Here is a 144179-nt window from a genome sequence, read left to right on the forward strand (position 1 = left end):
CACCAAAATGAAACATCATTACATATTTCAAAGCTATTATTAAAACCTCAAGAGATTGACAGCAGTGAAAAAAAAGCAGGTAGAATGCCACCCCCCCAATACTAGCGAAATTCAGTTTAGAATTCTACCAGGCCTTTAAAGAAAAACTAACTCCAATTTCTTTCAGATCAGTTCATAAGTTGTAAAAGAAAGTAGTGCTCTTTAATTGTTTATGAAACCAGCCAGCATTACCACAGTACCCAATACAGCTAAAGAAACACCCATCACTACAAATGAAAATTACAGACCAATGTCTCAAGGATAACTTAGATGAATACTTTATCATTAAAATATTATAAGCAAATTTCAAGAACAAATAAAATATTATTCATCAGGATGAATTTTAACTCAGAGATTCAAGAATGATTAATCATACATAAAACAATACCTGTTATCAACCACATAGACTCAGAGACAAAATTTGATGCAAAAAAAGGGCTTGAGAAATGTAACACTACTTTATATAAAAAGAAAAGAACTCTGAAAGTATTAGGAATACAGGACACATACATACATATATATATATATATATATATATATATATATATATATAAATCTTTTAGTCAATATCCTAGTAAATAGATGGAAAGCTAAAGATCAGGAATGAGAGAAGGCTGCCCATTGTCTCTAGTACTGTTGAGAATACTTCTTGAAGTCTTAGCTGCAGCAATATGACAAGAGAACAAAAGTGTGTGCGTGTGTGTGTGTGCGTGTGTGTGTGTGCGTGTGTGTGTGTGTGTGTGTGTGTGCATGTGTAATTCTGAAGGGAATGGCATTCTTCATAGAAATAGAAAAAAATCAAACCAAACTAACCCACCTGATTTATATGGGGCACCAAAAAAGAGACACAAACATATGTATATACATTTACACTTACCCAATGCTTGATTAAAGATGTCAAAGACACAAGTTTGAGAATATACACCATCTTTGAAAATGATCCTGGGAATGCACATATAGAAAAAAGAAATAAGACATATCTATTACCTTGCACAAAAATTAACCCCAAATAAATCAAAGATGTCAATGTTAGCATCTTTTGCAAGCAGCAATTATAATTTTTTTAGATTTTGTTTAATTACAGTTGAGATGTGCATCATTAGTAAAACATATATCATCAAATTCGGCCCAGGATGTGAAGATCAAGATTCTTTATTGTTGCTGGGGGGTATACTGGTACGTAAGCCATGCAAACCGTAGAGGAGATTTCTCAAAAACAACTCTAGTGTTTCCATCTATGCTATTTCTTATCATGGACCAAAGTATTCTTTAGATATAATTGCATACCCATATATATGTCTACTCTATTAAAAATAACAAAGAAATAGAATCAGCCTAGATATTCAAAAAAGGATGGATGAAAAATTAAAATTTGGTATATATCCACTATGTGATTTTGCTGTGATAAGGAATAACATTGTGAATTTTGTAGGAAAATTAATGGAACTGTAAATATTATAGAAAGTAAGGAAACGCAGACTTGAAAATGAAATTTTCACATTCACTTTAATATGTGTGTCCTAATTTCTAAGCCTTAGATCCTGCACTAGTGTAGGGATGATAGTGTGAACAGAATGGAAGACTAGCAATGAGCCTGAGAAAAAATCTCTTCAATGGTGGTGAGACATAGCATGCCTGTGGCATAGAAGTGGAGAGAGAAACAATAGAGAGGAAGAACAGGGATTAGCGGGAGAAGTGGGAGTGGAGAGACCAACCAAACTAATAATATTTGACAAAGCTTATACTTTATGACCTAATCAATAGAACATGAACTAATAAGATCATGATAGGAGGTAACTCATGTGAGTGAATGAATCTGTTTACAGAAGTCTTAAGGAGGTGAATGAAAATTCTAGTGCTAGATGTAGGCCATTTTCTTATGAGTTATTGTTCAGGAAGGCTTCATAAGCTCCTATAACGATAGAGGCAATTGGCACCACAGTTGTTTCTGCTGAAGACACCACAAGCCTTGGTCAGGGCATAGAGAAATTCACTGGGACGGGAAGCTTCCTCACTGATGGCCACCTCCTTGCAATGCCAGAGTATATTATGTTGTTTATTGGAAGATAATTGTCATCAGCAATGTTATTCAACTTTGTAATGTACGTATAGCAGTATCATTGTCCAAAACTATAGCTCACCATTACTATAGTGACAAGTCTGTCATGGGAATAACCAACCACTGTCTTAGTGTGTTTGATACTTGGTAAGTAAGACAGAATTCACATATGTTTCTTTTATCCTCATCAAAATATCAGTTATGTGCAAGGTTATAGGTCTTACTGGAAAAGCAACTGCTATTTTAAATGGATATGCCTGTCAGAATGCCTTTTAAATAATTATGTTTATGTGACGGGACAATATATACCTTAAGGTTGTATCAGAAAAGCTAATTTTGCAGTGAACAGTGGTGAATACACAGATGTATCACAAAATAAGGGGGCAGGATGATTGAAAGAAATGATTAAGGGTAGAGGTATGTGAGATCTTGATTTCGTGACAGGGAAGAGTTGTTACACTGGAAATCACAATAGATATTACTGTCTTCGTAAGATCTCCACTGGACTTGGCCTGTCAATACTCTGTTGCGAAGAGGGCTTTCGTATAGGGGTCCACTGCATTGCTTTCTTAGGATTAATACCATGATACAAGATGACAAGAAAACAGAAGCATTTTCTTTTTTTTTCAATTTTTAAAAATTAATTTATTCATATTACATCTCAATTGTTAGCCCTTCCCTTGTTTCCTCCTTTTCCTCCCTCCCTCCCACTTCTCCCCTTCTCCCATCTCCTATGTCTGTGATTGAGGGAGACCTCCTCCCCCTATATATGCTCTTAGAGTATCGAGTCTCCAGAAACATTTTCTTTAGAGATACTTTACATTTAGCCATTGGCAAAATGTTCCTACTCCTATAAACAACAATAATAAAACCCATTGGGTCACAGAAGAAGTCATGATGTAGAAGTGAAACTAGTTGGGAATTAGTGGGAATAGGAAGGTGTAGTAGTTTGACAAGAGACTATAGTAAAGAGTGAATATAATCAAATACATTATGTACATGTATTAAAATGAAAACTCATCACTATCTATAATTAATATACACTAATAAAACATTACAAATTATCTTAGCAAGATGATAGAGAGAAGTGAATTATCCTATACTGTTAGTAGCATCAATTTTAATTACTACAACCATAACAGAAAACATTAAGGAAGTTTCTCAGAAAACTAATAAATAAAAGTATCACATAAATTGGCAATCACTTTACTGGTTACATATGATATATCTTTCCACAAAGACATTTAGATTCCCATGTTTATGGCAATTTAATGACAATATGCATGATGTGAAAACGTGGTAAGTGTATATTGATTGGCAAAAAAAGAAATTGTTTTTGGGGTTAGAAAGAACACTCAGTGGTTAAGAACATTTGTTCTTTGTGTAGAAGACTTAGTTTGGAACCACATAGTGCCTAATAACACTCATTTGTTCCAGTTCCAGAGGATTTGATACCCTATTCTTGCAATCACAGCCACTGTATAGAATAGACAAAACACTGGCAAAACATAAAATAAAAAATAAATTAATTTTGTAAAGTTGTTGTTTTATATAAAATGAGATTTTATTCACCCATGAAATTACATCTAATTTACAGCACCATAGATAATCCTTGAGGGCATTATACAATTTTAAAAATCAAACATAGAAAGAAAAATATTGTTATATAAGGATGTTCACTATTTTTAGGGATTATTCAGGACATTTTCCTAAAATGCAGGATCTTATTACTCAGTCTCTTCATTGCCACCTTCATGTCTCTGTTCCTCAGCGTGTAAATGGCTGGATTCAGGATGGGTGTAATCATGAAGTCCAGGATGGCAAGAAACTTGTCCACTGGCACAGTAGGAAATGGCCACATGTACACGAAGATGCATGGTCCAAAGAACAAAACCACCACCGAGATGTGAGCAGAGAGTGTAGAGAGGGCCTTGGACAAATCACCTGATGAGTGTTTCCTTACAGTGACCAGGATCACAATGTAGGAGATAATCAATAAGAAGAAGGTACCGATAGAAATGATACCACTGTTGGCAGCCACCATGAACTCCATTCTGTCGTTGTCTATGCAGGCCAGTTTGATAAACCTAGGAAGATCACAGTAAAAACTATCTATCTTATTCGGACCACAAAAACTCAAATGGACCACAAAAGCTAATTGGGCCACTGAATGCAAAAGGCCAATAACCCAGGCACCAGATAGAAACAAAAGGCACATCCGTGGGCTCATGATGGTCAGGTAGTGGAGTGGCTTGCATATGGCCACGTATCTGTCCCAGGCCATGGCTACCAGCAACACCATCTCAGATGCTCCCAGTACGTGCAGGACAAATATCTGGAAGACACAGCCCTGAAATGAGATGGTATTGTGCCCAGAGGACAGGTCAGAAATCATCTTCGGTACAGTTAAGGTGGAAAGACATAAATCAATAAATGACAGGTTTCCCAATAGAAAGTACATGGGGAAATGTAAATGTGGCTCAAATGCCACTGTAAAAACAACAATAGAATTTCCCAGTACAATGATTATGTAAAATACCACAGAGAAGGTAAGGAAGAGATGTTGTATTGGTCTAGATGTTGAAAGTCCCAGAAACACAAATTCAGAAACCTCATTATAATTTGTTTTATTCATTAACTTGGTTATATTTCCTGAAACAAACAGCAAGAATAAAAATTATGAAGAAATGTACTACAATATTAAAAGAAGAAAGTGCTAATAATAGAGAAAATTCTTCATTTTCATTTAGCAAAGTCCTTGGAAAACACACGCATTTGCTCATTGATTAAACAAGTGTCCAGCGAGTTGGCAGAAAACATGGAGAACTTTATGTACACATGATTTGTGCCAGATACCATGCCATATGCAAGAAACAGATTCTGTTCTCATATAGTGCTCTGTCTTAATGTGAAGTGAGACGGGAAATACGTAATTACATGTGGATCATCATAAGAAAGCTGTGTGGACTTGAACCGCTTGCTGCATGGAGCTTTCCGCTGTACTACATACTATTCTGAAAGGTAAATATTCTAAGATCTAAAAGAATTAACAATGTTAGACTAGTAAGAGCTATTGATAGGGAGAAATTCTATGAAATTCCCTGGAGTATAAAGTAAACAAAATCTCAGCAACAAATAAGTGTTCTGTAAGTTTCTCATTCAGATAAAGTTTTATACATGTCTTAAAAAGTTATTCTACACATTTTTCAAGTGGAACTAATTAAAGGAACTATGTTCGCACTTTAATAAATGACTGATAGTTATAATATAGAGAATATAATGGAAGGATTCAAGAGAATAAAAGAACAAGCCATGTGTTACTTTATCATGGGACTGAACAAACTACATTTAAAAGGGAGAATTTTCTCATAAGCTAGTGCCAAATCAGCAGAGTTGGGTAAAAATAAATGACCAGAGTGACTACAAGTAGTTTAAATTATATGTGAATAAAATATTTTTTAAATGTTATATGCACATTTTACCTACTTGTGTGAGAATGTACTAAATACAGACTGATATACACAATTTTTACAGAAGAATGCGCACTTTCACATTCCAAAATTTAAATATTCTATACAAATTTTATATTAATATAAATGTGAAAAGATAAATAGTAAAATATATATAAAGTGAAATTTACAATAAATAGATGAAGGCTATAGTGAAATTAGGAAGTTCATATAGTCAATTAGGGTATGAAGTAAATCCATACCATATGTAATGAAAGATATGTAAATATAAAATCTTATGATGCTGCCTTGTATGTTGAAGTCTGTAAACAGAAATGAGTATGTCAGAAGTGGAACCATGAGGAAAGACACTGTTTCACTGAAACTCAAAAAATTAATCCATGCATTTTAAGAACACAGTTTCAAAGCTGTATCATTTAAATCAAAATATCCTTGGACTAAAACTCCATTACAAAAAAGTTTTTGTCATCCATATAGTGCAATCAATCATTTCATAAAGAAAAGGTAACTTGAATAAAAAATAAAGAATTATACTATTCATAATATATTTAAATGGGCAAAGTTCTAATTCCTACACATAAAAAATAAAATAAAGAAAGAATGTCTTAATGCATTCTAATTTTTAAAAATAAAAAAAATCCCCTAGAAAACATTATGAAAATTAACATTAAAATCCTAGGAGGAATCAAAAGTAATAGTTACTGGATTTAGGCTATTATTTGTTTATTATTAACATAGCAAAGTATACTCTCAATATATCTAAATGTGATCAAAGATCATTTCAATGTGCCTCATCTAAAAATCATAATTTTCTTGTAATATAGTCTTGAGATCTTCTAATCTATTTACTCCTTTATAACTATTCAATAATCATTCGTGAGTACTAAGATACATGGATGATTGGACAGCTGTTGTAGTTCCTCAACACACAATACTTTATCCTATTATGATCATGCCTATGTAACTGCAAACTACATTGTCAATTAAGGTACGCTGAGCATTTCATGGGGTAAATTGGTCCCTTCCTTTCTGCTTGTCACCATGTACTTAGTCTAGACATTGAGTTTAGTATGCTTAAGGGGAAATTATCCAATGGGTATTCTGACTCTTGTATTGATATTTCAAGAGTGCATAAACATACTTTTAAGCATAATGATTGATAGAGAATACTTCAGATGGCAGTAAATCCTACAAAATAATGAACAAGATAAGATTTGACAAGAGTATGAATCTGTTCAAAGCCTCTGTGCTAAGGGTATTTTATTCAGGGTTCCCTGTTGAATCTAATCTTTGGGAAGTTGGGGTGTGTAAACAATTAAGAGCACTTTTGAACACAAGTGCTGACGGACCCATGTGAGTGTTGCTCTATTCTTTATCTCCTAAATATCTTTTCAACATATTTATATTTTTATTTCTGCCTTATGTATTTCCTTCATTCATGACTCAGTACCATCCAGAAAACTTCCTGGAATTCAATCACAAGTGCTTCTGTTGGTATCTTTAACTCTCTTTATAGGAAGCAAGGACTGAAAACAAGAGCAATTGGATCTGCAGTTATTATTTGTACCAATAAGCATATGCTATCTCTCAATAAAGTAATTGACTCAAGCTTTAAATCAACGTGTTTAACTATGGCTTCAAGTACATGTCCTTTTATTGGTACTTACAGTTCTTATATCAGTGAATATTCATTTTAAACTTTGTTGACATTATTTTGTATTTCTACACACGAAATCATTTTTCTAACAAAGATGAAATAGTTTTAAAAGTAAATATAAAATGCATTATTATCATATTGGAATAACCAACTATGCTTATTACGTTAATAATATTAATTCAATAATAATTAAATGTTGTTAATGAAGGTATACACAAATTTTGTCTTTCCTTCATTCTTTGGTGAATCTGTTATTATTTATTTCTGTTTTGAGTAAAGGTTAGAAAGTATAGAACATATGATACTTTCAACATGTATTTTTAAAAGTTTATAAAAATAACTGTAAATGCTTACATTAGTAACTGTTAATAACATCTCTCCAATGGAGGCAATCACATAAATTGATGTTATTATTAAAGTGATATATTTAAAATGTTCATTTCCTAACCATGCTAAAAATTATGAAGTTACTGCATAGTTGTCCTTAGAGATTATTTTTCCATAGTATCCTTTTGGAAGTATTTGTAAAAAATATTTATTTTTAATGCTCTACCAGTAAAACATAATTTATACACTAATGCACAATAGCTTGCTTATATCCTTAAAAATTTTACAAATATAATGTAAAATAGAAGAAAAATAAGTATATATGTCAACATCTTGTATTTCTGTTCAAAGTAAAAGAAGACTTAATCATATGTAAGAAATTTGGATTATGCATGTGGTTTTTATTTAAAGTATACCGATGTCCACTTCTGTGACTCACCAGAAAAAGCTTTGATGCCACATTAAAACCAATCCTTCTGTGACTAATAGGCATTTTATAGTAATCTTACACTCATTTCTCTATGAACTTATAGTTACTTTCTCTTTAACTATGTACAGAGGCTTTAGAGGCATTGAAGTATAATTAACACAAACAAGTGTGTATTTCTTCAAGAAGCATTTGTTTTTCAGAGGCATCCTTCATAAAGTTAAAAATGATGACATTCATTCTCTGCTCCTACATATCTTCATTCAGCAAGCATATGACATATGGATTTTTTGAGACACTGTTTCTCTGTGTAGCCTTGGCTGTTCTGAACCTGCATTGCACACTATACTGGCCTGGAAATGCACAATGATCCACCTGCTTCTGTCTCCCAAGTGCTGGGATTATAGGCATGCACTACCACACCCTACATATGACCTTTGAAATTTATAGAGTAACATAGGGTTCCTATCCTGTCTTGTGAGTCATAAGACAAAACCTGGAATAAAGTTGAAGCATTCTGTAAAATTCTTTGAATAAATATGAGAGTCTAGCCCATAAAGAGTTTCATCCGACCCAACAGTATGGTGAGTAAAAGGAGAAAAAAACCCTTCTGAATTCAATACACTTTTTAATATTCTTAAGACACAGTCTAAAAATCACTTAGTAGTGTATTTCCCTTTCAATGGACCATGAAACAAAATATTTTAGATTCCAGTATGAAAACTAAGCAGTTAAAAGATATTTAATAAATGATTACAAATGGGACAAGAGAGAGAATCCTTACCATTGTGACCCCCAGAGGCCCACCTACTTTTTTGGTTTTACTTACCTGATCAGAAAAAAAGAAGAAAATGTACGTTAAAAAGCTATATTTTCAGTTTTTAATGTTTTCTTTCCTGTGAGTACTTTCAGAACATAACTAGAAAGTTAGATTACCAAAGCACAAAACCAGCTCCCAGTGACCACTTGATCATGGTGGCCTAATAGCCCTCAGTCCTCAGTAGGTTCATCATGGGAATTCTGCATTGAAATCCCCATGGTAGAAAGAGTGAACAGATACTAAAGTTTAATTAAAGAATAAGATTAAAGGGCAAATAAGCACATACGCCTTAAAGCACAACCCATAATTTTTTATGGCTAATCAATATTCTCAGACAGTTGACTGTCTTTAAGTTACAAATTTCTATTTCTAATATCAGTGAGCAGGTGGCAATTATTAGCACATCAAGTAGACCATTATATCATTGCTATAGCACACAGGGAGTATAAAAATTTAATATCGCTATTGCATTTCTTGATCAGAATTAGACATATACCATGCCATTTATGACAATGTTGCAAAGTGGAAATACAATATACATTTGAGGCAATAGATTAAAATTAGAAGTTCTACAGCTTGACTTACTTAAATCTGTACCAGAAAATTAGGCATTATCAGCCACTGAATTTCTTCTCTGAGTCCAGGCATTGCAGGGCTTGTAACCTTCATCAGAAAATAATGTTTAAAGGGTTTTACATTTCATAAGAGAATCTATAAACAAAAAATAACTGATTAGTGTCAAAAGTATATCATCTAACTGATTTCAGAAATTATTACTTTTTAACAATATTTTTATTATTTGGGAAATTTACATAATGTACCTTCATCATAATTAGTTCCACATTAATTCTCCAAGGTCCACCCTCCCACCATTGAACTGTCCCCTACATCCTGCAAATACACCAAGTACAATTTGTGTTGCTCTGTGGAGGAATGTCTTGAGTGGATGTAACAACTGCCAATAAAGCACTGTTTCGCCAATAAGCTGGGCAGGAAGGCCAGGAAATGGAAGGAGGGACTTCCTGGAGAGAGGGCGGAGCCAAGATTGACAGTTGAGAGGGGAGAGGGTAGAAAGTGGAGGAGGACAGGGAGAGAATTAGCAAGAGGATCACCATAGTGGCCAAGTGCTTGGGGTATATGTATGTTATGAGCTTTAGAGTACTTTGTTCATGTTAGTTTAGGAGTAGGTTTGCATCAGTTTAGATTCTGCCCAGCTTAGTGCTGGCAGCTTTTAAGTACCTTTCAGACTCTGTGTCAGTTTTTAGCCATCTTAGGCTAAACTGATACATTTTACTAAAACAAATTTGGGAAATTTATGCAATGTACCCTCATCATAGTTACTTCCACATTAATTCTCCAAGGTCTACCCTCTCACTATTGAGCCCTTCCTTACATCATCCTAAATACACCAAGTACAATTTGCGTTGCCCATATACTCATTGTAACATGGTCAAATTTCCAGGGCCATCACCTTAAAGATATATGGCTCCTTTCCCATTTCCCCACCATAAGCTATTGAGTGTGAAGAGCTACACTTGAACATCTTTATTATATTTGTTTGGAGGTAGTTATGACACAGGGTGTCTCAGTGTAGTCCTTTCTGTCCTGGGACTCATTCTGTAGGTTAACACCACTAGGCTATCAAAATTTTTTTCATTTTTTTCTCCTTTATTAATTTATTCTTGTTACATCTCAATGGTTATCCCATCCCTTGTATCCTCTCATTCTTCCCTCCCTCCCATTTTCCCCTTATTCCCCTCCCCTATGACTGTTCCTGAGGGGGATTACCTCCCCCTGTATATGTTCATAGGGTATCAAGTCTCTTCTTGGAAACCTGCTGTCCTTCCTCTGAGTGCCACCAGGTCTCCCCCTCCAGGGGACATAGTCAAAGGTGAGGCACCAGAGTATGTGAGAAAGTAATATCCCACTCTCTACTCTACTGTGGAGAATGTTCTGTCCATTGTCTAGATCTGGGTAGGGGTTTAAGGTTTACCGCCTGTATTGTCCTTGGCTGGTGCCTTAGTTTGAGCGGGACCCCTGGGCCCAAATCTGCCTATCATAATGTTCTACTTGTAGGCTTCTAGGACCCTCTGGATCCTTCTACTTTGCCATTCTCTCATGATTCTCTCATCTAGAGTCCCACTAGAATGTCCTCCCCTCTGTCTCAGTTTCCTGGTAAGTGAAGGCTTTCGTGGGACATGCCCCTTGGGCTAATATGCAGATATAAGTGAGTATATACCATTTGAGTCTTTCTGCTTCTGGGTTAACTCACTCATTATGATCATTTCTAGTTCAATCAATTTGTCCACAAATTTCAGGATTTCCTTGTTTTTAAAAGCTGAATAGTATTCCATAGTGTAAATGTACCACCGTTTCTTTATCCATTCTTCTACTGAGGGACACTTAGGCTGTTTCCATGTTCTGGCTATTATGAATAAGGCTGCTATGAACATGGTTGAGCAAATTTTCTTGCTGTGTGCTGGAGCATCTTCTGGGTATATTCCAAGGAGTGGAATAGCTGGGTCTTGAGGAAGCCCTATTCCCATTTTTCTGAGATAGCACCAGATAGATTTCCAAAGTGGTTGTACTAGTTTGCATTCCCACCAGCAATGAGGGAGTGTTCCTCTCTCCCCACATCCTCACCAGCATGTGGTGTCGCTTGAATTTTTGATCTTAGCCATTCTGATGGGTGTAAGATGGAATCTCAGAGTTGTTTTGATTTGCATTTCCCTGATGATTAAGGAGGTTGAGCATTTCTTTAAGTGTTTCAACAGGCTGGTTGATCAGTGGAATCGAATCGAAGACCCAGATATGAATCCACACACATATGGTCACTTGATTTTCGACAAAGAAGCCAAATCCATTCGATGGAAAAGGGATAGCATCTTCAACAAATGGTGCTGGTCTAACTGGATGTCTATGTGTAAAAAAATGCAACTGGACCCATATTTGTCACCTTGTACAAAACTCAACTCCAAGTGGATTAAAGACCTCAACATAAAACCAGAGACACTAAGTCACTTAGAAGAAAAATTGGCAAAGAGCCTGGAACATATTGGCACAGGAGACAACTTCCTGAACAGAACACCAACAGCCCAGGCCATAAGGTCAACAATTAATAAATGGGACCTCATGAGGCTGAGAAGCTTCTGTAAGGCAGGAGACACTGTCAAGAGAACAAAGCTACAGCCTACAGACTGGGAAAAGATCTTCACCAACCCTACATCTGACAAAGGTCTAATATCCAAAATATATAAAGAACTCAAGAAATTAAACACCACCAAACCAAATAACCCAATTGAGAAATGGAGCATGGAACTAAACAGAGAATTGTCAACAGAGGAATATCAAATGGCTGAGAAACACTTGGCTATCAAAAATTTTAAGGAGTATCTTCAGTAGTTTCCTGAGGCCATGCCAATGTCTTCCACTGAGAACCAATAAAGTATCCCAGCCAGGAAAAAGTAATCCAAAATCAGGCAAAAGAGTCCACATCAGAAACAACCCTGGTCCAATTCCTCAGGGATACTCATGAAGACCAAACTGCCCATATGCTATATGTATAAGGGGCCTAGGTCCAGTCCATGCTTTGCTTGGTGGTTAAGTCTCTGTGAACCCCCAAGGGCCTACGATAATTGGTTCTGTTGCTCTTCTTCTTGTGTTCTTGTTAGCTCCAAGTCCTTCTATCCTTCCACCAACTCATCTACAACACTTCCAGAGACAAGCCAAATGATTGACTGTAGGTCTCAGCATCTATTTAGATCTGCTTCTGGGTGGAGCCTCTCCAAGGACAGTTATGCTAGGCTCCTGTCTACAAGCATTAATAGAATCAGGGGTGGCTCTCTCCCATGGGGTGGGTCTCAAATAGAGTCAGTCATGTGGTCATCCCTCAATTTCTGCTATGTTACATCTTTAACCTTGCACATATTGTAGGCAGGGTAAATTTGTGGATGGATTTGTGTCTCTCCCCTTCTACTGGAAGTCCTGCCTGGATATAGGAAGTCTCCATATTCTCCATTGCTAGGTATCTCAGCTGGAGTTACCTCCATATCCTCCCAAGAGCCTACCCTGGTGTAGATATCCAGCTTGTTCCAGAGATGCCCCCCATTGGTTTTTTTCTTCTCTCTCCCAGATCTGTCACCTCCAATTCCAAATATCCTCACTATTAAAAACAAAGAAATCATGAAAATTTTAGGCAAATGGATATAAATTACTATTTTGGTTTATTTTCCCCTTTGTTTCTTGAAACAGGGTTTTCTTTTGTAGCCTTGGCTGATGGAGACTCATGTTGTAGACCAGGTGGGCCTCTAACTCATAGTGGTCAGCCTGCCTCTGCCTCCTGAGTGCTGGGATTAAAGGCTTGTGCTGCCACACCCGGCTTAAATGACTGTTTTTTTAAGTGAGGTGTAACAATTACTTTAAATAAAAACAAGTAATACATGGACAGAGCAGGTTGCATTCACATATTTAAAAATGTGTATCAACAGTTGAAGAAAAAAAGGAAATGAACTTGAGAAAAGAGCAAAGTAATATACATGAGGAAATTTAGGAAGGAAAAGAGAAAATATGGTAATTATTTTAGTGTATTGATAAACACAGTTCTCTGCAAAACGAAACCACTCCTATAGTGTCAGAACATCACCTACGCCTACACTATCAGATACCACCACTGGAAAAGCAATGAACTATTTGAAAGAATGAAGGCTTTGGCACTAGTCTTTCCTCTATCTGGACATATATAATCTGATTCATCTCATATCTGGGGTTTACAGACTACTTCAAAACTTGACATTTTTTCCATGATATATGAATGAGTTCTCAGAGATTGTTGTCAATTTATCTGATTACCAAAATTGCCTAGCTCTTAGCAAAAATTCTGTTTTTTGAAAATAATTCCATATTTTCTATATACATTCTGATGTATTACATACCAACATTTTTATACATATCCATAGTGTAAACTGAAAATATTTATAGCATAACCTCTTCCTGTTTATTGACTGCCATCTTTGTCCTGTGTTCTCCTAGACAGTTGGTATTGCTGATAATTTTGTATCATATATACATACTTTTGGTACATACATACATATATACATACATGCATACATATATGCAAGCATACATATGTAAGTGGTCTTACATTTTCTTTGTCAATTTCCTAATAATTGGAAACCTAGGTTTATTTATTAATATAACTATTGTAAATAGTGCTGCAATAAACATTGTACATAAATATCTATGTTAAAAGTTTGCTTACAATCTTGTGGGTAATTCCGAGTAATATAATGGTTTGTATGGTAGACTTTGTAATCGTTTTATTTATTTATTTAGATATATTCATACTGATTTTCTTGGTGGATATTTGATATTACCATTAGTATGTAATGGCTTCCTTTCAGCCATCATGCATCTTAGCATTTTTGTTGGTTTCTTAATGACTGACATTATGTCTGAGGTAAAATGGAATCAGAATGTATGCTAATTTTTGCTTTCTCTAATGCATAGTGAAGTTGAATATACCTTTATCTTGATGTTTCATTTATATCTTTAGAGACATTGATCCATTTTATTAGCCGATATATGTATAAAATTATTTATTTCTTCTTGTTTAGTTTTAAAATTGTTCATATATTCTAGATATTAATCTTCTAGGTAAATAACTAGTAAACATTTATTGCTATTCTATGGGCTTTCTCTTTACATGCTTAACTGTTTTTGGTCCTATGCATAGGACTTTACAAATCCATGAGATCTATTTTTCAATTATTGATGTTATTTCTTGAGCAAATAGGTAGAGTTTGTATTCAGAAATTCCATGCTTGTGCTTACATATTGTGTTTTCCCTTCATTTTCTCAAAAGGTTTTAAACTAAGGTATTTTATGAGTTTGCACTTGATTTAAGAATATAGTTTTATTCTTTTTTATTAAATATTTTTAATTTTTTACATATACATTTATGTTATTATACATATACACAATAAACTACTACACCCAGACCTAGCCAATGGACAGAACACTCTCCACAGTAGAGTGGAGAGTGGGATATTACTTTCTCACATACTCTGGTGCCTCACCTTTGACCATGTCCCCTGGAGGGGGAGACCTGGTGGCACTCAGAGGAAGGACAGCAGGTTTCCAAGAAGAGACTTGATACCCTATGAACATATACAGGGGGAGGTAATCCCCCTTAGGAACAGTCATAGGGGAGGGGAATAAGGGGAAAATGAGAGGGAGGGAAGAATGGGAGGATACAAGGGATGGGATAACCATTGAGATGTAACAAGAATAAATTAATAAAGGAGAAAAAAATAAAAAAAAAAGAAGAAGAAGAACCATGAAACAATTCGGAATTATATAAATGTTAGATCTTAGTGTTTTGGCTATTTGTATTTGACAACCTTGAAGAAAACATCTTTTCTATCTTGGTGCATCTAAAATTCTGAATATAAATGAATATATATCATATCTCATCATTATCAACTTGAAACATCTATCTAGACCTAAAAACAACTTAGCTCATAAACAAATAAGATTAATTGTAAAACTAAACTATCTGGTCTTCAACCCCATCAGAAACTTGAGAAGGAATAAAATTAATTACCTAAGTATACAGAGGGTACAGGTTAGCAGCTTCCCAAATGAGAAGATGACAGAGACAGTTTACTACTTGAGCAGTCACCCAAAACTCTCTATAAGGTTGGCGCATCATCATCAGCCTTCTGGTCCAATATATCTGACACACATATTTGTGAGGCCAGAACTATTGAGGACTTGCTTCCCCTGTCTTGGAAGAGTTTGGCCATTGACTACCTGTTTCCCAGCTTGCCCATTTAAAAAATTGTATTAAATACTTTTATTTTTTACATATACATATTTAATATCACACAGATCTGTATAATAAACTACTTATAGCAAGAAGAACCATGACATAATCAAGAATTGCATAAATTGCATTCTTAGTATTTTGGTTATTTGTATTTGACAGCATTGAAGAAAACATCTTTCCTATCTTGGTGCATCTAAAATTCTGAATGTAAATCAATCTCCATCACATCTTGTCATTATCAGCTTAAACATCTATCTAAACCTAAAAACATCATAATCCCTTAATAACTCAGCTTTATTGTAAAACTAAACTACCTGGTTGTCAACCCCACCAGAGACTTGAGAGGGACCCTGTTTTAGGCAGAATTCTGTCTGTGGTAGAAATGAGGACATTTTGTCCAGTGGTTTGTCTGCAACATTTGAATCCATATCCATAAGGAGGTTCTTTGATGCTCACCATCTTTGTTGAGGTAGACTGGGTGTTGCCAGGAGTTATCCTGTCTCATTGTCAATTAATCTTTAAAATAATAAAACCTTTTAAGTACCATATTCTGTATATCTCTCAGGTTTTTGAATACATTATCTATTTTACCTTATCTTTTTATAGAATCATATCCATTTGTTGCACCTAAGATGTATATTCTTGTGATAAAAATAAACTAGTAATTGAGATTACCATGATTTGATCAAGTAACATTTAACTTGTATATCTTACTTATTCTAAAGAGCCTCCTCTTCTACATGTAGGAATTCTTCTTTCTGAGCAGCATTTGGTAAATGTACTTCTTGTTCTGCAATGTGCAATTTTTGTATGCTTGCTATAACAGCATTCATGAATAGACATATTTTAATAGTGACTTTAAATGGCACTGCATGACTGAATAGCTCAAGAAATAAAAATCTACCTACCTCTTTTCTACAAGAACTTAACGTAAAATATAGGTACTTTCTTAGAAAAAAGAATGGGCAAAAGTACTCTAGTCAAGTGAGACAAGGATGCCAGCATGGACTGTCATACTAATGTATGACAAATGAACTTAAAACTAACCCATCTGGAGAGTTAGACGCTTCACTCCAATCTAGGGAACAGTTAACAAAGAAGATGTTCCATCCTAAATTCATATGCATCAAAATTCTGGCACATTTACTTTCATAAAAAATGTGCTACTGACTTTAAAGACATAGGTTAATGTATTAGTTAATCTATAGTAGAAAATTTTTGTATTCTACTTTCTCCAATAAACAGGTCACCTGGGCAAAAACCAAGCACCGTAACCCAAACAAACAAAAAAGCCAGAAGCATCATCAACAACAAAAACACAAGAAAAAACATCCAAATTAATTGAAATCATACACTAACGACTCTTCTCTGTGGTGTCTTTAGGGTATCTTATGTGTAGAGTCATAATAGCTGGAAATAAGGATACATTAAGTTTTTCATGCCCATTCTTCTCATGTCTTTAATCTTTTCCAAAGAATTAAAGCAATATATTATATGAGACTGAAGAAAGAAGACATCTTTGACTTACTAATGATTTTGGCATACATTGTAGAAGGCATGGAGGTTCTTGTGCTCACATATAAACACTGAGATGGACCGGGAATGTTAAAGACAGGGTTGTTCCTTCAAAGGAAGGGATCCATAACCTGTTACCTACCCACCAGACTGGAAGCACACAGGGGTAATAGGCTAGAGGCATTTGCACTGTCTGTTAGCCCAAGATCACATCAGATTCTCCACCAGACCCTTATGAGCTTATTTTCCTCAGTCAAGCTACAGAAGTAGTCTTTTTATTTATTTATTTTTATTGAAAAGTGAAATCATTCATATTACATCTCATTTACTATCCCATCCCATGTATCCTCCCATTCCTCCCTCCCTACCACTTTCACTCCATTCCCCTTCTCTATGACTGTGACTGAGGGGGACCTCCTCCCCCTGAATATGGTGCTAGGGTATCAAGTCTCTTCTTGGTAGTCTGCTATCCTTCCTCTGAGTGCCATTGGGCCTCCCTATCAAGGGGACATGGCCAAATATGGGGCACCAGAGTTCGTGTGAAAGTCAGTCCCCAGTCTCCACTTGACGGTGGAGAATGTTCTGTCTTTTGGCTAGATCTGGGTAGGGGTTTGATGATGACTGCACGTATTGTCCTTGGTTGGTGCCATAGATTGAGCAGAACCCCTGGGCTCAGATCCGCCCATCTTAGTGTTTTTCTTGTAGGTTTCTAGGACCCTCTGGATGCATGTATTTCCCAATCTCCTATATTTCTCTCACCTAGAGTCCCAATACGATGTCCTCTCCTCTATCCCACTTTCCTGGTAAGTGAAGACTTTCATGTCTTCACTTACTAGAACTAGTCTTTATGGAAGGTGTCACATATACTTTACAAAGAGTTTAGATGTAGCCAAGTCTGATATTTATTCGGTTTATTTGCCCCTCAAGGAGATTTACATATACTTTGTTGTCCACATGAGGTTGAGCTATTCATAATGAGGAAAGTTTTCATTAGATCGTGCTGTTCTTAAATTTGCCTAAAGTAAAATACTTGAGGTCAGACTCCTGAAGTTTGGACCAACATCTAATACTTAGTCCTCTTAAACTGAACTGGCTTCTTGCCTCTGTGACTGTTATGTTGCTGGCTGTGGTGATCACAGAGAACCTTGCAATAGGGAATTTTCTTTTCCCTATTGAGCATGATATCGACAGAAGATTTGTCATGTGTACTATTTATTACGTTGAGACATAATCTTTATTTTCCTAGTCTATTGAATGATTTTCTAAAAGTGTAGGAATGTTTTTTATTTTTTTACTGAAGATTTTTTTCATATATCATATTCTGTTTTCTCTTTGTAAATTTTAATTTGAATTTAGTAGAATTTATTCAGATTGTATCTGGAATATTATTTCCTTGCTTGTATCTTCCTGTTCTCAACCTCCCTCCCTCTTTTACCCTGCTCCCCTCACCTAGAACTCTGACAGAAGGGGACATCCTCCCACATCATATGACAACAGCCTATCAGGTCTCATCCGGATAGTCTGCCTCCCTTTCCTCTGTGTTCTCACCTGGCCTCTTTACCGCATAAGTCATATTCTTAAAATCATTTTTCTTCTCTCAACTTCTCATAGATCCTTCCCACTCCCCATTCACCCATATTTACCTTTTCTTTCTTTCTTTCTTTCTTTCTTTCTTTCTTTCTTTCTTTCTTTCTTTTGAATAGAAAATAGGCATTTAAACAACATCAGTAATAACAACAACAATAATAAACAATGATAAAAGAAAAAGAGTAGAACAAAACAAGCAAGCAAACAAAGCAAAAAAGCCAAAGAAAAATAACAAGAAACACATAGATGAAGGCACACAAATATCATAGACACACGTGTCATTATCCGACTTGGTGGAGATCAAAAAGACTGTGGAGCTGAGAGAAGTCTGGAGCCAGATCTCAGTGAAATTTGGACAATACTCATAATATCTAATTTTTAGCAGTATCAAAGTGCTTGAAAAATGAAAAATGACACATATGTATGAACAAAATTGCCCAACACTAAGTAATGAAGAAACACAAAAAAATATAATGAACATTAAAATGAATGCAAATAGGTTATATCATAAATTAAGAAATATTAGTCAAAATCAGAAAGACGAATATCATGCATTTTAGCCCATATGCAAAATTTTATAGGGGCAATATAAAGATTGGTGAGCAGAAAGGGAATTATAAACAACTACTAACTGAAATAAAATATTTGATCTGTGGATAAAATATACCAGTACCTGAAAAAGAGACAAATTATAAAAAATTGTATGAAATAAAAATATACAATAAGATTATAATAGTATCTAATAGCAAAATTGAGTCAGTAATTACTAATTTTCTTAAAATACAAAAGTAATTTTATGAAGAATTATGGAAGAATGGATACTAATTGTTCAAAATTTCATGAAAAGGTAAAAGTATAGATACTTGACCATTTTATATGACCATTATGCAAATATAATACCTGTAAACATTACAAAAGTTTGAAACAGAAATCTACTTATTTTGATCACAAATGGAAAAAAATTTAAATTATAAGCTTATTAAATTCAATAATTATGCAAACTATAGTCATGGTCTACTGCTATTTTTATTCTAAGTATTCAAGGCCAAATAAATGTTTTCCAATGAATTAATGCAATTATTCATATTAATATGATTACACCAATTGATTCATCAAAATTATATAATTTTGTTTGTGGTAAAGGCCAGCATCTTACAATTGAAAAAATTATTATTAAGCTAAAAACATAATTAAATATCCTCAATTTGAAATAAATATATGTAAACACTAATAGTTTATATTATAATTAAATTGGAGACCTGTTTCAGCTTTATGTTTAAGTCTATATTTCTAAAAATTAATTGCATATCCTATGGCCTAATATTTCCAGGAGAAAACCAAATATAATAAATATCTTTATGTTTACAATGAATAGACAAGTTAATTAATAAAGAGCAGTCAATTTACAAGTGTCAAATTCAATATAAATTATGTAGCTACTCTAAAAGTAAAAGCAATATATACATATATATACATGCATGCTTACATGCATACATACTTACATACGTAATGATCTGCTTGAGCTTGCATAGGTCTTCTGAGTGCTAGCACAACTTTTGTGAGTTCACTTGTGCAACTGCACTCATGTGTTCCAAATGATACCATTTCTTGTAGTCTTCTACTCTAGCTTTTACAATATTTCTATTCCTTTTTCTGAAATAACCCCTGGGCCTTGGAAAAAGGCAATGTGCTACAGCTGTCCTTTTAAGGATGAGCATTCTTCAGTCTCTTATTAATGCATCATGACCAATGTGGATATACTGGAAAAAAAACACTTCGATGATGAGGGTCTTAGGGATCCATGCATCTATGGCTAAGACAATAAATTTTTGGGAGTTTATTTGTGATGTTTATTTAGCAGACTAACAATAGTAGGTGCTACCCTAAGGCTAAGGCTCTTCTAGAAACAGGTTCTTGTCAGACAGTGGTTGATAACTCTCAGGATCTTTATGCCACTAGTGCATAGTGGCCATGTCTTGCCATGCCAGCCATAATTGTTAATTACAGAATTAGTTATTAGATAACACTGAGGATGGCTTTTTTCTTCATTGGTGGCATCAATAGCACCTTCTCCCAGCACTAAAGGTATCCAATAAGGATGGAGACTTCCAGGTCTATTTTATCTTGTTTTGTCCATGTCTTAGTTTCAATTACATGGTATTTTTAACAACTTCTGGAGGACAACTAATAAAATTGGTAATAGCTTGTAATATTTGGGTATCTACAGGAAACCAATGTTTAACTGTTCTAAAAGTGTCAACCCATTCTTGGCACTGAAGTTTTTTGTTTTGTTTTATTTTGTTTTGTTTGTTTTGTTTTTAGCTAGCCTGTAGTGCCTATCAAGCACCTTCGTACCCCATTATTGGGCAACTCTTCTTTAACACACACTTTCTCTGTCTCTCCCTCCTCTCTCTCTCTCTCTCTCTCTCTCTCTCTCTCTCTCTCTCTCTCTCTCTCTCTTTTAAGGAAGATATGCAGTAGCAAGTAAGGTTCCATCTGATTTTTCTAAAAGAGCTTTAGTTTTATTTATCAGTCCATGTATTCCTTCCTCTATTATGTGATAATATTCCTCATCCCAAATTGATCCCTACATTTTCCATATTCTCTTTAAACTAGTATATCACTATGTTCCTCTTGAATGGCCCACGATGGCTCTCGACTAATTTCATGACCTCTATAGGAATTCCAAACATAATAGATATATATGAACATTCAATGAAGCCAAACAACAAACAAACTACCTCCAAATTCCAAGCTTACTATAAGCTAGAATATAATCTAATTGCATAGGTACACATATGTAGTGCAAAGAGCACAATGTAGTTCAACAGTTGAGCTCTGACATGTAGTTTTATTCACTACTGAAATGAGTACAAGATTTCTTAAGGCAGTCTAGATAAAGGTGCTAGGTGAAGTGGATAGTCACATGCAAAGGTATTCACATGAATAAACTTACAATGCAATTTTACATAATGCTTAGTTAATTATTTTAATATGCATCCACATTTTGTCAATGATACTTAATATTAAATGAATGTTGAAATGTCAGTATATAATATCCTTGGATACTTTACTGTTATGCTTTATTAGATGGAATTTTCTTTGTTTTTCATTTGCTTTCTTAACAAAATTGTCAATGTTTTACCCTTAGAGTCCAATTCCCATGATAAAAGTCCTAGGGACTCAGATCACCAGCTTTCAAGTGGCTACAAACTGCACACAGGACCAAACAGAGAAAACTTCTTAAGAGATGCGATAGTGCTAGCAAATAAGGATTTCTGTTGCCTTTATTCTCATTAGTCAGGTAAGTGGCATGCTGCAATTTAAAGTCAATAGCCTACTAAAATCAGCAGTTATTTTTCTTGTATGAGCAATGCCTAAGGCTTCAGTCACAACAAAATATTTTATTCTTTGTTCTTCTTTTTTATTTAAAAGCATTTATTGGTCATTCACTTACATTGAACTTCCATAGAGAAGACAAACTTTTCACTGCTTACTCTGTCTAGTTTTTAATCTTGCTTTTCTTGGGCATTTCTGGGTCTATATTGTATTTTCATAAAGATTGCCTAAGAACTTAGAAACTTGTTTTTAAATGACTTTTTTTCAGAATAGCTATATATATATAATTAGCCATATTTCTTCTGGTATCAGTTTTCGCTAGCATCAAGATGGAGGGCACATGTTCATTATCAATAAAATAGTATCATCAATTAACCATTCATTTATATGCTTCCTTATGTTTATAGTTACCAGAACCTCACCTTTCTCAAACTCAGTTATTACCATGGACTCTAACTTATTAATAAGATACATTTTCAATTTCCAGTTGTTCATGAACTTAGTACAGCTTTGGGAAAATAATGATTGTATATGATAGTACAGAATATGTGATATAGCATATTTAATTATGATGTTATGGTGTAATGGAAGGCTATGTAATTCAGAATTAACTAAAATGTCATTACTGATGAACAGCCATAGGAGTGAAATTTTGCAATATATACCCAGATAATAAAAAAAACACTAAGAGATATTTGGAATAAAATGAAGAAACATACATTTAGTAATGAAAGAACAAATAATGTTTGAGATGGACAGGGCAGAAGGTTGGGAGAAAGGCAAAAGAAAGATTGCACGATCTTTTCTGCTGTACTAAAAATGTCTGCAAGCAGAAATCACTTGAGAGTATAAGCAGTGAGTGTAACAAAGAAGCATCAGGAAATGTTCTATGCGTGTACATTTCAACTGCTGCTTCTCCATTAGAGTTTATGGGATTTCTTCTTGCTCTTTTCTATTTTCTCCTGTATCTCTCTGTTCTGTGTCCATGTCCCATCTCCTCTCTTTGCTACTTTTGTCTACTTAACCAGTATCCACTAACTAAATGGTGTGTACATTTTAGAGAAAGCTAACACTAGATTGTTTCACAAACTTGAGTTTAGTGTTAGTGATAAATCTCTTGCTGATGGTGTTCTATATTGAGTTGTGATATTTCACAAGAATATCACTGTTTTCATATTTGCAACCTATGCTATAATTTTTAAAGTTTGTGCGAATGATTTTGACATTACTACGTAAAATTTTAGGGTTGTTTGTCTTGATCCTCTTCTTCTGTAAAATAAACCACTTTTAACTTGACAGGCTACAAGGTTGTTTTAGCCATCTAGATAACACATGAATATAAACTCAGGAAGTAAAAAACACATGGAAGCCTGTATTTCCAGATTCTCCAATGGTGGTACTTAATGTGCACTTTTGAATAGTATTTTTCATTCAAATGGAATTTTTTAATTTTATTTTAAATTCTCCAAAATTCAAATTGTAAATATTTTAAATTTACATGTGAAAATGGTTTATCTAATAACTTCAAACTATTCCATTGAATAAATGAACAGTTTTGTATTTAATAGATTGAGTTGCACTATTCAAAAATAATAATATATAATACATGCTGTAGAATAAATGTTACTTACTTATGCATAAAACACTTACTTTTGGTGATAGATTCCTAGAAATCAACTTAGTTTCTCATTTTGTAATTTTTTTCAATTTATAATCTAAAAGTGAAATAAAATTTTTTGTTCGGGAATCTTGATAATATTGAGAATTCTTTCTCTCATGTATGTCTATCTCTTTCCATGAATATTTGTCTATCTTTTTCTTAATTATGTTGACTATTAATCTAAAATCCAGCAAAATACTAATGACTGATAAGGTAAATAGGCCTAGTTTTTAATAATGCTATTAGCCTTGTGTGAATGTTTTGTGAGTTACCTTCCTTTGCCTTAAAATTATACCTACTCGTTACAGCACACGTTTATAAAGCATAATAGTATAAATGGTGATAGTTTTTCAAGCCATAATTAATTAGTAATAAATTTTGATATATACAAAAAAGCCAAAGTAAATTGGTCAGTGGTCCAATCATTTAGAAAAAAATAAATCTAATACTATTGTTTTCTATTAGTGTGTGCACATACAGTGAATATGTTTGTTCATGTGTGAGTGCACGTGTGTGTATGTGAGCAGATCCTTGTGCACATGTCTGAATGTCTGGAGGTCAGTTAATATTAACAGTTGTTGTTTCTTACATGCCAGCTATCTTGGTTTTGTTTGAGTGTGTGTGAGAGAGACAGGGTCACTCACTGGCCGCAGGCTCACGACTGGATAGTCAGTGAAACTTACGGCTCTTCCTGTCTGTCTACTGGAACTAAAGGCTCTTATCACTATGCTCGGGTGATACCAGGCTTTTACCTTGGTTCCCTGGGTGATATTTAGGATCTCATGCTTGTATAGCAAGCACTTTATGCACTGACTCATCTCCTCAGACCTCACTTTTGATCTTGATGCTTTTATAAGCTTTTTTTTTATATATACAGAATGTAAAACTTTACACTTTTGAATGTAAATACTTTTGGTTCCTCACTTTGAATGAGCAAAAGTTTTAGGAGTAATTATAGCTTCTTAGATGGGAAATAGACTGTCTTTTACCTCTGTAATTTTACCTCCATGTCTTGCTTAGTGTTTTTCTTGAATTTAAATTATGAAGATTTAACCAATACATAAAATACTGTAGGATTTCACAAATGCTCTGACAAAGGTATAGATAAGTATATATTGTGTATTATTCAAATCAGAGTTAACTGAGCAATCATCTAAAATATTTGTCATGACATTGTAGAAATGGCTGTTTTCTTCTTCTTCTTTCTAATGTTTTTCATTTCCTATCTGCCTAATCTTCATTGAGTTGCCTATTTGACCTGCAGTGTTTTGGCACTAACATCCACTCCTACATTTTAACTATCATCATGATCTTCCTGTCTTGTTTTGTTGCCCAGAATTTTATTATGACAGCAATGTGGCCTTGATGTTTGTGCCAATATATTCTACTTTGTGAATATTCAATATACTTTTTTTCAGGTAGACCCAGGCGAAGAAGTAACATAATAAAAAAATTACTGTCAGTGCTATGAGTCTAGAGGGAAGTTTGGGAGGAATAATGCAAATGGGGTAAACAGTTATGTGTGGGCTAAACAAATTATTTGATTTGGTTTCATAAAGATGATAAAGTTTACAGGTTAAGACATAAAAGGTAAATTGATATATTTGTCTATTTAAAAATTAATATGTGATCATGTTTTTGAAACTTGTCAATATTATATGCTTTAAACTATTAAATATATGTACAGTATCATAGAAATAATCAACTATCAGGTAAGCATGACAAAAATCATCCTTTTTTTAAAGGAATATAACTCTTAAATGCAAGCTTCTTATGCATTTTGTCTCATCACATTTTTATGTACAATACATTATTCATCTTCTTACCTAGCATTTGTTTTGGTTTACTTGTATTTAGCTTTTTAATATTAATTTTAATGGTCTATTTTAAAGAAGCTATATTGAGTTACACACTGATTGTCAATATGTGAAACTCTACTGTTTCCATGTGGCATTATTCACAAAATTTCATCTGATTATGAAGAATTTGAGAACATGAATAGAAATCAGTAATATTTCCCCTACTGTTTGCTTCTTCAGATAGTACAAAAGTAGATTTACCATTTCCATGGTGACTATGAGTCTGTCCTTATGATGAAACAGCAAAGTTCTTAATATAAGCACTTAATCCAATAATTTACTCTTAATGCATTATCCTTGTCTCAAGATTACTGCCTAGGCCATTTCAAACCTCAGGCACTCTAATTCATTTTCTGTGGTAACTGTTACTCTTTGGCAGATTGTAGGCATATACCACTGATATAAATCAACCATTTACCAATGTCTTTTTTTATCTTACTCATCAAGGTTTTGTCTACACTTAAAACTATTTACCCTTCAGGTATTCAATCTGCCTACAATTTTCCAGAAACAGGACCACTGTCTTACTAAAGAATATAACATCATATTTGGAATATAATAGAATCTCATAGTTGATATTAGTAGATTAGAGGCATATTCTTCAAAGTATGGAAGATCATAAAAACTTATTTTCCTAATTAGCCCATATTTTGGAAACAATTAAGTGTGTTTGTTTAATGTTTTATTTACTTTACATTTTACTTTTTAATATAAAATTATGTATTGTAATTAATTCACAGACAAAAAACATTCCAATGCTAGGTTAATATTTTACACTTATGTTAACTGGTTTGCTTATTTTGTTTTGGGTATTATAGATATATCAAGAAAGATCCAATGAATGAAGGAAATTTCTCTGAAGTATCTGAATTTATATTCCTGGGACTATCAATCTACAGACCAACGCAATACTTCCTCTTTGCATTCTCTACAATATCATATGCAACAATTTTCCTAGGAAATTTCTCAGTTGTGTTTACAGTGATCTTTGACCCTCATTTACATTCACCCATGTACTTCCTTTTAGCTAATCTTTCATTTGTTGACTTCTGTTTTTCTACATCAACAGTTCCTAAGTTGATTTCGGACCTGTACGCGGGACACAGTATCATTTCGTTCCAGGGCTGTATATTCCAGATGTTTATCCTTCATCTCCTGGGGGGATGTGAGATGGTGTTGCTGGTAGCCATGGCTTGGGACAGATATGCAGCCATATGCAAACCTCTCTACTACCTGACCATCATGAGCCCACGGATGTGCATTATACTCCTGATTGGTGCCTGGATTATTGGTCTCATTCATTCAGTAGCTCAATTAGCTTTTGTTGTCCATTTGCCTTTTTGTGGTTCTAACGAGATAGATAGTTTTTACTGTGATCTTCCAAGGTTCATCAAATTGGCCTGTGTAGACAACTACAGAATGGAGTTCTTAGTTACAGCTGACAGTGGATTAATTTCTCTCAGTACCTTCTTCTTGTTGATTGTCTCCTACATCTTCATACTGTTTACTGTATGGAATCAGTCCCTCGGCAGTTTGTCCAAAGCCCTCTCTACACTCTCTGCTCACATCTCAGTAGTGGTTTTGTTCTTTGGACCATGCATCTTCGTGTACGTGTGGCCATTTCCTACTGTGCCAGTGGACAAGTTTCTTGCCATCCTGGACTTCATGATTACACCCATCCTGAATCCAGTTACTTACACACTCAGGAACAAAGACATGAAGGTGGCAGTGAAGAGACTGAGTAATAAGATCCTGAACAGCAAAATTGTTTGCTAAGTTCCTCACAAGAATGCACAACCTGAATCATGTATTATAAACAAAAATGTTAAATGAGCTCCACAACTTTGACATGATGTATTATTACAGATTGATAAATTTGAGTAATGTATTTCAAGTTGGGAATGGTATGAATACATATATATTAGTTATTTGCTATAGATTACATATTTATTGGTTATTTGTTTATAAATAATATATTCACTACTTATTATTATGTATTTGTTGGCTATTATGAGATGTATATTTTAGATTCTTTGAAAAGCGTGAGTGGAAGTGAAAGTAACAAATTATCCATTATTTCCACATCTGCAGAAATTTATCATTGCCTTCTAGACAATTCTTGTGCTGTTTTTCTTATTTGGGACTAAGTTTAATCAAAGCTGGATTCAGACTTAAAATCCTTCTGTATCAGCCTCCTGAGCACTGGGATTAAAATGTACACCATCTCATATTAGTTTGTGTTTGTGGTGAATGAGTCTGTATGGTGAGACTACATGTTGAGGGTGACGTTGAGCAGGAGTAGGAGACAGATGCAGTCTGGAGTAAGAGAGGGCGCAGAGTAAAAGAAGTAAGGTGGAAAGGCTGATTTTAGGATGTACTTTCCAGAAGTGTAAATAAAGTGTTGAACTTATGTGGGAGCTGAGGCAGTGGGTTCTCTAGTAGCTCCTGGGGGAAGAGTAGTTTTCAAGAGTGGGTAGTGAAAACGATGGATTGTATGAGGAAAGGAGAAAAGGAAGAAGAAGAGGGAATGAAGGAGGGAGAGGAGGAAGAAGTGGAAGGGGAAGTGGGAGGGGGAGCAGAGAGCCGGAGGTGGAGGCTAAGGGAGAGCTGCTCTACAGTGAAGATGACAAATGTGCCTTTAAGACATAACTCAGACTTTGATGAAACTCCACGGATATTTGAGGGTATTAGATGGAACACAGATAAACTTTTCCTGCAGTGAGTTAGCCTGAAGTCGCTTGTACAGGCACAAGGAAGGCCTCAACCCCCAAGGGTGTTAGTTTTGCCAAGGTTCTCTATTGTGCATGCGCACAGTGTTTACCAGTGTTGCCTGGCAACCTGGATTCTATCAACTGTGTGGGGTATCAGAAGCTATTTTCCCCTGGGATATAAACTTGGCGGGAGACCTTGTTGACATATTTTTATTTTTCATAAGCTGATACTGAGTTTTGGAATTAGTGGGTCTAAGGAGAATGCCTGGGAAAATCTGAAGGAGTTGGGAAGGTTGGTGAGACCCCTAGCCTCAACCATGAAGAAGAATCACAGAATTAAGGAAAAGACACCTATGGGTTTCTGCGATGTCCCACGAAAAAATTTCCTGGACTTTTTACGTGATATGAAAAGAATTTCTGTCCCTAATGAACCCAGATACAAACCTCTCAAAAAGATTCACCGGGCTGCGAGCAAGGGTGATGCCGAGAGACTGAAGAGAATGATAAATCTTGGGAAACACAGCGTGCATGACAGAGACTTTAAGCAAAGGTAAACAGGGCCTATGAGCTTTTGGAAGGGACCTGCATAGAAATTAAGAGATCGCATCCATTAGGTCCAAAGACCTGGGTAAGAGAGCCAAAACGAGAGGAGGACCTCTCTGTGCTCTGCTGCCTCTTGATCCACAACACCTCCTGATGACTTGCACACCCACTAGAGGTAGCTACTCTAGACCTTTCAACTCTGCTTACAAATTAATCCTGATTTTTTGTTCTTTTTTTTTTCTTTATTAATTTATTTTTGTTACATCTCAATGGTTATCTCATCCCTTGTATCCTCCCATTCTTCCCTCCCTCCCATTTTCCCCTTATTCCCCTCCCCTATGACTATTCCTGAGGGGGATTACCTCCCCCTGTATATGTTCATAGGGTATCAAGTCTCTTCTTGGTAACCTGAATTTATCAAGTATATTTCTCTTCTCTATCCACCAGTTTATTCATTATTAATAACATAATAATTAGTGGTGTGGCATTCATATTTTGCTATTCTTTTTTGAAATTTTTAATTTAGTATAATTTTATTCAGATTACATCCTGAATGTTATCCTCTCACTTGTATTTTCCTGCTCTCACCCTCCCTCCATCTTCCACCTTACCCCCCCCCCCACCCATACCTGTGACAGAAGGATCCTTTTCCCCCACCATATAGCCACAGCCTATCAGGTCTCATTTGGATAGCCTGCTTCCCCTTTCCTGCTCCTGCCAGGCTATGTGCACAAGGGAAAGTAAACAACTAGGGGCCACTGTCAGAGGCAGTCACTGTTCACCCCACAACCATGGAGGATGAGCTGTCCATTGGCTATTTCTGAAGGAGGTGCAAGGTCCAGGTTTACCGCATGCATTATCCTTGCTTGGTACAAAAGTTTATGCCAACCCCCTTGCGTTAAAAACCACTAGCCTTGATGGGTTTTTTTTTTTTTGTTTTTTGTTTTTACTATTCTTAAAAACTTGACACTTTGCCCTCTCTAAGCAAATTATTTTAGAATCCTCAAGTTAACCGTACTTAAACCTATCAGATTAAAATGTCGTCATATCCTTTTATATACTTAAAATCTTGTGTGCCAAGTAGAAAAATAGTGATATCTGTAAACTGAGCTGTTAAATGAAAGTAGATATTCTAGAAATTTTACATACTTCTTATTGACTCATCACCATGGTGCTCTGTGAGACAAATACTAGTTTTGATCTTTGTTTTATTGACATCAAGCATACTGTCTTTTTACTAATATAGTGAGTATTGCAAGCTAGCAAATATTTCCATTTTTTTCATAAGGAGTTAATTCAGAAGTCAGAAAGGTGGACGAATCACTTAACATTACCTGTTTTAGAATTATGTTCTATTTGATATTTTAAGATTACAGGAGTAATTGTTGACTTGGCGATAGTATTCTAGAATGCATTAAAATTTTCCTTATTTCCGTAGGACTGCTCTGCATTTTGCCTGTGCATATGGCCAGGTGGAAATAGTAAGGGTTTTATTGAGAAATAATTGTGACATCGATGCTGTTGACAGGAACTCCATCACAGCTCTGATGAAGGTATATACATATTCAAATTCAGCATAACCTTGGCTTGATTTAAATGATCATAAAACAAACTAACCCCTGAACCTGTCACTACATGATGATCCCTAGGCAATGTTTTGAAATCTTTGAGAAAGCAACCTTTTTCTTGGTATAATTTCCAGGCTATCGAAAACTGGAAATATAGTTGTGCATATGTTTTGTTGAAATCTGGAGCTGATCCAAACATTGTGGACCAAAATGGCAATAATTCTCTTCATTACGCGGTGTATGAAGACAACGGAATACTGGCTAAGTGTTTGCTTAAATACAGTGCAGACATGGAACAAAAGAACAAGGTACAGTTCACGCTACTGCAGTCTCCAAATAATATAACGTTTGTTCATGTTAATAGTAATACAGGTAGGATTAACTTCCCATGTTAGAAATTCAAGCATTCCCTGAATGAAAATACTTTTGAAGTAGCTTAATTGTTTAAAAATCTGACTCCATATATAGATCCTTTGAAAGAAGTATTAGAGTGCAGAATGTTTCTGCATTGAAGGCTGGCGTTGTGAAAACACTGTATTTGCTCCACTTAAAACTTTTCTGTTTATGTATTTTCCTCACAGGGCTTTATTTCTAACTTGTAAAATTTAACACACTTGGAATGTAAAACTTCCCTTGCTCTTGAAACTATTTTAAAACTCGAATGAAGCTGAAGAATTTGAGACAAAGTTAAATCTTACTGCTATTGACGAATATCAAATGATATATTTCTCTGCATTAAGACTGAGTCAGAGAAGACAAAACCAGGTTATGATCAGAAATATGTAGCCCACTCTCAAAATTAGGCAATTGAAGGACTACATGCCCCCAGCTCCTCCGGGACCATCCCCAATTACCTTATCTACTCAATTCATGACACCCTTCCTATAAAACAAAACAAAACAAAACAAAACCCAATAAAAATAAAAAGTGAGTTTATATTCATTTTTTCTGTGCTCTCTATTTGGGTAGCTGTCATTCTTGAGTTTCAACATGCGTGTATAAATCAAATCTGAGGAAATTAGACTGACAGGGATTGAGTGGTACTTATGTGGAAAATCGGAGGAAAGATTACAGAACTTAGCTGCATGTTTTCCTTTTTGTTTAAGAAACAACCACAATTTAGGTGAAAAATCCAACCTCTGAACTTAAATCTAGAAAGCCTGGATTGGGAGAATGAGGTGATGATATTTGCATTTCTACATATTGAAATGAAATGTGATCCTCACTGCCTGTTCCCTGTCTGTTGCCATCCAGGGAAACTAAGAAGTTTTCAGTGACTGGGTCCTTTCTCTTTTCAGTGATAGGAACAAATGAGCAATTGGTGAAGGCATGGCCATGTGGATTAGGAATGAGACTGAAACTCCAGGTAGCTTCCCAGTTTTAGAGTTGTGTGTTTCAGTGATCTCAGAAGTCTGGACACCTGTATCACAAGGAGAGGTTTCTATGCAGTCTGATTCTGTGACTCTAATTAGTCATGGGCAAGAGTATTTATAAAATTATTTCCTTGAAATTCTGAAATAGTTCCTACACAAAGACCGAATGGGTGGATTCTTTATCTCAAAATTCTAAGGAATTCTAGAAAACCTTAGTCTGATTCCAATAATCTTAGGCCAACATTTCTCGTTAGTAAAAGTGTAAAGAATTTTCTTTCCAAACTTTAAAAAAGTATATTTACAAAAAATATTTGGAGAGAAAATGGAGTGATCATGGTTGTGATTGGATTATAGAATAATCCTTTTTGCTTCAAGAAAACAATAGCTCACAATTTTAAATGATCTTGAAAACAATAATTAGATATTGGACTTTTAAATTTTCCTGTGTATTAATATTTAGGCCGATAGGTATCAAACTGGTAATTTCAAAGGATTTCTTTCTTTCTTACTTTTTTTTAGATTGAAAACATTTTATTTATTTTTTAAATTATTTATTCACTTTACAGTCCAGTTATGGCCCATTCTATCTTCTCCTTCAGGCTCCCCATCCTCCCCTTTTTTCTATATCTCCCTCCCTTCCCCTTCAGAAAGGGGAGTCTCCTGACCCACAATCCCTGCACCTACCCATATTAGCAGAGCAAGTCACGTAAGGACTGAGTGAATCCTCTACAAGGGTGGCCTGTCAAGGCAGCCCTGTCAAGAAGGTGTGATCAAAAACCATGCAAGAGCCAGGGGTGGTGGCCCATGCCTTTAATCCCAGCACTTGGGAGGCAGAGGCAGGTGGATCACTGTGAGTTCGAGGCCAGCCTGGTCTACAAAGTGAGTCCAGGACAGCCAAGGCTGCACAGAGAAACCCTGTCTCAAATAACCAAAAAAACAAACAAACAAAAACAAAATAAAACAAAAAAAACCATGCAAGAAAGTCTCAAGGGATTTTTTTTCCTACAAAGACTAGCAAATCATAAACCTTGACAGTTGAAGCTTATAGGTGCTCACAGTGTGACTTGCTAAGAGCACAAAGCCCATTGAAGACCAAAAAGAAAATTAAGGACAGTGTTGAAAAATCAACCGAATAATTTTTGCCTTAGCATTCTTATGATTCATTTCATTAACAAAATGGAAGATCAAAATGCAAGTGAATTGCAAATTAACAAATATTTGAATTTTTCTGGGTCAAAGTTAAGAATCTATATTTCCATCGGGGTAATTATTATATTTTTAAAACAGAAAGGGATGACTTCATGTGTAAATATTGATTTATACAAGTCCATGAAGATAACACTCACTGGAAAGACAAAAATACAGAAGCAGTGTACTCATTATGGTCCACAGATAACATTAGTTTCTCCCAAGAACTGAGGCTGCTGTTAAATCTTAGGTAATCATGCTGAAATCTGCTTATCGAATTGCTCTTAAAGAATCAAATCCTATACCCACAAGATAGCTTGGTGGCCAAAGGGGTTTACTGTCACAGCACCAAGAGGGGCATTTCAAAGAGCAAGAACACAGAGCGGGAAAAGGCCTATTCACTCTAGCAAGGGTTTGCATTCACAGTAACAGTTCAAGACTCTAATGCAGATGTTTTGCTTGTTTTGCAGGATGGCTTTACACCACTTTTACTGGCTCTCAAGGAAAACAAAATGGAGATGGCAAAGTTTTTAGTAAAGATGGGAGCAAATATACATGTATTTGATGAGATGAAAAGGTAATATCATTCAAATTTTAAAAACAATAATCCTGCAACCAAGAAATATTAAATAGATAGGCAGAAGACTAATGAAAGCAATGTTGAAGTGCACAACACAAATCATTTATAATAAGCTTCATATCCACTTATATTTATTGATGCTTCTTGTTTGGTTGACCAACCAATCTAAGAGTAGATTAATAGGTTTTCATTTTGGTTTTACTTTTTTTTTTTTAAAGAAGTTTGAGGTTTTGTTTAACGTTGATTCAAAACAGGACTCAATCATTTCAGAGTATTGCCCCCTTCTCTTATATAGTTGTCTTATAAAATGCCATATTGATCATAAACAAGAGATGACAACCACAGTCTATTTGATGAATCCTACCATTCATTTCCCTTTGTTTGAAGACTAATGAGGCCATGTTATCCTTTGGTGGCTAAGAATTGTTATTACAGGAAGCTACTCAGCCCACCCTTTTTTGTTATGCCCAATTGGTATTGATGTGTTTATATTTACTTAGTATTTGGGAAAGGAAAACAAATATATTTGCTTTTATAAATGTTAATGAAGCTAAGTCATAGGTGAGTCAGTGCAGATTCACACATAACTTGTTTACAATGCCAGATACGTAGTTGCTAGGTGTGTGATCTGATGTGTTATTTATCTCCAAATATAAAGAAGAAAGATAATACCCTAGAAAGGTTTTTGTGAGATCATATATGTGACATTTAGGGCAGTTCATAGCATGTGTTATCATCATTACTAAGTGAATGTCATTATTGTTTAATAATGAAAATAGCTTTCAATTATTTTATGATTATCTGAATAGTAATTATAATGTTACACTAAACTAGAGAAAATGGAGACATCTTCATTTAAGTCTCTATCTACTTAAGAAGAAGGACTTTTATTCCCTTATATTCTATTACAGATGTGAGTCTAAGAAGTCTACTAAGAATATGTGAAATAGTACTGGGAGCTTCTCATCCAAATTCTTCCTTTTGTCTTTGAACACAATATATAAAAGTGAACCCTTTTTTCCCATGGTATTTCTCTGTGTTAAAAGGTCAATTCTAAGCAGATGAGCATGATATTAAATTTATAAAGTTTATAAAATATAAAGTATATAATAATGAACCTAAATTTTGTGTGTTATTTCAGAAACACACTATTATATGCCATAAGATGGGATTCAAAAGATATGGTCAAACTACTTCTAGATGAAGGGATTGACTTTTTCTTTAAAGATGTATTTGGATGGACTGCATTACGGTATGCTATTGAAGGCGGAAGTAAAGGGTAAGCCTTTGTATTAGAATGTTAGTAAATACTGATCTGTAGTTCAAATTAGTTACAAAATCTTCATCTTCCTTAACTCAGTATTTCATTTCTGACTCTATGCTGTTTAGGAATGGCATCAAATATAAAAAGTGTATAATCATTAGAAGTAGAAATGAGGGAGGGTTTCTTTATCTTCTGCTTGGTTTGGAAATGCTAAAGATTGAAATAAATATATCACCTGTGCTGGCCATTCTGTCACTGAGCTACATCTCTCTGGCACTTTCTGAACCTCTAGCCTTATGGATCCTAACATTTTCCATTTCATCCAAGTATAAACTCTATGAATTATATGTGTATAATTATGTGTATTTATTTTTATTTTATATGTACATATATTGTCAGATTGATATTCTAATTATCTCTTTCAATCTTCAGGTTCAGTTTAGCAGAAAGTGGTGTTTCTTTCTCTGGTGGGCTTTCTTCTATATGTTATTCCTTGAGTCTTGAAAGAGATAAAGTTTCTGGGTTCCTTAATTCTCAAGAAGAAAGTTCTCTTTCAAAACATAGATGGAATAAGAATTTCTCTTTTGTTTCTACTAATTCTGTTGCTGCAGTGCTAATGTTAACCCTTCTTCTGCATCCCAATAGTAATTGACATTGGTAACCAGATTGCCTTTTTTGAATCAACTCTCTAGTGCTTGTTCCCATATTAAACATTTATAATATTTTAAATGAGCTATTAGTCCCAAAGTGACAGTGCTCTCCTTTGGCTGCTGTTTTGGTTTTGTTTGTTTACTTGTTTTGTTTTTTAGCTTGTGCCATAATTGTTAGCAATAGCAAAGCTTTACATTGAGCCCCCAAGTTAGTTTAACCCTACACACTCATGGTTCATTAACTTTGCAGAATTTTTCATCTCTTCTGGTAGAAAATATGACTAGGGATCATTGTACGCTATCATGAAACCTCAAATCATGTAGGGAACAGCATGAGCCTTTATTTATCACTGCTAGAACTCTACCACCAGATACCTTTGCATTTTGGGCAGCATTTTTTCTTATGTGCTAGGAGACCTAATTTCATGTTTCTCTGGGTAGTTATCAGCTTCAGACCGTATCTAAAGGAACCCATTCACAACTTGTGCTTTTAGAATTCATATATAAAATGGGATTTTATCTCCCAAAGCATTTAGTGTTAAACAGGACAATCAATCATCCTAAAAAGGAACTGCAGACTTAATTTGACTAGGTAGAGGAAGAGTAGAGATAGCAAAAGTGAAGTGTTAGAAGGTTTTAGTTTTCAGCCTTTGGTGATTGAGAGTTTGGTAACAGCACACAATAAATTTATTTAATGTAGAGAAATCATGTTATAAAAGCTCTTATTTTCAAGCTGTTAAACAGTTCATTTCCCAAAATTATAAGCCACAAAACTAGAGCAGCTAACAATAAAAACTAGGGCTTGTGGTGGTTAATTTTAATTATCAAGTGGCCTAGTTTAGATTCCCTTGGAGAGGACCTCTCATTGCATGAATCTGTAGATTGGATTGACGTGTAGGATGGTCAGTGGAGAACTGTCTTGCTCACTAACAGATGAGGGAAGACCCAGCCTGCTTTGAGCAGCACCATTGCCTAGGCAGGAGTCCCGAACTGTATAAGAATAGAGTACCTAGGAATCATGCAATAGCCTTCATTTCTTCCTGCTCTTGACTGTGGATGTGATGCAACTGCTGCCTCAAACTTTCCACAAAAATGGTACACCATTGTGAATGAAAATAAACTCTTCTTTTCTAACTCTGTTTTGTCAGGCTATTTTTAACACAGCAACAGAACTGAAACTAGAAAAGGATTTCATGATTTCTTGATAGCTGTAATATCTCAATGTAAGATTGTAAAAATAAATAACGCAGTGTGTTTTATTTTATATTCTTTGCAATATTCTGGAAAATTATGTATAGCATAAAAATGTTTTCCTTATCAATTTTAAAATAGAAATTTTATAGGTTTTTGTTTTGTTCTGTTTTTTGCACATTGCAGTTGTCGACAGATTCTTATGGACTATGAGGAAAAATTACATAGGAAATATAAAGCTATCCGTCCAGGTAAGGCTTATGATAATGATAAATAAATATTAAATTCATGATCAGCGCACAATAAATATAAATGAACACTTTCATGGCTTTTTTTCTAAGCATATTTAATTAAAACTGTTTGACACAATTTAAATATTTTACTATAGGCAATAGCACTCCCATTCGTTACCAAACTTTTAGGTATCACTCATTAAAGATTGTCTCTTGTTGTGGTGTAAAGTCATAGTGACCTTTCTCAATAAATCCATTTTTTTTGTCTATTTCAAGACATGATTTAGTTATCCTGTAGCAGCTTCCATCTTACTGTGTAGTTAGGTGGACTTTGAACTCCTCATCTAAGCTGGCCTGGTTTCTCAGTTGTTGGAGTTAGAAGCATGCAGCACAAACTCAGTAGCTTTCTCTAGTAAAGTCAGTAACTATTTCTGCATCTAGAGATTGAATGAAGAACCCCATTTCTTTTAAACAAGCTCTGTAGCCATCATCTTCTCCTGCAGCTCCTTTTTCCCTTTTGTTTTTGGTCATTAGCTTAAGATATGGTAGAAAATACATGAGAAGTAGCTTTATTTCCATAGCAATTTACCACCTAATGAAACATTTGGAAAAAATTACTCTATGTGATAAAATCACTGCTTACGTAGCCTGTTCCCTTTAGATCAACTACCATGTCTAACGATCTCAGGAGGATGCTCATTTTGAAAGCACTGAAAAGCTTCTGTAAAGCAAAGGACCCTGTCAATAGAACAAAATGGCAACCTACAGACTGAGAAAAAAAATTCGGACCTTTACGTCAAACAGAGGGTTAATATACAAAATATATAATGAACTCAAGAAATTGAACACCAACAAACCAAATAATCCAATTAAAAAATTGGGTACAGAGCTAAACAGAGAATTCTCGAAAGGGAAAAAACAAAACAAAACAAAGCCCACTTAAAAACATGTTTAGCTTTCTCTCCTGCTTCTCAAGGGTCTCTCCATCTTGCCCTAAGCCCAGGAACCTTAGCCATACCTATCTCATTTGTGCCACCAGGTGTGATAAGGCTTTTTCTCAGTCAAACAGAGTAGGCTCTTAGGGGAGGTACTATTTGGAGGCAGACATAGCAAGCAGTAATTAGGATCAAAATACATCAGACCATCACTCCTTCATTGCTGGGTCGGAATGCAAACTTGTAAAACCACTTGGGAAATAAATTTGACCCTTTCTCAGAAAACTATGAATAGGTTTATCTCAGGCTGCAGCTATACCACTCTTGGGCATATGCCCAAAAAATGATACACCATACAACAAGGATGTTTATAGCAGCTTTATTCATAATACCCAGAATCTGGAAACAACCTAGATGTCCGTCAACTGAAGAACAGATGAAGAAACTGTGGTACATTTACACAGTAAAATACTACTCAGCTATTAAAACCAAGGAACTCTTGAAATTTTCAGGCAAATGGATGGAACTAGGAAAGATCATCCTAAGCGAGGTAGGCCAGAGCCAGAAAGACAAGCATGGTATGTACTCACTTATAAGTGGATATTAATTCAACATAATTGTCCTTTAATAGACTCCACCCAAAAGGAATAAAAACAGATGCTAAGACTCACAGCTAAATTATGAGCATAGCACTGAGAGTCATATGGAAGTTGGGGTGGGGGTAGAAGAACTCCGAGGAGGCAAGAGCGCCACAAGGAGACAATCAAGCCAACAAATCTGGATCCAGGGAGCCCGGTACAAACTGATGCACCAACCAAAGACAATCCATGCAGAGAACCTAGACACCTTGCTCAGATGTAGCCTATGGACAGCTCATTTTCCATGTGGATCCCCAAGTAAGTAGAACAGGGACTACTTTTGACATGAATTCTGGTGCCCTTAAAGTGATCACTTCCCCTTTGGCAGGAGGCCTTGTGGGGCTGCAGAGGAAGGATGCAGGCTGCCCTAATGAGACCTGGTAGGCCTGGGTCAGATGGTGGAGAGGAGAGCCCCCCTGAAAGAGAACTATGGGAGATAATTAGAGGGGGATGAAGGAAGGAGGGTGAGATAGGAAGCATACAAGTGAGGAGGTAACACGTAATATGAACAATTTTTTATTTTTATTATTTCATTAATTTATTCAGATTACGACTCAGTTGTTATCCCATCACTTGTATCTTCCCATTCCTCCTCCCTCCCTGTTTCATCCTATTCCTTTCCTCTACTTTTATGCCCAAGGGGGACCTCCTCCCCCACTATATGGCCATAGGCTATCAAGTCTCATCTTCGTAGTCTGTTTATTCTTTCTTTGAGTGCCATCAGGTCTCCCCACCAAGGGGAGGTGGTCAAATATGGGGCACCAGAGTTCATATCAGAGTCATTCCCCTCTCTCTACATAACTGGGGAGAATATCCTGTCCATTGGCTAGATCAGAGTAGGGGTTCAATGTTTACTACTTGTACTGTCTTGGTTAGTGCAATAATTTGAGCAGACACCCCTGGGTCCCGATCAGGATGGTCCTCTTGTAGGTTTGTAGAGCCCTCTAGATCCTTCCCTTTCCCCATCTCCTATATTTCTCTTACATAGAGTCTCAGTAGGATGTCCTTACATCTATCCCAATCTCCTGGTAAGTGAAGACTTTCATGGGACATGCCTTATGGGCTAGTGCCCAATTATAAATGAGTATATACCATGTGAGTCTTTCTGCTTCTGAGTTAACTCACTCAATATGATCATTTCTAGTTCCATCAATTTGTCCACAAATTTCAGGATTTCCTTGTTTTTAATGCTTGAGTAGTATTCCATAGAGTATGTGTATTACAGTTTCTTTATCCATTTTTCAACTGAGGGACATTTAGGTTGTTTCCAAGTTCTGCCTATTATGAATAACGCTGCTATGAACATGGTTGAGCACATGTCCTTGTTGTGTGCTGGAGCATTTTCTGGGTATATTTCAAGGAGTGGAATAGCTGGGTCTTGAGGAAGCCCTATTCCCAGTTTTCTGAGAAAGCACCAGATAGATTTCCAAAGTGATTGTTCAAGTTTGCATTCCCACCAGCAATGAAGGAGTGTTCCTCTTTCTCCACATCCTCTCCATTTACAGATTCAATGCAATCCCTATCAAAATACCTACACAATAGTTTAAAAACATTAAAAATCAATTCTTAGCTTCATATGAAAAAGAACAAACAAACAAAAAGAAAACCAGGATAGCTACAACAATCCTATACAAAAAAAAAATCCTCCAGAGGAATCTCCATACCCGATCTCAAGCTGTATTATAGAGCAACAGTAGTTAAAACAGTATGGTACTGGCACAGCAATAGGCTAGTTGATCAGTGGAATCAAGTCAAAGACCCAGAAATGAATCCACACACATATGGTCACTTGATTTTTGAAAAAGTAGTCAAATCTATTCAATCGAAAAAAAATAGCATCTTCAACAAATGGTGCTGGTCTAACTGGATGTCAACATAGAGAAAAATGCAATTAGACCTATATTGGTCACCATGCACAAAACTCAAGTCCAAGTGGATTACAGACTTCAACATAAAACCGGAGACACTAAATCAGCTAGAAGAAAAAGTGGGGAGGAGCCTGGAACACATTGGCACAGAAGACAACTTCCTGAACAGAGCACCAACAGTCCGGGCCTTAAGGTCAACAATTAATAAATGGGACCTCATGAGGCTGAGTAGCTCTGTAAGGCAGGAGACACTGTCAACAGAACGAAGTGACAGCCTAAATATTGGGAAAAGATCTTCACCAACCCTACATCTGACAAAGGTCTAATATCCAAAATATATAAAGAACTCAAGAAATTAAACACCACCGGGCCAAATAACCTAATTGAGAAATGGTACTAAACAGAGAATTATCAACAGAGGAATATCGAATGGCTGAGAAACACTTAAAGAAATGCTCAACATCATTAGTCATCAAAGAAATGCAAATCATAACGACTCTGAGATTCCATCTTATATCCATCAGAATGGCTAAGATCAAAAATTCAAGTAATGTGAATACTTATAAATTTTTTAAAGATTAAAAAAAAAGCACATATCTAAAAGATTTCCTTAGAAGCTTCTTGCTTCTTCTGTGTTCTTTTAGGCTTAAACTTCTTTGTTTTTGGTATAGCTCAGAGCCAGTAGATCTTGCAGTGGTTCTTTCTACTGCAGGACCTGAATCAGATAATTCTGAGTCTCATTTGCTTGTACCAGATAAAAGAGCAAGGAAGCAGTCTCCACTGAGAGAAGTGTTCAGAATTGTTCCTGGAAGAGGATGGCTGGTATTGAGCTTAATTTACAGCTGCATAGTCTTTGTAAAGCTCCTTGGTCTTGGTCTAGCTCCATGTTTTTCTTTGCTGCAAAATACAGTGTTGATAGGTTAAGCTTCCTTAACACAATACTTACCCAAAATTGAAGTTTGGAAGGACTATTTAATGTAATTCTTTGTGTGATAACCATAGAAATAAACTCACTTAGATTTGTTGTTATTACCACACTGCACATATATTCTGCTGTTTATTCAATACTGTCAGTTCATATAGGTTTTAAAGTCAGTCTACTTGTGTTAAGTTACCATAGACAATATTGGGCAGAGCGTTTTAGGCTTAGGTTTCAAAGTTTTGTAAATTTTAGTCTTCTTCCTTGGGTCTCGTAAATAGGAAACAGGAAGGAGATTTTTCTAATATAGTCATTACTCAATCAGCACTATAATTAGTACCTTTTATAGGTTATTCTTGAGATATGGTCTGAAAGGAATGTGTCTAATAAACCTTCAAAGCCATGTATTCTAATAGTTTAGATTTTTAACTGTTCTATTTAAAATACATTTCTTTTTCCTAAAATAGGATACAAGAAATCTGATGACAAAATATTACCCAAGTAAGATTCATGTTATTATAAAAATCATGTTGCCTAAGTATGGAATGTAGAGATGAAAAATATTTTTGCAATAGTCTACTCTGTAGTAGTACTAATATTCATGTTTGACATTGGTTACTTTTTATAACCACTATAATAAATGTTTAATGTTTTTCCTATTAGCACTGATCTCTTTCAAACTGCAAAACTGTCATTCAGAATAGTGATCCCATGGTTTGACTAGCAGCCTGCCTTCGTTCTTCACGTATTCCCTACTCAGTAGCATAGATTGATAGGAGCCCATGAATCCGTCTAGCCTAGATCAGATGCACAACAGATCAAGGTCAAAAGTCATATTTTTATGTTGAATGAAAATATTTTATAATGTTTTATGTTCTGTTCTCTTTAGGAAAGGCCTTCCAATGATCACATGCACATTTGGGCTTTATTTACTTAATCATTTCTTATTAATAACTTTAAAATATTTGAGATGTTTCAGGGAACATCTTTTGCCACTTTAAGGTGTAGGGATATTAATAATTTCTTTTCCAAAGTTGCTCCCATAGTGGAACAATATTACTCCATGCTTTGGGTGAGCAACTTAGATTTTGAAATAAGTTTACTTTTGGGTTAAACTTAGCACAATTTCTGTGAGACATTGAATAGGTTATGAAATCCTCATTCAGCTTAAGCAGTTTGTGAAGTCAAGTTCATCTAAGACCCTGCCAACATGTCTGTCGTCACTATTCAGATGGAATAAAATATCTGATTATAAACTGGAAGGGGCAGAGGCAAAGAGGAAATTGGAGGTTGGAAGCTTTTACTTTTCTAAAAATAAGAAGTCAATGTCTATTCACATCAATTGTGATTATGAAATGGACTTTAACATGGAGGTTTTCATTTTTCAAAATGGTTCCATGCACCCATGTTTATTGTATATTTGCTCTTTAGGAACCACAGTTATCTTACTTCTGTATCCATCTTGCCTAAATCAAATGAGAACGAAAGCAATTTTGATGACGAGGTAAAACTTAGCTTTTTAAATTTAATATATTTGTACAGAAATGTGCTTCTCCGGTGTTTACTTTTGAAATTCTGTAGTGGTTTACCTGTTGTACTTATGTTGCCAACAATAGACAATAGTAGGTTGGTGAGAAAAGATATTTTCACAAGATGTGGCAAGTAGCAAAATGAATATTTCTTTAATTTGATAAACCACAAGATCAAGTAACTATTTTGAGGAGGTAATAGAGAAAGAAGTAAAATATATAGTTTAAGAGAATTGTATCAGAAATAGGATGTCCACAGTAAAGGTGTTTTCAAATTGGGTCAGTGATATTTGGATAAATGCCACTTACTCATATATCACAGAATCAGAATGAAAAAAAGATTTCCACCAGAGGACACAGAATTATTTATGGAAGATATATATCTGCTTATAAAAATATTTACAGTAAGATAGATACCTTGTGCCATTTTTTTTGCAAGCTATTCACCTTAGCATTCATATTGTTGTGTAATAGCTGCGGCTTTCGTTTTGCTATTTCATGACTTTTCTGTTACACCTTGGATCTAGGCTGTAATGTGCATATAGAAAATGTTCTATTGTGGATCTGCAAGACCAGCTCCAGCATTCAGTGTTGTTTTCTAGTACTTGCCAATTCTCCATCATCTGTCTGCTGTTGGAAACCTGTAAAAACACTGATCAATATATTAGTCATTTGACCATGGCTAATCAAGTCTCATCTGAACATCCTACATCCCCTTCCTCTGTGTTCCCACAGGACCTCTCTGCTAGGGACAGTGATCAGATCCAGGAACCAGAGTTCCTGTAGAAGCCAGTCCTCCATTCGCTCCCCATTCCTCCCCTCCCCCCACTATCCCTGAGGAAGAGGGAATATAAGAGTGAGGGGATTACAATCAGGATACAATGTGAATAAATCATAATAAATATTTTTAAAAAAATATTAGTTGTATTTCTTTTTCCATGTGTGGATATTGGATTCAGATTTTTTAAATTTTCAAATATATTAAAAAGATAGTCCAAAAATGATCCAGAAGCATAACAATAGCTTGATATTTTCATAACAGGTTTTTCTTTAATCACAAAATACCATTTTATATGACATAATTAGGAAAAAGAATTAATCTTATGCTCTTTATTGATTGGTAGCGAACCTGCATTAGCTTTCAAATAAGGTTTTAAATTTCATTAACACAATACTGGTCATTACAAGGACTTAATTATAAAATCACATAAAATTTTTCTCATTTTAGTGAGAAGCAGAATAGGGTTAAATGATCAATCCCACTGCCTCTCGGGGCTATTCTTCCTACCAGAATAGGGCTTTTGATATTTGAGTTGCCTCAATGGCTGGCTGTCAAGTCTATGGGATTAGAAATACCTTTTGACACTTATGTTTGACTTGTCTTAGAGGGTGTTTTGGAGTTGTTTGACTGTGTAGTGTAAAACCAGAGTGAACACCATGGTCACCAGTCCTGGGACAGCTGCTACTACAGACTGAGGAAAGAAGAAGGAGAAAGCAAGCTAAGTAAACATCAGATTTCAAAGGACAGAAACAATTAAAACAATTGCCACTCAACTTATCTTCACTGGAATGAGGCAAAACAGAAATCCTGAGAAACGCATATTATCTTCAGTGTACATTAGGATATATTAAACCAAGACAATACAGTGTATATAGATTATAGCAGCATATGGGGTTCTGTTTATAGAAAATAATAGGAATGTTCTGAATCAATATTGTAATTTGTAGTTGAATTTCAGAAAGATTCTCCCAATAATTTAACCTTGGGTAGTTATCAATCAGAATTTACAATATGCTTTATAGTTAAACACTGAATATACCAGATAAGAGGACATGTCTCAGAGAAAGGACACAAGACCAAGTAGCAAACACAAATCAGTTGAGGTGGTTCATATAAAAACTAGAGAATTTCAACACGGATAATATTGAAGGAGTTTATGGTCGTGATGAAACTGTGAATGGGCTCTGAGTTCTTTGGGTTTTGAGATAATTATAAATTGAATCCGAGCAGGAGGTAGAAGATGACAATGTTCTATCTACAAGTATTTCAGAGGGTGATCTGGACAGAGACAATGGTGCATCCTAGGCGTTCCTCACCTGAATCTACATTTTAGGAGATGACCAGGAAATTGGGGGAAGATTAAGCATCATATAATCATATATATTGTCGTTTTCATTTATATTCAACATGCCAGTAATTGTTTGGCATATTTCAAACTATTGATGAGTAAAAGCATATCTGATTCTCTTCAAGTAAGGCTTACTATGCTCTTGGAATGCCATTCTTTATCTCAAAAGATTTGCATATCTCCACATTATGTTTTCTGTTTTGTTCCTGTTTAAAGGCAATATAAAGTAAGATATGTAACACTCAGCAATCTATTTTATACTTTTATACAAATAGCATTGTTGCCCACATTAACTTCTCTGTTCTGTATTTCTGAGTGTAAAAGTCTCTCAACATATGCTTTTCTGCTTCGTTATTTCTGACATTGAACGGCATGCTGTATGATTTGTGAAATTAAATTTGTCAAAAGAACTTTAGGCAGAATGCAAAGTGGACTTTGTCATTCAGAACTCACTTTTTTTCTGAAACCCTCATGAAGGCAGTGGTGTGTGTATGATGTATTCTCTTGTCTTCTGATACCAGGTCTCAGAGTCATCAGCCTTATGACAGTAAAAAATATATGAATCCAAAGAGTCATAGCATATTCTATTTAAAAAAATTATTCCCTGAGTAGAGACAAAGTACTGGTTAACAGCATCCAAAATGAGGAAATGACAGAGACAGTTTGCTGTCTGAACAGTCACCCCAAATTCTCTATAATGATGGATCATCATCTTCAGCCTTCTAGCCCAATATATCTGACAGACATATTTGTAAGGCAGAAACTATTAAGGACTTGCTTACCCTGTCTTGGCAGAGTTTGGCCATTGGCTCTGCCTGTATTAAACTTGCCCATTTTTTTAGGCAGAATTCTGTCTGTGGCTGAAAGTAGGACATTTTGCCCAGTGGCTGCTTTGCCACATTGGAAGCCATCTCTGTAAGGAGGTTCATTAATGCTCATCATCTTCTGTGAGGTAACCTGGGTGTTGTGAGGAGTTAATATGTTTTTAGATCTGGATAGATGTTTTAAGTTGATAAAAATGAGAGATTGTAGGAAGAATTGTAATCTTTGTCACTGGTGAAAGCCGTCTTGGTGGGCTTTGCCCTGGGTCACACCACAGATACTCCCTGAGATTAACCTTGAGATAGACTGGGTGGAGCCACCCTGGGCCTGGAATTCAGGAAGCGGACCTGGGGACTCCACCTGGACTATTGTGTTTCTAATCGACCCTCATTGGGAGAGGGAGACCACCCATTGCGCATGACAGAAGGGCAAGTGGAGGGGACAGAGAGAGGATCAACAGGGTCAGACCAGGTTTGTGCACACATGGATTGGAAGGAGGATCAGTAAACAGGCCGGACCAGCAAGCAGGCCAGAGATACCAAGGGACCCGTCCTGTGGAACGGATACCGGAAGGTTCACTCTTTTTTCCCTTTAACCTCTTTTCCCTTTTGTATAAGGTAGTTGGGTCGTATAATAAAGTTTAATTGTTAAGAAACAGAGCCAACAAGATATGATAGAAGTAGACATAGGTAGTTGGGTCGTATAATAAAGTTTAATTGTTAAGAAACAGAGCCAACAAGATATGATAGAAGTAGACATACAAGCTGGGCGTGGTGGCGCACGCCTTTAATCCCAGAACTTGGGAGGCAGAGGCAGGCGGATTGTTGTGAGTTCGAGGCCAGCCTGGACTACAAAGTGAGTCCAGGGCAGTCAAGGCTACACAAAGAAACCCTGTCTCGAAAAACAAAAAAACAAAAAAACAAAAAAAACAAAACAAAACAAAAGAAGTAGACATACATTCAGAATTTTAGACGCAAAAAATAGGAAAGATATTTTCTTTAAGGTTGCCAAACAGCCAAAACACTATGAATATAATATTTAAAAATTCCTAACTGTTTTGTGGTTCTTCCTGCTGTAGGAAGTTTATTGTATATATGTGTAATAATATAAATATATATGTAAATAGAGAAATAATAAAAATTATTTCCGTTCAGTGCATTTCTTCTTAATATGCAATTCTAAATACTTTTGAAATTTGAATTTCATGCATCTTGGAAAAATACAAAAGACAATTATAAAACTAATAATTGATACTAGTAGTAGGAAAGTTATTTTTAATAATCTTCCATAGCGTTTTGATGGATGTTTTTCTGGGACAAGAGCTGAACAGGTTAAAAATCATACAAACACACAAACTACAGGTGGGAATGCAATTTTATCTTTTTTATAAACACATAAAATGGGACTAAGATTCTTTTAAAAGTGATTAAGAATCAGTACTAACAAAAATATATTAATCCTAAATATGAAGTAAGAAATGTGTTCGATAATTATATGAATACCTTGTCTAGTTTCAGAAACAGAAATTTTGCATTACAAGTTACAAAGAAGGCAGGGTGGAAAATGAGCAGTTCATTTAATTAAAAATCTCTTCTACTTGTAAGTTTCTAGGACCCTCTCGATCATTCTATTTCCCCATTCTTCCATGCTTTTCTCACCTACACTCCCAATAGGATGTCCTCCCCTCTGTCCCACTTTCCTGGTAAGTGAAAACTTTCATGGGACATATCCCTTGGCTAGTGTCCAGATACAAGTGAGTAGTATACCATGTGACTCTTTCTGCATCTGGGTTAACTCACTCATTATCTAATTCAATCCATTTGCCCACAGAATTCGGATCTGGGCCCAGGGGTCCTGCTCAAATTATGGCACCAGCCAAGGACAATACGTGCAATAAACTTTGAACCCCTACACAGATCTAACCAATGGACAAGACATTATCCACAGTTGAGTGGAGAATGGGGTCTGACTTTCACATGAACTCTGGTGCACCATATTTGACCATGTCCTCTGGATGAGGAGCCCTGGTGGCACTCAGAGGAAGGATAGCAGGCTATCAAGAAGAGACTTGATACCCTATGAGCATATACAGGAGGAGGAGGTCCTCCTCAGTCACAGTCATAGGGGAGGGGAATAAGGGGAAAATGGGAGGGAGGGAGGAATGGGGGGACACAAGGGATGGGATAACAATTGAGATTTAATATGAATAAATTAATAAAATATATTTTAATTTTTTTCTAGTAAGACAATATGCCAAATATAAATTAACAGTGTTGATAAACAATAAAGAATTCATTTCTTTAGTGTGCAAATGATTTGCAAAGTTACAAACAATAATTAAATTACTTCTGAACTTACCATGGGTATATGACTGGTATTCTATTTACACTGTACTGATTTTATTCCCTTTTATTTTTTAGCTCAAGTTTGGATCTATCCTGCCTTGAAGGCAGCTATTTCTGTTTATTTTTAACTTTCAATTATATATTATCTATGGCATACAAAATTTTAATGTCTTGTTTTTAAATCAACCCAGTCCTTCATCAAGAAAAAAAAAGCCCATTCTCAATGAATCAGGAAAATTGACTAAGTTTCATCATTTCATAATAGGTAAATTTTATAGTATAATTAATTTTGAAGAAAATGCTTGATATGTTTGCATTCTTCCAAATATTTAAGTTTTTTCCAATCATATTGATCATGTTACAAAATAAATATGGGAAAGGTCAATGTTGTTATTTATAATAAGATATTTTCCACTCTTTCCCGGTTCCTACTAGACTGACATGTCCTCACTATCTTCATTTCCTATCTTCTTTTTAGTTTTCATTTCTTATTTTTCTTTTTCAAAACATTCTGTCTCGCTGTCAATATCCCAGTCCTCTATTACAATACTTCCACAATGTTCTCTAAGAATTAAATCTAGAGTTTTTGTGCTAAATGTAATAATTGGAGTTGAAAACCAAGTGAGCAGTTGTTCTTTATATTAGACCAGTTGCAGTTTTTGCTTCAATCTGATGAGAGCGACAGCTACACCTCTCGGTGGGTATAAGAATAAACACTAGAGTACAGTTAGGGACTATGCTCGTTTAAGCAAGTGGCATTAGTAGGTTCTCCTTTAGGTACCAATTTCCTGCCAATCACAGCTAGTTGAAAGTTTTTACAGTACCAGCCATGGATTGCCTCCCATTGGGCAGGCCTGAAGTCCAAGAAGGTAGCTGTTGGTTACTCGCAGGACAAAATGCTGCTGTTGCACCTTCCAGAGTATATTGCTATTCTGGTTCAAGTTAAAGGACTGGGATTTTCAGTCATTTCAAATATATGGCTACATATTATGAAAAGCAATATCTCTTAAAGCCAATCTTCCTTCCATAACTGGCCTTTTGGTTTCTGAGTGCCATGAATGGCAGTGATTGCTTTTATTGTCAGTTCTACTTGGGGTATTTGTTTGGATTTGTCTGTGAGGATGTTTTTGAGGAAAATGTAGAAACAGAGTAGACGTCATTAGTACTAGGTCAGGGTCTGTGAATCCCGAATGAAGAAAGAAAAAGATTGAAAGTAAGTTGAGCACCAGATTTCAAAAAAGAGAAGTAATTAAAGAAGAACAACCCAACTTATATTCATTGGAAATTGACAAACGAGAATTATAATCTCTTTAATTTATATTAAATATATTAAGACAGGCTTTATTGAAGACAGTTCAAATAGATGCACAATAGCAAATATATTTCTATTTGTGTGATTAATTCAGAATAAACACTCTAATTGGTATTTGTGTGTTAAGAAAAGAGTCTTTAAATATTTAAACATTTGGAAATATGTCATTGGGATGAACATTGTGCTGAACAGACACTAAGAATTAAAGTTAAGGGGCACTGAGACATTAAAAGTAGAAAAAATTCGGTAGCAAACCCAAGTGTACCCAGGAAACTGATAGGAAAATACAGAACTGGTGATGCTGAAGTCATGGTGCCACTCAGAGTGGGCCCTGGGTTAACATCTAGATAAGGTTGCTGTGAGGATGGAGCAATGGTGTTCAATGATGGGATCCTTCTGCATCAGAACAAGAAAAAAGTTTATCACATGTGTTCCTCATTGATCCTCATTTGTTCCCCATTTGTCATCATCAAATGACAAGCAGCTAAAGAGCAAAGTAAGCATCATACGGTCGCTTTTTAATTCTCATATTCATCAGCAAGAAAATGTGCTTATAAATGCCTGGCATAGGACAAGTAGTCAATACAAATCATCTCTTCTTCTAATCATTGCTATACTCTTTGGATATACTTTCTTCATTACAAAGATGGTTGCATATCATAGCTAATATTTTCATGCTGTTTTTAAAACAACACAAAAATTCTTCAATCTCTCCGTGTTTTTTTTATTAAGAACCATTTTAATTTATGCATATATGTGTTCATCTGTGTGTGCAGTACCTAGAAAAGCAGGCATGTGAATTGGATCCCTTGGAGATATATGTCCAGATGGTTGTAAGCCAACTGATAATGTGCTGGAAACTGACCTGGCTTCATCAGTAACGGAAGAAAGAACACTTAGTCAGTGGACCACCTCTCCTGCCTTTATAGTTTAAAAACCTCAATTGTCTGTACGGAATGATGAAATAAAACTGTGTATAATACTCTAAAACTTCAAAGAAGACCAAGATATAAATATAGGAGAACAAAGTGGTTATAGATGTTTTCACTTCCACCAGTGATAGAGGAGTGTTCCCCTTGTCCCACATCTGCACCGTCATGAGCTGTAGTTGCTATGAACATTGTAGGGTCTTTGCTTTCATTTTTCCATTGCATGATTTTGGCTTATTTGTCAAAAACAAATATGACCGTTATTCAGAAAATTAGGAATAAGTTTACCTCCAGGACCATGTATACAACTCCTCAGCATATAACCAAAGGACAGTCTACCATACCACAAGGGTAACTTGCTCTACAATGTTCATAGCAGTTTAGTTTGTAAATTGCCAGAAACTGGAAACAACCTAGATGTCTCTCAACCAAAGAATTAATAAAGAGAATATTATGCATTTACACAATGGTGTATTACTCAGCTGTTAAAAATAATGATATCATGAAGTTTGCAAGCAAATGTATTGACCTAAAAACATCATCTGAGGCTATTCAGACACAGAAAGAGAAACTCGCTGCAAAAAATGACTCTAGTAATTGAATGTGGTCCACTGAGAGGGCTAAACAAGCTCAAACAAGGAGCTTGCCATCCAGGCTGATGACCTGAGTTCGAATCTGTGGCTCCAAAAGGGGATTGAAGAACATCAATGTCTATGAGTTGCTCTCTGACCTCCACACATAACATAGTGTCCATGTACACACAAATACATTCAACAAAAAGACTTTAAACATTAAAAAGCATATTGAAAACACATTGGATGAAAGAACAAGGTACTCATAGAATGAGCTGTATAAAATTAAAAATATCTGGATGAGAAAATAACTAGATCCTGGAGATGTTGGATTTGTGGGAAATGAACAGAGTTGAGAATGACTGTACTTGATTACATCTACATTGCAATGTCTTTCTGGTGTTGAGTACATATATTTTCACAGAACAAGTATACATGAATCTCGAACCTTTTACATCATTGTAAACCTGGCATCCTCTACTGATGCTTTACCTGATGCATCAGTGCTGTTGACAGACATCTAGATTTCTGCTTCTAAATATCCAATTAAAAATAAAGCATAACTGAAATCTATAACTATAGATTTATTTTCCTAGTTTGTTATACTACAACTAAATTAAAAATATTATTATAACTATGTCATAAAATCACTCATCAATCTAAGTGTTTTCCTTGTTTGTTTTAACTTCATGTGTGGATCTTAACAGAACAAGCTGTTGAACTAGCATCAGAAGATGAACAAAAAAGGGAGGATAGCAGCAATAACAGCTAGTGCTTTGTACATACATTTAAACATTTCCTATAATACCTTTTTTATATGTTGTTAAGAGACAACAGGCAAAATGTGGTTTCATTTAGAACACCTTTACGAATCAGTAAATGGTGATTTTATATGTAAATTTAAAACCTTTTAAATTAGTTATGCAACTCAGAATGATTTCTTACATCTACAGTAACTGACAGCTAAATGTCGTCTCTACACATCTCAAATTTTATCAATCATTTTTATATTACATTTTTTTATAAATTTACCACCTCTACATAATGAAAGCATGGTTAAATTGGAGATTTCTGATGAAAATGATGAAATTATACACAGTAATCACATCTGAAATTTTATTCATGTTAAATATTCATCTGTTTAATTGACTCTTAATTTTTAATTATGAGTTGCCATGACCAGTCAATAGCATCATGATTAAGAATTTGGTTTTGTGGTTTTGGTCTGCTGTTATCTCTATTTTCTATTTTGCTGATTTTTTTTATTTTTACTTTTACATATACATTTATATTATTACAGGTTTATATAAATTGCATAAAGCAAGAAGGAACACAAAATAATTAGGAATTATATAAATGTAACATTCATAGTGTTTTGCCTATTTGTATTTGGCAACTTTGAAGAAAACATTTTTTCTATCTTGGAGAGTCCTCAATTCTGAAGGTAAATCAATATCTATCAATCTTATCTCTATCAACCTAAAACCTCTATCTAATCCAAAAGACAACTTAGCCCCTAAAAAACTGAGTTTAATAGTAAAACTAAACTGTTTGGTCTTCAACCCCATCAGAGACTTGAAAAGGAATAAAATTAATTACCTGAATAAACAAGAAGTGTAAGATAGCAAGTTCCAATATGAGAAAATGACAGAGACAGTTGGTTGCCTAGACAGTCACCCAAAATTCTTTATAATGTTTGAGCCTCATCTTCAGCCTTCTGGCCCTTTATATCTGGCAGCAACCCATTATATTGGTGAAGCAGGCACTATGAAGACTTGCTTACCCTGTCTTGTCAGAGCTTGGCCATTGACTCTATTTGCTTCCAATCTTACCCACTTATAGGCAGAATTCTGCTTGTGTCAGAAACAAGAACATTTTGCCCAGTGGCTGGTTTGCCACATTTGAAGCCATCTCCATAAGGACTTTCTTTGATGCTCATCATTTTTCCTGAGATAGGCTGGGTGTTGCCAAGAGTTAAGTTGTCTTATTTCTTAATATCAGAGAGGATAAGGATTATATGGAACATAACAGTCTGTGAACTGTTTCATGATTTTTTGGTGCTTTGCTACCGAAAAATAAATAGATAAAACAAATGAACTTATCCTTATTTCAGCATGGACATTTTAAAAACTGCCACATTCTGATTTTATTCACCACTGGAATGTGTCCAAACTGAAGAAAGCACAGAAAATGTCCACAAATACCTGAAGAAACATAGAATTTTAATATGGTAGGTTATAGTGAAAGCCATATGCTATTAGAATATTGCAGTTAAAACTTGAATAAGTAGAGTAGAATTTTTAATTGTTTTAAAATTGAGTGATTTCTATTTTTTGAACACCAAGAAACAGTTGGTTACTAATTCCTAAATACAAGAGTAGGTATATCTGAATTTTAAAAGAAAAAACACCAATAATCAGCAAACACTATCATTTCTTCATGTGAGAACACAGACATAGTTAGGCAGTGATGGTAGGGCATGTAGTTAATGTGCAACTACAGGAAAGATCACCTAGAGTGTGATTATTAAGCTTCCAATTCTAGAAAGATGCAACCAGAAGAGAGTTTAGCATATAACCACATGGATTAAGTGGCCTAATGGATCACAAGTGTTCATCATTAAAATAGTAACATTTGTTTCATCCAGCAACTATGAATCTATACAAAATACCTCTGTCATGGTCATTTTAATTCTTCTGTGAATTTGACAATAATTACATTAAATTTTTTGAAAATATTAAAAATATTCTTTTTAAAATCTTTTTTATTAATTTATTCATATTACATCTCAATGGTTATCCCATCCCTTGTATCCTTCCATTCCTCCTTCCCTGCCATTTTCCCCTTACTTCCCTCCTCTATGACTATGACTGAGGGGGACTTCCTTCCCTTGTATATGCTCATAGGGTATCAAGTCTCTTCTTGGTAGCCTGTTATCCTTCCTCTGAGTGTCACCAGGTCTCCCCATCTGGGGGATGTGGTCAAATGTAGGGCATCAGAGTTCTTGTGAAAGTTAGACCCCACTCTCCACTCAACTGAGGAGAATGTCCTGTCAATTGGCTAGATTTGGATAGAGGTTTGAAGTTTATTGCCTGTATTGTCCTTGGCTGGTTCTATAGTTTGAGCTGGACCCCTGGACCCAAATCTCCCTATCATAATGTTCTTCTTGTAGGTTTCTAGGACCCTCTGGATCCTTCTACTTTGCCATTCTCCCATGCTTCTCTCATCTATAGTCCCAATAAGATGTCCTCCCCTCTGTTCCAGTTTCCTGGTAAGTGTAGGCTTTCATGGGACATGCCCCTTGGGCTAGTGTCCAGATATAAGTGAGTATATACCAAGTGACTCTTTCTGCTTCTGGGTTAACTCACTCATTATGATCATTTCTAGTTCAATCCATTTGTCCACAAATTTTGGGAATTCCTTGTTTTTGATAGCTGAGTAGTATTCCATAGTGTAAATGTACCACAGTTTCTTTATCCATTCTTCTACTGAGGGATACTTAGGCTGTTTCCATGATCTGGCTATTATGAATAAGGCTGCTATGAACATGGTTGAGCAAATGTTCTTGTTGTGTGCTGGAGCATCTTCTGGGTATATTCCAAGGAGTGGAATAGCTGGGTCTTGAGGAAGCCCTATTCCCAGTTTTCTGAGATAGCGCCAGATAGATTTCCAAAGTGGCTGTACTAGTTTGCATGTCTCCTTCCTTATTACTGCTTGCAGGGTTTGAGAGTCCTTTTTTAAAAAGTCTCATTCATTAAGATTTATTTACTTACTTTTATATGTATGGGGTTTTGCCTACATTGATTTATGTACACTCTGCATGCCTGTTGCCAATATTATTAGGAATTCCAATAATAGTTAAATAAAATGAAGTTAATTCTTCAACCACATCAGCTATTCTCTGTTCATGTACATGACTCCTTTAGACTTTCATTGTCAGTAAATATAATAAAAATTTCCATCAGTGAAAACCACACATATAATTAAGAAGTATATAAAAAGATATTAAAATGTTTGGGTTTTCATATTAATTTCAGGACATTGATTTTTAACTAAAAACAGTTTTCTGAGAAAGTAATTAGGAAACTTATATTCAACCTATTACTAATCCAAAAAATAATAGAACAACTTTAAGCAAGTTTGACCAAAGCAAATTGACTCTTTAATCATTACTAGAGATAAAAGTGAAGAGAATGCAGTAACTGCTAAAGAGAAAGAAGAGAAATAATACTATAAAAAAAGAGCATGTTACTAAGAGACAAAAGCCAAACATGACAAAACAAGATACAATTAGACAAGGCAAAAGCCCTCAAAGCAATACTATACAAGGTAATCAAAGAGGAGGAAAAAAGAGTCCCAAGAGCAGGTGAAAGATTGAGACACACACATGTTCCAACTGTTAGGAGTCCCACAAAAACAACATGTTAGCAGTCACTACATATATACAGAGGACCTGGTAGTGTCCTATGTGGGCCCTGTGATTGCCTATTTAGTCTTTGTGAGTCTATATGAGCCCTGGTTACTTTACTTAGTAGACCAGATTTTCCTGCTATTCTCAATCCACTCATCCTACAACCTTTCTTTTTCCAATGGTTTCCCCCAGCTCCAGGAAAGAGATTTCATGAAGTCCTCCTATTAGATGTTCTCTTACATAATAGTTGCTTGTGGGTCTCGATACCTGCTCAAATCTGCTCCTGGGAGAAGCCTATCAGATAAAGAATAGAAAAGGCAGTGATCCCCAAGTATTACAGAATACAACAGAGTACCATTAGATATCATTTCACTGATTTTTTTTGTGGGGCATGGCAGTTGTTTTTCTCCTATCCCAGGTCTCACTCACAGTGCAGAATCCATATTGTCCATTACTAGGATCAACATTACAGATTTTTATGCAGACATGATATCTGTGAGTTCAGAAGCATGGGTTGATTTTAGAACGATAGCTGTATTCTTCTAAGTGGTATTTGATGAAACCCTAAAATATATATGACACATTAAACCAGTTTAAATTTTTAAGGAACAAATTACCACTTCACTATGAAAATAATTTGCATAATAATGTATAAATAATGGTCGAATAAGGTATATCACCATTACAATAGATTTTTTTAGTTTTAACGGGAAAGGTTGGGATGGAAGTTGTAGGAAAGAAGGGTGTGTGGTAGAAAGGAATGGAGGGACAGAGTATGAGGAGAACCAGATGGAATTTGGAGACTTGGTGAGTATATGAAATCCCAGTGCAATGAAAACTTCCCTTTGGTTTATCCTGTCTCCTAATCCTGTCTATTCAAGCAGAGTAAGGCATGGGCTTCCACGGATAGAGTGAGTCTCAAGTTTATCCAGACACTGCTAAGCTACTCCCACCAGTTGTGTGGCCATCATTGCCCCAGCACATCTTGGAGGCAGGACAGATTGTAGGTAGGTGGTTTTGTGGATGGGATGATGTCCAAGTTTCTCTCTTTCCGTGTCCTATAGAGAACCTTCCTGTGTCAAAGCTAGAAGATAGCGTGACGTCTCAATGAGAATACAAGCTCAACCTCTCTATGTTCAATGAGTTATGTGGATCTCCCTGTACACAGGCCAGGATTTGAAGTGTTGGAACTGGGTTGCATTCTGTCAAGTTGTTGACCAAGGAAGTCCCTTAAAATTCATAAACAACCCAGGATGATGCTAGGACAGAAATTTGGTCTCTGAAAACTGACAACAAGGCATATCACCAAGAAAGATGACATATGTATATTTATTTTTTCACTTGAATATTGTAAATAGAGAACAGTGACCAAGAGGAGACAATAAAGATTAAGAATAATATATGCTTTGTATACAATAATGCAAAGTGGATTCGATGTATAGGAAAATTATAAAATGAGTCAATTGTAGTGGATTATGACTAAGTGGATTGAGCGAAATATCTCATTTCTTCTCTTCCTCAATTCAGTAAAAGACTGACATACTAAATCATATGTAGATACCCTTTGTTTACAAAATTAAATATAAACATCATTGTCAGCCATAAATTTGCACACTTTCGTAGCAAATATATTGGTTCTGCTTCCTTGGATTATGTCATGATGCCCAAATAAGAATACTTTGATGAACGAAAGCATTGGGCTATACCTGACTGAATAAAAATGATATTAACAGATTACACTTCTATTCGCATAGTTAAGGCTTTTTATGCTGTTTCAATTTGGAAGTCATGAATAGAAAAAAATAAAGGCTGAATAATATATTTTCTAATTTATTTTTGTCAATAAAGACTATTTTGTATCATCTTGTTTTTTTTCTTCACCTAATTATATGGATTCACCACAAGAATCAGATGTAAAATTAGCATAGGAGGAACAAAAAAAAAATCCCATGGTAATGGTGAAAAATCATAGCATGATGTACTTGAGTATAATATTTAATTTTTTCTTAAAGATTGTTTTCATTGACAAATGATATCTCATAGGCCACATGAAGTTTTTTTTTTAAATCTCCTTATATAATCATTAGATCACGATGTAGTATTTAGTTTTTGTCTCCTTTTAGAACGCTGTGAAACTTTTATCTTTAAAAGGAACAGTAAAGTAACCTTAACATTATCATTAGAGGTTTCATATTTTCTTTATTTTTGTGTTCATTCCTATAATATCCAAACATGTTTAAAAAGGCAGGTTAAATTTAATACTGATGACTAGAAATTAAAATTTTGAATGGTATAGCAGTTTCTTTCCTAAGCGGAGTCAAGCTAAAGAGTCATTACTCCTAGTGACACATAATTTGTGCTACCTATTATCTATTAGTATTACAAACCTTGATGTTTCAGTTCTTTATTTGTCTCTCTCGTTGTCCTCAGTGTATCGGTTATGGTAGGGAATAGGATACGTAAACGGCCCACTCCTATAGGGGGAATAACATTTAGGATGCAAATTTTATTATCACCCCAAAAGGAAAATTCCAAGCAAGTTTTACTTAAATACCGAAAATCAGCAAACACAATAAAAATATCACCACAGACTTTATTGGCATTACAGTATATGAACTAGATATGACACTCAATGTCTATATAAATGGACGGTCTTATATGAGCTTCTAATTTGTAGACGAGGGCATATGCTTAGAGTTTAAGAGCAAAATAATAACATATTTTATAAGAAGAGAGCGTATGTTTCTGGTAGGGTGGTATTAGGTGGGAAAATTGCACTCAAATCTTTGTGGGTGTGAGTATGAATGTGAATGTGAAGGCGCCAAACTAAAGGAGAAAGATAGAGATGTGGAGGGATGCCTTGAGTGGATGCAGCAGTTGTCAATAAAGCACTGTTTAGCCAATCATCTGGGCAGAAGGACAGGAAGTGGAAGGCGAGGCTTCCAAAGGAGGTGGGAGGAGCCAGGAGCAGGGGAGTTGACAGTTGACATTTGAAAGAGGCAGTTGGTGGAGAGAAGCTGCCAGAGGAGATTCAGATTGGCAAGTTATTGAGATATCTGTAAGTTATGAGGACATAGGCTTAGTTTATTTTAGTAGATTCGGAGTAGTTTAGATTCTGCCCAGCGCACTGCTTGCAGCTTTAAAATACACTACCGTCTCATTGTATCAGTTACTGGATTCCGAAGTCATACAGAAAAGATATATGCAACCCAGAGACACATAGAATTCTATCAGGATGACAAATGGCAAAAGAGGACATTGAAAACACATTCTCCATTTGAGGCTTAGCAACATGGATTTGCCAGACAGCAGAAAGAAACACAGATGTAAATATAATCATTGTTTCCCATATTCTATGCAAAATTAAAACTACAAGTTTAATCTTATGTAGCACAGGCATTTAATTAGAGATATCTACATGATTCTATCCTTATTAATTCTTGCTCTGGGTGTTTAAAGTTCTTTCTGAATAGATAATAACCTGTCTGTGTTATTTAATATTAGAATATATTTGTTGAAACACATCCTAAAAGCTCCACCAATTCTGTCAGCTTATGCTGCCATTTTTTAATCTATCTGATATGGAATAACTGCTACAAAGTTTGTATTTTAAAAATGTCATGAGTATTGAAATCCATCTTCATATTTCTTCTTTTAACCCTAAATATATGTCATTGCACTTTCCACTAAGTAACTTGAACACACACTTGAACTGTATTTCAGCAAATTAACTTATACTTAAGTTTTCTAAAATCACTATTTGTAAAAAACAAAACAAACAAAACAAAATAAAAAAACTCCTGGTTTCTGTGGAATGAAGATAAGATTTAGAAATTTTAAAGTCTATTCATTTAAATATGCACATGGGTAAGTCTGTTATCTCAAATATATTTTATTGGACTTCAACTGTTTAGTTTATGTAGGCACAGACTCTTTGGGAATAAAAAGATGTCAGAATTCAAAGATGCAGAGACTCACAGCCCAAACAGTTGCAGAACTCAGGGAAATTTGTGAAAATGGAGAGAGGAAGGACTGAAGGAGACAGAAGGGTCAAGGACACAAGAAGACCTGAGCCATAGGGACTCACAGAGACTGAACCACCAAGCAAAGAAGCATGCATGGGCAGACCTACCCTCCCTATATATATGTAACAGATATGAGACTTGCTTTTCATGCAGGACCCCTAACAATTAGGGCAGGGGCTGATGCTGACTCTGTTGCCTGCCTTTGGATCCCTTTCTCCCACCTGGGCTTCCTTGTCTCACCTCAAAAGGAGGAGATGTCCCTAGTCCTACAGAAACTTGATTTGCCAAGGCAGATTGATAATCATGGGAGTCCTCCACTTCTTTGAAAATAAAGGGAGTAGAGAGTGGGAGGTTGAGAGAGAGGGACTGAGAGGAGAGATTGTAGGGAAGCTGTGGTTGTGATATAAAGTAAATAAATACATTAATAGAAAAGTTAGGCACTAATGATAACAGATATTTGATCATCTTTTCAAATCTCTTGTTTTGTTTTCATGTTTCTTTTATTTTCAATGTAATTAATATTAAAAAGGCATTTGGTAGTCTCTGGGAAGTTAAATGCAACGTTTTATTGTAGCTCATTTTCAATACTATTCTTTTGCAGTACATGTTTAAGTGGCTTTGGCCTAAGGACTCTGCATGTATATACATGTTTATACAGTATAATCCTACTCTAAGAAAATCACCCATGAAACATTTATGGATTTATAAAGCATTAATGGCAATTCTTTGTGTATCTAAAATCAAACACAAACTCAGTAAATGGAAAGAAATAATAAAAATCAAGGCAGAATTGAACGAAACATAAACAAAGAAAGATTGGTCATATCATGGTTTTATTAAGTTGATGAGTGCTAAGAAAGAAAAGATATATTTTCTGGTAGGATACAAGAGATGGGATAACCATTGATTAATTTATTAATAACCATTTATTAATATGAGTAAATTAATAAAAAATAAGTAAATAATAAAAAAGAAAAGATAGATAGTGGAGACATGAAAATGATAATTAGGAACGGTGAAGAATATGGGAACCAGAGGAAAGAAAAGTAGGCGAGTGTATATAGGGGAGATTGTAAGAGCCATTTATCTAGAAAAAGAAGGTTCATACTATTAAACACATGGGGTGGCTATAAAGAAATCTGCTAGTACAGCCACATGTTTCAGAGGTAGAATTAATATAACCTTGCTTCTTTGTCTCCTCATTTCTTGGGATGGTATAAAAGGAACAAGACCCAGCACATGCAGAGAGACTCATCATTTAAAATACTTCAAAATAATCATGTATGGTCTTCCCTACATTCCTTGATTCAGTGTCATACACCGTAATTACTTCTCAGGATATAATCAAATAGGATAGAATACAGAAAAAAAAAAACCCACAGGTTTAGTCCACTTAAAGACTATTAAGTTGAAGGCATATAGACATTGGTTTAGAGCATGTTTTAAAAAATGAGAGAACTCATTTCAAAAGGCTTGAGTATGTTTTAACTCAAATTGAGTATATTATCACTGCTGCATAGATATAGCCAGTAATGACATGGTAGGAGACAAATGCCAAAAGCCTTAGTCACTCACTTCTTGTCTAAATCATCTGTGCATCAGCTACTAAAGATATTATAATCCGAGGCATTCAAGAAAAGTTATTGGAATGTAAAAGTACACATTGTTTCTAAAGTGGTTTCCAATTTATTTAAGTGATGATTGTTTGATCACTATTGCTTTATTAATTGTATGATGAACCCACAACACCGCTTTAGAAGTAATGGCATACCTTATTTCCAAAATGGTCATGGTGTTCAGTATTGCCAATATTTCAAATATAGCTTAAGTAATTTTCAATTCTTCTTTTAAAGAGTAGCCATCAAGAATTTATTTAGGCACTCATTTTTGAACACTGGAAACATTTTTTTGTATCAGGTTGTAATTTGGGTTCATATGCCTTCTAAAAATGTTCACTAAAAATGTATGATGTGTAAAAAAGAGAACAAGTGTAGTCATTATAACATCAAATACCTCTGTTAGGAAAGGGAAACATTTTATGCACTAGTATTACACAAGCTTAAATGAAAGCTAATCATCCAAAAATTTCTCTTTGACACAAAATGGTTCCTGCATTTCCCTGGGCACTTATGACTGCTTTAGTCCCTTATTAAGTTAGAAATATGATACATTCTTATACCAGTGTGAAAGATTCTGAAATATTTATTTAATCATACAGGGCCTTTTATTTTAATCTTTGCTTTGATGGTTGACATATCACCTCAGGGTCACTATTTCATCTTAAGATTTGATACTATTTTTCTCTACAAATGAACAATGTCTTATTGCTACATATATCTTCAATATGTGTTGGTATAAAAGTATGATAGACTGCACAATATTAATAGGTAATTGGTTATGTCTTTTTGACCTTGTAGACTCTCCTGAAGAATATTCTCAATATAAAGTAATAGCTCAAATTTTCTGGGTTAATTTAATATATTGGATGAAAAATTGTTAAGCGTTTTATTTCAAAACTCATCCAGGCTACCATTGAGAGAAAAGAATCTGATACAATTGGAAATTCATCAATGAATTATGTAAAAGCTTTCTGTGCATGTAAGTTCTGTAGTTGCTTATTATTATACAATATTTTAAATATTTGAATATCTCATTTTCTTTTGCTTATTTTATCGCCACATGTTTAGAAAAATAATGCCAATATTACTAATATCTTTATTGACTTTTATATTGCAAACAATCTTTCTTTGTAAATTAATTTTGAAGTTTCAAATAACATTTATTGAACATTTATTGTAACATAAAAGAGAAAAGGGGAAATATAAAATTTTCTAGTGCAGTTTCTGAAGTTGTGATATTGAAAATCCATTTACTTTTTTTTTTGTTTTTTTTTGTTTTTTTTTGTTTTTGTTTTTGGTCTTTTGAGACAGGGTTTCTCTGTGTAGCCTTGGCTGTCCTGAACTCGCTCTGTAGACTAGGCTGGCCTCGAACTCACAGCGATCCGCCTGCCTCTGCCTCCCGCGTGCTGGGATTAAAGGCTTTTTCAAACCTTAACCATAGTAAATAGGATAATAGTTTATTTTACTTATATATTGAAATAATTTTTCAGACAACATATTCTGATTATGGTTTCCCTTCTTTATTCTTCCAATATCTTGTCCACTTGACCACCTAACCGAATTCATACCTGTTCTTTCTCTCTCTTGTTTATAATGTATACAGGCATCTAAAAATACATAATAATAATAATATAGGACATATAAAACCAAATTAAAATAGGACAAAATAAAGACAAAAAATGAGCTAAAGAAAGAGCTTAAGAAAAACATAGACATTTATGTTCCCACACACAGATATAGATAGTCATAAAAAGATATTATATATATTCATATGTTCTATAGGGATTAAAAATGTCCTGATAAAGGATTATGAGACAAATTATATGCATAAATGCTGTTGAGTTTGTTTTAGATTGTCAAGTACTTATCAATAGGAGACAGCTTCTGGTTTAGCAGGTGATGACTTGTGTGTCCACTTCCACTCTCAGCCCTGGAACCCCATCTGTCCAATAACAGTATAGGACCTGTGTGCGTGCTGACACAGATTTTGTGAGTTCATATCTTTATCAGTCCTATTGTGTTTAGTTCTGAATTAGTTTCTGCAAACAATTCACTCTGTAGATGATGATTATATTTCAGTATGGAAACCTTGTGCATATGGTATATTTTAGGTTCCCATATCTTATGAGAAGTATTTACTGAAATTTTAAAGTGTTCTAACTTGAGTGAAAAAGTAATTTCAGCCATATAAATAGTGAGTATCTATGCAGAAAAATGATTTTATCCATAATGTTTCTACATGTGAATACCCAAGAGTTCAGAAAACTTTCTTTAATAAAATATGATTTGCCTTTGTCACATGCCTGAGGTTTGACACTTCCTACTGGTTCTAGAACGTAATTTGAAATGAATTTACTTAAAAATTCTAAGTACTTGTATTTTTTATTTTATTATACTTATTATATAATTAAAGTATTATTTTTTAAAGTAGGGAAGAATTTATTTTATGCATGTATGTAATTTGACCTCTAATATTGATCCTGAGACTGTATACCACATTCCTCCACAATACAATAGAACGCTTTAATTAAAAAGATAATTCAAGGAAGGTCATAGGAAAGAATTTGCTTTAACCATTGTGTAGTTCAGGAAATAAAAGTAGGATAATGATCTTTATTGGTATAAAACACAGGTGTGTTCTATTTTCCCATAAACTTTTTCCCTTTTATTATGTGAGTTCATAATATGATTACATTATTTCCCCTCTCTTTGCTTCCTCCAAGCCTCCCTTTTATCACTCTTTATTCTCTTTCAAATTCACGGCTTCTTCTTTTCGTTAATTGTTGAAAACATAGATACAAGTAACATCAACATGTGTTTCTGTGTTGAGACACCATCTCAAATTCCTTGTTTTAATGCCTCAGTGGAGCATGCATATTTTTGTACTTTATATACTCATTGAGGTCATGCAGTGCAAATTTCAACTTTTAAATCATCTGATTTTTTTCAGAAAAGTATAGTATTTAATTTTTGTACTAAGTTCTATTTAAAATATTAGTACTGAAATAGTTAACAGCATAACCTTTTCTTATTAAGCATATGTTGATACATTTTTACATAAATATTAAGAAATTCACATTTCTTGTCAACAGAGTTTATAATTATTTATCTTTTAAATCTGGAGTTCCATGCCCATTAAATGCTCTTTCTTCATCCTTATTCATTCTTGTCAGTCATGATTCTGTTTTGAATTTTATTAAAAGTATATGAGTTCTACTTTGCTATTCTCCCATGTTTCTCTCATATATAGTCCCAATAGGATGTCCTCCCTTCTGTCCCAGTTTCCTGGTAAGTGAAGGCATTCGTGGGACATGCCCCTTGGGCTAGTATGCAGATATAAGTGAGTACCCAGAGGGTCCTAGAAACCTACAAGTAGAACATTATGGTAGGCAGATTTGGGCCCAGGGGTCCCGCTCAAACTAAGGCACCAGCCAAGGACAATACAGGTGGTAAACTTTAAACCCCTATGCAGATCTAACCAATGGTCAGAACAGTCTCCACACTTGAGTGGAGAGTGGGATGTGACTTTCTCACGTACTCTGGTGCCTCATATTTGACCATGTCCCCTGGAGGGGAAGACCTGGTGACACTCAGAGGAATGACAGCAGGTTACCAAGAAGAGACTTGATACCCTATGAGCATATACAGGGGGAGGTAATCCCCCTCAGGAACATAGGGGGGGGGGGAATAAGGGAAAAATGGGAGGGAGGGAGGAATGGGAGGATACAAGGGATGGGATAACCATTGAGATGTAACAAGAACAAATTAATAAAAAAAGGAAAAAAGTATATGAGTTCACTTTTCCTTTTATAAAATGTATTATGATTTATTCATAGCTCATCTTGATTGTTATACAATTACTTTTATATTCCTGTTCCCACCCTCCCTTCCCTTTCTGCCCTATTTCCTTCTGCTAGACCTTTCAGAGGGGAACTCCTCCCCCACCCTCTGGACACAGTCTATCAAGTATCATCTTGAGAGCCTGCTTCTCCTTCCTCTGTATGCCCACAGGGCCTCTACACCAAGGGGAAGAAAGTGAATTTCAGGCACCAGAGTCTATGTCAGAGGCAGTCCGTTCTCCTCTCCCCCCTACCTCAAATGTGGAGAATGAGCTGTCCATTGGCAATATGAGCAAGGGGTCTAGGTTCTTTGCATATATTGTCCTTGGTTGGTGCATCAGTTCTGCAGGCAACCTTGGGTCCAATATGTTGGCTTCAGTGGTCTCCTTGTGGTGGTCCTGTCCCCCTCTGGGTTCTACTGTACCCCCACTCTTCCATGCAACTCTCAGTGCTCCGCCTAAAGTCCCACTGCCAGTGCCAGCATCTGTACTGATCGTTCACCGGGTAGAGTCTCTCAGAGGACATCTTTGTTAGTCTAATGTCTGCTTATAACATGCTTGTCTTTCTGGGTCTGGGTTTCCTCATTCAGGATAATTTTTTCTATTTCTATCCATTTGCCTGCAAGTTTCAAGATTTCCTTGGCTTTAATAGCTGAGTAGTATTCTACGTTGTAAAGGTACAGGTTTCTTTAGCCATTCTTCAGTTGAGTGACGTCTAGGTTGTTTCCAAATTCTGGCTATTATGAATAAAGCTGCTATGAACATACTTGAGCAAATATCCTTGTTTTATGGTTAAGCATCTTTTGGGCATATGCCTAAGAGTGGTATAGGTGAGTCTTTTCTGAGAATGAATGAATGATTAGTCATTCTAGTATCTAATAAGATAGAGTTTCAACCAAAATAATCCAAAGTGATAGGAAAGTACACTTAATACTCACCAAAGGAAAAATAACACCAAGAGGATGTCTCAATCCTGAACATCTATCTATGCCCCAAATGCAGGAGCACCCTCATTAGTAAGAGAAATATTACTAAAGCTAAAATCACACACTGAACCCTAAATATTAATAGTGTAAGACTTCAACACCCCAATCTCAACAATAGACAAATCTGTGAGATTTCTAAACCATAGATTTTCATATTGCCTTTTTCCTAATCAGACTAAAACAGAGCAAAACAAGTCTCCACAGAGGTAAAATTGTAAAGCAACCACTTCTAAAGCTCAATATAGGGATTTTCCCCTAAACACTTACTCTGCTTGCAAGATGGATATCATTTTAGGAATACTAAATTTATTACATGTGTTCCTTAACATTTTAGATTTCCCAAAAGAACATTCTGAATGGAAGGTATTTTTTTTATTTTACACTGAATTATACCTTCATACTGCACAACATAAGCCAAAGTTACTAAGCATCCCCTTTCAAAATGATACACCCTGCCATAGAAACAAAAGAGTCTGTTAAAAGGAAGTACCAGCTGTGAAGTATATTTAATTCAGGGAAGGTAAATACAGCATGTTATTTACAATGGAATGTGTGCCCTACAGTGTATGAAACATGACATGGGGATATGTGTATTATGTAAATACCACTTTTAGGGGGCTGGAGAGATGGCTCAGTGGTTTAGAACACCCCCTGCTCTCCCAGATGTCCTGAGTTCAATTCCCAGCAACCACATGGTGGCTTATAACCATCTATAATGTGATCTGATGCTCTCTTCTGCAGATAAAGCACTCATATGCAATAAATATTAAATGAATCTTTAAAATACCTATTTTAGTATCATTTTTGGACAAAGGATTTTTTAGATTTGTGCCGTTTTTGACAATTTAATTATTTTTAATTATATGATTGTAAATTATAAAGTTTCTGCTATTTAATATACAACTATTTTCACAATAAACAAGATTTTCCAATTCAGCAATAAGTATAAAAAAATACATATGTGCCAAGTTTACAAGCTAAGGTGAAGCTTCATCTTTAAAACACCTTCAGGAACTTCCAAAATGAAAAATGACCATGATAGTTTACTGACTGAACAGTTAAGTTTTATCCTTTCTAAAGTCTCTGATAGGTTTGAAGACCAGATAGTTTAGTCTTTCAATTAAGCTTAATAGGTTAGGAGTTAAGATGTTTTTAGATCAAGATAGATGTTTTAGGCTAATAGAGATAAGATATGATGGATATAAATCTCCATTCAGAAATTTAGTCCCCAAAAGATAGAAAAGATGTTTACTTCAAGTTTGCCAAATACAAATAGCCGAAGCACTATTTTCATCTTGAATACCAGGAAACTCTGTTATATATTTAAATATTTTTTTAATTCATTCATATTACGTATCAATAGTTATCCCATCCCTTGTGTCCTCCCATTCCTCCCTCCCTCCCATTTTCCCCTTACTCCCCTCCCTTATGACTGTGACTGAAGGGGACTTCCTTCCCCTGTATATGCTCATAGGGTATCAAGTTTCTTCTTGGTAGCCTGCTATCCTTCCTCTGAGTGCCACCAGGCCTCCCCATCCAGGGGACGTGGTCAAATATGAGGCACCAGAGTACATGTGAAAGTGAGACCCCACTCTCCAGACCAATTAAATTTTTAAAAAAGATCTGAAGAATAGGGAAATAGAATGATCTAGAGCGTCCAAGAAACCTACAAGAAAATCATTAAGGCAGGCGGATCTGGACTCAGGAAGGTAAGCTCAAACTATGGACATCAAGGACAATGCATGCAATAAACCTAGAACTCTTATCCAGATTTAGCCAATGTACAGCACATTCTCCAATATTGTGTGGAGAGCAGGAACTGACTAGGACATGAACTCTGGTGCCCCCTATTTGACCACTTCCTCTTGGTGGGGAGACCTTGTAACACTCAGAGGAAGAGTAAGCAGGGTACCAGGAAGAGACCTAATAGGCTGTGATCTTATAGTGGGGCACAAGGTCCCCTTCTGTCACAGATCTAGGGGGAGGGGAATAGGATGAAAGTGGGAGTGTGGGGAATTGGAGGACACAAGTGACTGAATAACAAATAAGATTACTTAAATTGTTACCTATTACTTAAGTAATAAATTACTTAAATAAATTTTTTAAAAGATCTGAATTATTCATATATCTTAATTTTCTTTATCTGAGGACTTTCAAGTAAAAACAATTTGGAGAGAAGATTGAAAAAACAAATGTTAAAATGGTAGAATGGTTAAACAGGGAGTAATTTGGGGCAATGTGTATTGTGAAGCATATAAAAGTAACTTCTTTAGAAAATGACATGAGGATTTATACTTATGTGGGAAACACACCATAAAATAGTGGTATGGAAACACGACTGAGAAAAAAGGAATACGGTGCTGTCCTTCTTGTCTTCATCACTTATGCAAAGGTGTGGAAGACTGAGGGATTGTTCATAATGGAGCATCTTTTAGTGGACAGAAGATATTCATAAGCATCCCTGTCACTCATGACATATATTGAATGTCAAATGCAGAGTTTTCTACTGCTCTGATTCTGTGATATACAGGCAAAAATATGAATGAAAGGCAGAAGCAATAAGTAATGAGCAGATAGTCCATATATGTGGTTATCACTGCCTCTGGCTTTTAGGCTGCATGTTTTGGAACATCGATAGAATCCTATGAGCTTGACATCACAATGTAAAATTCTGTATAATGGAATGTGGATGAGGACTGTAACAGGACTAGGGCTTTTCAAATAATCATGTACTTTACTACGGGCCATTGTTATAATTAATTTTCTTCTTTAGTATGCCTGTCCATGCTTATGATTTTCAGGTAATGCAGAGTTGTCTGGTGGTTTAAACAAATTAAACACTTCATAGATTTCAATTTGCAGACTAGGGAAAGTGTGCTTTAATGATTTGTGCTGCTGAGTCCAAAGGTAGAAAAGAGGAATTTATAATTTTCACTACTTATAAAATTTCAGGCTAATGTGATCTGATTTCAGCTACAAGGGAACTCATTTAAAAAGGTTTCATTCATTCTGAAGATTCCTTACTATAAAATTCACATGTATCCAGAAAATACAAAGGAATGAAATTCTCACAGTTTTAAGCGTGTTTGATTACAAAGTAATCTTTTATACCTTATTACTCTGAGTGAATATCTTCACTGACCAAATCAGTTGGTATTTTGTGTGTTTGAAGAAATGTCTTCTAATGCCTCAAGTTTGTGAAATTACAACACAACATGGAGTCTTCTAGAGTACATAGGTTTTAATGTCTCTGTAGTGTTTGATTAAAGATATATGAACTAGCACCTACTTCAGCTTGGGCAGCTGGAAGACCACCACAAACAGCTGCTTTCCACCTGCACTAAGAGATTGGTTCCCTTGCTCTAATTACAAACCTCACAACGCTTTGTGTGATTTTTTTACTAATTTAGTCATTTTCATTTGTATTATGAAAATACTCTGAAATTTTCCTTTCAATTAATTATTAGAAATTTTATTTTACCAATCTGTCTCCTATACTTGAGATCTAGGAAGACAGGACACAGCAAAGAGAAAGTCCACCAAATGCTAAATTTCCTTACCCATTTCCAATCAGTTATGATGATTTGCCATTCCGGATACATGATCCAGACTTATGTAGGCATACTTATATATAATTGATTATATCATTTTAGGTTTTAGAGATAAATTTCCTTAAGGGAAGGTAATAACTTTAAATTATTTACTACATTACTATATTCAAATGATATAGCATATAGAAGACTCATTAAATATATATTTGAAAACTATTTCAGCCTCTGACGAAAATGAAAGGCTCTAAGCCAACACAGGTGTCAGCGGGGCTGCATGGACAAGGTTTCCCAGCAGGTAAGTTCTACAATCGTGTGGTCTCCGAAACAACTATTTTCAAACATGCGAAATCCTGACAATTTTCTCCTCTCCAAACCTCTGCTTCTTATTGTTTATGGAAAGATTTGATGTGAGTGATCCAAGGATTATTTTAACATCACCATTTCAAATAAGTTATTCAATTGTAAGTCAGGTATTTCCACCTTCCTGTATCTGGGGAACCCATTTTACCAATGGGCTACCTGCATATACTAAGAAAGAGTCGCACGATTGTGGGGCTTCAAATTGCTCACTCTAGGGCTGAAGAAGTGGTTCCGGAACTAATAATTTATTGCTTTTGCACAAAACCCGAGTTCAGTTCCCAGCATGGCAGTTTGCCACTCTCTGTGGCTCCAGCTTTAGAGCCTCTGACACCCTTTTCTGACCTCTGCAGTCACCAGGCATGCACAGTGCATATACATATATGCAAGCAAACCACTCATAAACATAAAACAAACTATCTAAAATAAAAATATTCTATATATTTTCGATGATCTATACTTAGGAGCCTATTCACTTAGCATGTTCAGGCAGGAATCCTAGATCAGCAATGTTGAGGCATCCTGTGCTGTGTAAGAAAACAAAGTATATTCAGAGACATAAGTTTAATTTCACTTGTAAATGCACTCTGTGCGTTAAGTTCACTTTATCTGTGTTCTAAGTTGTGATTTACTCATTTTTACTCCCCTTATCACTTCATGTGTCTGGTGTTTAGTAGGAATTCATATGCTAAATTATCTTGAACTATATGACCTGCCTTTTCCTATCCTACAAGAAAAAGACTACACAAAATATCCACTATATTCCAGAACGTTTACCACCAGCACTAAATCCATATTTCTGTGTTTGTTCTGTTCCTTGTTTTCTACTCATATGTTTCAGTAGATGGCCTTGGCCATTTGGTTTGTAAGTATATTTACTGCAGTATGATTAGCACTTTTATATGTAGTTCATATACTCCATCAGTGGACACAATTCTATTTTAAAGTTTTCTTTATATCAAGTAATTTCTAAATTTCATTCTCTATGATTATAAAGATTCTGATTTTAGCAATTCCATGTCAGCTTGCTTTAACATAAACATTTATTTCTTTCAACAGATGCCAACTTAAAACTGCCGGCAGAGAGCCAGTATTATTTTGATAGCAGTGAAAATACTGAATCATCTGTAAGAAATAATTTATTTCAACTGCTATGTTAATATATTAATATTTTTAAACAATGTCCTCAGCTAAATCAAATCTTCTAGACATGCATTCAGAATAAGAAGCCAAAAGTTTAAAATTCAGTTTTTAAAGTTTCTTGTGTTTGGGAGTGGGATACGAATTCACCATCTCTCTTTTCCTAGCTCCAAACCCTCCCAGATAATCTCCTTTGTTATCTTTACAAAAGATGGCCTCTATTTTAATGAAGTATTAGGATCCTTCAAATTTCTGAAAACCTACAGAACCTAAGTTGTCTCTGGGAAATTTCCTTGCTTTTTTTTCTTTCATACTATTCATCATGTTTTCCTTACTTAATACTTGCTATTTTATAAAAACATTGGAGGAAAAAAACCATCATTACTGAACACTTGAAAACATTAGCAACATTCCACTAATAACTTTATTAATACATTGAAAACAGTAACTTGAATACTGATCTTTTATTTCAGTGAATGAAATCAGCTGATAACATTAATTTACTATGCAGCGACTTTAGCTAACATTAGGATAGATTAGGTCTTGCCCTAATGCAGACACATGATAGAGACATTTCGTGCTTTAAGTTTGTGTTTTACAGAACTGTTGGACTGTACTTCCTGTGTAAATTCAGTACTTTGTTCCCTAGTACCCTCATGGACATTTTAATTCTTTGGGACTGAATAGTTTTTCACCAGTTATTCCCATCAAAGTGGAGACAAGAGTCACAGCTAGAATGTCTTATTTCCTATTCCTTGATGGTTTTGCTGTTACTGAGTATCTAGAAAGTAGTAAGCAATAGCATATAGCTGGGCAGATGAAGCAACATGCTGTATTTAATCAAGTAACACAGTGATCAAATACATGTTTTAAGGTACGGAGATTAACAGTCTAGTTGTGACAACACTGAACATTGGAGACGTTTTTAATGGTGGGAATAAATGGGAAGGGGCCAGCTTTGGAAATCCAAGAGCGGTACTGAGGTAAAGAAGAGGGGGAGTGATTTCTGTTTGCCATCTATGTCTTTCTAATACCAGGTGGCTGAGGAGATAGGACTTTAGATGAACAAACCCTACTCTCTCATTGTTATCATAAACTATAAAGAAATAAATGTGAATTAATGCTTGGCCCAATTAATTTGTGTGCCCTTTTGATCCCCTTCTTACTAAAGCTTGTGATTACCTCACATTCCCACTTCTCTTTCCTTCCATTTGCTCCTTCCATGTTTCCTTCCTCAAACACCTCCCATCCTCAACCTCCCCACTCAACTGATAACTTTTGTGTTTATTGCTGTTATATACGTGTGTGTGTGTGTGTGTGTGTGTGTGTGTGTGTGAATATGAATGAACAAAATGTAAATTGTGAGTACATTTAATTGTTGTGTCTATATGGTTTCCAAGATGACCCGTTTGGATTGAATAACTTATAAGGAGGTTCATCCTTGAGCAAGGCTAATTCTTACTCTCCCAATTGTCATTAGTTGCCTATAGTCCTTTGTCTAGGGTAGGACCCAACGTCAGCCCTCATTTCCCTGTTTGCATGTCCATTGCTGCTGACAATACAGTCCTGTTTATGCAGATACTTCTAGAAGTGACTGCTTTACAAGTGTCATGCATGCTATTCTGATTCTTAAAGATTTTTTACCCTCTTTTCTGTGATGTTTTCTAAGCTGTAGAAGCAGGAGCAGTGATGTAGTGGTGTAAGGCTCCCCATGATCTACTGATCTCTACAAATTTAAAAGAAAAATTTAAAAACATATTTTGGAATAGGAAATTAGTTTATTTTAGAACAAAGAGATTAGAAATATTAACTGATTTCACTATGGATATTGATTTTTTCAGAATACCATTACATGTCATCACTGTGTTCCTCATTTACCCATTGGAATAAATTCAACATCCACAGATCTCCTAATTGAAGCGGAGAAAGGTTGGAAATATACATTATAAGCAAATAATTTGAGAAGTTTATTAAAATAGCCTAAAATATTTTGCATTGGGAATGTATATTTTTAATATAATCCAAAGTGCTTCAAAGAATAAAATATACTTGTTGGTAATAAATTATGTATCTACAAAGTTTCAATAATATTTCAAGTAGAGTGTCAATAGGAGAGATTACTTACAAATATATTGTAAGGAATTCCTTACTTGAGGAGTTTCACAAACAAAGACTTGGAAAGAAGATGAAAATGATCGAGACGTTGGATGAAGGGGCAGAATTATGGGGCATGCACATAGAGAGCAAGGTGTAAAAATGACTGACTTCGGAAATGAAGTGCAGGGTTTGACATTCAGAAGAAACAGACCAGGAGCTAGCAGTCTGGAAAGAGAGGTAGAAAGAAACCTCACTATTCTTACCGTAGCCATCAATTCTAGAAAGGCGGAGGACACTAGAGCTGAGCTTCTTTTACACTTAAAGTACATCACCATAAACATCTAGGTCAGCAGTGTATGCCGTAGTTTAATGTCATGGATACTGTTGCCTCTTACCAGATATTTGGCCAAAGTTTGAATGGCAGGTTGAAGTTTCTAATTGTGGATATTAACATATAATTTAATCTATGTCTCCTTTATAGATTTTCATAAGATTTATTCTGAACGGAAGGTAAAAAATTGATATTTTATCTTTGATTAATAAATTTAAAAAAGTGTGATTTGTAGAAGAATGATAAAATATCATTTTTAAAACCCACCCAGCCTCCCATTGGAAGTAAACCTTTTGTTTCATCTGAAGTATCGACGGTGAGGCAGGAACATGTATTCCCACCAGGTAAATTGTGCAATATATTTTCTTTGAACAACTCTCTTAAGACACTTGAGGATTCTGGATGGTGCTGGCAATCCTCCATTTCTAGATTATTTTGCTGAATTATATGGCGTCATCACCCTACTTCCCATCCTGCCTTGCCTTCCTTATATTCCAGACTGGTTCTTTTCCCTCCTAACATTTATCTGACAGTTTTGTGACTAAGTTTAGACTTCTGTCTCTATTGCCTGTCATAAATCCTCACATTGTTTGTGAGACCATCCATTACCTCTAGAAAGGCCTTCTATGTCAGGGTTTATGCCCATTAAATTCAGCGGCCAAAACGTAGTACACAAGCAGTAAGTGAATTCTACATGTACTGAATTAAAGACAGTTTACACAAAGATGTAAAATGAGTCTCTTTCATGTGCCAATAAAAAAGATTAAACCTATAACCCATTTAATTGTAAGGAAATGGACAAAACAGCTGCAAAGTTCCAAGACAGAATTGCCAAAAACAACCCATGATTTTCTGGGGAAAGAGGAACATTATCAAGGAAGACATATTATGTCATATTGTGCTGTAGGGGAAAAAAAGCTGTGTTTCTAAACAACATAGGAAATCATGTACAAATTGTAGTATATGAAGTATAAACAGCTCAGAGAAGTAAATACAGATTTTTTTCTGGAGAAAGTTAGTTTGGTAGTTAAAATTACATTTTAAAGCATGCATTAACTAATTTGAGGTGTGTGGATATATGGATGAATTCGGCATGTTTATATATATGAATATATAACCATTTATAACAGGAGCAAATCTTAAAGTTATTCACAATTTTTTCAATATCAGCAATATCTAAGGCATAAATAAGCTTAGATGAAGCTTAAAACAAGAAAACAAACATTTAATTATCATAAAACTAATTTTAAAAGTTCTCTCATGCAATATATCCCAGTCTAATTTTCAAACCCTTTTCTCTATTATATTAAAGATTTCTACTTTAGAAATGTTATTTTAAATTTAACTTTGTAAATGTTTATTTCAACAGAAGCAAACTTAAAATTGAAGAGGGAAACACTGAAAAATCTTGATGTCAATGAAAATATTCAATCATCTGTATGTAATGTTAAATTTCAATTTCTACCTTTAGTTTATATTTTTTTCAGAAAACCAGTATACTATCATGTGGATATAGAGTGATGTGTGTTTGAGGTCTCCCCATGCCATTTCCATTCCTTTGATATTGCATAGTGTTCCACCAAGCCAAGTCAGTAAAACAGAAACAGAAATAGCGTCCAGGTTTTTTTTCTTGATTTTGACTGCTATAATTTCTGCAAAAAGACAAGCATAAGGCTATGCTTAGGGCAAATGAGGTATGAGCTGCAAGTCAATAAAACAGCCAAGTAACCAGACGACATATTTTTAAGTGATGAAAACAAAGAAAACCAAAGGGATAATATTATTGAACACTAAGGAAATTTTCTATTATAGGGGGAGCATGATGTAGAACATGCCAGATGAACAAGAGTCATACTTAGAAACAAAACAGTGACATGATGGGTAGAGATGATGGAAAATCATATTTCATCATCTAAGTCACTATACTTTCAGTTAGGGGAGTTAGGGGAAATCATAGAATTCATTTTTCTTCTTGGAAAGAAAGAAAAATAAATAAATATGCAGTGGACGCAATTAAGACATTTCCCATATTTTTTATGATTCACTTATGAAAAGTTTATATTGGATTTTTTGTAGTTTACCCTATGTTTATCCTATGATGTAAACAAACTTCGCACATCAGTTTGTGTAGGCCCTCTTTGTCCAGATCTGCTGGCCATGATGGTCTCCCTGGGGGGCTCCTGACTTCTCCAGGGTCCTTCCATCCCCCCACTCTACCTTACAACTCTCAGGGCTCTACCCAGGGTCCAGCTTTGAGTCATGTTATCTCTCCTGAACCCCCACTGGGTGGAGTCTATCAGAGAACATCTATGTTGGGCTAATCTCCAGTTATAAGTGAGTATATACCAGGCCTGTATTTTCTAGGTCTGGGTAACATCACTCAGGATGATAGTTTCTAGTTCCAGCCACTTGCCTGCAAATTTTGGTACATTTATACAATGAAATACTATTCAGCTATTAAAAACAAGGAAATCTTTTACTGCTCTTTTATTATGAGATGGATGAGGTTTTAATGAGGACTGGAGATATCAACAATGATGCACTGATCTCCTTGTTATCTTATGTATTTTTAATTATTTTAACATTTTGTATTCCTGTTTTTTTTTCTATATTTGGAAAACATACTTCTTTAGTTTCAACAATACTTGCTTAAACATAGGAAACCTCTTATTCTGTGGTAAAGTCCTTGGACAATATTCATGGTAATCACTATTGATGTTAACTTTGCCAGGATAACGTTATGCATCTACCACGCAGACATATTCCTCATTCATCAACTGGAATAAGTCAAAGAGTCACAAATAATCTCAACGAAGGAGGAGAAGGTAAAACTTACATGTTGTCAATAGATCATTTGACACATGGCTTGTTAAAATCATGTGGAGCAATATATTTTAACAGCCCAAAAGTTGCTTATCAAGTGTGTAGTAAGAATTATGTTGTATTCTGTGGTAATGCATTATACAGCTCATGAAAGTTCAGTAACATTTTATGTTGTGATCATCAAAGTTAGAGTTGGATGAGAACCACATGTGAACCATTTTTATATGAGGGGTTTCAAGAGTTAAATAATTGAATGGAACATGGGATGTGAAGAATAAATCTTTATTATATAAACGAGTGCTAAATTCATCACTTTCAAGCCATTGGTTAAAAGTATTAAATATGTTTTAGGTATTGTACAAGGTAGTTCCTGTCATTAATGCAGTTCCACACATACATGGTCTTATATATTCTTTTTATGGCCCTACTCACTAGGTTTATGCCGTTCCTGTTTTCTCTACACATAGCCACCCTTCATAATTTTATTGTCACATTTATATTTTCTACTGTCACCTCTGCTTTCCTCTTCAAATCCCTCTTCTAGTCCTCTCTCTACACTTACATCTTATAAACACGCAGATACAGACATACACCGATACTACACACATTTATTTATACCCTATGTAAATTTATATGAACAGAAGTGTGAAAGTATGATTTTAAAATGTTAGACTAATTCTAGCTTAATTAGCTCAGTAGAGTAACCTCTATTATCATTTATTTTTCAGTTTCACATTTATTTTTACTTATTCATTTTTTTTGGAATTCCAAGTTGACTCACAGGCTTGAGTATTATGACCACTATGGGAATAAACTTGGCTATTACAATATCTCTGTCAAATATTAGACAGTTGCTATTTTTCCATTTATTAATAGATGCCATTAATATGCTAATGATTCCTCATTTTCCTCTATATTTTAAAACTGACATATTTATGTCTATTTGGTGCATGCTTTTTTTTTTTACCTTCTATGTTTACTATCCTCCATCTTTACAAAGTCTTTCATTGGGAGTAAAATTGCAAAAACATTTTTTATTCAGCTGCTAGAACCTAATACAAATATATAGTTTTGTTTTGTGTTTCTGGATATGAAGACGTTTTATACAAAGATGAAAGATAACATTTCCTTTTTTCCAGTTATAAACAGATTGCATCTCTGATTTACATGGGGTACATGAATATGTGGGTATATATTTAACATCTGTTTATGTTAGAATATGGAACCTTCCATGACCTACATCATCTGCTGACATTCTTGTGGATTATCATTTTCTATCTCAGTATATATTCAGTTGAAGATTAAATTTGATTAACTGTAAATATTAAAACGAAATTATAAATTTTATTTTAAGTTTCTACACAATTTTCTTTTGTTTGTAAAGCTAACTTTTAAGATTTTATTCATAATTTAATTGAACAAAAAACACTGAATTTTTTTCAACAGAAGCTGACTTACAAATGAAATTGGAGGAAAATCAGAGAACTATTAATGGCAATGAAAGTATTCAAAAGTCTGTATGTGAAAGTTTAACTTAATTGTTTTTATGTAAACAAGTAACCATATATGTTAAATGCAAATTTCTTATACAAATACATTTGGAATGAATAAGTCATAGCTTAAATTTTAATTTTAAATATATTTAGTTAGAAATTTTGTGTCTTCTTAGAACACATAGAACTCCATGGTAGTTTCCATGTGCTTTTTTTCCCTATTTAAAAAAATTTATTCTCCAAATGTAAAAATGTAATTTAAAAATTGTTACGACTAACTACTTGAAAACATGCACCATTGTACATAGATTTCCTGGTGTTTTATACCAAACAGTAACTTCAAGCCCGCTTCTAACATACTTGAGAAAACCAGAAAATATAGTGAGAATACTACTAGTCACTGCTGTGAGTGGTCATTGGAACAGATGTGATCTTGAGTTAATTCAGCTACTTCATGTAGACACTTCATATTATTTCCCTTTGTATTATAGTGAACTGTAGGTATAGACTGCTCTGTGCTTGAGATCTTCCTGCAGCCACTTAAGTTCCTTTGATACTACAGTTTTTGACCAGTCATTGTCACTAATCCTGTGACAGAAGTCACAGCCAGGTTCTTCTTGTTTTCTTGACTTCAACTATTTTCAATAATTGAGTACCAGCGTAAGTGACAGGAAGCGAGTGGACATTACAGATGGGATTGTTTGCTGCACTTTTGTTACATAATCAATTCTGAGGAAATAATTTTTCAGTGGTTAACACAGAATATTTGTGGTATAATATAAAGTAATACTACTAAATACTAAATATATAAAAAATGCCACAGTTGGGAAAATATAATAGTATATTATGATTAATGAGGAGAGCATACTAAATGTATTTTTTGTCAGATTGCAGAAAAAATTCAGGCAACCCTACTAATTTTTGTTGTTGTGATATACAGAGAAGAGAATGTGGAAATAAGCACCATACAAGATTAATACATACACTAAAATGCATCATTATGATTTGTTCTAATTGAGTCTTTCAGTTTTCTCCAATGTTTGATTAACAAGGGCTTTAATACTATCACTACATATTCTATACTTTTATTATTAAAGCAAACCTCAAAAATATTTCCTTATTATCTTGTCATATCAAAAAAATTAGTTTTGTTATGAGTGAAAATTTTGCCTAAACACTAGATAGTCATTTCCAAATAAAGCAGATAGTAAATTATCAATACATGGTAATGATAAATTATTAAGCCTAATATAACTTGTCCTTTAAAAAGGTTAAAACTCTTAACATTATTTTAAAATGCTTAAAATCTACCATGAAATAGCACAGATCAGAATTTACCCATACAGAATGAACTAAAATCTTAGAAAAATAAACTTTTGTAATTTTATTTTATATTTTTGTTATGTTTCTGTTTTTGACACAGGTGTCTCTGTGTAATAGCCCTAGATGTCCTTGATTCACTTTGTAGATTTATCTGGCCTCACACTCACAACAATCTGCTGCCTCTGTCTCCCAAGTGCTGGGATTAAAGGTGTGCACCACCACTGCCTGGCTAATTTTTTCTCATTTTTAATAATAAACTTTCTATGCCAAGGCTGGTTGATATACATGGGAGGTTTCCCATTTTTTGAGGAGAAAGGATGGATTGGTGGGAGAGGAGGGGAGATGGAGCAACTTGGAGGACAGGAGGGAGAAGAAATTGATATCAGGATTTAAATTAAATATATAACTTAACTAATAATAAAAATAATAAAATAAAAAAGAAAATAAATAAACTTAATACATCAATTTCAATTTTAAATGCCTAAAATTTTATGTATAATAATGTTTTATTTTTAATAATCAATAAAGTTAGTGGAGGTTATGTAAAATATTTTTCTATTAAATATATATATATATACACACACACTTATATTATTTCACATGTATACAGTAAACTACCTACAGCAAGAAGAACCACAAAACAATCAGGAATTATGTGTGTGTGTGTGTGTGTGTGTGTGTGTGTGTGTGTGTGTGTGTGTTACATTCATAGTATTTTGGCTATTTGTATTTGGTAGCCTTGAAGAAAAGTCTTTCCTTACTTGGTGCATCTATAATTCTGAATGTAAATCGACATCTATCATATCTCCTCCTCATCAACTTAAAACATCTATCTAGACATAAAGTACATCTTAACCCTTAAACAACTAAGCTTAATTGTAAAATTAAATTTTCTGGTCTTCAACCCCATCAGAGACTTGAGAAGGAATAAAAATAATTACCTGAGTATAGCTGGAATGCAGGTTAGTAGCTTCCTAAATGAGAAGATGACAGAGACCATTTACTGCCTAGACAGTCACCCAAAACTCTCTATAATGTTGGAGCATCATCTTCAGCCTTCTGGCCCAACATATCTGACAGACATATTTGCAAGGCAGGAACTACGCAGGCTTGCTTACCCCATCTTGGAAGTGTTTGGACATTAGCTGTGCCTACCTTCAAGATTGCTCATTTTTAGGCAAAATTCTGTCTGTGGTAGAAATGAGGACAGTTTGTCCAGGGGCTTGTACGTCACATTTGAAGCTTTCTCCATAAGGAGGTTCGTTGATGCCCATCATCTTCTTTGAAGTAGGCTTAGTGTTGCCAGGAGTTAACCCATCTCATTGTCAATGAATATTTAAAATAATAAAAAAATCTTTAAATGCCATGTTCTGTTTATCTCTGAGGGTTTTAAAGACCTTCTCTAACTATTTAACCTTATCTTTCTATAGAATCATATCCTTCTGCTATAACTGTTATGAAAAATAGGATGATACATTCTGAAGATAGCAGTTGTTGAAATAGATGTATCACTGATGTTTTCACTTTGAATGTATTTTCTCCTGATTACAATGTGAAGTTTACAATTCTCTTACCAGATAGCTATAATCACAGGCTTGACCTAGAGAGCATATACAATGTACTCTTCATGTGTTTTATAATAACATACTGGCTTTTAACTAAGTAATAATGAAATAATTAGTTTTTAAATTAGGAAATTTATTTTGCTGTACAGTAATTGGAAAATCTTGATGTAACTTAATTTGATATTTGTTTTGCCAGGACAGTGTGAACCACCTTCAACCACGGCACACCCGTTATTTACTGATGGGCCTAATTCCAAGACCTGGGGATATTCCAAGTAGACGAGGGAAAAGTAAGAGTTGCATGTTACCAGTACATCATTTCAAAAATACATTGTTTTCAAATCAGAGTGACAAATATGTTTTATGAAGTAAGAATGCGTAGTAAGAAATAGTGTGGAACTAAGTTAAATACAGAGTTTCAGGACATTTAAAATATATAATACTAAGATGATTTTGAAATATAACTATGTAACTATATAGTAAGGCATTATTTATCTTAGAAATTTAGTAAAATGAGTAGTTACCAAGAAGAAAAAAGAATAAGGAAATAGATGGTACAGGGAATGCATAAAAGGAAATTTGATGGCTATAAATTGTGGAAAGTTGAAAATAAAAATGTTTTTATAAAATAATTGATGGAAGCTATAAGTGTTAAGTGTATATGCAGATATATAGATTAAAACACAATCTGTTCAAAAGTGAATATGAATTTTTCTATCATTTTATATTTCCTGCTTTTGGAGCATTTCCAAATCTGTGTTTTAATTATCATAGTCACATGTGAGCATATACAGTCAGCCTTGCACATAGCAATGTTATTTAAAACATGCCTCTTTCAAAAGTGAGAGACAATCATACAATTAAAACAACAGATTTGACGATAATTTTGAAGTTTAGTTATAATGAGATCTAGAAGTAGGTCAGGGAATAAGGTGTCACAGCACTGACATACTTCAGTTTGGGGGACATGATAAGGATGAGCTCAAGGTTATATTCCAAGAAGGCAAGCCATCGCAAGCAGAGGAACTGAGGTAACTCATCATTAAGCAAGTCCACTCAAGCATTAATGAAAGGCCTGGTGTACAATGATAACAGTGTTCACGCCAATCTCTCCTCTTTGGGGTTTGTTAAGTTCTGTGATTTGTCCAGAGAGGGGATCCCTGCAGGTGTCATTGATGGAAGAAGAACAATCTGTGGAGAGGATTTTTAATTTTACTATTTATTAATTCATTGACAGTCAAGCCAATTCTCAAGCCTGACTTAGGGGCCACTTTCCTCTCCCTCTTGATCTCCTCAAAAAGGTGGGTGTCTCACCAACAGGACTGGCAAATAATCACATGACCAAGGGTGACACCAGTAGATATGCTAAAGGAATTGGGGGAAAGGGGCTTGGCCTAAATTCTTTTGAGTATGAAGATAGTATACCAAACTAATATATAATAATTTTAAAAAGAAAAAGCAATATAAAGTTCTCTTGTGAATACTCAAACTGTTAATGGTATATACATACATATATGTGAATTACTTAACTTATATAAAGTTAATGTGCAACATTTAATTGGAAATACAATTTTATTTTCTTTTGATATCATGTATCAATACTAAAGGATAATGTAACTCACAGTTTATATTTCTTCTCATACTAGTTGCTCAGAAACAATACAAATATCCAAACTTCAGAGGAACATTCATCATACAATTAACACACATAAATGTTATAATTTTATAAACTTCTTTATAATTGTACATGCAAGCTTATTCACAAAATGGTTATATATAACAAATGATAATTTCCTGTTAACACATTAACATCATTCTTCAATTCTTATATTTCAGACCAAAGAAAATGACTTAATATATTATTATAATTTAATAGAATAATTGGTTGTAAGGGATCCATTAACAAAATACACATTTACCATATTGTAATACATTCACAACCAAGCCAATTCTCAGGATCATAAGTACAAAACACCTATCTCTCTATTAATCAGTAATTTAAGTTGGCGTATGTTCACTTCCTATTCCAGTTAAACTTATTGAAATTATCAGTTTATTAAAGCCATATTTTAAAGAATAACAAGAAACATTATCCCCAAAATACAAATTTAAAGTAACCATTTTGATATACGTTACAAAGAATTAGTTTTACAACTTTTGTCTATAGATATGTAACAGCTGATTTTACATCTAAATTACTATACATTTTCCTTGTTTTTTTTAGACTATCACAAGAAGTGTTATTCACCTAAGGTAAATATTTTTATTTTCCTCATATACTTTAGATAATTTTTTGTGGGATATAAATTAATTACTGAATGTATTGTTTCAAACCCCATCCAGGACTCCACTGAAGTAAAAGACTTTCATCCAAATACAAAGTTAGAAATAAAGGAAATACAAACATTCAAATCAGGTAACTTCACATAACTATTCTGGAAAGAAGCATTTTAAGACTTGATACCCTATGAGCATATACAGGGGAAGATAATCCCCCTCAGTCACAGTCATAGGGGAGGGGAATAGGGGAAAATGGGAGGGAGGGAGGAATGAGTGGATACAAAGGATGGGATAACCATTGAGATGTAACAAGAATAAATTAATAAAAAATTTAAAAAAATTAAAATATCTGAAATATATGCAGTGCTCTAATTTTACTTAATTTTCCTCCAAACGTGAAAGAATTTGTCCTAAATAATGTAAATATCACACTTTTAATACTGTCTAAAAGAAGTACTTAGTATCTTATGAAAATGTTTTATAAATGAATACTTACTTTAAATATTTATACCTTTAAGTTTCTACAACCTATCATTTCAAGTCAAAATACCCATATTTGTTAAGAGATTAACTGGGTTAATTATTAAAGTGTAAAATTTCCCATAATTTAAAAATGATCACAAGAGATAATCATCATCTCATACATTTATAATTTCATATACATATCAGCATGAGGTCAGAGCATTCCAGGATCCCAGGTGTTTGAAGATAACTTGAACAACACATCCTTTCATATTCTTTACTTTCATTTTATCGAAAGTAAATTCTTCAACTAGAGTCACCGCATATGTTACCAGAAGCCTATCCTGTCTTAAGTCTCCAGCTTTAGTAGCAGGGGTCATGAAGCCTGAAGAGAACACCTTCTAACTAAACAGGACTCCTGGTGGAGGGAGGGGAGCACAAACCCACCCCAAAAATCCTCAACTCAATTTTACCCTGCCTAAAAGATGTGCAAGGATAAAGACAGAGCAGAGATTTTGGGAATGCTCAATCAATGCCTGGCCCAACATGAAACGCACCCCATGGGAAACAGCCAGCCCCTGATATTATTAATGATATTCTGCTATGCTCACAGACAAGAGCCTATTGTAGCTGTCCTCTGAGAGGCTGACACTCACAGCCAAACACTGGGGAAAATGTAAGGAGTTTTTTGTAAAGTGTTATGGTGGAGGGGGGGCCGGTGGGGGGGGTGGTGATGGCGGCGGTTGGGGGAATAGAAAGGCCTGGAGGTGACAGGAACGCCACAAGAAGACAAACAGAGCCAACTAACCAGGCCTTAAACACCAACCAAAGACCACGCATAGCCTGAACCTAGGCGCCCTACACAGATAAAGCCAACAGGGAGTTCAGGCTCTCATGTTTGTCCCCTAGTAAGTGGGTTGGGGACCATCTCTGACAAGAACTCTTTTGCCTGCTTTTTGATCAATCCTTCATTGTAGGCCTGGCCAGCTAGGCCACAGGGGAAGAATATGCATTCATTCCTGATGGAACTTGATGAGCTGGGGTAGGCAGGTTCTGGGGTGGTACCACTTTCCTGGGTAATGGGGGAGGACAGGGGAAGAGGGAGGAAGAGTGGGTCTGGTAGGAGAGGAAAGAGGAGACTACAGTTAATATGAAAAGCAAATGAATGAATGAATGAATGAATGAATTTAAAAGTGGATTCTTTAATAACATATTCCAATTAGCATTGCTCCACTCCAGTCATTCCCAGGTCTCCCCATCTCCCCAGCCATCAAAATTCACATCTGTTCTTGCTCTCTGTCACTAGAAAACAGAAACATCTATACAATATAGGAAAAATAGCTAGAAAAACAAACAAACAAACAAACCAGAATACAACAAATCAAACAAAGGAACAAAAAAACATTGAACCAAAGCAAAAAAAAAAAAAAAAAAAAAGATATAATTGCAGAGATAGTAAAATCCTCTAAAAAAAACAAAAAATTAAACTGAAACAAGTAAAAAAACTTGTAGGGAAGAAATAAATTTCAGACAATGAGTTATGAAACCACTAAACATGTTGCCCATCTACTGCTAGGAATGGAACCTAGAATTGACAATGGATTGTATGTCCAGTGAAAATCAGAGAGAAAAATTTCATTTGTGAGGGATTGTCAACTTGCAAATGCTGGATTATCGATGGTTGATAATGTCCACTTATGTAAGGGAGACCCCATCTGGTGCAGATCCATTCGTGCCCTGTGCGTGCTGCCAGTCTTCCTGTGTTCACGCATATAGGTCCTGCTGGTTTTAGAAAGACTTCTTTCCTTGGTCCCCTCCATCCCCGCTGGCTCTTATACTCTTTCTGCCTCTTCCTCCAGATGGTTCCTTAAATGTTTCCGATGAGTGTTCCAAGGTCCCTATCTGCCTTGTATCTGAGGACTCTTTGCTCCCATCCATTTGAGGAGGATGCTTCTCTGATGATAGCTGAGCAAGAACTGAACTATGGGAATAAAAGAATGTCATTAGGAGTCATTTTATAGTTACATTCCTTTTGTATTTGATTTTCCCTCAATTCTTGTCCAGGCCTACCAAATTTTAGGGTGTTAGCCATAAGACAGGTATCAGGGTGTTCCATCTCAGGGAGTGGGGTCTTAAGTATAACCAGGTAGGTTGGTTACTCCCACAAGCTTTGTGCTATGATTACCTTCGCACATCTTCTACGCATGTCATTGTTTTAGATAAAAGGGTTTCAGGTGCAGGTGACGTGTACAGTCTTCTTTGGTAGGATGAAAAATGTTTTCCAGTACTGTGAGTACTAGTCCAGGAATTACCCACATCCTGTATTTTTCTGATTTTTGAGCCTATTTATCCAGTGTATTCAATAGATCATAGAATTGAGTCTATGACAACTAAATACATTATATAATATATATTGTAAGACATAATATAGTATGTATCAGTTTTCATGTTGACATTCTATGTGCCTTGCCATTATAAACTATCTCCCGAATTAGAACTTCAAAGCAATATTAATAAATTATCCATTATAGTGACTTAATTTCCTTTTTTTATTTCCCTCTTTTTTGGGGGGTTGCAAACTATACTTCACTGAATACCTTTCCTGTTGCCACTCATGTTTCAAATTATTACATCTGCCTAAATCACTTTACAAGTTTCAGCTCAAGCATTCCCTCTTTGAATATCATCCCTGAAAGATCTCACTAATAGGTTTTAAGCTTCAACACCTCACATTTGTCAGAACACTGATAATATTGAGAAAAATAAATGGTGAATATTTATTCAAAGATGACTGGGAAAGTTTAACTTATCCATCCAGGAGTAAATGCAACAGTAAAGTAAAGTTAAGCTGCTAAAGTTAAAGTAGAAAAATGATATAAAGCAGTCACTTAGTTCAAAATAGATGCCTAGCATTCAGGAAAAAAATGAAGGAAAACTTCTCAAATTCAACTGAATCTTAAGAGAAGCAAGGAAATTTTCCACCACAGTAAACAAATGAATGAAATATATGAATTCTGGAAAATAGCTGTAATGCTTAGCAGGTTGTTCAAATTTTCTATTTTGAAATAATGAACTGTATACAATATTAATCAATATGTATATGTGATTGTTTATATTCAGAGTCTTATTTAAATTTTTAAAAAATGGTGGCTACATATATCAGGTAGATAAAATTGTGACTAAACATCCCAATTCTGTTTACTTAAAACTAAGAATTACTAGGTGTCTCTCAAAGTAGTATATTAAAGTTTTAGATAATTTGAAATTTCTCCTAAAATAAAAATTTCAGCTAAAGATAGATAAGCTGTTGAAATTCTCAAAATAGAAAAACTAGGATTGATTTATTGAATATTAAAATACTTAGCTATTATTGAAATCTATTTTGTTTTCTTTAATGTTGTTTGTGGTATAACTAAGAACATTTATTTATTATAAATAGTGGTGTTAGAAGATGATCCAGACATGTGTGATGGCAGCAAAGATAATCAACCACTGGTATGTAAATACTTACATTTTTGAAAATTTTTTATTATTTTATTCTTGTTATATCTCAATGGTTATCTCATCCCTTGTATCTTCCCATTCTTTCCTCCCTCCCATTTTCCCCTTATTCCCCTCCCCTATGACTGTTCCTGAGCGGGATTACCTCCCCCTGTATATGCTCATAGGGTATCAAGTCTCTTCTTGGTAACCTACTGTCCTTCCTCTGAGTGCCACCAGGTCTCCCCCTCCAGGGGACATGGTCAAATGTGAGGCACCAGAGTATGTGTGAAAGTCATATCCCACTCTCCACTCTACTGTGGAGAATGTCCTGTCCATTGGCTAAATCTGGTTAGGGGTTCAAAGTTTATTGCACATATTGTCCTTGGCTGGTGCCATAGTTTGAGCAGGACCCTTCAACCCAGATCTGCCCATCATAATGTTCTTCTTGTAGGTTTCCAGGACCCTCTAGATCCTTCTATTTCCCCATTCTCCCATGCTTCTCTCGCCTAGAGTCCCAGTAGGATGTCCTCCCCTCTGTCCCACTTTCCTGGTAAGTGAAGGCTTTCATGAGACATGCCCCTTGGGCTAGTGTCCAGATACTAGTGAGTATATACCATTTGACTCTTTCTGCTTCTGGGTTATCTCATTATGATCCAGAGGCATTCTTAATAGTAGAACTGCACTCACCATTCCTCCTCAATCCCCATATTTCACAAAGAAAATGGAACTGCTTTGTAAACTACATGGTTTAATTAAAGAGCATATATTGGTGAATTTTGTAAGTGCATCTTGAAGCTAATGTAGGTGATAACTTTGTAATTGTTAAATTTTATGTTGAATGAATGTGAAAATTGGAAATTATCTTAGTTTCCACATTATAATATTTGACCTCTGAACTTTCACTTATGTTCCTTGTGTTGGAGCAAACTCACCTTTATTTTTGTCAGCACCTTCAGTTTTCAGTTACCCTGAGATCCAAATGGAAAAACAGAAGAATCATAAAAGGCTATGTGTGAATATTACTTTAGTACAGATAGAGACCACTCATTTGTTGTAAAAGAATCAGATAACACAATTCTTTTTTTAATAACACAATTTTAAAGGTAGATTTTAATAGTAAACATCACTAGCACAGTATATCTTTTATATCTATTTTAAATAATATATAGGCATATATACATATATATGACTTTTATATATACATAAGTTCAAAATATTCATCAGCAAAGCACACATGAAAGGGAAAGCTCAAATGAGGAGTGTCCCATTAAGCAAATTTAAAAATAAAAAGAAATATTTCCAATCAGAAATAAATGAAACATAATTACTCAAACTTTCCTGGACCTCTTATTTCAACCTGAACACAATTTTTTTCAGCAAACTGTTGAATTTTTAATTTTAATTTCCCACTAAGTTTTTATATCACTGACAGTAAAGTATTAAACCTCTTACAAAGTTGAGTAATGGTGCTCGTTATTACAGATATGTATCCATAGGGATTATATATTCAACAGGAGAATCCATATTGTCAGAATGTATATGCATATATATCAATATTGATACCCATAGAGATAGATATAGGTGCAGGTTTTAAGTACCAAGATTGGCCATAATGACAAATGCTAATGCCATTTTAAGTCTAAGTCATTGTGCCATACGTGTAATGAAATATTTATAGAGAGAGTGGAAGAGGCCCTGAAGACCCAGAGATTTGTGGAGAAGGTAGGCAGGATCCTGAAAGGACATCATTAACTATTTTAAGCAAATGCAGTTGTTTTAAGGAGCCAGTAGCTAAACAGTCCAAAGGAAAAAGTTAGCAAGGTCCTTAAAATGATTATAACATTTGTATCACTTACTCCTTCAAAAGAACCAAGTCAGGAGAACCTGTGTGGATGGGAAGAACATTATGAGCCCTCCATAGCCCACAATCTCCTTAAGTTGGCTCCCTTTCACATTGAGAGTGTTGTCATGCAACTTTCTTACATCTATTTCTCATCCTTTGTGAGGTTAGCACAGGTTATTTAACTTGACCAACGGCCAAATGGAAACAAACAGGGCAGGGTTGGCTCACTGTGGCCATTGCTCAGGCAGACTCTGGGTGTTTGCTGCCAATGGTTGCCTCTGTTTAGCCCACACCTGGCTGCTGAGAAGGCTTTGTGTTGGGCAACAGCACCTGTTAGTTATTTCTTATGTTTTACCTTTACATGCTTTTAAAGTCTGTAAATCTTGTGTAATATATAGTTTTGACATGAAGCTGCAATTTTTCTTTTTCTAGTAACAGATACATACCAATACAACCTTAAAATAGTTACTTACAATGTGGTTATTTAAAAGACTTTAACATAAAGCAATTCTTTTTTTACGTATACATTTATATTATCACACATATAACAATAAACTACCTATAAAAAGAAGAACCATGACACAATCAAGAATTATATAAATGTTACATTCTTAGGTTTTTCTTTTCTTTTTCTTTTTTTTTCTTTTTTTCTTTTTTTTTCTTTCTTTCTTTCTTTTTTTTTTTTACTATTTTCATTTGACAGCCTTGAAGAAGACATCTTTCCTATCTTGGTGCACCTAATATTCTGAATATAAATCATTCTCAATCACATATTGTCATTATCAACTTAAAACATCTACCTAGAAATAAAAACATTTTAATCTCTAAACAACTGAGCTTCATTGTAAAATGAAACTACCTAGTCTTCAACCCTATCAGAGACTTGAGAAGGAATAAATTTGATTACCTGAGTATGCCAGGAGAGGTGATGAAAATGATAGAAGCTTTGAAAGAGGAAAATAAACCACTCAAAATGCTTTGATGAAGCACATTCTTAAACTTCAACAGTCAACTAAGAAGGACTATTGGGGGAAAACCATCTCTTTAATGTGAAAAAAAATGTTATTCTTATTTTTCAACTCTCATTAAAGGTTGAAGAGAACAGGAAGAAACATGCAAGCAATGAAATGGAAGATGAGACTCAGTCCTATGGCTGTGCATTGGCTGCTGCTGCTCCTAATTTTTCAACTGCTTCTGCTGTTGCTGCTATCGTTGCTGCAGCTGTTGCTGCTGTGGCTGCTCCCTCTGCTACTGTGGCTGCTCCTGCTGCTGCCATGGCTGCTGCCTCTGCTGCTGTAGCTGCAGTTGTTGCTGCTGCTGTTCCTGCAGCTACTGCTGCTGCTTCTGCCGCTGCTGCTGTAGATGCTCTAGCTTCTGTAGCTCCTGGGGCTGTACCTGAGAGTTCTGCTGTACCTGTTGCTGCTGCGACCGCTGCGACTGCTGCAGCTGTCCCTGCTGCTGCTTCGGGTGCCCCAGACACGGCTTCTGCTGTAGTTGCTGCTGCTGCAGCCGCCGGTGCTGCTGCTGTTGCACTGGCTTCGGTGGGTGAAGATTCTCTAACTGCTGCCTCTGGTGCTTCTGTTGCTGCAGTGGTTGCTGCTGCTGTCACTGCAGCAGTTGGTTCTGATGCCCCGACTGTTGCTCCTGCTGCTGCTGCTGTTACTGCCTTTGCTGCTGCTACTGGTCCAGCAGCAGCAGCTGCTCTTGTGGCCTCTCTTGCTGCTGCTGTCACTCCTTGTGTTCCTTCTACTACTTCGTCCTCAGCTGCAGCCCCTTCTACTGTTGCTGCTGCTACTGCTGCTGCCGCCGCCGTTGCTAATCATGCAGCTGCTTCGCCTGCTGTAGCTGCTGCAGCGGCAGTAGCTGCTGCTGTTGTTGCTACTGTTCATCCTAGGACCCCTGACGCAGCTACTGCAGCTGTTGCAGTTGCAGTGGCAGCTCCTTCTGATGTTCCCACCGCTGCACAGGTTACAGCTGCTGCTGTTACAAAACGAAGAATAAGTCTAAGAAGAAAGTGTGTGGAAACAGGAAAACAGCAATCTCCTGTTGAGGCAGAGGAGCATGATGGGTAAGACCAGAAAGATTTGATACCAGATAATGATATAGAATTCTTTAAATGAGTTCTACTGTGTGATAATTTGCATACTTAACAACTGTTGCACTTTTACTAGGGGTAATCTTGAATGGACAACCAAAAAAAAAACCAAACAAACAAATAAGCAACCACCACAACTAAAAACCTAAACATAAATAATAAAATTAGGTACCATTTTCCAAATAATATTGATACATGTTTAAAGATAACAAGGTTTGTCAAATTTGAAGAAAAGATATCAACAAACCACTGTGTATATAAGTTTTGGGTCATGATACACGTTTTTTAAAAAACCCCTATTTTGATCTAAAATTTTTACTTTAAGGAATGGGTTTAGAATAGGAAAACATTGTCTTTGAACACAGCACATACTTGCTAAGTGTCTATATTGTGTATCATAAGCAAAGTAGAAAAGTTTCCACATATGTGATACATATTAAACTAAGTTTAACAATGTTTAATATATAGACTTTGAATTTATATAGGTGTATGCACATGACATAATTGTATTTATTTAAGCATACCCAATTATAGAGTTACACTTAATTTGCCCATCAGTAAGGAATAAAATTTCCATATACATATAAAATGTAAGCATTTAAAGATGAGTTTTGATCCATGGTGTACTCCTTATTTTACCACTAAAATATGCTGAAAACATTCTTTTTGCTGCATGTCTCAAACTTTGTTTCTATACTAAAATATCTGGATAATTGCAAAAGGAAGCTGCTTGCAAGAACGCAATTTTATTTTCTAATCAACAAGCCTAAAACTTATAATACCCAACTGTTTCTTTTCAGTACTTGTGTGTACTTATGTGTTGATAATTGAAGCCCAAAATTGGCCCAGATTTGTTGTTAGAATTATGCCCAGGAAAATATGTCAATATTTTTGTATGGTCACTGTGGATATGCTGTTCCTGAATTTTGAAGTTTACTGTCAGATATCTGAGTAACTGCTCATTTTCTTTGGTTTCTATCTACTTGATAGATTGATTTTCCTCATTTCTATTCTTAATACCTGAGTCCCTTTACCAGTAACGTCTAACTCCTGGAGCCCTCTGATGATTGGATGCATTTTTTACTAATACAATAAGCTAATCCAGCTATCTTTACTGGCTTTGAGCTCCTTTAAATGTAAAGCTATTATTTAAGATGTTGACTAGTGACTGGTATCTTGCTGTCTGACCATCTGGTGTGTTGTATTACTATTGGTTTCCCTCATTCTCTCCAGTTGGTATCAGGAGCTATGCTGATTTCTCTTATTGGACATGATAGGTTTCTTCCCAAGTCTTTGTTCAGTTCTTGCTCCTTTGAAAATTGTTCTTTCCTGTGTTCCACGAATGAGTTTCTCTTTCCTCTGTGCAGTGTTTATTTAAGTATATTCTGCTGTGTTGGCCTACTGATCTGCATTTTTCTTGAACCATCCTATGAACTGTGAATTTAAAAAAAAAATAGTTTTCTTGATAAATCATTCTTAGTTGTTTCAACTAACAAACTCAGTTGGAAGTTATTTTTATGTCATGAAATATTTCATTTCATGTTTCCTTATGAGGAGTTGTTGGATTTCATTATACTTTTGTCTTAATAAGTTATTTTTTCCTTAAGTCTTCTTTTTTTCCTTTTTAACATTTTAGAGACATTTAATATTTTAGAGGCATTTCTTATAGAATTTATTAGACCTTTACAAGATTAAGAGAATAAAAAATTCCAGCATGTAGTAGAAAGTGGCCCTCAAGTAAATACCTTTCCTAGTTAAGGACTTAGTGGGAGCTAATGGGTGCTAAAGGACAGAAAGGCACTTTGGGGGATTGTAGCCACTGGTAGGTTTCCCCTGCCTCAGTGAGTGATTCTACAAACTTAGAAATATACATAGCATGAGAGCTCAAACACATACTGAGAAACCTGAATACATTGGCACTAACTTCAATGATATAGTTGTAAGAAAAATCTTCCTGAATAGGATTCCATTTGCCTGAATCTGAAGGCCAAAAACTGATGAGTAGAACTTTCTATAACTCAAAAGCTTCTCCACAGCATTGTGAAAATCAGGGCAGAGAAATCTACAAGGACTAAAAATAAATAAATTTACCATATCGCCCATCTACACAACTTTTCCACATGTGGACAAAGGGCCCTACAGATACTTTCTCAGACATCTTCATTAATACTCGATTCATAATAGGTAGGTTATGAAAACAACCTAATGTCCTTTGTCCAATCTTGATCTAATGAATCAACAATAAAAAATGTTTTCAGATATACCACGGACTTGCTATTCTTAACTTGTAACGAGGAAGGAAATTATGAATTTTCAGGTAAATGCATGAAACTAGAAAAGATGATTCTGAGTGAGATAACTCAGGCCCATAGTAGTAAACTTATTTTCCATATCCTTATTTATCAGTGAATTGTACTTGTAGAAAATATTATGATAGTGTTTAAACTTTATAAGTGCAATAACAACTTTATAAAAGATATTTTTCTGTGAACACCTAATCATTTTAATATATCAGAGTTTTATATGTTTAATGTTATCTGAAAATGTGTTTTTCTATTTGTAGGATTGAACAGAAAACATCCAAGGGGAAAATTAAGGTATAGTATAAAAAATTAGTGATTTACTCAACATATTTTATAAAAGACAACAATAGATTACAAAATAAATGATAACAATTGTTAAAATGCAAACAATAAATGCTGGGTGTAATGACACCTGGGAATCTCAGCATTCAGAATGCTGACATCAGAGGACTTCCATAAGATCCTGACTAGTCTGAGCTAATATATAAGTTCCAGAAATGCCTAGGATATAGAAAAAAACCCACATGGCAATTAGGAGACTGATAGGAAAGAAAAACTACAGAATCATTTATTGTTTCAAGGTAGTTTTTTTTTGAATGTTTAAGAAGGTAACAATTGATGAACTATCTTGCAAAATAGTTATTTGTAAAAGTATAATTTGTTCTATTTAGTTGAAATGGTGAGTTATTCCTTTTGCACAAAGTATTGTTTGTCTTATAGGTCCTAAAGCCAGTAAAAGACACAGATGATCTCAATGACTTGACTCTAATAAATGAATCATGCTCAACAAAATGTGAGTTGTCAAATGAGAGTATGTTATTTTACTTAAATGGCGTAGAATAACAAAGCATGAGTATGAGGTCATGATTTTCAATATTTCTGCTCACTCTGCTTGGAACTACACATAGAACCCTGTTGAGTAGTCATGCTCTTCTTAACAGAATTTTCTTTGAATTAAACTAAAATGAAAATCTCTGTACACTCTTAGCCAAACTGCTGTGGTCATGGCCAATGCATCCTCTTTACTGACTCTGCTTATTTCCTATGCCTTCCCAATTACCAGGTCTTTTTACCATCATCTCCACATAGACTATAGCAGTAACCTTAGAACCATTTTACTTGCTACCCAACCCCACGAGTCCTCTATCCATTTCTAGATACTTCAAAAAAAAAAAAGTTAAATTTGGTCATGTCTGTCTCTTGTTTAAAAATGAGCTGTCATTTAAATTGCTAAATGTGAAGTATTTCAGTCCGCTAACATTATCCTGTACTATTCAGTCACTATCTTATGTTTCTTCTTATGATAGGGCCATTCAATTTTCATAGATAGCAAACTATTATTAATATAATTTGAAGTGTGCAATTTTACAAGTTTTATACACATTTCCTGCAAAAGCTTTCTTACACTGTAGTACTTTATTAAAACCAACTGCCAAGAGATGGTAGTGTGGTTCACACTTCCCATGGAAGATGTACTCTACCACACCCACTTTCCTAAAACATCATATTCCCTAGGTACTGAGTATTTGCCCTTATAGGCACAACTATAGAGTCCATTTCTCAAAAAGATAAAAGAAAAAGAAAACAAATAAACAAACAAAAAAACTTTGTTTTTCACAGACAGAGACCGTTACAGAAAACCTCAACCAATCTGAATGTATATCTTCAGATTCAAGGCCTAAAGAATGCTTTTATAGAACAATTCTCACATCTAAGGTGCAGGGAACATAGAGGAAGAGAGAGCAGAAATGGTTTAAGAGCCAAAGATCAGAGGAGGGGGCATTGCTGCTCATTGTATCTCCTAGTTATGTCAAAAGCTCCGCTCATAATGTCTCACCAACCTTATTACTACAAAAGGAGATTTAATGCAATTCCTTTTTTATTTGGGTGACCATAGATTTCCCTGGGATTTGCAGGTAAATTTCTTGCACAACATGGTTGATTCCTCAGAGTGCACAGCTGATTGTAGTAATGATATGCTGGCTTCGTTCTGGTCATTACTGTGCTAAATCTTGAGGATGCCAGAACTGGAATATAGGAGACTGTTTGGTGTGGTACCCAGCACTGTAGGGAAAGTGCCCTGGCAGTGGCTTCAATCACCAAGCCAGAAGTTCTATTGCTTGTTGCAGGCGCTTGCCATGTAGCTCCAGGTGACTCCAAACTCAAGATGTTCCTGCCTTATCAGTCTATGCGCTGATATTGCAGACAGGAAAAACCATCCCTGCTCGTCTTCATTTCTTTCTCCTTGTCTCTTGACCTTGAATGGCCCCTATCTCTCTCCCCTGTAGACGGAAACAGATTGGCATGGATCCTTCTTAGTTTATATTTGGTACTGCCTGTTCATTTTTGTTTCCCTGTCCAGCTATTGTTTTTCTCTGGGAACGCTTCCAGCATGGTAGAAATTAAATCTATTAGTTGATAAGAAAACTCTACTTTATTCCTTAGTTATCAGAATCATAACGGGCATGCCTGTTACCTACTAGACTTAAAGCTGAATAATATCTGAGAACTAGTCTGTCTTTTTTTTTTCAGAACTTACATAGGATAAGCATCCTATCATACTATATAATGTGCTTACATATTTTATTTCTGTGTTCTCTCCATGATATAGATACTGTTAGCCCCTTAGAAGGTACACCTGCCTTTGATGCATATAAAGAATTAGTAGAGCTCAAAGAAATCAATATTCAAATACTCACAGAAAAAACTAAATTGGAAAATGAATTATCTGAAATAAAAGAAGAGAATTCACAGTTAGAGAAAAACCTTGCAAAAAAGAATAAAAGAATCTGTACTCTGAGGTATTATGCTTTTGTGCTGTATAGAAACTCCTACTATATTTGTACTGGAGATGAGAAAGGGGTTTTGGTGATTTCTTAGTTTCCTTCTGACACTTTGTAAGGGAGACATCACCATTGTTTGAGAGAAACAAGAAATTGTCAGAAATATTTAAAACATCATAGAGCCATTAATACTTTTAGTCCATCCATCTAAATACACAGAGAATAGAATGTATATGCCCTTTACAATAGCAATACACTGAATATATGGAAGCCTACTACACTGAAATATCTGTTTTTCACAAGTAGAAATCTTTGGAGCATTTTGTCAGGAATTAAAAAAAATTGTAATGAACACCATTAGATGAATAATTTTCTCTATTTATAATTGTCTATAATAAATATGTTTTCCATATTCAATGTGTTGCTGTAAAGAGTCACCATGATAGAGACAACCCCCCCAAAATGAAGCACTTAACTGGGGGATTGTTTACACTTTAGGAGGCTTAGTCCATCATCATCATGGCTTGGAACATGGAGGCAGGGAACATGACAGCACACAGACAGATGCTGGAGCAGTATCTGAGCCTTGTGCATCTTGATCTAAAGGGAGGAGAGACATTGAGACTGGGGTGGGTTTCTGGAATCTCCTACAGCCTGTGACACACTTCTTCCAACAAGGCCACACCTTCTAAGCCTCCTAATCCTCCAACAGTTCCATTTCCTGTTGCCTAATGAGCCTGTGGGGGCCATTCTTATTCAAACCATCACAAGTGGTTATTTAAACCTGTTGGCAAGTTTAACCATTAAATTATATCAATTAAGGAGAAAATGTATTGACTGTCAAGGAGTTTGCTCAACATAAGTAATACTAATTTTGATTGTTTTCTTTTAAAAAAAAGCTTACTGATCTTTATTATTATGGTTACTATTGCTATTTTAATTCCTCAAATAGCATTCTTAAGTTGTTCAAATTTTTAGATATTTGATTATTTATCTTAATTATAAATTTTGGAGCATAGATTAGAAGTAAAAACTGAAGTATAAGCTTTTGGAAGTTTTATAAGCAAGTTATGAGGAGCCAACACACAAAGCGAAGATTTTGTTTCTGAAAAAAATAATTCTAACTACAGGTCTATTCTAAAAACGCAAATGGAGAAGAAAAGAAATATAATTTGTGCTAATAATGAGATTGTGGAGGAACTGAGAGAAAAAAAGATGATGGAAAGAAGAGAGGAGCAGAAAAACAGACAAGTTACAAAGATGCAAGAACTGGAAATAGGTCTTAAAACAAGAGATATGGAGTTGAAGCAGGTAATTTATTTTTTAATAAAACTAGAGCTTTGACTTTAGCTCACTAATGTGTAAACATTCCTTAGATTTAATTATATATTTAATAACAGGTAATGATCTGAGAAATGTTTCCACTGTCAGTTTCATCATGGTTTAAACTTCCTTAGCATATACATATTAAACCTTGGCAAACGCACCACTTTAGAATGCTCAGTAATCTTATGATATGATCATTGGATGTTCAGTCTATTTTTGACCTAAGTATTGTTATTTCACACACAGTTCTTCAAGATTCACCCAAAATGTTATTTCATTATAAATTATGATATTTAGTCTGTAATTAATTTTTAAAGTGTGTCATATAATAAATATTCAATGTATGATTTCTGATTGAAGGAACAAAAATTCAGTTGAGATTTATAAGTAACATCATTTCATTTTATTTTATTTTTACTTTTATTGAAAATAGATTCTTAGTTAGGCAGTAGTGGTATACTCCTTTAATCCATGTATTTAATAGGCAGAGGAGGGTGGATCTCTGCTTTTGAGCGCAGCCTGGCTTACATAGTGAGCGCCAGGACAGCCAAGTCTACAGAGAGAAACTCTGTCTTGTAAGACTTCTCCCAGTTTTCCCCCACTACTCCACTCATCCAGATCCACTCTCATTCTATCTCTCATTAGAAAAAAAATATTCTTCTTGGTAACCTGCAGTCCTTCCTCTGAGTGCCACCAGGTTTCCCCCTCCAGGGGACATGGTCAAAGGTGAGGCACCAGAGTATGTGAGAAAGTAATATCCCACTCTCCACTCTACTGTGGAGAGTGTTCTGTCCATTGTCTAGATCTGGGTAGGGGTTTAAGGTTTACCGCCTGTATTGTCCTTGGCTGGTGCCTTAGTTTGAGCCGGGCCCTGGGAGGTAATCCCCCTCAGGAACAGTCATAGGGGAGGGGAACAAGGGGAAAATGGGAGGAGGGAAGAATGGGAGGATACAAGGGATGGGATAACCATTGAGATGTAACAAGAATAAATTAATAAAGGAGAAAAAAAAAGAAAAAATATTCTAAGGATGTTTCCTTTATGATGGTTGAGCAAGGCACTGATCAGATTTGTCCTTATCGGTTTGGGATGCTTCACTCAGGGTGATTATTTTCTAGTTTTATCAATTTACCTGTTTGTTTACCACAGAATTCTTATGGAAATACAAAAGACCCAAGCTTACTCTAAGCATAAATAGCAATGTTGGGAAAATAACCATACCTGGCTTTTAATCATAATAAAGAACATAGAACATAGGAACAAAGGTAGAATAACCCTGTAACAAGGCAGGCATGTGCATTCAACTACACAGAACCTTGTGATTACACAAACTACCACTCTGTTGTTGTTGTTATTGTGTTTGTTTGATTGCATGTTAATGCAAAAGATCCTAATTTATATTTTTGAGAAGAGATATATGTTAAAATAAAATGTTTTGGGAAAGTGGATATCTAGATAGAGATATTAAATTGTATCTTTTCACCTCTCCATGTAACTGAATCAGTTAAGTAGACTATGATGTCATATGTGAAACTGAGCTACAGAAGAACCATCAAAGATCTTTGTGAAAAAGATTCCAACAGCTCAAAAAAAATGATAATTGCCAATGGAATTTGCATGAATAAGTATCCAACCAGTAAAAGAATCCAGTTCAGTTCAAAAAATAAAAGTATAAGGGGAAATACAGCTCAGCTAACCAATGCTTGGCATTACTCTTAAAGGCTTCCTGGTTAGCACATCAGCAATACATGCAGACTCAAGATTGTTCAGTACAATTTACTCTTTCCATGATTTGAACAATGACTATGTGTCCATCAGCAGAGGAATGAATAAAGAAAACATCATATATATTCACAGTAATTTTATTCAGGTGTAAAGAAGGAAGATCTACCACTTTCAGAAAAAAAAAGTATGCAGCAGGTTACTGTCATGTATAGTGAAATAAGACAATCTTCATAAGAAAATACTACATATCTCACACGCAGAAATTAATGTGCAGAGCACAGTTTTACACAATAAGTATTGTGTTTATATACATAAGATGTGTAGTGCCTAAAAAGATAGAGAGGCTCAGAAAAGCTTCTTATAACAAAGAGTGAGACTATAGATAACTCAGCCATAAATAGGATGTCTTCATCAAACCCCTCCCTCAAGGCTGAAGGACCTACACACAAAAGGAGGCAGAAGGATTGCAAAAGCCAGAGGTGATGGACAAATTACAGTGTTTTCCAGACACATATGAACTCACGGAGACTGTGAAAACACACACAAGACCTACACAGGTTCAAATGAGTTGAAATGCAATACTCAGAAGGGAGTATACACAGGGTACCGTAACCAAAACAATAACCAAAAAGCTAGTTGTAATTAATACCTGCTGGAAAAGAGAAAATCAGTGTTCTCCATTGACTTGTCACTGGGTAGAATAAGCAGTTCACATGCCCAGGCATTTTTTCTTGTGTAAGGCATCTAGAGAATCTTGTTTTGTAAGGTAAAGTACAATAATTTACTATCTGTGACCTTAGCTACACTTGAGAATCACATCATCGACACATTATTTAATAACTTATATAGTAGAAGGATACCATTTACAGTTATCATATGTGATCATGGCTCACTTGAAACATGGATTTTTTTCAGGGATGTATTATATTTGATAGCTAATATTTAGGTCCCTAAATTGTATGATAAAACAGGGTTATAAAGTTACCATTGTCTAGTGGAATTACTCTTAAGTTACAACAAGAACTAGAGAGTCACAATTCTCTTACATAGAAGACTTATTGGGCTGGAGAGATGGCTCAGCCATTAAAGGCTAGGCTCACAACCAAAAATATAAGAAGAAGATTTATTTAACTGTTGTGCTGCCTTCTTAAAAGGCCTAATTTTATTGTGAAATAAAATGTGATAATAATAGGGTTACACCAAATATACATATCACTTTATCACATTAGAATAAAAATATATGTACTACATAGTTAACCTTCCCAATGTTGCAGAGCAGTACATTTTGTTATTATTTGCATTTTATCAATTAAAAAAAACCTGAGACATGGAGATGCTAACTTCTTTCAGGAGAAACATCCTGTAGTAATGAGCTGGGATAAAAGCGTTTAAGTATCTGTGTTGAAACTGCCTCAGCCCGTAGCTGACAGCCTTCGATAAAATGTCTGATTATAAATAACACTGTCAAGTCAGTGGCCAGGAATACAGCACAGTAGTAGTGAAAAGTGTTTGCAAAACAGATAGACCTGTGTCCATTCCCCTGAACCTATCTAAAGATAGGCATGATTGTGTATGCTTCTGGTCATAGATCCAGGGAGGCAGAGATGGCTGGCTCCTTAGGGCTCACTGCATACCAGCCTATTCTGTTTCTTAAGTTTCGTATCAAGAAAGAAAAACAACAAAACAAAACAAAAAATACCAAGCCAACAGCCACCCCAAAAGTCTTCAGGTTATCTTCAGGTACTATTGTGCGCGCGAGCACGCGCACACGAGCGCACGCTCGCGCGTGCGCGCGCACACACACACACACACACACACACACACACAAGCAAGCATATACATAGGTATTTCAATGTTTACTATTCATAACACAGCTTTTTGTCATATCTATATGGAAAAAATGTTTTATTAAAATCAGTCTGTGGCCCTTGTAAAGCAAAATCACAAGGACCAAAGGGCCATTCCCTTTCATTTTTTCAGCCTCCGTATTTAATAAAGCAAAATGGAAATAGAAAGGTAATGCATTTCAGTCCTTTAGCAGTATTAGTTCATTTTTTATGAAGGGCTGGGGAATATTTCAATCTGCTTTGTGGGCAGTGAGAATCCTGTTGCAACAATTAAACCTGTAGTGGTAGAATCAAAGTGTGCATAGAAAAGGATCTTCTTATTTTTCTATCAAAGCTATAGCACATAAATAGATGATGGATCAATTTGTATCAAAGTATTAAAGTTATTTTATATTTCATTTAGTTACCAAAAGAAAAAGAAAATGCACAGAAGATGGAAAATCACCTACAAATGTAAACTTTAAATCATCTTGTTTATATAGCAAATAAGTAACATGATAATTACCCAAATTATGATTAACATGAAAACACTGTAAATTGAAATACACAGTATGGAATTTGGGAAGTAACTCATAAGCCTATCATGGTCTTGGATGGATAAAAGATATTATTTCCTAAAAATAATAACAAAAAGAAAAAGAAAATCACATAATTAGTAATGTATATACATTTTGGTCATTCTTTCTAAAAAAAAAAGCTAAAAATAATACAATTTGTATACTATCATATTTAATATATACAGTCACTTTCATATGTGTATACATAAATATGTTGTGCTGGTGTGTGATAGAGAGAGGAGGCGGGAAGGGAACTGTGAAAGGGAATAAATAGTTCTAATGGAAAGTAAGAAAAGATTAACTGGCACAGATGATACAATAAAACAAGAGTTGGGAGGGGAAGGAAGTATCCAAGGAGAGGGTAAATAGGCAGCAGACGATTGTTGAATCACAGACAAAATCAAAGTATGATAATAAACCTCTGTGAAAATGTCACAGTGAAATATAACATGGGATAACTAAAATTTAAATACACAGCAATAAAGTTGGCATGTGAGCAAAATTGTTTTTAAAATATGTGTTTTAGGTCGGAACTCGAAAATACCTCATTAATAGCTACGGCGAAGAAACAAAAGGAGGAAATGGAACAGTTGCAGAGACATGTGCAAGACACTCACAAAGATCTGGCGCAGAAGCCCAATTTTGTAATTCAGTTTCATGTTAACACATTTGCCTGGCAATAAAATATAGGGAAACTTTAGTAATTGTATGAAATGTCTCATTTAAAATGTTTTGTTTTTACTGTTTAGTAGTTTTATGTACGCATACAATGCGGCTTAATCAACCTATCTCCTCATTCCCACCCTCAACTTCTTTCCACTTTACTTTGCACACTAATTTCACTCAACTCTACGCATCCATTTTGGATCTTCTCCCTTTTGCATTTTAATTAACGTTTTATTCTATGCAACTTAAAATACAGACTCTGACCCTTTTGCCATTGCAGACTGTCCAGTTTCCTGGAAACTTATAACTGATTTTGACTAGAAGGAAAAAGTACAACCACAGTTTGGATTAAATTCATCACAAGGCCACAACTGTCGGAGGCTCAGCCAGTACTGGGCCAGTGAGGCAGCAAAAAGCACTCTTAGTGCAGAGGCTCCTCCTGCAAACACAGCTGAGGCTGGGCACAGCCCTCATCACACCTGTGCTGCCAGTGTGCACAGGAGTGTAAGACCATCTGCTGGAGCATGGCTAGCCTCTCAGGGTCACTTCCAAAGATAAAACTGAGTGTCTCTTTGAATTAATTAAATCCATGAAAAGAACAGATCATGATGAATAGTGTAGCTTGGGTGTGGAGTGTATTTCTTAGCAAGATGTCATGATGAGGCTTCAGCACTATATAATACTGTGTACACGGATGATAAATATTTTAAGCAGGGACTTTTTTTCACATATTTAAAAATTGTTGTCAGAATCATTTTCTTAAAGTTGAAAGAATCAAATGTCAAAAAAGAAAATTATCAAATATATTAAAATTATTTGAATTACATTTTCTGTAAATAATTTTCAATTTTCTATAGACACAGACAGTGGCTCAAGAAAATCAGGACTTGTGTAAGAAACACACTACAGTAATAACTGAGATGGAAAACACAATCAAAAGTCTGCAGTCTGAAGTCTCCAGTGTTAAAACTTCTAAAGCATTAAGCAAAAGAGAACTGGAAAAATACAAGCGATTCTATCTAGAAGAACTAAGAAACAAAAACTTCTTATTGCATGAACTAAACAGGTGAGTGAAAGGAAATGTCACAAAATATACAATTCGTTCCTTCATTCGTTTTTAATCCTGAATTTTAAGGAAATACAACCCTGAGATTAGTAGGATGTGAAAGTGACCTGGCTGATATATTTTTGGAAAGTTATTTAGGAAGATGGACCCACTGATAAAATGTTCTTATGGGCATATTTCATTACATCCCTCTTTCCATTATACTTGGCTTCCTGCATTAACTTTCTCCTATAGTTAACCTGATGATGCAGGTTTTCAGCCATGTATTTCTAAACATTATAAATTAGCTACAGTCATATAGGTATAAAATCAACATATACAAATAAGACACACACATAGAATAGAGCCAGCAGGTTGTCCTGAGATCTGCTTGGCTTGGCTCTGGAAATTTGACCAGGGCAGTTAAGGAATAAGGAAAGAATAACATATAGACACGTGTATGGAAAAGCTTGCATATGGACATGTACAGGTGACTGTGCTTGCATGTGGAGGTGTGACTTTGATGTCAACTGTCTTTTCTTAGTTTCTCTCATTCTTACATATTTAACATGGTCTCTCACTGGAACCAGTTTGTTTGGCTGGTCTGCTAGCCAGCTTGCTTTAGCAATGTTCTACACCTGCCTCTGGAGTACTGGGGCTTGAAGTAGGCCATCCATCCATCCACCTGGTACTTTCATGGGTTTGAAGATATAAATTCTGGCCTATGCTGCCATGACAAATGCTGCAAGCACTTTAATTGAAGAGCCTTCTTCTAGGCCCACAGAGTATACCTTCTTTAGAATAATTCTAAATATATAATTGTATACAATAGGTAGAATTTGGCATAGCTTTCTCTCTTTTTCTAATGATTCTATATTTTGGCATATACATTTATATTATTACACATAAATTTAAAAAATTACATACAGTAAGAAGAAGCACAAAATCATCAGGGATTATATGAATGTTAGATTCATAATGTTTAGGCTAATTGTATTTGGCAACATTGTAGAAAACATCTTTCCTATCTTGATTATGAAATTCTGAAAGAAAATCATAAAACCATCTTAACCCCTAACAACCAAGGTTAATTGTAAGACTAAACTATCTCATCTTAAACCCCATCAGCAACTTGAGAAGGAATAAAATTGAAAACCTGAATTTACTGGGAGTTCAGGGTAGCAGCTTTCCAAATTAGAAGGTTACAGAGACAGTTTGCTCCCTGAGCAGTCACCCAAAACTCTATAAGGTCGGAGCATCATCTTCAGCCTTCTGGTCCAATATAGCTGACATACGTATTTGTGAGGCAAGAATTATTGAGGACTTGCTTATTACCCTGTGATGGCAGAGTTTGGCCATCAACCCTAACTGTATCCAAGTTTGCCCATTTTTAGGCAGAATTCTGTCTGTGGCAGAAATGAGGACATTTTGCCCAGTGGCTGGTTTGCCACATTTGAAGCCATCTCCACAGTTTTCAATGTTAGGATTTTCTTCAATGCTAAATTCTTTATAGTGGCAGACTTTTCACTTGTTATTTTTTTTTTTCTTCAGGGAAAATGATTACTACTTAAAGTTGACTGTTTGTTCTCGACAGGACAAATGAGAGTCAAGAAGAGTCCCATACAGAACTTCATGTGAAATTTGAGGAAAACATTTCTGTATCAAACACACTGAACACGAGGCTTGTTAATGAGTGTTCTTGTGTGGAAAAAGCTCAGAAATTGGAAAACAAAGATTTCTTTCCAGGAGAAAACTTGGTGGTGCCATCCTCAAACACAGGACCTACTGATGCCTCTATGGCACACTGCCCATGGACGGTGTGTTTATTATGTTTTTTTTTCAGTTCATATTTGTGATATAATTCTTGTTTTCAATTTTATATACTATTAAGTTATTTATTTAACCTAGACAAGTAAAGTTAAGGTCCTAATAACATATGTAATTAATGAAAGATAACAAACTTTACAATTTTGGGGGTTATTTTCCCCTTTTATTAAACATAGATTATTTTATCATACAATGTAATCTTAATATATTTCTCCTTCCTCTCCTATTCCCAATTCCTCCCCCATGAAAAAGACCTACAGGGGGCTACACAAGTCTTCTGCATATATACTACAACTTTCAGTTTGGTAGTTTATGGGACTTCTGAATGTGTAAATGGTGGGGTTAATGATTCTTGTCCTTTTCTTGAGGCTCTTTTATTTTTCTGTTGACTTGTCTTCTTCAAGTTTGATATATTTCTTTTTCCTTTATTTTATATCATTTATAAATGATCACTTATCTCCTATAAGTCTAATCCTTTCTAGTGAAAGACAAAAAAGAAGTGGATTTCGATGGGGAATATTGCAATTTTTAGTGTTGTTTTTTAGAGGCAGGGTTTCGCTGTGAAGCCTTGGCTGTCCTGCACTCACTCTGTAGACCGGACTGGCCTGTACTCCCAGAGACCCACCTACTCTGCCTCTGTGTATTAGTATTACAGGCCTGTGCCACCATGCCAGGCTTTCCCCCCTCCACTTTTTGTTGTTTTGATTATTGTGTTTTTCAGTGTTTTTAAAAGTTTATTCTTACTTTATATGTTTTGCATGCATGTGTGTACAACATGTGTGTTCCTTATGTCCATGGAGCCAGAAAAGTGTCGGATGCCCTGGAACCGTGGTTATAGATTGCTATGAACCATTGTGTAGGTGCTGCAAACTGAACTCTGGTCCTCTTCAAGAGCACAAAAGGCTCTTAACCACTGAGCTCTCTCCAGCCCAGTTACATTTTTTAAAGACAGGAGCCTACTCTCAAATTTTTCCATTTTTAAGGTGTCCCTGAAACTATTATTTTCAAGAGACACAAATTTATCTTGATTGAATAAATATGAGTAAAACAGTTACATTTTAAATTTTGTCTCTTACATGATATTTTAGCATGTGAGTGTAGCTATATGAGCAGGCAAGACTTCTGTGCCATTGTATCTCTGCTGTACATGACAGGAATTTCAGAGTTTCAGCAGAGTCTCAGCTTTGCTACACTGAATAATAAGTGAGTGATCAGCACTTAAACTCTTATGGATGTCTAAGTTGTAAGGGCATCATAAAGCATCTCTTACTCTGCATTAAATACACTTATAAAACAAACACCAGTCTAGTAACTTCTGTCCATATTCAAAATATTCCATTAACAATTTTACCTTTCTTTTATGTTATTAGAATTTATTCACCTTACATCCCAATTGTGATCCTCTCACTCTCATCCTCCTGTTCCCACCCTCCCTCCCTCTTCTGCCTTATTCCTCTCCCTTAGGCACATTAAATTTTTAAAAAAGAATATACTTTTCTCATTTAACTTATATCAGTTTTGAACTTGTTTATCACTGCAGTGATTGTGACAATTATAATAGTTATAAATAGTACATGAAAATGTTTTAATTTTCAAAATTATGCTCACTTATGCCTATCCAGCATGTCTTCCTTGAATGATAGATGGATAAGGCTGTAGTGGTGGTGATGTAAACAACTTCAAACAGCGCCCACCACGGATATCATCTGGGGACTTCTATCTAAAGACGTGTGTGAAGGCACATATTTTCCTACCTCTAGGACACATAAGAACAGCATCCTCATTAATCTGTGTGACAGAATTTATAATAAGAAATCTTTTCTGTACCATTTGAAGTGTGAACAGAAGGTTTAAAGATTATTAACAGGATGAACTATTTATTTATAATTTAATATATTTTGACCCAGGGGAAATTATATAAACAAAGTATTTATTTGAATGAAATTTAAGCATATACTCACATTCTTATTACTAAACTACCTATTTCAGTCTATGTGTACTGGATTACAGCTTTCATGGTGTTATTAACTTTGATTGCTATGAAATAGTGAAGATCTGCTTCAAATTATGCTAGAACATTATTTATTCCTCATTTTCAAAGATCAAACTCTAGGTTTCTTAGGCAGCATTACAGTTAACGTAAAGGAAAAAAATCTTAGTGATTGCTTTGCAGTTTTTTCTAAACAAAATAAATTATCTGAGTCTAAATGATAGAATCATGTAGTATGGCCACCATATACAAATATGGCAGTGGACATGAGTCTTCTATAAATTGTTGTGCACAAATTAAGTATAAAATATCTTTCTTAACTAACTCAAATAATCAAAGAATATATTACTTTAATGAACATAAAACTTGTTTTTATACCTAGTGATATATTATTTATCAAGCTTTGAGAAAATGTTTAGTTCTTCTAAAGTATTTATGAGGGTTGAAAAAAAATCTGCTTAATGCTAAATATACACATATAATTGAATAAATAGTTATTCTTATAGCAAATCAAGAGATTAACAAGTACCTGTGGTTTTCGTGTGAAATATTTGTTCACCAATCATGATAAACATCATTGGAAATATTAATGTTGTTTAATTTTTTTCCTTAACATTAATTACCAAAATCTTATAATTTTATCAAATAAATACTAGCAACTTAACAAAATAAACTATATACCCACACATATATATACATATATATATATATTTCTATATATATGCATATATAATTCTGAGAGATTTAAAGAAAAGTAATTGATTTATTTATCCTTATTTGTCTATTTACTTATTTTTTATTTATCTTTATTTATGTATCTTTATTTTCTTTTTTAAAACATATTTTAATAATTTATTCATATTACATGTCAATTGTTATCCTATCCCTTGTATCTTCCCATTCCTACCTCCCTCCCATTTCTCTTTACTCACCTCCCCTATGACTGTGACTAGGGGGGACCTCCTCCCACTGTATATGCACATAGGTGTCAAGTCTCTTTTTGGGAGCCTGCTGTCCTTCCTCTGAGTGCCACCAGATCTCCCCATCCAGGGAATGTGGTCAATATGAGGCATCAGAGTTCGTGTGAAAGTCAGACCCCACTCTCCACTCAACTGTGGAGAATGTTCTGTCCATTGGCTAGATCTGGGTAGGGGTTTGAAGTTTACTACCTGGTGCCATAGTTTGAGTAGGACCCCTGGGCCCAGATCCGCCCATCATAATATTCTTCTTGTAGGTTTCTAGAACCCCCTGGAACCTTCTATTTCCCCATTCTCCCTTGCTTCTCTCACCTAGAGTCCCAATAGGATGTCTTCGTCTCTGTCCCAGTTTCCTGGTAAGTGAAGACTTTCAACACGTGTATAACATTTATTAAGCCCTTATAACCACATTCCTCACAAACTCTTGAGCAGACATATTTCAGGAAAGATAAGTGTGACTCTAGAATTTGAAAATTATAGTCTATGTTTTTTTAATAGTCTGAAGATGATATGAGAGAGCTTCACAAAGTACTTAATGACTTAAATCAATTCACGCAACTTAGTTTGGAGACTCAGAAGAAACAAAATGGTGAAGTAACAAAAGAACCAGCTGGGTAAGATGCTAATTGACTCTAATCTTAGTAACGCCTAAATAGAAATCCATTTAATGTTAATTGTCAATATTTACATAACAGTATTTTAAAATGTATTGCAGAAACTCATACATTATTCTTAGTTTTAAAGCAATGTTTTGAATGTTAGGCCAGCCTGGTCTCACTCTCAAAAGTATTGCGTGTGTCTGTGTGTGTGTGTGTGTGTGTGTGTGTGTGTGTGTATGTTGTATAACACATAAATGCATAATATATATTTCAACAATGAAATCAAATGTTTTTGAATATCAAAACATTAAAGTATTCTGTGTATTCTTCAAGGATTTTTGACAGCATTTATTTCATTGCCTTTTGTGTGTACTTTCAACTGCAATCCACATTATATGCCACGAATGTCAATTTCCTATGTGATTTTTCACTTTCATTCTTTTTGTGTTTAATTGTCTTCAGGATTCAAAAGGTTTTGTACATAGACCCTATCACTTCTAAGAATGTCATAATTATCTGGGTTAAATTTATTTCTCTTCTGCATGGATGGAATATATATGATGGAGATAAAAATCTTACTGTTGGCATCTTCCATATGCAAAAAATACATGTTATTAAATATTTGGATATATCAGCATACTGATATTTTAAGAAAAATATTAGTTACCTTGAAGAAAGCAAGTACTTTAGTTAGGTATGGAATGAATGAGATGCTTCTACATGCCTACATTGTTTTACAATGAGAATTAGTTCCAGGATCCCTTGAACATCCCCAAATCCATGGTTATTAGAGTTATTTATGCAAGTCCATAATATACAGTGATGTGGTCTAGGCAAATGCCTTCTCTAGTAACCACATAAATTATCTTTTACCTTGTTCTATTATGATATTTGTAAATCTCTTCACTGTTAATTTTTCTTCATGTTCAAAACTATTTTTGAGATTGAAATATATTTACATAAATTCCTCTTCCCTTTTCTTCTCTCCAAATGCCTCTCATGTGGCAATTTATCCTGCTTTGTTCTTGCATAATATGATCCACTTTATTAAATTGTGTGTGTGTGTGTGTGTGTGTGTGTGTTTGTACAGCTCAATCCTAATTTTTACAATTAAGTCAGTTTTATTCCTTGGGAATTTCATACATTTTATTTAATTGTAGTTACTCCAAGAGAATAACTTTTATGTCTTGACTATTAGGATTCTTCAAAGACCATCTTCCTATGTCAATTAATATGTTTACCCTATATACAAATGATTTAAAATATGTTTGATAATTAAATTGTTACTGTTTGATAAAGTATCTTGTCAAAATAACTTGGTAATGATTAAATTCATTTCAAGCAAGGGTGTAGTATTTTCACAAATTCTATTTGCAACTCCTCAATTACTTAACTATAGGGACATAAGCATCATAGTAAAACTTTCATGTGTATTTGTATTTCATAATAAACACTTGTATATGGTTTTTTTCTCTTCACAGTTTGAACTAATCTCTTATGACAAATAATCATGACTTAATGTTTTACATTTACATACCGTTGTAAACAGTAATACCTTTTGTTTAAGTACTACACAAAATCTGGTAACTTGCCTTATATTACTTGCACATTTTGATAATTTAATTAGAATTCTTTGAGAAAAAATTAGCTATAAACAAAAAGAGGAGCACAATTTAAGGACATCCTTTTCATTATAAAACATAGTATTATAAAATAATTTACTGTTAGCAATTATTAAGCAATTGTTAACATATTTATTCATTACATATTTACAGAATGGGAGAATCCTTTAAGATGACAGATTGTGGACATGAAATTGAAGAATATGGTTCTCATGGAGACTTTAAAACCTACGAGCTTGGAGTGAGTACTCCAGCTACAACGCTGGGGTGCTCGGTAAGCTTTGATCAGCTTGCGGAACAAAGTTCTCTTAATTGGGAAAAATATTAATCTCTCAGTAATTTGATCAGAAAAATTAATACAAGAATATGAGAGACTTGGTATCATAGGAAAACTTATCTTTTTCCAATAAAACTATATTGTTAGATTCTCTTTTGAATTGATATCTCCCCAGATTAGTTTAGTCTATAGGTTTTCTTGTGCAGCCCTTGGTCCCTCCAGCTTCCTCAATCTTTCCTTTTACTATTCCACAAAACTTTCAGAACTCTGCCTAATGTTTGGTTGTGGTTCTCTGCATCTGTTTCCAGCAGCTGCTGGATGAAGCTTCTCAGAAGACAGTTATGCTAGGCTCCTGTCTGCAAGCATAGCAGAGTATCGTTAATAGTGTCATTGGGTTGGCTCTCTCCCATGGGGTCAGTCTCAATTTGGGCCAGTCATTGATTTGCTGTTCCTTCAATCTCTGCTCCATCTTAATCCTTACACTTCTTGTAGGAAAGACAAATTTGGGGTCAAAGTTTTGTAGGTGGGGTTGTGTTCCTCTCTCTCCACTGGAAGTCCCAGTTAGCTACAGGAGGTGCAGACTTCAGGCTTCTTAACCAAGGTGGCTAGAAGTCTCAGCTTGGCTCACTGCTGTCGACTCCATGGGAGCCTCGTTGGTCCCAGAGAGGACCCGCCACCCACCCCACCGATTTCCATTCTTTCTACTGGTTGTCCACCCATACCCCACCTCTGCTCTTCCACTCCTGTTAACCTCCCCACCCCCTTCCTCACTGTTGCCTTCCTCCATCTACTTCCGCTACCTCTTTTATTTCCTCTTCTGAGTGTGATTCAAGCATCCTCCATTGGGCTCTTGGCTTCTTTGAGTCTGTGAATTATAGCATGGTTATCCTGTAATAAATGGCTAATATCCATTTATAATTGAGTATGTACCATGCATGCCTTTCTATGTCTGGGTTACCTCACTCAGGATGATCTTTTCTAGTTCCATCCATTTCCCTGCAAATTGCATGATGTTTCTCATTCTTCCCTATGTTATAACGCTAAATAATATTCAAGAGGTAAAATTTATTACCTTTAAGAAGTTCCTATTGCAGAGACTTGGGCATAAAATTCTTCCACAGTATTTCCACCACCATCTTTATGATTTTCTGCTGTTTCTCAATAACAGTGTCAGTCATTGTCATCAGTAATTAATATTACTATACATTGTATTGTATTTAAAGGAGAGTAACTTCTATTACGTGATTATCTTCTATTTAAATTGGCCTATCATTTTAATTTATTTTGAAGGATTTACTTATTTATTATAGAGATAAATTATTTATCTGCATGTATAGAATACATAAATCTTTACTTTTCTCAATATCTTATTTGAGAAGAGTCGGATATGAAATGTTGCTTCTGATTTCCATCTCTTTAGTTGGGGCAGATTTAAGGTTGGATGGGGTGCAGAATCATTTGGACCATTGCTCTGTCCTCTAGAGGTTACTGCAAACCATTGGATGGAACTCACTCGGAGCAAGCAACTCTACTTGAAAGCCCCGGCTCTCTCTGTTGCCTATAGCCTCATAACATGGCCATCTAGTTCAAGAGGTGATAGGAAATGGAAATATTGTTTAACTTAGTGTTGGCAGTCATCTGAATTCATTCTCACCCTTTCAGTGTTTGGCCGACATTCTATTCCTTATTTAATGAAAAATGTAAAAGTAAAGGCTTTAAAACCTCATACTCAAAACTTTAGTTATAATGTATTATAATTCTCCCACTTGCAAATTAAAGTTATTTCAAGTCAATGACTGCTATAGGCTCATTAATTGCTGAGACCTCTATCAAGCCCTGACTCTAAGACCTTATGTAAGCCTGAGATGGCACAGCAGTTAATGGTGCTCAATGCTCTTCTGAATTCAGTTCCCAAAACACACTTTGGGTACCTGTGACTCTGGCTCCATGGGATGTAACACTTTCTTCTGGTCTTTAAGGTGCCCTTGGCCTGCTTCTCCATAAAACAATTTTGTTTTGTTTGTAAAGCAAAAATAAAAAAGATTTCATTATTGTTTTCTCTAAATACCCTTTACCATTCATCATGAGATTGTGGTCTATAGGTCATAGTTACTGGAGAATATGCCTTCAGATGTAATTCCTCTCCATATAGAGACTCCATATGAAGCAAAGGCACTTGCAATTCATCTACTCAACTCCCTGCATACTTGCTTTCTTCACCATTCCAGAGAGAATTATGCATGGATATAAGAAGGGGAGAGGAAGAAGAGATAGTGCAGGTAGTGAGGTCATGCTGAGGATCAACCCAAAATATTGAGATCACTCCTTGTGGCTCTGTTATGCCCTAGAGTCTCTAATTCCGTCTTTACCTAAGAAACACCCCATGCCAGAGCAACTGAACAGTTTTCTCATCCTGTTTCAGTTAGACAGTCTTTGTCTCTCTTTATTTTAACATAATCTTAAATGAAATAAAATTACATCACTTTCTCCATTCCTTTCATTGCTCCCTCGCCTCCCAGCTACCCTACCTCAAACTTCTCTCACATATGTATGTGTGCGTGTGTGTGTGTGTTTGTGTGTGTGTATGCATTCATTCATATATGTATGCGTGTATGCATTTGCACACATTATCTTCCTTAATCCAAGTGAATAAACGGTTAGCTACCACATTTCTCCTAGGAGCTTCGAATTTTTTTGGAAGCATATTGTCCTTTTTGTCATTCTGAGAGGCACATTCATATATCCCTTGAGACTTCCCATTAAGCCCAACTATGACAATGTTATTTAAGCTAAGAATGTAAATTTACAAATTTTGTGGCACTGCCTTAGGATTTTCTGAATTCTTGCATCCCTTGTCCTTTTTAGAGTTGGATGAACAGTGTTACCTATATTTGATCGGTTTATATGTGGACCTTATGTAAACTAGAAACCAGTATTTTTACATAAGTGTTGGGTTGGTTTTTATGTGTTTCATAGATATTTTTTGCTTATCTGTGAAGTAAATTTATTATTCAGCTGCTATATACTGATGGTCTCTTCCTCCAGCCTTCAGTACCTTTCTAATTTCCAGTTGATTTCTTTGTTGTCCATAAGCTTCCACTAATAATGATTTTGAATCTTTTATAGCTCTTTCTTTTATAGATACAGGTCCTGCTACATTTCAGGGCTGAAGGGATGACTCATGAGTTATAATATGTACCTAGCATATGGCAAGATGTGGTTTCAAGCCCAAACAATTTAGCAAGTCAAATTGTATGATTATTTAATACCAGTAATATTGAAGAAGACTTGAGATTCTAGAATCTCTTATTGGATATTTGAATTTTCTCTGATTCACTAACTTAAAAGCATAGTCATCAAACACCCCTATTATCTGAATGCAATTGTTTTTCACACATAAGTTTTTAATGTTTCAGGAACAAACAACAACTAAACCATATTCAGAAATCTTAAGGGAAAGCTGTACAATTTCATCAGTAAATGAAATGGAAACCAAAATTAGAAGCCTTAAATCTACACTTTCTAAACTGAAAATTAGAAAAGCGTTACGTGCACTAGAACTGGAACGCTATAAGTACCTCTATTATGAAGAATTAAGCATTAGAAAATCATTTCAATATTACTTAAACAAGTAAGTAAGACACACATATGCCAAATACACAGTAAAATCAATAATTTGTCTCTAGACCATAATTGTTAGCAATATACTATTTGTGAAATTCCCATAAGGAGATTGTAAATTGGATGATATGATTTTATAAGTAATACTATTATATTAACTTAATTTTAAAGCACCACTATTATAAATTTTAATAGTTTCTGCTTTTATTATGCATTGTATTTTCACATACTTAGAATGAATATATTTTCACCTTTGCATTTTTGAAACTTTGTAATTAAGACAGTGATATTGACATCAAACTTATTGTAAGAATTCTCATAAATTAATTATTTAATGTTAACTTGTGTTTAAGGTAGTTAGCTTAAATCCAAGGGTACAAGCACTACCACACCTGCTTCCACAGATATTGCCTGGCAGTTGGCATTTTTTCTTCCATCTTATCTTTTTGCCACTAGAGGGAGCCGAGAGACAATATATCCTTAGTTTCTGTATTCTCCTTAAAGATTTATTGTATTATAGAGAAAGATTAATATGAGGCAAAAGAAAGACTAGACCACAGATTACATAAAATAATCCAGTGAGTAGATTTTGGAATATAGTTTGGCAAATTCCACTCTTGCTGTCTTAGTAATGTTGAAATGTGATGAAATTGTGTCACAAACTTCTTCAGTTCTTTTGATTGTCAGCTCAACGATCATATTCTCTCCAGAAGTTGTTATAGAGTATTCCCAAGTACTGAATGTTTAATGAACCAGTGAGTTGAAGCAGGAGCATGGGTAATGGTTAACCCACAGGAACATGGGGAACTTACAGGGAGCTAAAACAATTACAAAAGAATATTTGATCCCTGCTACAGTTAACTGTAAGGACGCATGAGGCTCCAACTCCATTTAAAAATGATGGGACCTGTGTTTTGAGAGTTCTAATATGGATAATTACAACCACTAAAAGTTTAATACTGCAAAGGCCATATCTTGTCCAGAAGACAGAGTTCCACACCATAGAAATCCACATGTTCATACATGTTTCCTTTTAGTTTATCAAAAGTACACATTTAAGCATAACATAACAATGCTATAATAATTTTCATGAAATAATACTTCTAAACAACAAAATGAACATCTAGTATTTTATTTCCTTTTTTGTATTTTACCAAATATTCCAATAACATTATGAAGAACATTATAAGTATATCCAGTCTAGAAAACCAAAGTCCTTTTTGTTAAGCTACATATCACTGATAAATGTACCTTCCTTTAAAGTTATAATTTAATATTAGCAATATCTCTAGAACTGCATGTATTGTCTTTGGAAAAAATATGTATCCATAATGTATGTATTTGAAATACTTAGAAACATCTTCATTATTAACGTGCCATTTCCATGGAAACCTCATTTAATTTTGTAGTGGTATTTTTAAAATGTAAGTAATTTAGTCCCTTTCCAAGGGAGGCGGCAATTTTGGACTCTACTCTAATTTTCTTAGGAATAACTCAGAGAATATCCCAACAAAACTTCACATGGAAATGGAGCACAGCAGCTCTGCAGCAATTTCTCAAAGCATAAAGCCTTACTCTGAGTGCTCTTCTGTGGGATGTTTTGATCGCATCCCAGGACCCAGAAGAAATTGGCTCCAGGGAGAAGGCTTGACAGCATCTCCTTCACCAAATAGCCCGGAAAACTGCCTGGAAATGGTTGGCTTCCTTTGAGTTTACAGTTCAGGTATAGGTACGGGAGGCCACAGTGAATGCTGGTGAAGAACAAAACTAGTGGGGCTGGAGACAGGGTTCCACTAGTGAACTGTGCTTCCATGCCAGTGCAAAGGCGTGAGTTCAGATCCCCAAACTCCACTTAAAAGTTTGGCATGGTGACTGTAAATACTATAGTGGGGTCAGGGAAACGGGATGAGACAGAGGCATCCTGTGGTTCTCACTCAAGCCAGTTTACAATGAACTGTGAGCTCTAGGTTCAGTATGAAACTTTGTTTCAGAAATTATCAACTGGAAAAGGAAAACATGAGAAATAAGCTTTCCTGAACATAAGTGCATGTACTGGTGAGCACAGCCCACTCATCCCCAATAAATGTGTTAACACACATACACATACACACACACATACATAAACACACACACACACGCACACACAGAGTGAAACAAAGAGAGAAAACAAAATAAAAAATGTTCTTATTTTTATGAGACATCATTTACAAACTTTATAGAATACGTATAAAACTTTTTACATTGGTTATTATTTATTTAAAATCTGTATGTAAATGACTTTTTAGTAAATGATTATTTCTGAACAAACAAGGTTACCCAAAGGCATTTGCAGCAAAGCCTGAGGACCTCAGTTCAATTTCAAAGCCCATTTGTGAAAGCAGAGAACAAATTGTTCCACCAATTGTCAAGTGACCTACACAAAAGCTTTATGGCATGTACACCCAGACACAGACACACACTAAATAAATACACAGACACATTGATGCATAAATGAACAAACATAAATGAAAACAATCATTCCTGCACACAATTCTAGGGATACTTTGACATGCTTTGGCTTAGTTTCTAAATGAGTGTAGCTGAGCTGTGCACACGTTTCATTCAGTATTAGTTTTAGGCTTCCCATTTCAATTTAAGTCTGAAATGCTGTGTCTTCTGTACTAGGAGACACTGTATACTTTTATTTTGTTTCTATTTGATTGTTATTGTGTTTCAATTACAAATTATGCACCTCCCATAAGAAGATATATCTTTTAGGTTCTGTACATTGAGAATCATTTTTTGATGACTGAAGGAACATGTTTGGTTCTGAGAACTGAAGACTCTGTGTTTTTGAAGCAGACTCTCTACCACCGAGCTAGACTGTTAATTGACTTGCAAAGTATAAATAACATCTAACTTTTTCTTTCAGATGCAACAAGAGTCCCAATAGAATTACAGATAGAGAAGCACACAAAGCCAGGTATGTTGCCAAAAACTATGAATTTAATTTAAAAGCAGATTTATAAAATAAAATGTAAGTAGTAAATGGTTTTCTTTCTCTTTATCTCATTGGATTAACAAATCTTGTTGTGGATAGTAAAAGAAACATATAAAGTGTAAAAATCCAGTAAGAGGAATATTACTTCCTTATTATTAATCATCTATAACTTTATAAAAATCCAAAAGAATACATTTTTGAAAGAAACATAATTACAAAAACACAGAGTACTACCAAGAACATTGAACATCAACAACACTATTCCTGCAAATAACACATACAACTGAATAATAACTTTAACTACTAATGGTTCCAATTTTCCAATCAAAAGACACTGGCTGACTAAGTGGGTGAAGAAACAAAATTCAACTCTTATCTACAAAAAAACCCACATCTTAGCTTTAAATATAGATACTGCCTTTGTGTAAAAAAAATATGAGAAAAGAATACTCTGGTCAAATAGTACCAGGAAGAAACCAGGTATCATCATATCAATATCTGACAAAAAATACCTAAAACTAATTAGAATAAATAAAAAAACATACTTCATTCCATTTAAGAGAATGTTTAACCAAGAAGACATTCTTATATTAAATGTATATGCCCAAACTCTATTGCACCAAATTCTATTTAAAAACATACCACTGTACATTTTTAAAATGTGCCATCGCAATTCAGAAAGTCATACTTGGTAATATATTAACCATGTATCAAATTCTCCTTAGAAGATATTTCTGAAAAATTAGAAATTACCACGTTTACCAGTAGATGTGTTGGAGGACACCTAAATTACATGTGTCCTAGAAGTAGAATCATTAAATGCTTTTGTGGTTTTTGTTTGCTTGTTCGTATTTAATTTAGGGTAGCCTTGGTGGCCATGGGCTTACAAAGATCTACTTGTCTCTGCCTCTTGACTGCTGGAATTAAACTTGTTGAATACCACACCACACTTGAGGGTATTTTGAAAGGTTTATTTAAGTATTTGGTATTCCTTTCAAAATATTCCATTCTGTTTTTTGCCATTTGTGCTAGTGCTTGCTTTTCCTTCATTATTTTGGCTTATATATGCTTACCTGCTTCTTATTTGTTTCTTTCTGAATATGTTTATGTTGACTAAATATTTCCATTTTTGTTGTAAAAGTATCAAAAGCACAGACAATTTCAGGCTTTATAGGCACTTAAAGACTAGTCAAAATGCTATCCACTCCTTGCATATAATATCCTGAGAAAGATGATTACTTTGATATAAAATGTTAAACTCAAGACTTTCAATGGGCCTCCGTGAACATACTAGACATACATGAGGTTTGAGCGAACATTCCTTAACATGAGGGCAATTATCTTTGGGTGTTTTAATGAAGCATTGAAAGATTGCTTCTATGTATTACAATTGGAAGATATCAGAATATGTTTAGTAAGTGAACCCAGAGATACAAGATAAGAATTGAGTGAACAAAAGACAGGGAAATTTCAAAGAACAACAGTGGGTAAAGAATTTATTTATTGATTGATTGATATTTTTCAAGACAATGTTGCTTTGTGTAACCTTGGCTGGCCTGACTCACTTTGTAGGCCAAGTTGGCCTCAATCACAGAGATCTGCCTGCCTCTACCTCCCAGAGCTCTGGGATTACAGGTGTGTGCCACCTTGCCCAGCCAAGACTTTATTTCTAAAATAAACTTGTAATTGGAATTTGTGAATAGCTATGTACATTTGTTATGTAAAATAAGGACTCAAGATATTTAAACTTATCTGTAAGGGAATATTAAACTTGTGAGATTGAATAATTTTAACAAATATTTTTCTTTATCATCTTTATTCTAGGAACTGACAATCAACAAAATTTCTATTGACAAATTAAAAATTTTGAAACAATTGGAAAAGTTTCTATAACAGATAAGGATGTGGATCATCTACTTTAAATTCTCTCTCTCTCTCTCTCTCTCTCTCTCTCTCTCTCTCTCTCTCTCTCTCTCTCACACACACACACACACACACACACTTTCTCTCTCTCTCTCACTTTCTCTCTCTCCCTCTCCCTTTCCCTCCCTCTCTCCCTCTCTCTCTCTCTCTCTCTCTCTCTCTCTCTCTCTCTCTCTCTCTCTCTCTCTCTGTGTGCATATGTATGTGTGTACATAAGTATCTCTTTGTATGTCTGTCTCGACATACATATCTCTGTTGGTATCAATGCCATGGAGACATACAAGTGTTACTGAGTTATATGTATCTGTGACCCAGCTCAGGTAAGTTTTATCCTACACCTCTTTGCCATCTCACTCATATTTTATAACAGACATGTGTGATAAATAATAGCTAGGTCTGGGTTGCACACTCATGGTGCTGCACTTATGCAGTTGTCGTAATTTATATAGTAAGATAGCTGATTAAATCTACATTTAGCCAGATTATAAATGATAAGGAAATAGATGATACCTTAAGGGTCACTGTACTGAAATCATATTTCACATTTAGAAATCACACATGTACACAGAACCCTCCTGAAGTGGGGACCTGGTGGTGAGCTGCCTTAGGAAAGATATGTTCACTTTACATCCTGATTGTAGCCCCCTCCCTTATCAAATCCAGATCCCATCTCCCTCCCTCAGACCTTCTCCTTCCCTCCTCTAATTCTCAGAATGGGGAGCCCTCCTCCCTTAATATCTCACCTCAGCCTATTAAGTCTCATCTGGATTGTCTGCACCCTCTTCCACTGTGTCCTGGAAAAGCTGCCTTACCAGATGAAAGTGATCAAAATGTGGGGCCAGAGACCACATCGTAAGAGAACAAGTCCCTACTCCCCATATTATGGGAACCACAAGGAGAATGTGCTGCTTTTTTTTTTTTTTTTACCACATCAGAACAGAGGGTCTAGGTCCTCACTCTGCTATGCATAGACCTTGGTTGGTGCATCAGCCTCTGCAACACTCGCCTCCTCTGCCCAGATACGATGGATCCATTGGTATCCTTTTGGAGACCCTGGCCCTCTATTCACCAACTATTTCATAAACCTCTTTGTGCTCCACCCCAGAATTTGGCTTTGTGTCTCAGCATCTGCTTGGATTTCCTACTGGTTGGAGTCTTTCAGAGAACCTTACTGTAGGCTCCCTTCCTGTTACTTCTATTCAAATGTTTCCAGTGTCTATTTATCCTTCTCAATGAGAATTAAGCATTCTTATTAGGGTCCTCCTTGTTATTTAGCTTTTTTAAGTCTGTGAATTGTAGTGTGGTTATCCAGCATTATTTGGCTAATATCTGCTTAGAAGTGACTATATACCATGCTTGTCTTTCTGGGTCTGGGTTACCTCACTCAGGATGTTCTTTTCTAGTTTCATCCATTTGCCTGCAAAATTTCAAGATTTCCATGCTTTTAATAGCTGACTTTTATTCCACTGTGTAAATCCACCACAGTTTCTTTTTCCATTCTTCTGTTGTGGGACAGCTAAGTTGTTTCAGATTCTGGCTATTAAAATAAAGCTGCTACGAACATAGTTGGGCAAATGTCCTTGTATGGTGGAGCATAACTTGGGTATATGTCCAGGAGTAGTATGGCTGGGCCTTGAGTTAGAATTATTTTCAGTTTTCTGGGAAAGCTGCAGACTAATTTCCAAGGTGGTTGTATAATTGTGCACTCCCACCAGAAATGGAGGAATGTGCCCCTTTCTAAACATCCTTGCCAACATTTGCTGTCACTTGAGTTTTTGATCTTAGCCATTCTGATAGTTGTAAGATGGAATCTCAAAGTCCTTTTGATTTGCATATACCTGATTACCAGGGACATTGAGCATTTCTTTAAGTGTTCCTCAGCCATTTGATATCCTCTGTTGAAAATTCTGTTTAGTTCTTTACCCCATTTTTAATTGAATTATTTGATTTGATGGTGTTTAATGTTTGGGGCTCTTTGTATATTTTGGATATTAGCCCTTTATCGAATGTAGGATTTGTGAAGATCTTCTCCCAGTCTGTAGGCTGTGACTTTTTCTGTTGACAATGGCCTTTGCCTTAGAGAAGCTTTTCAGGTTCACGAAGTCCCACTTATTACTTGTTGATCTTAGATCCTGAACTATTGTTGTTCTGTTCAGGAAGTTGTCTCCTGTACCAATGAGTTCAAGTTTCTTCCCCACTCGTTTTTCTAACAGATTTAGTAAGCCTGGTTTTATGTTGAGGTCTTTATTTAACACTTTTCTGAGTCAGCTGATTTTTCTATAGTGGGAAGGGTTACATAAAGTACTATTTAAAACAATAATCATAGTTCAGACAAGAACAAACTAAAGAAAATCATGACATTCAAAGTCTGTATGGGAAGTCATAGAAACTAGTGGAAACATATGGAAAATTTGCTAAATTTACGTGTTTAATAGCAATCTGATCACTGATATTCAGCTTCCACTTCTTTTCTACAATAATGTCAATGGCTGTTGAGTGATCAGCTTCAAACCAGCCATCTATGTCACCCTTCCAGGGCTCAGTGATCACTGTGGGAGAGAGGGATGAAAATAATGTACAAGATGGAGAATGGGAATGGGGTATTGTATAATTATTGTATAATTATATGTAATATGCATTGACGTGACAGCAGAAGAGGGTACTATGAAGAGAATGAAGGGGACAAGAAAAGAGAGTAGAACAACAAGAGAGAAGTTGGTAAAGAACATGCTTTGTATTTAGAAAATCCACAATGAAACTGAAGTTTTTATGTTACCTAAAAATTTAATAAAGATATTCTATGAACTTTTGACTCTAAATGTGATTATATATTCACATTACATTTCTAATAGGCAAGAAGGCCATTGGTAATAAAGTATTCTATTCTTAATAACAACAACAAAGTAAATATCATATATTGAGAATAAAAATATGGCAGAACTCATCACCATCTACCTAAGCATTTAATTCTCCTTCTAGCATTGTTATAATGTACTCTTTGTCCATCATAAAGAGCCTATCAGTGTTTGTTGGAAAATTCAAATCACTCCTTTTATAGAAGTTGAAACATGATTTGAAGGTTAGTCTTGGATGGCAACTTGACTAGACTGAAAAATTACTGTAATATCAGTAAGGCATAACTCTTGGTATGCCTTTAAGACTATCTGAAGAGAAAGGGTTTAGCCAGTTGACCGGATTAATCACTTGATGTACTCTTGGCATGATGACATTACTTGGAAGTGGAGAATTGAAGAGACGTGACCTAGTAAGAGGATATAGGTAATGGCTATTTCTTTTTCTACTATTGTGTTCTGGAAAACTTACTGCTTTGCCCCTATTTTGTGATCCATATCTGCCATACTTGTCTTTAGACATGACTGAACATCTAATCACCATGTTTCTACCTATTGGCATAATGGTCTGCCTAATCTGAAATATATGAAGTATTTGTGGAAAATAAATCATTTCTGAAGTTGTTTCTGTCAAGTTTCCTGTCAAAACAACGAGAAATATACCATTACTCATTACATACTGCACCTGCAAAAACTGTATACCTACACTATATATTTCAACATTTCTGAACACATACCACAATCTTTATCATCCCTGGTTATGATGAAGTCATCAAAATAAGCAGCCTGACAGTCATTGGATTGTGGTAAAATGATACAGAGAAATGCCAACAAATGTAACATTCTGGAGCCTTTTGACATTCTACAGCCAGGCAGTGGAGAAGGGATTCCCACAAAGATGATTCTCTTGCAGTTATTTCCCCCCAATTAACAGTACCTGTTCCTCCATGTATGCCATTTAGACGGTTCTCTAATCACTGCATGCTAATATGTCTGCAGCCAGTGTTAGTGCCCAAGTAAATCACAAATTTAAAAACCTGAACATCATTTTATGTCTGTGGGTATTTTTTGCCAGAATATATGTCTATATATGTGTGTTTCTGATGCCTCAGAGGCAAGAAAGTATTGAATCCATAGAGCTTGAGCAACAAATGATTTTAAGCTACAATGTGGATGCTAGGAATAAAACTCATACTCACTAAAAGAGTAGATGATGATTTGGGGTGTGTGTGACTCTAACATCCTCTGGGATGGCTTCAGATGGGATATTGTGCAGTAAACAATAATGCCTAATCTGAAAGATAATCTTTTATAATAGTACTCTTAAATGTGAATTCTGAAATTTAGAATTTTCAAACACTGCTCCAGTTTTTTAAGATTTTATCAATGACATAAGATTCTGGAACTTACCAACTGGGTGAGCTTTAGTTTTCATCCTTTTTGGGTGAATTTAGAGAAAAATATTCATTGGAACTTGAGAATTTGGAAAAGCTGCACTGATATCAACCATCACTAGTGTGGACACTAATTCTGCTGTTTCTTGTGGCCTGGTATCTTTTTCTAATATCAAAATTTTTGTCTAGTGGATACATCCAATTAAGTAATGGTTCACCCAGAAACCTACATATGGAGATGGCTTCAGATATGGCAAACCCATCCCTGGGCAAAAAAAAAAATATGTCCTTTTGTCTGCCACAGAAAGAATTATGCCTAAAATGGGCAAACTAGGATACAAGTAGAGTTGGCAGCCTAACTCTGCCAAGACAGGGTAAGCAAGTCCTCAATAGTCCCTGCTTCACAAACATGTCTGTCAGATAAAGTGGGCCAGAAGGCTAAAGATGATGCTCCAATGTGTTAAAGAGTTTCGAGTGATTATTCGGATAACAAAGTGTCATTTTTTTTTTCATTTTGGAAGATGCTAATCTACATTTCCTATTTACTCAGCTAATTAAATTTATTCCTTCTCAAGTCTCTGATGGTGTTGAAGACAGTGAAACATAACAAATATAACGACTGTGTTGTGGTTCTTGTGTGTATATATATTGTGTTTTGGTATAATGATATAAATGTATAGTTAAAAGGTTTTGTTTTTTAGACTAAAAGGGGAAATTGTGGAGGGATGCTGAGAGAATGTATCAACCTTCAATAAAGCGCTGTTTAGCCTATCAGCTGGGCAGAAGGACAGGAAGTGGAAGGCAGGACTGCTTGGAGGGGAGGAGAAAGTTTGACAGTAGGGGATGGGACGAGGTTTTTGAAGGTTGGAGGAGGACAGTGGCCACTTGACAGGGACCAGCCCAGGGGTCATAGTGGCAAGTGCTTGGAATATATGAATGTTATAAGGTTTAGAGTAGTTTGTTTAGTTTATGAGTAGATTAGAATCAGTTCAGACTCTGCCTAGTGAAGTGCTGGCAGCTTTAAAGTACATTTCAGTCTCCCTGTGTCAGTTACATGCTTTGTAGGCCGAATGGATACAAAATACTGTAACAGGCCTGGTATCTTTTTCTAACATCAAATATTTTGTCTAGTGGATACATCCATTTATGTAATGGTATATTAGTCTCTTGTTTTCCCAGAAAAGAACTACAAACATGCTTAGAAAAAAAAGAAGCAAATCTTGTCTCACTGCAATATGTCATGTAGTGCTCTGAGTCAATGCAGTGAGTATCAGTGTTTGTCCTAATGAAAGGTGTTCAGGGATTTACTCACTTTCCAACATGAGCCATATGACAGAGAAAATCCTCCATTTTTTATAATTTACTACTATACCATTCATATTTTTCTTAATGTCTTCATTTATTTCAATGGAATTGGGTGAGAGAACATAGGGAATAATCATGAGAGTCAAAGAATAGTATTGTTTGAAACCAGAATAGTATTCATTGTGCACACAATGTTTACAAGAGTCAAGTATCTCAGAATAAAAATAATGTATTACTTTGCTTATGTTTTTTTTAAAACTATGTGTAGTGACATATAAATAATTTTGAAAAATAAGTATAAATTTCTTGTTTCAAAATGTACAGTTACTGTCTCCTTAAAGTTTAACTATGTTAAAATTATATAAATATATAAAAACATCTTGACTTTTAAGCAGTACAGCAGAATGTCTAAATTTAGCATGCCAGAGGAGAGTTTACAATTCAACTTAAGTTTACAAATGAAAGAAGGAAACGAGGCCAGAATTTATGGTAACTACCAGAAGTGAATGATGACTGTAGTAACGGAAACAAAGTGATCCACATTGGCAAAAGCATAGTTGCGTCTTGATTAAATAAAAAGACTTCCATGTGACATTTACCACCACTTTCTATTTGCACGATGATAAAAGCATGAAGGAATTATGAATACCAGGAAAGGGACATTGATACATTTGCAGTGATATTCCATGAGGTTTTCAGAAACCATTATTATTATTATTATTATTATTATTATTATTATTTTTTTGGTTTTTCAAGACAGAGTTTCTCTGTGTAGCCTTGGCTGTCCTGGACTCGCTTTGTAGACCAGGCTGGCCTCGAACTCACAGCGATCCGCCTACCTCTGCCTCCCGAGTGCTGGGATTAAGGGCATGTGCCACCACGCCCGGCTGAAACCATTATTTTTTTTAAAGTATTGGTTTCTTTTCCATTGCTGTGACAAAATACCCTTGAAAAAAGCTGTGACTCTATTCGTAATAGTTAGAAATTGGAAACAACTTAGATGTGCCTCAACTGAAGAATGGATAAAGAAAACATGGTACTTTTACACAATGGAGGGATATTCAGCTGCTAAAAACACCTTAAAATTTGCAGACAAATGGGTGGAACTAGAAAAATTATCCTGAATGAGGTAATCCAGGTCTATCTGGATAATAGATATTATATAAATTATAGCCAAGCTACAATCCATAAATACAGAGGGGCTGGGCATAAAGGAATGGACTAGGAGGCACACGTGGATCTCCCTTGGAGGCAGAAGTAGGGTGGGGTTTTTAAAATTTTAACTTAATAAAAATGAAAATTTCATTCAGTCTTGTGACTACATTAGCCAGTGGTTGCAATTCTTTGGTAATTGATCTTGATCTAGTACTTTGAGCTACTTCTGTGAATTTACTGGTGCTCTTAGCAAGAACTCTACAAATATTCAAGTTTGTTTTGTTTGATTATGTCCTTGTAAATTTATAGCACTGCATCAAATAATCAAGTGTCAATAAGCCCCACAAACTATATAAGCAATTTACAGTCTAGGTATACAGCTATCTCTGCTAAAGGTTGTACAAGGGCCATCTGATGCTTGCACAACGATGACTTTGCCTAAGGACAGAAGTTCTAGAATCTATTCTGTCTTTCTAGGCAGCACTTTATGCCACTTTTTTGTGTGTGTGACAAAATATATTCTACTAAAAGACCTCAGGACAGCACCTAGTGGCCACAGCACACTTTCCCTACAACTGCACTTGTTTCTGTTTTCAACCCGGCAGCTTAGGAGTACAGAAATGTCACTGCAATTACGGAGCGCACAGGGAATCTGATGGTTTGAAACTAGGATTCAGGGGAGACACAAACTGTGTAAGGTCGTGATCGTGACAGGAAGATGAGGAGAGAGCAGGAATAAGATCATTAAATAAAATATATAAAGGATCATAATGAAACATTATTTTAGAAAAACTTGTCTTATTGACTTACACAATATAGGTTGGATATTTCAACAATGGCTGCCAACATATTGGACAGCCTGTGAACATGGTAGATTTCAGGGTAGAAGCCTGGGTTCCCTAGAAGTGCCCATACAGTGCTGAAGCCCTGGAGGTCTGCTGGAGAGCTTTTGGTCTTCAGTATACGGTGGGACCAAAACAAGCCAGAGTGTGATGTCAGTAAGGCATGCCAACACCAGCAGTAGTGGCAACGAGGATATGGGCTCATACCAACAAGAAGTGATGGTGGTCATGCAAAGAAAACCGCCCTTTCCTTCATATTTATTTCTGGGACACCATAAAGTTGTCTTTTTAGTTAAGAAATGCTAGCATCTGTTTTTTTTTATACTTCCCTACAACTTACTGATCAAAGAATCCTCAGTGTCCCCCAAAACAATATAGGCTATTGTCATTGCTTGGTTCCCCACAAGAGCTAGATGCTGAAACATTATTGGTAAGGAAAACACATACTGCTGATAAAGAATACGGATATCAAGCTGGAACCAAGCTGGAAGATTCCTGGCTATGGGATGGTACTCATGGCGTTAGAAGGTGCTATGAAGGCTCTTGAGGTATAAAGCCATCAGTACGTGCCCAAAGGTGACCCTAAGTGCTACACTTTTCACCTGCCAGCCAAGACGTACCCAGTGGGGTGCACTCAGGGCATGAGTACTGTGAGATGGATCCAACTATTTGATTTGATCTGAGGCTTCTCCACGGCATGATCACTACCCTGGAACTGTCAACATTTTGAAACCCTATGGCTGGGAAGGACATAGATTCTAGGGGAGAATGTACTGTGATTTTTTTTTTAAAAGACATGTAGCCAAACTGACTCTAACATTTATCCGTGTACTCACAGGTGGGTGCTACCTTCTTGCCTGGGGTCAGAGATGCTTTATTTTGCATGGAGCAGGAGTTGACTTAGAGACTCACAATGCACAAGAGTGCTAAGATAAGTGATTGTTGCGTGCTTAACCCTAAATGAAACATTACAGACACACACACACAAACACACACACACACACACACATACACACACTCACACACCACCTACACAGGGAACATGAAATAGAGAAGGGGTGAACATAGATATACATGTATGTATATGTGTCTCTTTGTATAGAACAGGTTTCTTTAGGTGAAGAGTCAGAAGTGGTACATCAGGACATATATTTTTCCTTTTTGAGAAAATCTGTATTGACTTTCACAGTGCCTATATCAGTTTAAAATGTTTTCCACACTTAATCCTAGTTACCATCCAATAATCAGCAGGGCTAAATGCTGAGACAGGAAATATCATTTATGATTAACTTCCAATTCCATAATACTTATGATAAAATGCCCAGTAGATACACTTAAATTTATTGAATGGTCTTACAGCTCAGTTGATCTCTTCAAAAATATGAATGAAAGATTCTAGAGCTAACTTAATAAAATATCTGTAGTAATTTGTGGTATTGTATACCTACAATTTGAGAATTCTGTAGGCAGAGGCTGAGACTTAGCAGAAGTTGGAGACTGGCATTGTCTATATAGTAAGATTCAGGCTAGCCTGAACTACAAATAGGCACCCTGTCCCAAAGAAAACAAAACAAACAGCATCTCTCCCTAGCTTCACAGATCGCTTTGCTTGGTCCATTTTATTTTCAGTACAGCCTCTCTTGAGAGGCTTTGAGTGCTGCTATCTCTTAAAAGCACAAGATACAGTTAAGGAAAGCAATTCTAAAAGCCATCCATCCTGTGGCAGTTACTTGCCTAGAAGAGACATGAGTATAAAAAGCCTTCGTCAGCCTTACATGTTTTATTTCTCTTTGATTTCCAAGTAAACAGAACAGCAAGAGAGTCAAGTGACTGTAGGCTAGGATGGTAATTGTCAATCTTTACACTGATTTTCTAAGACTGCAGTAGTGTAGTTTTGCTTTATATAGCTCCTTGAAACTTCTACAATGTCAGCTGGAAATTTTGAGCTGCATAATCTTTCTCCCAAAGTTTTCAGACGTGAGCAGGCTTCCAAGACTGGTTTTATTTTAACCAGTTTGACTGAGCTCTCTAGTGACTCCAGTCAGTGGGAACTCCAGCACTCAGTTTTTGACACCACTGGTAAGTCAAACATTATATTGCTGTTTGATGTTCTAACACATTCCTGTATGTCCTTAATAGTAAAGGTGTAGCAAATAACTGTTAATATCATCTACTTTGTGGAAATACAACTTATGTCAATTTAGTTTTTTGCATTTCTTTTTCTCAAAAAAAAAATATAAACAGGTTTTGAGAAAGAACAGAAGAAGATGTAGGTGGAGAGCTGCTTTACCGGAGTAACATGTCAAAATATTAGAGGACTTAGAAAATTTTAAACAAAAATATGAGCTTTGTTCTCTGGATTCTCGGGTCTCTCAATACTTAATTTTCTATTATTAATGGAAATAGGTATTTATTCTTAAGCAGGAGACAGTAAGAAAGAGAATCTTTCATGCATCTCTTCTATACCCCTGTGTCATTTCATACTTATACAAAGGATACTGTATTTCTATTTTCTTTAAAATAAATGGCTGCTCCTGTTGCTTATGATTGTCACAACCTGATATATCTATTGAATGCTGTAAGGTTGACAGATGTCAGAAGAAAAACAAGCTGGAGACAGAAAGGAATTAGTTATTCAGAATCTAGAATGACTTTTTTTTTAATTTGCTCTGACATTTTGAGGAATTTTTGCTCTTACAGTTTATATTTGTCAACATTTTTAAATTTGGGGTCTATAATGTAATTACATCATTTCTCCATTCCCTTTCTTGTCTCCAAACTTTGTCAAAGGTGCTGTCCACTCTCCTTCATAATCATGGGTACTTTTCAATTAATTGTTTTTGCATGTTGATTGTCTAACTGAGAAAGTTATATTTAGGAATTTATATGTGTGTAAATCTACATATATGTATGAACATTTAAAGATTTTGAATTATAATGAGTGTTGAGATAGCAACGGATAAGTTGCCCATTGTTAGGTGCTTTTATGTTATAGGTGGATATATTTTAGATATAAAAATCACACTATGATTTGCTTTCCTCACACAAGAAGGTAAAAATCCAAATGGTAAGGAGAATTATCAGAACTTTGACTCTCACTAGATACTGATCTTTTCCCTTTGTGAGTTGTTTTGGGAGATGACACAAGAATATTATGACCAGAAGACTGTGCCAGAAAATTTCTCTGCCCTTTTCCATGATGGAATTGTGGGCAAGAAATATTGTATGAACAATAAGCACTCATATTGGATGATTTGTTTTATAATAAATTTAGTTCTGAAGCAAGGAGATAAGACATCCTTGGGAAGATTCTTCCAACTATAAGAAAATAAATCTCCAGGCCGCACCTATTGAGTACTAACCAAATTTGCAAATACAAGAAAAATTATTCATAAATCTGCAAACTCTCACTACAGTTGATCAACATTGTGCTTGATAATGTAACAACAGTTGAGATATTCTTGTTTCACTGCGAGGTTAGTTTTTGAATTTTGTTTTCATTTTTTAAGGGGTGGGGCTATCTGACCATTTGTCAGAAGTAAGTGTTCTCTTAGACTCCACTGTTTTCCTGTGTAGCTAGCTGTCACCTCCTTCCCTTGAGTGTAATCTCATTGACAGAGCGGTGTGCTACTATAAGGAGCCTGAAAAACATTTTTACCCCATTACCTTGGCGGTTCCTAAAGACAATATATTTCAGCTGAATTCAGTAAAACTCACACTATATTCTTCATTTTATGTCCTTTTTTGTCACTAACTACAAAGCTACCTTAAATAATCCATAGCACTTACTGTAATAGAGCATATATAGTTTTGTTTATGCTAGTTTACTATTTATCTATCTGTATGTTTATCTACCTTGGAAATTTGAGTATACAGTAGTATGTGGGGCAATAAAATATTCTTAAAATTATGTTTTCAGAACTATTCTTATCCAGAGGACAGCCCGTTGGTATTAGATAATTAGGATTAAGAACCATGCACACAAGTCGTATTGTACAGACTGAGTAGGTTTTAACCATTTTCTGCCATAGTAAAAATTTTAATTGAGTTACATGTATTTGATTTATAAAATACTATGTACCAACCATCACACAAATAATACCTGAAAATATAATTTGTCTAAGCAATATTGATATGAAATTTGTCTTTCTTTTTTCACATTTTAATTTTTTATTGGAATACATGGAGTTTAGGGTACACAGATCTGAAACTCTAAGCCGTTACTTTGCATCAATAATTTGTTACAAGCATACTGACAACTGTTTCACTTCAGATGATTTTTGCCAAATCACTCTTTCTATCATACTCACTCCTATTTCTTTGTCAACCTTCTGTGTCAAACCTTTTCTCTTCTTATAGTCGCTTTCCTCTCTTTGGCATTAATCAGCTAGATTGTATCTTTTATATAAAGTACAGATTGTTAAAGTCATGAATTTTGTATTACACAAAACTTCCAAAAATTTCAATGAGATATTTTGAAAATGTTTACAGCATTGAACTTCATGATGAGCTTTTAAATTATGAAGATACTAACTTTAAATATACACACTTCTAATATTTTCTTTTCTACTTGAATTAAAAATGGAATTGCAATTTTCCAAACGTAATGCTAAATATAATGCATTGAAGTAGACTGCTACTGTTCTTTTTCTAGAATCCAAGAAATAGTCATACATCTTTGTCAAGAAAGAGAAAAATTTGGTTTTATATGGGTTTATTATTATGCTTAAAACTAAAATAAAATTAGAGATTGTTTAACACACCATAATGTATTGTATGCTTTTCTTTTGCTTCATTTCCAATTCTTAGTCATTTATTCAAAATACAATTGTTTACTATTTAGCACTGGTTATTAGTTACTGCCAATGAAAATAATATAGTAACAGTGGGGGAAGAGCTGTGTCCTTTTAACCTTGACATTATAGCATTGTGTTCCTAGGATATTTTTGTGTATACATTCTTAGCATGAAAAATATGAGATGAGGTCATAGGAAGTTGAGCTGGTGATTTAAAAAGAAGTGTCAGATAGTCAGAGAACAATACAAACATCCTTTATATAATCGCATAGATAGCACATACCTCACAAATGGCAATAATTCTCATTAAATAATTATATTGTAATCACTTATTTTTATACTTGGTCTAATAGATCAATATCTGAAGTCCCCAGAAGAAAACTGGCACCATGTCATTATCTATACTGTGTGTGCTATGTAAGTGTTTGATGGCCATGTGAAGATGACTAGCTCAAAATCTGTTTTCTCAAGGAAATATACTCACCTTTTCAATTAACTTCAAAAGACAGCAAACCAAGAAAAGTTCTTTATATTACTGTATTATACTTGATCAGCAGTGATAATACAAACATTCTATCATGATTTTAAAAGGTTCCTGATATGATTTTAAGGCTATAAGTTGTTCATTATCATGATAGTCATTCTGTGTTAATAAAAAAATGGACATGAAGTGAGTTCTTTGCATCATTGAATGCCTTAAATGGTAGCTACAATAAAAAACAAAAAAATAAATGTTATATATATATATATATATATATATATATATATATAGAGAGAGAGAGAGAGAGAGAGAGAGAGAGAGAATATTGATTGGTGTTGGTTGTAGGTGCCACAGTTGAAAGAGAAATTTACCAAATGCTAAACCTTTATTTTCCTGAAGGAGTGAAAAAGTAGAGGAGTCTATCATTTTCGAAAAGACTGACACCAGCTACGTAACTCCAGTTACTTTGTTCAAACATTATACAGGGTTAATTGGGGTTGGACAAGGTTCCAACTACCAAAATTATCTTGCCAGTGTCGGTGCTTCAGATTCTCCAGAGCGACAACACTTCTTCAGCGCTCAGTCTCCAAACAGTTTCTCAGCCTCTACTGATTGACCCAGACATAGCATAGGCTTTGCTGAAATATTTCACTCAAAGCCAGACACAAAGACTTTGCTATACATTTCACTTAAAGCTGTGTGTGTATGTGTTTGTGTGTATTCATTAAATCCTCCAGTGAGAAGTTTATTCCCATGCAGGACCAATAAATAGTATTTCCATATTAAAATAGTATAAAATTTATGTTAGTAAAAGACACAGGTAGCACTGGCTACTATGTATTTTTCAAATCCATACTATTTACTTTAGATCTTGATTCTTTTATATGTTCCACTAACCTTGTCTTAATATGAATATTAATCCATTTTTGCTCAATAAGTCATTTTTCCTTCATGAACAGTGGGGTATTTGTTTGAAGTATGTAGCCCAATCTTTTTTATTATAATTTATTTAGATTACATCCCAATTGTTATCCCCTCAATTGTATGTTCCCGTTGACATCCTCCCTCCTTCTTCCATGGAATTCCCCTACCCTAAACCCCCGACAGAAATGGACCTCCTCCCCCACCATATGACCACAGCCTATCGGCCTCATCTGGAAAGCCTGTATCCCCTTCGTCTGTGTGTCTGCCAGGCCTCCCCACCATGGGAAGTGATCAAATCTGGGACACCAGAGTTCATGTTAGAGACAGTCCCTGAGCTCCCTCTCTTCAGCCATGGAGAATGAGCGGTCCATTGGCTATATCTGAATAGGGGGGTCTAGGTTCACTGCATGTGTTGTCTTTGGTTTGTGCAACAGTTTGTGCAGGGCCCCCTTGGTCCAGATCCTCAGGCCTGATGGTCTCCTTGTCATGCTCCTGAACCTTCTGGTCAGCATTGAGTCCCAGCCTGTGTCCTAATTCCCTGCATGGTGGTGTCTCTCAGAGGACATCTATGTTGTGCTAATATCCCCTCATAAATTAGCATATACCATGCGTGTCTGTGTGTGTGTGTGTGTGGTTTAACTCACTGAGGATGATCATTTCTAGTTCCATTCATTTGGCTGCAAATTTCAAGATTTCCTTGTTTTTTTTTAAACAGTTTTTGTGTTTTACATATACATTTATATTATTATACATATATCCAATAAACTACCTACAGCAAGAAGAATCGTGACAGAATCAGGAATTATATAAATGTTACATTCTTAGTGTTTTGGCTGTTTGTTTTTGAAAGCCTTGTAGAGAACATCTTTCTTATCTTGGTGCATCTAAAATTCTGAATATAATTCAATCACCATCAAATCTTGTCATTATCAACTTAAAACATATATCTAGACCTAAAAACATCTTAACCACTAAACAACTAAGCTTTGTAAAACTAAGCTACCTTGTCTTCAACTCTCTCAGAGACTTGAGAAGGAATAAATTTGATTACCTCAGTATGACTGGAGTGCAGGTTAGTAGCTTTCCAAATGAGAAAATGTCAGAGACAGTTTGATACCTGAATAGTTACCCAAAATTCTCTATTATGTTGGAGCATCTTCTAAAGCTTTCTGGCCCAATATATTTGGCCCAGACATATTTGTGAGGCAGAAACTGTTGAGGACTTGCTGACCCTGTCATGACAGAGTTTGGCGGGTTGACTCTCCCTGCATTCAAGCTTGCCGTTTTTTAAGGCAAAATTCTGTCTGTTGTAGAAATGAGGACATTTTGCCCAATGACTTGTTTGCCACATTTGATGCCAGGCTACAGAGGAAACGGTTACAGGTAGTACAGATGAGACTTGATAGGCTGAGGTCAGATGTTAGGGGGAAGTGGGTTCTCCTTTCTGAGCACTAAGGGAGGGAGGGAAGGCATGAGGGAGGGAGGGGGATCAGAAGGGAGTGAGGGAGGAGGGAACAATCAGCATGTGAAGGATTTTTTTTGTTTTTAATAGCTGAGTACTATTCCACTGTGGGAATGTACCACAGTTTCTTTATTCTTTTTTGTTGTTGCTGTTGAACGGTATCTAGGTTGTTTCCAGATTCTGGCTATTATGAATAAAGTTGCTATGAACATTGTTAATCAAATGTCCTTGTTGTACGGTGGAGCATCATTCAGCATCGTATCAAGAGTGGTATGGCTGGGTCTTTTGGCAGCACTGTTCCCAATTTTCTGTGTAAGCGCCAGATACAAAGCTAAACAGAGGAGCACCAAATGCCCGAGAAACACTTAAAGAAATGCTCAACATGCCTAGTCATCAGGGAAATGCAAATCAAACCGACTCTGAGATTCCTTCTTACACCTGCCAGAACAGCTAAGATCAAAAATTCAAGGGACAGTAAATGATGACAAAGATGTGGAGAAAGGGAAACACTCCTCCATTGTTGGTAGAGTGTCAACTTGTACAAGCACTGTGGAAATCTATCTGGAACTTAGAGATTTTAAAAGTCAAAAGTTTTTGCTGTTACCACATTAGCTTAGGCAAGGCTGTGACCTTCCAGCTTAGTGATTTTCCTAATCTACAGTATGTCAGGTTAAATTAATCTCTAAAGTCGCTTAAATTTCTACAAAGCTTGCCAAAGTAATTCTGATATATTACATTAATAAAACTTAGGCATAAAGATGTGTATCAATAAACTATTGCTTATAATACAAAATAAAATGTATTAGGAATGTTTAAAGCTTTTTACAGATGATATTTTGTAACAAATTCCTAATATCCGCAGTTCTGAACCACTTCAAACACTAGCTGTCTCATTACTAACTTGCATGGCTATGATATCAATGAAAATATCAATGACAACTATAACTATAGTCCTTTTGCCCCTGATAAGCCAGATAATTTACATTCTAATTTGACTTCATAAATGTTCTGAGGCATACATATTAAATAAATTATTTTCACTTTTGTCTATATTCTTACAAATTGGTGGTTTCTACATTCTTTTCCCCAAATTTCTATGTGCTCTAGAGGAACTCAAATAATTTGTTAGTAATACTTTTAATTTACTTTATTGCTGAAAATAGAGAATAGACAGACAATAAGTTAAAATGTGGCACTGGCTAAGCCATTATTCTTAGTATTCATAGAGTTAAAACATGCTGCTCAAATCTAGCATATGAATGAATTTTCTAAGAAGTTCCTGAACCACACAACCTAAGAGCTTTCTGTGTATTTTGTTGCACATATGTGATTTTAACACAACTTCATCTCCGTTCTCCTTCTGGTTGCTAAAAAATGAAAGTGTGCAATCCAGGATGCCTTGGCTTCTGATGAGGAGTCTATATCTTGAAACTGTTTAGGAGTTTAAGTAATAGGAGTTCTTGAAATCCTCACACTGCTCCTCAGGAAATTTCAACTTGGGGACAAGGTCTAAATGTAACTCATGACTGTATCAAAGTTTTGAAAGATGAGCCACATCTTGTCCACGTGTATGACCCTATATTTCATCTGTAACTATGTATATGTGCATATGGGTAGCATTATCTATTTTCATCTCTATATAATCTAGTAAACTTCACCCAGGTGACACACCATAATATAATGGCGACATGCCAAAACTTGCTTTCGCGCTTGCTAAATTGTTAAAGGATTCTTAGGGTGAAAAATCGAAAAGATGGACTCTAGTCTATGACCCTTGGTTAGTGACTGCACAGTAGACTTACTGAAACCCAGAAGATCACATCTAACTAAAGAGCAGAGGCCTCTGAATAAATTATTTTTTGTTAAGATAGAAGTATTCCAGAGTCCTAACTCTCTGAGATGCTTAGAGCATCACTTATCTGCTTGTATTTTATCTATACCTGATTTGATGCTCTCTCAGTAACAACATGGCCCTTGGAACATGTTCACCAAGATCAGCAGTCTACAGTTATCTTATGAACATTCTTGGTAAGATTTTAGAGTACATATAAGGCATATTCTCTGGTGGAACCCAGAAACTGATGTTTTAGAATTTCTTGTTATAAAAAATACACAAAAGTTAGTACACATTTTCTCTGGTTCAGTTACAACTGGCTAGTCAGAAAAAACTATTCTCAATAATATCTAAATAGTTATTCCTCAACATAATTACTGATGGGAATAGCGCTACTTAGCTATATAGCCTATGGCTATCAAGGTTGTATAAAAATACATAAATTATAGATTATAGATGTCCATTTAGACATTAGTGAGAGAGTATTTCTATTTTCTATTTACAAGCTAGCTACAGATGGATTCATATTTTACAAGCCATTATTTGCAGTGAATGACCAGAGTGGCCAATCCTATGACAGTGCTAATAAAAGGAAAGATTTATTTCTTTTTAATTCCTAAGTTTAAATGCTCAAATCTTTAAGTTTTATATGTGATTTTCAGTATAATGTCTTCCAGTAAAGAATAAAGTTTCATAGGATCAGAGCTATGTATTATTTCTCTTTTCCAGGGAGAAATCAGCAGAGAGCACTGTAAGTAAAAGGAACCAAGCTTTTTTCCTGTTTATGTGACCATAAAATAATGGACCAACAGATAAAACCTTTCACTTCCTCTGCATTTTAAAATATAACCCATATCCTAATGGGTCTGTCTATGGCTTTTAAATCCATTCTCTCTTAAGTGCAATCTCAGCTCATATAAAATGCATATTCTGTGTTGTGGTAAAATAAAAAGTTAAAGTCAAAGTGATGCTATGAATGTAAATTGAAATAAACTCCCAACAACATCATTTTGTTAAATGCCTGAAGAAAATATTCTGCTGAGAATTGACTGAATGCATCTATTCAAAGTGCTAAGATTATATGGTCTTTTCTGGTAATCATAAGCAAATACTAAAGGAAGTTTTGGCAAGCAGCCATTATACTATGGTGCATCACCTAGGTGAAGTTCAGTAGATTATATAGAGATAAAGTTAGATAACAAAACAGGTGTGCATACAGACATAGCTACAGATAAAATGTAGACACATGGTCAAGACATGTCTCAATGAGTAATAGCTCATGCTATACAAGGACTTGGCCTGAATTTGAGTTCTTAGAGTCATGTGAGGCCAGCTGGAGTAGGCCCTCTCTGTAATTTCAATTCTTGTGTGAGATATGGGAGTTGGGCTAAGAAAATTCCCTGAAGACTAATACCCAATTAGCTTTACTTGTACAGTGACAAAGCAACCAAAAGACTCTATATAATAGTAGAGACAGGGGCTGCCAATCATCCCAGTTGTCTACTGAACTCCACATGTGACCTTTGGCACAACCCACCATTACAGATTAACACACAGACACAGACACACACACAGACACAGACACAGACACACAGACACACACACAGACACACACACACACACACACACACACACAGAGAGAGAGAGAGAGAGAGAGAGAGAGAGAGAGAGAGAGAGAGAGAGAGAGAGAGACAGACAGAGAGAGACAGAGAGACAGAGAGAGACAGAGAGACAGAGAGACAGAGAGACAGAGAGACAGAGAGACAGAGAGAGATTATGTGTATATGTGGAGATATTTCCCTTCAAGCATTACCTCATGTCGTATTTTCCTCTTGCGAAAGAACAATTCAACAATATTTTGTAGTACAGACAGATTTTGCTTATTTCATATATCATTGAAAGAGATAAATATATAAATGTCATGATAAATGTCTATAGTGAAAGTCTTATGTTAAGATGATAAATGTAGCCATGCCCTTTGCTTCATGAGGCTCATTACTAGGAACAAGGATGAGAAACTCTCTAGAGCAATGGGCATGTACTGAGAGTGGTTGCTGATTGCAGTAAATGGATGGTAGAGGCAGTTGCAATTATTAGTTTCTTAAATGTAAAAGCCTTAAGAACTTCTTTAGCCAATGAGGCCCATTTTCATCCCAGTGCTTGTTGTTAATTGGATGTAAAAATAATACAATACACCTGCATTTTGTGATCACCCACTCTCCATTTTCCTCATGCATCAATAATTTTACATGTAGAACTTAGAAATAACATTATAAACCACTATTCAAAAATATAAGCTTGAGATTATAGGCAAAATAGGAGGATGGAATATGAATATAATTTGACATTATGTTTCAAATGGTTTTCAAATCAAACAATCTTTCATTCATAAATTCTACATTGAAACATTTGTTTTTTAAATAAAGTATGAGCACATTAATATTATGGAAGTTTACAAAAGTGTATTTTCATCACAGGTAGCTAGATATCTGAGTATTGATCCTAAAGTGGCCCATCTCTTTGATTCACATTACTATAATATCAAATGGATTGGATCTTCATATGTTTCCCTTTCTCCTAGATTTACTTGCCCTAGTGCTTAATATCAATATTATTTACAAGTGTCTTTTGTATCCAAATATATAGTAGTTTTGGAAGAATTTAAAACTAATATTAAGTTTGCAAAGACAATCTGCAAAATAACAACCAATTAATTAGATAGCTGAAACATAATGTTTTAGTGCCTGAATATTATTCCATCTCAGTGCACGTGCTCTCTCATTGGATAATTTTTTTTTTTACTTTTTGAGATCATAATTTCATAATTTCCATTTTTACTGTCCTCTCCAGCCCCTCCAATATGCTTTCCCTGATTTTTTTCAAATTCATAGTCTTTACTTTCATTAATTTTTGTTATATACACACACAAACACACACACACATACACACATGCACACACACACAAGTGCAGCCCTGCTCGGTATTTATAATGTTATTTGAACTTATATATTTTCAGGTTTCACTAATTGATATTAGATAAACAATTTGGTGCTGTTGCCTAAACATGAGTTGAACAGGCACAACTGCAGTAGACATGCTAAGGTGGTTAAGGGAAAGCTCAGAAGGCCTCAGCCCACAAAAAGAACTACAGGAAGATAAGGAAAACGGAGAGGAAAAGCAGTGTTCATTGGCCATACTAAGGTGTATTTTCTAACTCATTTCACTTATAAGAGTTTCTCTGGCTAGAACTTCGAGTACTATAATGAAAAGATATGGAGAGAGTGGGCAGCCTTGCCTTGCTCCCGATTTTAGAGGAATTTCCTTAAGTATCTCACCATTTAATTTGATTTTGCTTATTGGCTTGCTGTATATAGCCTTTATTATGTTGAAGTTTGTGCCTTGTATCCCTGATCTCTCCAAAACTTTAAACATGAATGGGTGTTTGATTTTATCAAATGCTTTCTCTGCATCTAAGGAGGTGATCATGTGGTTTTTTATTTTCAGTTTGTTTATATGGTGGATTACATTGATGGATTTCCGTATATTAAACCGTCCCCGCATGTCTGGAATGAAGCCTACCTGTTCACGGTGAATTGAGATGCAATATGAATAAATTAAAAAATATATTTAAAAAAAAACCGGAGTTTCTCTACTGTCCCACTTACTCCTACAGTCTGTCCTAGGAATGAGAATGATGCCCTGAAAGAGGATGACAGCTCACTGAGAAAATTTGTTTGTTTCTACTTACACTCTTCCTTAAACTATTGATTTGTTTATGTAGATATTATACAAAAAGTTAAACTGTCAGCCATTGTTATGAAGACAGAGGAAGAAGCTGGAGACAGAGGAAGAAGAGAAAGTAATTTATATTTAAAAAATATGATTTAAGTTATTATTCATAAAATGTATTTGTCCTGTATTTTAAAAACCAAAGAATTGATTTGAAAGTCCTCTGATTGATGTTTACCTTGTTCTTAGAATTATAGATGTATGATTAATTATCCGTGCATTAATCCTTTGTTTAAGTTTTATTCACTACATTTTTGAGACTGGTAAGGGTAAAAGAAATATAAACCTGGATTTAACTTTTAAACAGATTTATTTAGATTCAGGCTACAGACATGAAATACAATGCACCAAAAATGTTTTATTTAATGTGAATGGCCAAATCTACTAAGAAAAATAGAGGAAAAATAACACCATATCTCATTTATATGCTGGAGTAATTCATGATTACAGTCTCATAAGAGTAAAATACAATTATTTGGAGAATCATAAAACTCTAAAGTAATGTTTGGGGGACTTTGATTTTTCACTGCATTTTTTAAAACACAGATTATGTGTTTGGCTCTCTTTTGACTCTAAATTCTGAGCTCATAGTTTATAAAACCATGCAAACACATCTGTAAACCAAAGCAAAGCATTAAATATGATTTCCTAGTGAGATAAGTTACTATGATTATTACAGAAAAGTAGCATAAAATAATATTGTTCTGCCCTAGCAATTTCCTGTTGAGCTTGTTAGATTTCTATTGTGGTAAAGATCGTGATCAAAAACAATTTGGAGAGGAAAGCATTCACTTGACTTACATGTCTGATTACAGTCCATCAATGAGAGTAGCCAAAGCAAGAACTAAGGTAGAGCAGGGATGGAAGCAGAGAACATGATGGAGTGCTGCTTCCTGGCTCGCTCTACAAGCTGACTCATGTCACTGTAGTGTTGTTCCTGACATCTAACCAAAAACTGAGGAAAGACATAATGAGGGCATCGATACACAGAACCCAATAAATACTTACTGAACTCTTCCCCTCCAGATAGATACCTGCTTTGTGAAGATTCAGAGGAAAGTTTGAAAGTTCCTCAAACATTTTATCAGGATCATTACTGTGATGTTTTTAACTAAAAACAATAAGTCTTGAATACATACACGCAAATAACATCATATAAGCTGAGCAGGTAATATTCAGAAATATTGTATGTATATAATTATTTATATTTTAAATTATATGTTGCTTATAACAAAAATTAATAGTAAATTGTGCCCATAAATTTTAAACAGAGCAGGAAATGCCTATAGGAGGATTTGGAAGGAGTCAAGGGAAAAGTTTTCATTATATTATATATCTCAAAAAAAACAGAAAAAATAGAATTAGTGGACTTATGTGGCTTAGTGGGACATTGAGTGTGGGTGTAGCTGAAAATTCAGCTGTGATTAACAAGAGACAGGCGTCAGCGAGGTAAAATCTTCTGGGACTTATTTCTTCAGAGTAAGCACATAGAAGCTGTATACAGTTTAGACCATGGTCAACGCACTTTCTTAAGGAGATAAGCAGGTCTGGTAAAGTGTGAGAGCGGCTGAGGCCTGGCACTAGCAGAGACATTTGAGAAGGTGCTTTAAGTTTCTGCTGTAACCTTGCCCAGGCTTCATTTGAGGATGAACTATGATATATAAGGCATAATAAACTTTTATTTCCCAAGTTGATTCTGGGAAACAGATAGAGAAAGTATACACATTATACACAAGTATTATAAGGGTGTGTGTGTGTGTGTGTGTGTGTGTGTGTGTGTGTATGTGTGTGTGTGTGTTCATGTATCCTTGTGTCCTAAATAAAGTTATGCCATTTGGACTGAAAATGTTCTCCATAGATTAACAAGAAGTCCAGTACTTTGCACAAGAAACCTCCATTGAATTTGTTGTTCGGTGTAATCCAATTCACTCGCGAAACAATACAGGCTATTCTTGTTGCCCATGGTTGCCTCTCAGATATTGGAGGTAGATATCTAGTGCTGAAGGTATTACATACTTTGGACACATGACTCATAATATTTCATATGGTTCTAACCTAGAAGACTCCTTCTCACTATCCAATGTTCATAGGACTAGAAAAGAAGAAAAGCAATCAATAATACTATCCAGCTGTGATGCTTATGACCTGTAATGATCATCAGTATGGCAAGATTTCTATAAAGGATAAATGTGTTGGCACTCATATCTCTATGGTAACCAACAGATGTCTAATTTCACATAAGTCTCACTCACTGGGTATTAGAAACTTGGTCAACCATTGGGGCTAGGGAAGTCAGGGGCCTTAGGAAGTCAGGGAAGAGAACCACTGCTTCCACTTTGCTAGGCAACATTCCAACTACATTCTAATATTTATGTATATCCCCACAAATAAGTGTAGCTCTCATCTTTCATTAATGAGGCCTCATTCTATAGAAAACTGTTACAATTACAGAAAACCACAACTAGGCATAATACAGAGATAAACATCATGGCAAGTCCAGCTCCATCTGATGAATATACATCAAATCTCCTGCACATAAGGCTCAGGGAACAATAAGGAATTGAGGGCAGAAATATTGTAAAAGCAGAGGGTCAGGAAGTGAGATTGTGTCTCCTAGAAATGACAGGAATTAGCATCCATATCACAGCAATATGTCTGCTTAAACAAGACCCAAACAATGAAAATATCAGTTGACATGCTAGTGCAGGTGGGGCAAAATTCCCTGGGTCTTAAGGACCTTGAGGTAACTAATGACTACCTAGAGAAAGAGAAATAAACTCTCCCCTGAAAAACCCCGATGTAATTATGCAATGAAAATGGGTAGCACCGAAATCATATGCATCTGAGCCACACTAAATTACTTAGCTGGTTACATGTACATATTTATGCATTTGTTTGTGTAACAACACAACTTTTTAAAAGAGGGCATCAGTTGTAGAGGGAGTTACCTTTATAGCTCATTCTGTACATTAAAGCAGCAGTGTTACTTGGTCATATCTGAAGCAACCCTACCCTCTAGTGGCTGGCCTTCCATTTGCAGAGCAGGGACTTTTTCTTTCTTTTCTGTCTTTCCTCCATGCAAACAGAAAGTAATTGTTTCTCGGTTTCACCAACCAATGGTGCTCATCAATGGATTGATTATTTTTTGTTAGAATAATTTTGGATGGCTTGAAATAAATGAAACATCATTTAAAAATAAAAATTAATGAAGTAAAGGAGCAGGAGAGTTGGAAGAGAAATACAGACAGGTGAAAGAAGGGGAAAGGGAAGAGTAGAGAAGAGAGGGCAGAAGGAAGAAGGAGCAGGGAGAAGAAAAAGGTCCAGCAAGGGCACCTTTCCAAATTCCAAATAGAGATTTTTGTATAGATAGATCCCTTTAGGAACCACCTCAATTTAAGTAATAGTAATGAAACTGTTTTGATACCCTATATGCCTGAATTCTGAGTCATGTTGCTAATAAGCTGTAAGTTTACTGGAAATCTTTACGTAAGGCACACGAAATCCAGTCGTAAGCAATCTTTTTTTTTATAACCTACAATTATTTTTCACATAAAAAGGTTATAGCCCTATGGCCATACAGACAGCAGAAACCTGATAAGAATGCCGTTTCTCTGAACTAATAGTTTGGCCAAACCTACAGGAAATTGTATACATTTATATCTAAAATATGCTAAGACCTCAAATAACCCCAGACTAAACAGCAAATGAAACAAAAACAGGAGGTAAGTGATTTTAATAGACATTTCTGCAAAATCCAAGGCAATAAGTGTGTCAAAAGATATCTGTCACCATTTGCCATTTAGCTTTGTGTGATTATCAAAGCAAGTGAAGACAGAAACCTCACAAGGAAAAAAGAATCTTCCAGCGAGTCACCAAACATATTAAATGGTGGCTAGTATCTCAGGACAGGTTCTTATGGGGCTCCAGATTTACCGATTGGTGGATTGCCCAACTTCAGACCTTCACAGTGGTAGTGGGCTGTTCTATTTTAGGGCTCCTTTAGAGCTAGAGGGACTATGAAGGGACAAGAGTAAATCAAAACAACTTAAGCTTGCTGTTTTTTTTTTAAAGTTCATTTATTTTTCTAAAATAAACTCCACTTGAATAGCAGTAAATCTTTGCTTCCTTCCCAGAAACCTAAAAGCAGTGTTTACGCCTCCCCTCCCCACCAGAGTTTTCTGTGTCTACCTCACTGTTTTCAGTGATAAATCTTCCCAGTTGTGAACTCTTATGAGCATAGCGCAACTGGAGGTGAAAGGAGAAGTTTCTACTTCTGACTGCTTACTTCACGTGTGGCGAGAAGGGTTACATTGTCACAGGGGTGTTTCTGTTGCATCTTACAGCCACAGCTACCTTGAAAGCACTTACTGGCCCTCAGTACTGAAATATGAAATTGTCAAGTACCTTTATTCTGTTTTTTAGGTATGCTGTCTCTCAGAAAAGGAAGGGATCCTCAACTGTCCTGAGATCACACTCAGTTGTCAGGAGAGTTCCTATTCTCCCAGAAGGAACACCTTTACTAACCATGATGCTCTAGATGGCTGGCTTGGATTAGCTGTGGAGCATCAGGCAGTAGCATATTTTAGTGCAATAGCAACAAGAATGCCATTCACATGTGCTTTGTGGAGGCTAAGACCTGGCTGGCTGATTCTTGTGCCTAGGTCACTCAAGAC

The 144179-nt window shown here is 35.2% G+C and overlaps 3 protein-coding genes across 3 annotated transcripts; 2 read left to right on the plus strand and 1 right to left on the minus strand.

The window, feature by feature from the left end:
* Positions 1-3794: 3794 nt before the first annotated feature.
* LOC311594699 (olfactory receptor 4F15-like) lies at positions 3795-4733 on the minus strand (the record flags this gene model as incomplete). The annotated part of the gene is made up of 1 exon (XM_084776600.1): positions 3795-4733. One exon carries the CDS (start codon positions 4731-4733, stop codon positions 3795-3797), a length of 939 nt encoding a protein of 312 aa, XP_084632726.1.
* A 21689-nt stretch (positions 4734-26422) lies between these two features.
* LOC311593344 (olfactory receptor 4F15-like) lies at positions 26423-27361 on the plus strand (the record flags this gene model as incomplete). The annotated part of the gene is made up of 1 exon (XM_084774549.1): positions 26423-27361. The coding sequence occupies one exon, from the start codon at positions 26423-26425 to the stop codon at positions 27359-27361; it is 939 nt and encodes a 312-aa protein (XP_084630675.1).
* A 1072-nt stretch (positions 27362-28433) lies between these two features.
* On the plus strand, positions 28434-116731 carry LOC311593345 (uncharacterized protein). The gene is made up of 34 exons (XM_084774550.1): positions 28434-28846; positions 30278-30392; positions 30542-30715; positions 33439-33545; positions 34690-34827; positions 36840-36904; positions 41714-41747; positions 42678-42750; positions 43511-43557; positions 58293-58353; positions 69537-69609; positions 70731-70798; positions 72653-72740; positions 74609-74676; positions 75971-76064; positions 77509-77579; positions 80640-80733; positions 82668-82696; positions 82787-82859; positions 86625-86680; positions 89603-90579; positions 93170-93203; positions 93630-93702; positions 95521-95710; positions 96823-97003; positions 100992-101041; positions 101672-101789; positions 102669-102877; positions 104451-104673; positions 108149-108264; positions 110025-110145; positions 113565-113779; positions 115257-115464; positions 116681-116731. The coding sequence occupies exons 1-34, from the start codon at positions 28614-28616 to the stop codon at positions 116699-116701; spliced, it is 4497 nt and encodes a 1498-aa protein (XP_084630676.1). The 5' UTR covers positions 28434-28613; the 3' UTR covers positions 116702-116731.
* Positions 116732-144179: the final 27448 nt, after the last annotated feature.

Source organism: Acomys minous (assembly GCF_964271855.1).
Source record: "Acomys minous genome assembly, chromosome: 3".
In the NCBI taxonomy this organism is placed as follows: domain Eukaryota; kingdom Metazoa; phylum Chordata; class Mammalia; order Rodentia; family Muridae; genus Acomys; species Acomys minous.

What these genes read in the sequence shown, in the direction of transcription:
- LOC311593345 (XM_084774550.1), top strand. Translation starts at nt 28,614, where the DNA reads ATGAAGAAGAATCACAGAATTAAGGAAAAGACACCTATGGGTTTCTGC. An exon ending in ATCCAGGAACCAGAGTTCCT is followed by an intron (nt 43,558 to 58,292) that starts GTAGAAGCCAGT and finishes GACATTTGAAAG; the next exon opens with AGGCAGTTGGTGGAGAGAAG. An exon ending in CATCCAAGGGGAAAATTAAG is followed by an intron (nt 93,204 to 93,629) that starts GTATAGTATAAA and finishes TTTGTCTTATAG; the next exon opens with GTCCTAAAGCCAGTAAAAGA.